This window comes from Coenobita brevimanus, chromosome 44 (genome assembly GCF_032717465.1).
Source record: "Coenobita brevimanus isolate Jiangsu-jjx chromosome 44, ASM3271746v2, whole genome shotgun sequence".
Taxonomy (NCBI): domain Eukaryota; kingdom Metazoa; phylum Arthropoda; class Malacostraca; order Decapoda; family Coenobitidae; genus Coenobita; species Coenobita brevimanus.
In genome coordinates this window covers 183,607-327,785 of record NC_136997.1, presented here as the reverse complement: position 1 = coordinate 327,785, position 144,179 = coordinate 183,607, and positions in this window count along the sequence as shown.

Below are 144,179 nucleotides of genomic sequence, written 5' to 3'. Positions count from 1 at the left end.
AGAGAAGGTTTGGAGCCAGCAGATCCAGTATCTGGCCCTTGGCCTTTGATTGATGCTGCTACTGTGAGTGTGGCAATAGGCAGGATGAAGGTGTGGAAGGCAGCAGGTGTGTCTGGGTTGACTGCCGAAACGTTGAAGGCCTCAGGCGGTATAGGGGTGAAGTTAGTCACTGACTTGATAAATAGGATTATTTATGTGTTGTCCCAGATGATTGGCTGAAGAGTGTAATTGTAAATGTGTATAAAGGGAAGGGTGATGCCCTGGAAAGAGGAAATTATAGAGGTATAAAGCTTTTAGATCACATAATGAAGGTAATGGAAAGAGTTTTAGAATGTATGATTAGAGAAAGAGTGAATATTGATGAGATGGAGTTTGGGTTTATGCCAGGTAAGGGGACCACTGATGCCATATTCATTGTTCGTCAGGAAAAATATATTGGTAGGAGAAGGGATCTTTATTTTGTTTTTGTTCATTTGGAAAAGGCCTTTGACAGAGTCCCTAGAGAGGTGGTGAAGTGGGCAATGAGAAAGCTTGGCTTGGAGGAGTGGCTGGTTAGGGTGGTTATGGCTATGTATGTGGGTGCTCACACACAGGTACGAGTGAATGGAGATTTGAGTGATGGGTTTTCCGTGAATGTTGGTGTGCATCAGGGGTCGGTTTTGAGTCCCATGTTGTTTATCATGGTACTTGAAGCCCTTTCACATGACTTTAGAAACGGACTCCCGTAGGAGTTGTTGTATGCTGATGATTTGGTGTTGATTGCAGAGAATGAAAGGGAGGCGGAGGAAAGGTTTAGGAAGTGGAGAGATGGTATGGGGCACAAGGGCTTAAGGGTAAATGTACATAAAACAAAAGTGATGATATCTAGGGTTGGTGGCGGTACTGTCAAAGACGAGGGAGAGTGGCCATGTGCAGTTTGCCACAAGGGCATGGGAAGTAATTCCATCTTGTGCGGTGTTTGTGATAAATGGGTGCATAAGAGATGTAATGGTATCAGAGGTAGACTGCGAGATAATGCTGATTTTATGTGTACGGCGTGTCGGGGAGAGCAGGTGGAGATTGTCAGACGTGAAAGAATTGAACTTTCTGGTGAATCTCTTGAGTATGTAGAAGAGTTTTGTTATTTGGGAGACATGTTGTGTGCTGGAGGTGGGGCTGGAGCTAGCTCTATGGCTAGGGTGAGAAGTGGTTTGAAGAAGTTCAGGGAGCTCTTGCCTCTCCTGACACTGAGAGGACTCTCCCTACGTGCTAAGGGGTCTTTGTATGCAGCATGTGTTAGGAGTGTAATGCTGTATGGTAGTGAGACCTGGGAAGTGAAGGAGGAGGAAATTCGCCGGCTCATACGTACAGAAATGACAGTGATTAGGTGGATGTGTGCGTCCCTGTGTCCAAGGTCTGGGGGGGTTGGGTTCACGATGGAAGAGTTGAGAGGTAGGATGGGAGTGGAGTGTATTGGTGTTGTGATGAGGAGAGGTAGATTGAGATGGTTTGTTCATGTGGAGAGGATGGGGGATGATAATTGGGTGAGGAAAGTGAGAAGTGTTAATATTGGGGGTGGGGTTATGAGGGGTAGACCGAGAAAGACATGGAACGAGGTCATTAAGTGTGACCTCAGGGTTAAGGGACTGAACAGGGAGGCTGTAATGGATCGTGCAGCATGGAGAGCCGCCATTAGGTGACCAAGGCCGAGGCATGCAAGCTGTTGGAGCCTTTAAAAACGAAACAACATATATATATATATATATATATATATATATATATATATATATATATATATATATATATATATATATATATATATATATATATATATATATTGTTATATGGCCTATGATTTCATCATCCTTTGTGTAATTTTAACGCACAGTATGCTGCATGTTTGATCACGAGCGTGTTCTGCCTCAGTCCCCCCCTTCTACCGTTATAGTAGAGTAAGTCGTCCTTTCTGTTGTTCAGAGTGGGATTGTCAGCTCTTTGTCCCCATGGCTTCATTTGCGCGTCCTTCTTACAAGTTGTATCAAGCTCTGCTGGCCCCTATATAATGAGCTCAGTCTCTGCATCATTGCCACTTAGATCTGCTCCTCATTTTGTTCACATCTCTGTCCTCCCCTGTACAGTTATTATTGAGTGCTCAGGAAGTCTCCAACCATCTAGCAGCTGTGTAATTTGAGTATAAGTGTTGTTGCATTTTGTTCTTGTACTGTATAGCATAAGTTTAATTTGTAGGCCTAGTGAAGTTTTTGTAATTCATGTAGGGATCTTTATGTCCATCATCATTAATAATATTTTGTATCTGTAATAATTTATCTTGCATTAACTGAGCATTACCCTGTGTATTTTCATTTTATCAGGGCTATCTATCTATCTCTATCTATTGCCAGACGCCTCAATCCCGTTTGGGGTGGCCACAAACAAATCGCCTCCAAGTCGCCCTGTCCCCCGCCATTTCACTCCCCTGCTCCCAACTCACACCCCCCTCTCTCATATACCTCTCCACCCCATCTCTCCATCTCATCCTCGGCCTCCCCCTCCCTCTTTCCCCCTCCACCTCACTCACATACACTCTCTTCGTCAGTCTTTGACCCTCCATCCTCTCCACATGGCCAAACCACCTCAGTGTGTTCCTCATAACGCTTCCTATCACATCCACATCAACACCACAACGCTCCTTTATATCCTCATTCGTCAGCCTGTCTCCCCATGTGACTCCACAGGCTCCTCTTAAATAGCTCATTTCCACGGCTCTCACTCTTGACTTGTGTCCTTCCAACAACGTCCAAGCTTCACTTCCGTACGTTAGAGTTGGTATCACAATACTGTCATGTAGTAACTTTTTCACTTCCATGCTCACTTCCCTGTTTCTTATCACTGCTTTCAAAGAACCAGCAACCTTTCTTCCCTGCTGTACCCTTTCAAGCACTTCACCCTCCAAACCTCCATCCTTACTCATCACACTACCCAAGTACTTATCAGGGCTGACTTAGATAAATTTACTCTCGCTAATTTCGTGTTAATAGAGGCTATTGCAGTTAACCATATATTTAACCTGTTTTTTGCCATTACATTATCCTTATGAGTCCTGAATGTTTTGTTGTTAGTTTGAGCATTAAACTTTAACTTGTAATTTTACCTAACTTTTGTTTTAAACCTGGAACTTTACGGGACAGTAGTGACTCTTAGTATTCTCACTTAATGTGTACATTATCTTTCTCTGTTCCGTAACATAAATTTGGCGACCTCATATCAGGATATTCAGGATATTATCATAAGGATATTGCTTGATATTTTGTGACTGTTACTTATTCATGATGTCTACTATTACTACACTTGATGAAGCCAAAGATTTTTTGTCAAATGTGCAAACAGTGTGTGATGTAGAAAACAGAACAAAGAATGAACTTAAGCTTGTTGCTCAACAATTGGGAATTGCAGTTCACTCTCATCATTCTAAAGATCAAATTGTTGGCATGATTAATAAAAGCTTGTTTAATGTAACTCCTCCAAATGAGCAAACGCAGATTGAATTAGCTAAGTTACAGCTAGCCCTGCAGGAGGCTCGTGTTAAGGAGGCTGAATTTCAAGCACGTGCTAAGGAGGCTGAGTCTCAGGCTAAGGAGGCGGAGTCTCATGCTAAGGAGGCGGAGTCTCAGGCTCGTATTCAGGAGGCTGAATTTCAAGCAAATGCTAAGGAGGCGGAGTCTCAGGCTCGTATTCAGGAGGCTGAATTTCAAGCAAATGCTCGTATTCAAGAGGCACAGGTACAGGCTCAGGCACAAATTGAACTTGCTAGGATTCAGGCAGACCATGAGTATCGCATGAAACAAGGTGGAACTGGATCATCTAGCTCTGATGATTTTGATGTGGCTAAAAATGATAAACTTGTCCCTCCTTTTAATGAATCTGATTAAACAAAGTATTTTCAGTTGTTTGAGAGGGTAGCTACAGGTTTTAATTGGCCCAAGGAGTATTGGCCAGTACTCCTTCAAACTGTTCTCACCGGTAAAGCTCAAGTAACTTATGCATCTTTGCCTCAGGATCAATCTGATAATTATGATGTAGTTAAGAGCTTGATTCTTAAGGCCTATGAGCTTGTTCCTGAAGCCTATAGAGTAAAATTTAGGACAACTTATAAGCAAGATAAGCAATCCCATGTTGAGTATGCAAAAATCAAAGAAGATATGTTAGAGCAGTGGTTAAATTCAAAGAATGTGGATTCTGATTTTGACAAATTTAAGCAGATGATTTTGCTGGAGGACTTCAAGAGGTGTATTTATAAAGATGTAAGCCTATATCTTGATGAGAAAAGAATAGATAATTTGTCTGATGCTGCAGTTTTAGCTGATGAATATGTTCTCACTCACAAGAGATATTCTAGAAAAAAAAGGAAAGCTGAGAGTAAGTACGTTGCCTCTACTCAGAGTACAGGTAACAGGAAAGAGAATAAAGATGATGTTTCTCAGAAAGTAAATACCAGCTTCACCTCTAGATTTCAGAAAAGTAAATGTACTTATTGTAGTAAGCTTGGTCATACTACGGAGAGATGTTTCAGGAGACAGCGTGATGTGAACAACAAGGAGTCTTTAAATATTCAGTCAATTGGTCTAGTGTCCACTCTTGAGAGTCCCCAGAATTCTTTAACTGAGTTAACTGAACCTGCTTTGAGGGGTAACTTAAATTCTCATGATGGAGCTCCTCTTTTGAGCAGTAACGTGGGTGACACTCTCAAGAGTTCATGTGCTAATTTCCTGTCTGATGGTTTTGTCAGTCGTCTGGGCAGTAATGACAGGAAATCAGTTAAAATATATCGTGACACAGGTGCTTGCCAATCCCTTATGCTGACCAGTGTTCTAGGCTCTAATGTTAATTCCTCTGATGAAACTGTAATCTTACAAGGTGTAGGGAATAATTACTTCTCTGTCCCTCTGTGCAGAGTGAATTTAGAGTCTGGTTTTGTTAATGGTTCCGTTATGGTTGGGTTGGTTGAGACACTCCCAATGTCAGGTGTAACTTTCTTACTTGGAAATGATATTGGTGGAAGTCAAGTGTGTCCAGCTCCTCAGTTGTCTAGTGAGCCAGTGGCTGCGTCCCAGGATTGTGATGTCGCTGATGTGTTCCCTGCATGTGCTGTCACTAGGGCTAAGTCTAAAGTTACTGGTGATTTAGAGGATAATGATGATGATGATGTTATCCTAGCTGACACTTTTCTTGCTAATTTGGACCACTCACCAGATGAGGCAGTACCCCGTAGTGTTGATAATTTGTCTCGTCAAGAGTTGGTTGAGTTGCAGGTTGCTGACCCTGAGTTGAAAGGTTTAGCTAACTCTGCTTACAGTGAAGAAGAGTCAGCCGGTGCTTCTACTTGTTATTATGTAAAGTCAGGAGTACTTATGAGGAAGTGGAGACCCCCAACAGCATCAGCCGACTGTGAATGGGAGGCTGTACATCAAGTTGTCATCCCTCGTGTTTGTAGGCAGGATATCATTAGAGTGGCTCATGATTCCAGTTTGGCAGGACACCTTGGAGTGAGGAAGACTGTGGCACGCATTTTGAAACACTTCTACTGGCCAGGTATCTTCAGGGATGTTTCCTGGTATTGTAAGTCTTGTCACACCTGTCAAGTTGTGGGGAAGTGTAATCAGACCGAAAGGGTTGCACCTCTAGTTCCCATTCCTCCTTTTGAGGCGCCTTTCACCCGTGTGTTGGTGGATATTGTGGGCCCTCTTCCTAAGACTTCTTCAGGATTTTCTTATGTGTTGACCCTGATTGATATGGCTACTCGTTATCCTGAAGCCATTCCACTTAGAAATATCTCAGCAAAGAACGTGGTTAAGGAAATGCTAGGGTTCTTCACAAAGTTTGGTCTGCCCAAGGAGGTACAGTCAGACCGGGGAAGTAATTTCACGTCGAATGTTTTCAAGCAGTCCCTGAAAGAGTTGGGCATCACCCAGATCACGTCTTCAGCTTACCATCCCCAGACCCAAGGAGCATTGGAGAGATATCATCAAACACTCAAATCGATGCTCAAGAAATACTGTTTGGAACATCAAAAAGACTGGGATAAAGGTCTTCCATTCGTTGTGTTTGCCGCAAGAGAATCTCCAAATGAATCACTGGGCTTCTCACCTTTTGAACTACTGTTTGGCCATGAAGTAAGAGGACCTCTTAAGCTACTCAAGGAATGCTGGCTGTCGGAGGAAGATGACTTCAACCTGCTGGAGTATGTGATGAAGTTCAAAGAACGGCTGTCCACTGCTTTACAGCTGGCGAGAGAGAATTTAGGAGCTGCTCAGGAGAAGATGAAGACTTGGTATGATAAGAAGTCCAGGTTACGCCACTTTCAGCCAGGAGATCAGGTTTTGATTCTGCTACCGGTTCATGGCCAACCTCTTCAAGCCAAGTTTAGTGGTCCTTATTTCGTGGAGAAGAAACTCAGTGACGTCAACTATGTCATCGCCACACCAGATCGTAGAAAGAACAAGCAACTATGTCACATCAACATGCTAAAGTTATATCACAGGCGGGACGAAAATAATCCAGTCTGCACTGTAGCTGTTCCACCCGAGTCTGCAAGTGAAGCTCTCCCATGCAGTATGAGCCTGAGTGATAGTTTGGGGAAGAATCCTGATATCATGAATGATCTCCAGACTAAGCTTTCTCATCTACCTCCCGAGGAAAGGCAGGAGTTTTCGGCATTACTGCAGGAGTACCCGCAAGTGTTCCGTGCCACTCCAGGAAGAACTACTGTGTTGATGCATGATGTCGATGTTGGAGACGCAAAGCCAATTAAACTACCTCCTTACCGTGTGAACCCAGTGAAAGTTCCTCTCATCCAGAAGGAGCTTGGCTACCTGTTGGACCACAAGATGATTGAGCCCTGTCAGAGCGAGTGCAGTTCTCCTGTCACTCTAGTCCCTAAGCCAGGTGGGTCACAGCGGCTTTGCATTGACTACAGACGAGTTAATCAGATAACCAAAACAGACACTTACCCTCTCCCTCGTGTGGAAGATTGCATAGACAAGATCGGAAAGGCTAGGTACATAAGTAAGTTTGATTTGTTAAAGGGATACTGGCAAGTACCTATGACTGAACGTGCTAGGGAGATCTCATGTTTTGTAACACTAGGAAAGACTTTTGCATGTTCTGTAATGCCATATACAGATTGTTTTAGAGTAATAAGAAATTTCCTTTATAAATTTCTTTTTTCTTTGTGGGGAGGTGTTACATAGCCTATGATTTCATCATCCTTTGTGTAATTTTAACGCACAGTATGCTGCATGTTTGATCACGAGCGTGTTCTGCCTCAGTCCCCCCCTTCTACCGTTATAGTAGAGTAAGTCGTCCTTTCTGTTGTTCAGAGCGGGATTGTCAGCTCTTTGTCCCCATGGCTTCATTTGCGCATCCTTCTTACAAGTTGTATCAAGCTCTGCCGGCCCCTATATAATGAGCTCAGTCTCCTCATTATTGCCACTTAGATCTGCTCCTCATTTTGTTCACATCTCTGTCCTCCCCTGTACAGTTATTATTGAGTGCTCAGGAAGTCTCCAACCATCTAGCAGCTGTGTAATTTGAGTATAAGTGTTGTTGCATTTTGTTCTTGTACTGTATAGCATAAGTTTAATTTGTAGGCCTAGTGAAGTTTTTGTAATTCATGTAGGGATCTTTATGTCCATCATCATTAATAATATTTTGTATCTGTAATAATTTATCTTGCATTAACTGAGCATTACCCAGTGTATTTTCATTTTATCAGGGCTGACTTAGATAAATTTACTCTCGCTAATTTCGTGTTAATAGAGGCTATTGCAGTTATCCATATATATAACCTGTTTTTTGCCATTACATTATCCTTATGAGTCCTGAATGTTTTGTTGTTAGTTTGAGCATTAAACTTTAACTTGTAATTTTACCTAACTCTTTTGTTTTGAACCTGGAACTTTACGGGACAGTAGTGACTCTTAATATTCTCACTTAATGTGTACATTATCTTTCTCTGTTCTGTAACAATATATATATAACATATATATATATATATATATATATATATATATATATATATATATATATATATATATATATATATATATATACACACACACAATACATTCATTTGGTGTATCAAAATCCTTCATTATTTATTTTGCAATTTAACTCCATTATCAGTTTTTGTCTTGGTGTAGATGTTAATGCTAGGATCACCATGTTATTTAGCCTTTTAGCCTAGGATGTTATTATCATTATAAAGATAAGATTAACACTACTAGAGTGGGTTGACCTTGACCCCTTGATTAGTGTCCTCTCAAGTCATGGGCATGGTTTCACCCACAGTTTATGATTACACAGCGTAATATTTTCTTAATTCATAAACTGAAACATATAGTTTTCTCACTTTATCATGATTTATTCCTCACATAAACATAGTTCATGAAATTACTCATTATTTTGTGAATGTTCAGTAGTGCTGAGTTACCGTATTGAGGGTAATGAAGCACATGTGGTCTCGTCTCACCGTGTCATGTGCGAGGCTTACGGCACCCCCCCTCCCTCTCTGATTCCGTGTGGGGGATCCTCCCTCTTACCCCAGGTGGGGTTGGGGATCGCCCTCCCTCCCCTCCCACTCTCCTTTACACGTCAGTTCACCTCAAAGCTGTGGTCAGTCATAATACGTCATATAAGAGCGATTATCTTTATGAAGAACCAAGTAAATTATACCAATAATTCGGGTTGAAATGTCAACGTTGCGAAATGGAGCTTACATACAACAAACATCTTTCCTTAACGTAAGTATATCGAAGTTACTCTGCTTCACTCAAGTGGACTGTTTCGAGGTAAATAATTACAGTGGTGCCACATCTCTTCAAACCCTCGTGCCCCTGTAACACGCGGGACTGCTGGCACCTGTACATATATCACAGAGACTACATTTTACATCTTGCATCGCACATGATGAACGGATATTATAATCAAAATGCACTATACATGTTACACTTGATATATTTGCAACTGACAAAGATCTGTAGCCCTCTATAAGCTAAACTGATGGCCAGATGTAGTCAACCAGGAGGGCTGTTGTTACTAACAATCAAGAAAGCTCGTTCCTACCTTATGACTAAGACTCACCGAATTTCACATATCCACATCAAAGTATTCAAGTTGTAAAGTGGCATAGTTCCGTCAGATGAAAACAGACTGACTATAGTGTCTCCACCTCTTCTCTAGAGTCACTGTACTCGTTATAGTTTAACAGCCAAAAATTGCCATCCCTACATCTTGAATATTGAGCTGGAACAAGAGCTTGACATTCGAGTATGATGCTAGTCACAAAGAGACACTATGGAAAGGATAGAGCAGGCCCACTGAGAGGGGGGTTCAGCCGGTGCATTGCCCCGGGGCCCGTGGGGTCTTGGGGGGGCCCATGAGTATGTTGGAAAAAAAAAATTCAAAATCTCAATTGTATACAGTTTTTCAGTAATAGGGACGAGTTGGGCAAAAGCCGGATTTGACAGGTAGACTGACTATAGACTATACATACGAATTAAGGAAGATAGGATAGCCGTTACAAAGGCTGTATATAGGCCTGTAGCTCTTCGTGTCCATGAACGTCACGTAAATGTCTTGGGTACGCCTTTTCGTGTTTTTACGGTCTGCTTTTCATTATTATCATGCATTATCAGTATGACTGTAGCCTGTAAGGTTGTATGGACCTTATGCAGATAGCCATTGTTTACAATTTGTGTGGTGTCTTGACCATATAATATGTGAATCTTGAGACTAATATTAGTTATCGTGCAGTCGAAGACAGGAGAAGTTAAAGATGGATACAGGGTCTTGATTGTAGTTTATTGTCTTCAAGGGAAAGTTTAAGTTGAAACACTGGATGTATTACACAGAAGCATATATTTATTAGCTAAGTTCTCGTTGGAGCCCTCTTCTCTTCCTCTCTCTACAATCTTCTAATATACTATATCAGTAGGTGCGTGTGTGTGTGTGTGTGTGTGTGTGTGTGTGTGTGTGTATTTTGGGCAGCCAAAACTACACATTGAAATCGCACCAAAATTGGCACAAAAACTGCAAAAAATTCGCTGATGTGAAAAAAACTTGGTCTCATCACAATTGAAAAACTTTTACTCTAATGAATGATCACATTTTGACCAACAAACGCTGCTCCCGAAGCCCGGCATAGGATCTCCATAGAATTTTTTGCCCAGAGGTAGAACTAAAATAAACTGGGTTCCATTCCCGAAGCTGCAAATAACACAATCAATTGGTTAGCTGCAAAAAATCCAAGTGACAACGTTACACTAGAACAGCACATAAACGCTAGAGCCCTCCACAGAAGCAAGTGCGAGGGGCCCGAAGGGCCCATGAGCACTTGTTCGGGTCTATAGCTAGTCCCCTTCTGACTCTCTAACTCTTCCTTGTCTGTCTAGGAGGGCTTTGTGTCCCATGTACAAACCATAGATCTGGGTTCTAGAAGCTTGTGTGTGTCTGTGTGTATGTAGCACTTCCGGTGCTCTCTGTCATTCCTTTCATTAAATCTTGCTGACATATTTCCTTTCCCACTGAAATCGCAAACACATTTCCTTTCCCATCTAGCTTGTCTACCTTTAAGACTACACATTTATGTTACTATCTATTATGATTTGTGTTATTATAATATGGAGTCCTGACATCGCTCGGTCACGCCAGCTGGCGATCCTATCACAGCATATATCATTGACACTAGTCTATTAATACATAATACTGATTATAATATTGTATAGATATAGTATTCATGATAAAATTGTACTGACCTAATAATATTCTAGAAACATATTACATTGTAAACATATTGTATACATAATGAAACAAATGCACTATAGTTAAATTGCGTATGGAATATTGTATAACAATGTAAAGTGTGTATGTATAACAGGCACATATATGCAAAAAATAGTTCAAAGTTAAGATTATAGTAAGAGGTATTAATAAATTTGTATTTTATATAGATATAATGATAATATTAATTCAGTCGTTGTTCCCCCCCTTTTTATTAACAAAATTAACAATATTTACAAAAGATTTACACTTCATTCACGGGGTTTCACTTGAATGTTCACTCTTCCTCCAGTAAATACTGACTCCAAGTTTGCAGTTCTTGCATCCATTCTGTGCATTGCGAACAGCATTACTACAAATACAATAGAGAAGATTATAAAGACAATAGTTGCTGGTCTATACACATAATATGGGATGAACATACTCACTCATTTCTTCCCGGGGCTTCATTGTTTCATTAATTAGTTGCATAGTTTCAAACGTAGGTAAAGTCAACTTAATACATGTGCTCATGTTTAAATCCATCTTAGGTAGTGGGTGGAAATATTTGTATGTATAACTGAGGATGGCATAGTGATTGGTGGTAGATAAAGTGGACATGGATGGTGTAAGTACCGCACAGTAGCCTGGTGCTATGTGTAATCCTGATGCTGAAGATTGAGATGGTGGTATATCTGGACAAATTATGTAAACTGATGTGTTATGAGTGAGGTAAATAAAAACTGTGGGTGTCCAATGTGCTGATGGTGTATAGGTTTATCTGGAACAAATGTGAAGTTGCAATGGTGATGAATGTCGTGATTTCTTATGATAGCCATTTCACAAGGGACTGTTCCAGTAGGCTGAAACGTGAAGGTGTATGCAGGACAAAGGTGAACAGCATGTAAGGATGTACGGCACTTTCGTTCAATCGTTGATTCACTGGGAAAAGTGACGATGCCCCGTCTCTTGGAGATCATGATGAGTTCGGTGTCTGTGTCGATGTTGATGATGATCAAAGTGTCATTATTCTTAGAAGGGAAGGGGTGTATTTGATATACTGTGAACAGGTCGTCAGTTATGAATGGTACATGAAATACTACTGATGTTGGTGTTAGTGCCGCTTCTAAATATGGATAATATAACATGAAATCTCTACCCCGGAACAAAGCCTTCAAACCATGTTTATGTATGCCTTGACTAATTATCTGACGTAGCTCATGAACTGGAAGTAGGTCAATTGTGATCCTACCATTACCAGTATTTGAAATTCCTTGCATAAGTGCTCTGTAACGAACTGTAGTGTTATCTGGCTGGAGTATAACTGTGTCAGTATGTTCCGTGATGAGTGAGAAGTGTTGGAAAAGTGTTATGTTTCCTTCCATGGGAAATATTTTGTCCACACTTCGGTGAGTAATAACTTCTGCCTCTTTTAGATTTTTCACGATTGTCTTCATTGCTGAGTTTTGGCCTTCAACAAAATTGTTTTGATATGTTAGTACCTGAGCTATTTTATTAAATTTGTTGTTTATTTCTTGAAGGTCTTCCTCTGTAGCCAATCCAAAGATGTTCCCCATAACTGCACCACCCAGGTCAAACAAACCGTGTCTTTGGCGAGTACGCGTGATGTTGTTCGTGTCACTCAATGCCTCCGTTCCATGAGATGGTAGATCTTGGACCATGATGAGCACAACTGACTTGGCCTGTTCTATCTTCAATTTCGCTAACTTAACGATTTCAGTTACTTCCTTTGTGTTATGAGCTTCAAACATAGCCTCCTATCATAAAGTCAAGTGTTCTCAGTGGCTTAGCAATGTTCTTCAGTTAAGTGGGTAATTCGTATAAATAATCCAAACTGCTTCCATTACTCATGACATCTTTTGCGACTGACGTCGTGGCCGCTGGAGCTATGAGGCATCCTTGCCGTACTATATGTTGAGGGTCTAAGTGAGCATATCCTCTTGCCAAGTAGAAGAAAATCCATGGTATAAGTCCCCTCATCGTTACCTACCGAAAAAAAAAAAAATCTATTAATTTCATAATCCAGTCATGCTGTGGTCGATGATAGTGATGATGTGCATTACGGTTGGCTCATGGAGAACAGTAACTTACTTGTTGTTTCACTTATAGAAGGAGTTTAAATCGATATCTAGATCGTGTAAATACTGTACTGTAGCCTTTTTAGGAACAGTTGCACATGTTTGTTTGTTTGGTATGTGACCTTAATTTATTTCTGAAATTATTGTTGTCTTCTTGATTTGTTTCATAAGTATTTTTCGGTGGTATCCGAGGCTGTATAATTTCTGGCTAATTCCCTTGGTACCCGTTTTAAATGATCAACATGAATTTAATTTTCTTCGCCACTTGACAGTGACCTAATTACAACTTTGTTTCCTGTCTTATTGATTACTCTGTATGGGCCCTCAAATTTTGGGGATAATTTAGTGTCTCTCGTATGAATGATACTAAGCTGATAGGCGATTCTTTCACCTTTTTTTTTTTTTTTTTTTTTAATGCCTCCGTCATTTCTTCCTTGGGCATCGATAATTGTTTTTTCACTCTCTTGTGTATATCCTGTAATTCATGTGAACGGAGTTTAGGATAATCATCGTAGTTGTATATATTCAGATTTTCACTTTCAAGAATTTCATGCGGTAATGTCTTATCTGTTCCGTAGATGATGAAATGTGTTGTGTCTCCTGTAGACATATTTATAGATTCATTAACTGATGCTTTTACTCTGGGAATCCAATCATCCCAGCTTGCATAATTTGCACTGAAAATGTGTCGTAGTACATCCAATACTTTTTTTGTTTTGTCTCTCTACTAACTCATTGGATGCTGGGTGATAGGCTAAAACGTTAACCTTCTTGATATTGTATGGTTTACATATTTGTTGTACGATATCAGATGGGGGAGGCGGTGGCTGAATCGGTAGAGAGGCGGCCTGCAGTCCTAATGGACCCAGGATCGAATCCCGGCTGGGGCAGGGAACAGTTTAAGGATTTGAATTTCCTAAAAAGCAGACTTTCCTGATCTACCAGATGACCCGCCGACATGTCGTAAAAGTACCCCCGCTAATACCAGTACACCAGTCCTGGATGAGACAGCCCTAGCATGTATTCAATATGGACGGTGGGTGTTAGCGCCGAAGTGGTGGCATGTGGAGGTGTAGGAGGACTACTGGGCCTTGGGATAGGTGACTGCCTCCAAGAAATAGGCCCTGAGCCTTTGCCCAGAGTCGGACACGTAAAAAAAAAAAAAAAAAAAAAAAAATCACGCCCATTATCACTTATTAGTATACACCTTTGGGGTAGTAAAGCGACATATTACATTATCTGTTATTGCTTTTGCTACTGTTTCTGCTGTTTTATCTTTAATTGAGGCTAAAATTACAAAGCATTAGAAATGATCTGTTGCTGCGAATAAGTATTGGTTATTATTGTATGATAATGGTAACTTGAGTATGTCAATTGCGACAACATCCCATGGTTGATGTGGTACAGGGTAATTATCTATAGGTGCAGGTGTGATTGGGTAGCCTTTGTGTTTTGCACATGATTCGCATCTGTCTATATGATTGTTTATATCTGTTCGTAATGATGACCAGTAATGTAACAGCTGGGCTTGTTTAAATGGCCTGTCTTTTCCCGGATGTCCTGCATGTGGGCTATCGTGTATCGTTCGTAATACTTGCAGTATCATGTCATTAGGGACCACTAATTGTTTATTATTTCTTCGGCGTTTCGGTTGTCCTGGGTTGAGCCTGTATAAGGCATTATCGATTACTGTGAATTGTTCGAGTGGTATATGTCATCTCCATTTTCTAACTTGTATATAACTTTAAACCATGTTGGATCAAGTCTCTGTCCTTTCGCGATATCATCATGGTTTGGGATGTTTTCTTTGAGATCTAATTCCGCGCCATGAAGTGTATTCGGGTTCCTAAGTAGTGCATCAGCTACTAAATTCATTTTGTCTTGTATGTAGTGAATATTTACATTGTAGTTTTCGACTGTCTATTTCCATCTTGCTATCCTCCCAGAGAGGAGTTTTTCTTTGAACACACCCACTGGGGGTTTATGGTCGGTGAATAAGTGAATCTAGTAACCATATACCAAATCTCGAAACTTTTGTAATGCAAATACCACTGCAAGTGCCTCTAAGTCTGTAGTGCAATAATTTTTCTCTGCACCTTTTATTTGTCTGCTGGCGAATGCAATTGGTTGATTCTTTCCTCTCTTATCTTCTTGCATTAATACAGCCCCTAATCCTTTAACAGATGCGTCTGTGCAAATTATAAATGGTTTTGTGAAATCAGGATAGGCCAAGCATGGTGCATTTGTGAGTTTATCTTTTAATTCATTAAATGCTAGTTTTTGTTCTTCTCCCCTTTGGAATATAGCATCTTTTTTGAGTAGTAGGAATAGAAGAAAAGCTATATGAGAGAATTGTTGTATAAAGGCCCTATGATATCTGCTAGACCTAAAAACTGTCTAACTTCATCTATAGTAGTTGGTTCAGGGAAGTGTTTCAATGCTTGTATTTTATCATTGGATGTGTGTATGCCTTTTCCATTTAATCTGTGGCCTAATAATTTTATTTCCTTAAAGCAAAATTTGCGTTTAGACTGCTTAATTTTTAACCCGCCCCGTCCCGACGACGTATGGGTACGTCACCACGATTTGCATTTGCCAGTCCCGGCGACGTACCAGTACGTCGTGCAATTGCAAGGTACCTAATTTGCACAATTTTCAATTTTCGCACGTGATTTTTCGTATGTATACACGGGACACCTTCCTCTATTCCTGTACAAGATACCAAGCAGGGACAATGCCTTACACTGCATAACCTCCCCCCTCCCCCCCTCATGCCATTGTCTTGGCAAAGGACCTGTTACCAGTGACCTGGCTAGTAAAGTTATTCAGGGCCAGAGTGATTCCCTAATTGATGATAATGTGGAGGACAATGTTTACATAGTATTAGAAGAAGAAACAGCCAGAAATAATGATCAGGTAGTGTGGCAAAAGTAGGTCAGGTATGGTGATTAGTTAGTGAGTGAAACAATGGTTATAATGCCTTTATTGCTGCTTGAAAACCAATATACTGTCATATTACATATACATTCGTACCAAGTAAATAAATAAATACCGTTTATGAGTGGATAAAATAGTTACCCTCCCATAGAACTCGTTTTCTTTGGTGCCAGCATGTTAGAAAACCCACTCAGGTAAGGAGGAACTCCTACCTGGATTGGGCACTTTAAACCTCAGGTGAGCGATTTCTCTATGAATTTTCGATGTTTCTCACCGAAAGCGAAGGTTTTAGCCAAAAAAAAAAATTTCGAAAATACCTCGGGACTGGGGGATGTCGGAGGTGCGGAAAACCTCGGGACGTGACGGGTTAAACCAGTATCACCATGCTTTTGTAGGAGTTGGTCTAATTTCTGGAGATGTTCTTTTATGTCATTGGTTGCAATCATTATATCATCAAGATAGACGAATATTCCTTGTCCCTAAATTCCGGACAATACCTAATTCATCAAGCGCTGAAAAGTGCCTGGTGCTGTCTTCAATCCCACTGGCATTCTTTTGTATTGATAATGTCCCGTATTTGTGGAAAAGGCAGTGTATTCACGTCACTCCTCATCTAATGGTATTTGGTAGTATCCATTAAGCAAATCAGTTGTGGAAAATACATTATTTTCTGGTCCAATATTTTGTAGGATATCACTTAGCAATGGCATGGGAAACCGGTCTGGGATTGTGTTATTGTTTAGTTTACGATAATCTACTACCGTACGCATTTCTCCATTTCGTTTGGGCACGGAAAATAATGGCGCATTCCACGGGGAGACTGATGGCTCAACAATGCCAATTTTTAGCATTTCATCGACATACCTGTTTGCAAGTGTATGTTGTGATTGTGGGACTCTATAGGTAGGTACAAAAATAGGTTGTGTGTCTGGATGCACACAATTTTGTAATTGTTCTCTAGGTGATGCTACCGTTTGCCTGTGTTTTTCCAACAGTTTTAACAACTCAGTTTCATCAAATTCGCCTGAGTGATTCAAATTCTCTTTTATGCTTTCTCTATCTGTAGATTTTATCTCACTTGTCATCCCAGCTAAAATTATTTCCATCATGGGGGTGGGACATTTTTCAGTACTAACTTTACAAGTCCCCTTTTTTAACTGTACTTCCCCATTCACGTGATTAATTAGGAGGACCTGAGTTTGTCCATCGTTATTCATCTGACAAAATGCATTTTCTACTGACAATCCTTTTACTATACATAATTCTTCCAAGACAAGAACAGTACTATTCTTCAATTTGCTCCTTATGGTAACTTTCATATAGGAGTTAGGAGGGATAACTAAATCACTGGTGAGACGGGCAGGAAAAAACTAATGGATCAGTACTGTTACCTTGGTCTCTAGTGCGGGAGGCTGGGGGAGGTGGTGTGAGTGGATCTATATACTCGTCTGTTTGTGTATGTTTGTTTCGTCCTTTAATATTTCCAATTCTTTTTGGTTTTGTTTTACTAATCGGTGGGAAATCTGATGGTACCGGTAATTCTTCTGTGAATTTACTATCAAAGTCTATTCCATTCAATTGTGGGAGTAAAGTTATTTTTCTGTTCTCATGGATCTTAAGCCCAGTAACATATTAGCTTCCATTCCTAAGTTTTTGACAATATAGAAAAATGCAGAAATTCTTCTTGTGGTCTCGTGAAACTGATGTTCAACCATATCATGCCGTTTACTGTAATTTGTTTGCCATCTACTGCATATAAGTCTAAATCAGATTCTTCCAGAAACGTTACTTTCTTATTTCTAAAAATTCTATCTAATTCAAAATTCTATCTAATTCTTCCTGTGTTATTATATTCACTGGAGAGCCTGTGTCTAAGAACAAGAAACGTTTTGATCCTCACATACAGCTGGTATCAAGATACACTCACTTCCCAACATGCCTCCTATGTGAACTTTAGATTTGCTTTTCTTTACGACTGATCGTTTTTTGTTGTGACTTGGCCATCCCCCGATTTGAATATGGAAACTATTTTTTCTACTGTCTTACAATTGGAGGTCCATTGACCTTGAGACCGGTGATGCCTACACTATGGATCACACCCTTGCACCTTTTGTTTATCATCTTTTGCTTTGATAAAGCAGTCATTCTTTGTGTGTCCTGGGTTCGCACAGTAATCAACATAGAGTGGACCTATCTCCCGAATGTGATCCTCGAGATGATTTTCCATATTTAGTGGTATCTGTGGCACGGCTTCTGCTGAGACTGCACGCGGACTTACGTGACTGCCTGTCGCCTGGTGTGTGAGAACGCTGCCTTGAAATGTGTGGTTGTTTGTTCTGTCTGTTTTCGGGTCGCGATCGATTTTGTTCTTTGTTTTGGGTGGTTGTAGTTGATACTGTCTCTCATTCTAATTCTAGGAGAATCTGACTGTGTTTCAGTCACCCCTGCTTTGCTACAATTCATCTCTATCTTGTTCATAAAATCTAGTAAGCACATTCCTGGGGTGTAAGGAATCGTCTTAGCTATTTTGAGGATCCTATCAGGTAATTTACAAAAGGCAGCTACATAACCAATGATGTCTATGACAAGCTCTGGTGACATCTTTCCATCTTCTGTTATCCAGTTTGAGTTTTCTTAAGTAGCTAATAATGTTCTTTTAATCGTAGAGACATCTGCAGTTATTTCACTTAGCATGTGATTTGTAGTGTGTTCCCTTACAAGATCCACAATCTTATGTAATTCTGGGATTATGCCTGGCAAAAAGTTTATGCCTCCAGAGAATTTTTTCAGGAATTCTACTCTAAACTCATAATTCTTAGCGCTAAGAAGCTTATCTGACCTTAGCAAATCACCTGCCGGGCATCTCTCCTGATTAATCCAGGAGGAAAATATTGCTATTTTCTCAGTTCATCCGTTATGTGTCTCTTAACAAGTAATTGTTCACACTGACTGATGAGAGACATCACATCAATGTGGTCTTTATCTGTTCCTGAGAATTTTGGGATGTTTTTATCCTCAAGATAAACGTAAACATGAGGTGGAGATGTTTGATTTGTGGCATTGCTTGCGTTATTAATTTTGGTTGGTTGTTTTGTTTTGTGAAGGAATAGAGGAATAAGTTTTACCTGAGCAAGGAACTCTGTTAAGTAAATTTACATAGATATGCAAGTCATAGACAAAGTCCTCACTTGCTACATCAGAGGGAGTTTCCCAATAATCATCATTATCGTCTAGGAATGATGTATTTGTTTCTTTATCTTTAGTTTGTGGAGAATTTTGTAGGGTGGGTATGTTGTTCTGTTGTTCTGATTGTGGATCTGCAGTGGCCGCTAACTGTGTATCATCTGTCACTAACACGGGTGGTGACGAAAATATCCTGGTCATATCACTCAGCTAAAATGAACTCATGTTGCTAGGGTATGGTGTCATGAAACACTTCTTTTATTTATGTCTTAGCTGAATAGATGAGTAAATGAGTTGTAATAAATGAAAGATATGAAGTATATAAAATTATGCAAAGGAGGTGATTGCCTAATTTAAAGCACTGGGAAGAAATAAGTAAAGTATAATCACACCCACTTGATACGGATGATGTCACTCGGAGTGAAGTGTTGATAGAAGATTTCACTCTCGGTAATTCTAGGGCTGTGTTGATAGATGATATTACTCCAGGAATTTCCAGGCTTGGTGATTTCAGTGTTGACTGCAGTGCACAATAGCCTTAGTCATAGTCGAACCTCACCACAGACATCGAATTCCTACTCAATAGCTGTTGGAAATAAGTGAGTATGAGTATACACAGAGAAAGGCCAAATGCAGAGTACATGATCCACTTTATTTTCAATGTTTCGCCCACCAGGGCTTCTTCAGGAATAACACCAGTGGATTTTTTTTTCCGGCCTATCGACCATTGGGGCCAAAGCCCCTGGTCATTAAGGCCATATATATATATATATATATATATATATATATATATATATATATATCCTGACGTCCTAATCCCGCAAAGGGTGGCCCGCAGACAAAACGCCTCCAAGTCGCTCTGTCACTCACCATTTGACTACCCTCTCCCCAACTCACCCCCCCCCTCCCTCATATACCTCTCAACTCCATCCCTCCACCTCATCCTCGCTCTACCCCTCCCTCTCCCTCCCTCCACCTCACCTACATACACCCTCTTAGTCAGTCTTTCACTCTTCATTCTCTCCACATGTCCAAACCACCTCAGTGTATTTCTCCTACTCTTGTCAACCACATCCACATCCACCCCACAACGTTCCTTCACTTCTTCATTCGTCAACCTGTCCCTCCATGTCACTCCACATGCTCCTCTCAAGTAAGTCATTTCCACTGCTCTCACTCTTGACTTGTTCCCCTGTTGCAAGGTCCACCCCTCGCTTCCATACGTCAGGGTAGGGATCACAATACTATCATGCAGTGAGTTCTTAACTTCCATACTCACCTCCCTATTTCTCATCACTGCTTTCAGTGAACCAATAACCTTCCTTCCCTGCTGTACCCTTTCACGCACTTCATCCCCCAAAGTTCCATCCTTACTCATCACACTACCCAAGTACTTGAATGCACTCACATTCTCCATATCCTCACCATCCAACCCCACTGTACACTCTGTGACTTCATTCCTCTCAAACACCATAACTTTACTTTTGTTTACATTAATTTTCAGCTTCCTCCTCCTACACACTGTCCCAAATTCATTCACCAAACCTTCCAACTTCCATTCATCTTCACTCAACAATACTGTATCATCAGCAAACAGCAGCACCGGAATCTTCCAAATCTCACCCTCATTCATTAGAGCCACCCCCACATCCACTGCCCTACCTTGCACCTCCTTTACAACCCCATCCATGTATATATTAAACAACCATGGAGACATTACACAACCCTGTTTCAGTCCCACATTGAGATCAAAGAACTCACTCAGCTCACCATCCACTCGCACCGTAGCCCTAGCTCCCTCGTACATACTCTTCACAGCACTCAACAGTTTCCCCTCCACTCCATATATTCTTAATACCTTCCACATACCTTGCCTATCTATTCTGTCATAAGCTTTCTCCAAGTCCATGAAGGCAGCATACACTTTCCTTCCCTTCTCTAGATACTTCTCCACTAAACATCATAGAACAAATATCTGATCTACACACCCTTTTCCCTTCCTAAATCCCCCTTGTTCTTCTCCAACTAGCTCCTCTGTCATATGCCTAACCCTATCAATGAGTATTCTAACATATATTTTACCAGGCACACTAAGAAGGCAAGTACCCCTATGATTACCACATACTTCTCTCTCCCTTCTTCCTTTGTATAAAGGAACAATTATACCTGATTTCCAGTCCTCTGGAACCCTTCCCTCTTCCCAAGCCAATCTACACAACTTCCATATCCACTCCACAACATTCTCACCCCCATACCTAAGAATTTCACAACACACTCCATCAATTCCTGGGGCCTTTCCCAACTTAATCTTCTTCATCGCTTCCACTACTTCCGCCCTGCTGATCTCTTCCTCCCTCCTCTCATCACTTCTTCTCCCAGCCATTCCCCCACCACTTATACTCGCACTGCTCTCACTCTCTACATTCAACAAATCCTCAAAGTGCTCCTTCCATCTCCTCAATTTCTCTCTCTTCTCCACCAACAATCTATTATTCCTATCTTTCACTTCCCTACTATTTCCCCTTTCACACTGCCTTACTGTCTTTACCTCCTTCCAAAACAATTTCTTACTCTCCCTCCATTTCACACTCAGATTCCTCCTAAACTCTTCATCCACATTCTTCTTACTCTCCTTCACCAGTCTCTTAACCTCCCTTCTCCTGCTCACATATACCTCTCTCTTCTCTCTCCCATCTTCTCCCCTTCCTCTACTCGCTAACCATTCACTATATGCCTTCTTCTTTTGTTCCACAGCTCGTTTCACCTCATCATTCCACCATGCTGTCCCTTGCACACCCTTTCATCTCTTCCTCACTCCACAAACCGCCTCACACGCTGCGCCTATCTCTTCCATGAATATCTTACATACGTCTTCCACCCCTTCCATCTGCTCTAGCTCATACCTTCCCAATCTTTCTTCCACTATGCTCTTATACTCTGTCATTTTCTCACTATCTTGCAATTTCTCCACTCTTCTCACAGGAGATGTTTCCTCCTGTCTTCCCCTTCGTCTCCTCAATCATTTTCTTTGCAGCTTTACCTTGGCCATCACTAAGTGATGGTCCGAGACTCCATTCCCCCACCCTCTCCACACTCTTGCATCCAACACTTGTCTTCTCATTCGCTCATCCACACACACGTAGTCTATCATTGCCTTTCTTTCAACAAGTTCATCATCCATCCTCCTCATTACTCTCATGTATACCGGTGGATCATCTTATGACGAAAGTAGGTGTTGGCTATTGCCAACCCCTTACAAGCACAGATGTCCACCAAAGCACTACCATTCCCATCTACTTCAGCTTGCACACCCTACTGACCAACCACTCCATCCACTCGTACATTCCCAACTTTGCCATTCATGTCTCCAATCAACAGCACTCTCTCGCTCCTCTCAAACTTGTCCATACATGCTTCTACTCTCGCCCAAAACTCATCTTTCACTCTTGCCACTCGATCCTCTGTCGGGGCATACACACATACAAACGCCCAGGCTTGTATATCTACTTTCATCATCACCCATACAATCCTTGCACCCACTGTTCCATACTCTCTTATATTCTCCTTCCACTTCTTGCTAATCATCAGACATACTCCCTCTCTTGCCCTCTCATTCTCATTGACTTCCGCACATATACCTAAATCATATTCCCATTCTCTCACCCTTTCACCTTTCTATTTAGTTTCAGTCAATCCACATATATCCACTTTTGCATCCTCAAGCACCTGAACCATCTCTCTCTCTTTCACCTCATCATTCACTCCTCTCACATTCCATGTTCCCACCCTAAGAATGTCCTGTGTCCATTCCTTAGTCGTCAACGTATGGTCCGTCCGGGTCTGAGGCGCTTTATTCGCTTTTTTAGTTCTTTTTATGGGGTGGGGCACTAACCCACCACCAACCCTTGTAGTCGCCTCGTACGACAAGCAGGGATATTGCGGGAGTATTCTTGAAACCCCCCTACCTCCAGGGGGGCCCTACCCCCCCGGGGGGGAATATATATATATATATATATATATATATATATATATATATATATATATAATTTTTATTTTATTTATTTTTTATTTTTTATTGTTATTATTTTTTATTGGTTTTATTTTTCTAAGCCTTATAGCCTTATAATGCTTATAAATAGAAACCTAATCTAAAGACCCTAAAACTAATCACCTAACAGACAAATCGCTAACCTATACTAAATCCTACAGAGACAAATAGCTAGACCTACACTATGGTAAAAATACCTCGACCAACAGAACACCATCGACTGCAGATATGTAATGCCTTTCTACGTTACATACCTGCACTCATCACCTGGTGATGAGGCACAACGTAATGAAGGGGACATCAGTATATGAAAGAGAACCAGCCGAGTCAGGAACATTTTCATATACGTCAGCTGTCGTCCCTAATTAGAATAACTTAAGCAAGAGGTTATAATATATTTTCATAATATGTACAGAAAGTGAAGAACCTCGCCCAGCAGACCACCATCGACTGCAAGTGCCCAATACCTTTCTATACTGCACACTTGCACTCATCAGCTAGTGACTGTGAGTCGAGGAATGGGGTTTAATGTAGGGGACATCAATATTAGAAATAGATCAGTGGGAGGAGGAACTATTTCAAATATGTCAACTGTCAACCCTGATTAATAGTACAGTACATACATATTTACAGTTGATAAAACCATAACCATACAGTAAAAAAGTCACATCACTCTGATCAGTCTGGTCTCTCTCAAGAAAGCCATCAATTTTTCAGTCATAACAATGTCCCCATCACCCAGGATGGTGGAAAGGGTGAAGGGGACGTCTGCTGTGCCACAGTAATTTATAAGTGAAGCACGTTCATGAATAAATCGCCGACAGCGCAGGATGATATGACTGATAGATAACACCGCAACACAGACGTCAGAGTGCGGTGGGAATCGTCTTTCCATATAAGGTTTCATATGCGTTAATACGGTGGCATTAAGCTGTAATCGTGCCAGGACTTTTTCCTCAAGACTACTGGGATGGCTGAGAAAGTCCTAGTCGCCCAGGTATGGCTTACAAGTAGGAATATTTAGTCTGGTCCACTGACCTTGCCACAGAAGATTTATTGATTTCTTTCCGAGAGAGAGACTCGACCGTAGATCACGAGGAACGTCCCAAGTCTCCTCGAGCTCTACAGCCGACTTTGCAAGTAAGTCAGCCTGCTCATTGCCGTAGATGCGACAATGACCAGGCACCCAGATCAGCGTGAATGACTTGTTGCATGAATGCAACCTATTAACAATGCGGCCCTGGATCTCGTGCGAGTCCGTAGTGCAAGATGCAACTGCCTGAAGGGCTGATTTGAATCCGAAAATATGACAAATGAGTCATGACGAGTAGTGAGAGCATATTCTACGGCTTTGTCAATAGCAAAAAGTTCGGAGGTAAACTCAGATGTATGAGTCGGCAACCGATACCTGAGGGCACATTCAGTCGACCACACACTAGCACCCACACATTCACTCGACTTGGAGCCGTCGGTGTACAGTTGGTGGGACCCCAAGTGACGTATGATGATATTACAAAACAAGTGGTGGACCTCCACCTCCGGCGCCTTGGTCTTTGGTGCTGAGAGCCATGATACATCAACAGTAAAGTCGGGTGGTTCCCAAGGTGCTATATTTTTAAACACCAACTTGTCACAGTCACTGAGGTCCACACCAAGCTCCTGATTTAGTAAGTGGAGGCGAATGGCAAGTGGCCGACGCACCCCCCGCATAAGATGGTGGTATTGATGCAGGGGGGTACAGGCCACATTGCCGATATTACTTTCCCTCTATGTTCGAGTCCTTACGACCAAGCCAGGTGGTTGTGGCAAATATGGAGGGGAGGCACATTCGCCTCCACTTCATTACGAGCTACACGGGTACACCAGACGGCTCCAAGACACATACTTAAACATTATTCTGCAACACATCCAATCCTTTCAGTGTGGCATCGGATGCCAAGCCATAGACCTGTGCACCACAGTCTAGCTTCAATCCAATAAGGGATTTATACACCATTAATAAAGATTTTCTGTTGGCACCCCATGTAGTACCCACTAGGTACTTGAGGACATTTACTGGTTTATCACAACGAGCAAGCAAATTAGTAACATGGTTTTTGAAGTTCAAATGACGATCAAAATGTATTTAAAAAAACTTTACTGAATTTTGAAAAGGTATCGCCTGATTATCCAAAGTTAAGCACAAATTAGGTACGTTACGAGTCATGAAAACTACAGTGGCACACTTAGGGATGGAAAACTTAAATCCCCACTGCAAGGCCCATTGGTGGACGGAGTGAAGGGCTGCTTGAATCCGCCCAGCCGAAAATTGTGCATTATAAGAAGAGTGCCATATTGCACAATCGTCAGCATAAAGTGAGTATTTAAGATTCCTCGGGATGGGAGCTGATGACAGAATATCATGATCATAATACTAAATAAAATGGGACTAAGCACACTTCCCTGCGGCACCTCGTTTTCCTGGATAAATATATCCGATGTTACATTATGGCGCAATTTGACAGAGAAAGTTCTGTCCTTTAAGAAATTTGAAATAAAAATAGGCAAATTTCCTCTTAAACCATAAGCATAGAGCTTCATTAGTATACTATGTCGCTATGTCATGTCATAGGCTTTATGGATGTCCAAGAACACCCCTATCATAAATTCTTTATTAGCAAATGCTTCTGCAGTACAATGCTCCAAATTCATTAAATGATCTAGTGAACTTCTGTATTTACTGAAGCCACACTGTTGACCATTTAACAAATTCTTCGACTCTAAAACAAAAAGAAGCCTATTATTAACCATACGGTCCATGACCTTACACAGGCAAGAAGTCAACACAATAGGATGAAATGAAGTGGGATTCATAAGACGACCAGCCTCTTTGGGTATTGGTATGATGTGTGCAAAGTGCCATGAGTTTGGGAACGTTCGAGACGCCCAAATCTCATTGTACAATGCTAACATCTTAATCAGGTTGTCCTGATTAAGATGCGGATCACACCGTATGTGATGGTGTCTGGTCCAGGGCTGGTGTCTTTACAGGATTTAAGGGCAAGGAGCAATTCATCAAGCATAAATTCTTGGTTGTATGGGGAGTCTACATCTTCTGTGGCATAGTCTGTGATCTGTAGCGACAGCCGTGCGTTTATGATGTTGAAAACGCGGATCATAATTGGCTGAGCTAATTACATGAGAAAAACTCCTGGCGAGGATGTTAGCAATGTCCATGGGCTCGTCATAGGTGGTGTTCTTTACCTGCAGGGTGGTGACATGGAAGTATGGGCCTTTATTATTTAATATTCTTATAGTGGACCAGACTTTACTTAATGATGTAGTACGAGTCACCGTGGACACAAAGGACCGCCAGGAGTCACGTTTGGCCCTTCTTATTATTCTCCTTGCCTCAGCCCGTGCCTGTTTGTATGCAATAAAATTTTCTTCAGTGGGCTGACTATCAAAAATCCTGTATCTCCTATTGCGTTTCCTTAATGCTTGTCGGGAATCCGGCGTCCACCAATGTGCTCTATGCTTCGCATGAACTGTAGAAGTCTTGGGAATAGCAGCCTCAGCTGCGTGTAATATGGAAGTAGTTACATTTTCGACCTTAACATCTACAGTCTCCCCAGTATATCTAAATTGGCGATCCTTGAGAAGGATCCCCAATCTGCTTTCTTATAGTTAAATTTTGGAGGTGGAGGGTCTGAAATGATGTCGCGTGTATAAGAAAGACAGATGGGTAAATGATCACTTCCCAAGGAGTCGTCATAAGGGTCCCATGAGATATCTTTATGTATACCAGGGAAGGCCAGGGATAAGTCAATGGCCGAAAAGTTACCAGTACGATCATCTACACAAGTCGCTCTACCATCATTCAGAAGACAAAGGTTGGACTTTATTATTAGGTCAGCTATTTGCTCCCCATGACCATCGATCATCAAGCTACCCGATTGATAGTGATGGGAGTTAAAGTCTCCCAACACTAACCTATTGTCAGGAAGATGTTCAAATAGCGAATTTAAAGCATCACTATCAATGGGGCCATATGGAAGACAGTACAAAGAGCAAATAGAGATACGTGTTATTAAATTTTACTCTGCACATGACCGCTTCCAGAGTAGAATTTAGAATCACTTCTGTTTGTGGGTGTGATTTGTGAGTGTATATGGCAACTCTGTGACCTTCATATCTTCTATACGAGTGGTAGTGTTTGAATTGTGGAGGATCAGGGTGATCCTCCGCATCTCCTGTAAACAAACAACGTCTGGCCTGTGTATGGAAAGCAAGATAGCTATATTGTGTAGTTTATTCGTAGGACCAGACCCCTACAATTCCACTGTAACACAGTGAATGCGACAGTTTAAGATTTATGTTGGGGGCCAGTGTGCTCGTTCTTTTTTGCCACCCGCCAGCAAGTGAGTGACTCCCGGAGGACGTATCCCGGTGCTTGGTCATGTAAACCTCCATATTTTCGTCAATAACAAGGCTCCCAGACTCCACCGAGGAAGAGCTATTCTTTCTCTCCCTCGGTGGACCAGGAGCGGGAAGGACATGAGGACGTGCCGGCTTGGTGAGGGTGGTCAGATTAATCTTATCAGACTTGTCGGACTTTGATTTTGGCCGCACCGACTGCGAAGGAGCAGTGGCAGCATGAGAGTAGGATGTAGCGACAGGGATGTCTGTAAGAGAGTTGGAACGTACAGGGGGTCTAGACTGAGAGGTATGTAACTTGCAATACTTTGTGATAGAAACTCCGTGTACAAACAGCTAGATAAGGAGTTTATTACAAGCTCACAGTAAAATAGTCTGCCCGGCTAGGCTGTCTGCTATCTACTGATGCAATAACGCCGTCTTCAGGCGTGGGAAAGTGTGATGACCTAGCAAGATTAGTGGGGGCATGTATGCACTGGGGGGGGACATATATACATCGGGGGTAGACATATTGTGGAGGGGGTACAGGTAGAGCCAGTGGCATGAGGAGAGAAGGTAAGGTCAGTCTGTGTCTCCACAGTGCACATCACAGGACAGGACACAACTGCCGATGCATAGGAGATATTAGGCTTGGGAGTTGCGTGCAACTCCTTCACCTTCTTCCTAGCATCGTAGAAGGAAATACCCTCTGTCGCGCTCACTGTGCAGACCTCCTTCTCCTCCTTCCAGTCCCTAGAGGAAGTGGAGTGAGTGCCCTTGCAGTGAAAGCAACATACTGTCTCAGATGTGCAATGTTCTGCACCATGACCCTGGCTTGTACGCTTCCCACACACTGGCTGGGAAGCCCGACAAGTCTTGGCACCATGCCCATACAGCTGGCATTTCAAGCAACACAAAGGGTTAGGGATGTAAGGCTGAACGTGAACAATTTCGTATCCAACTTTGACAGAACTAGGAAGAGAGACTTTGCCAAACATCAAGATAATAGTTGCTGTCTTTGTCCTTATGCCTTCCGAGTAACAAGTAATAAATCTAGCATCAATTACGTCTTGGTGCGGCAGTTCACTTACGATTTCGTCCTCATTCATCACCATGAGATCCCTGCAAGTGACAACACCCTTGCAGGAATTCGTGGATACTGGGATTTTCGGCTCGACATCGTAACTGTAGAATTTACGGAGCTTCAACAAATCTTTCACCTGTGCTGAGTTAACAGTTTTTACCAGGAGATCTCTGTTCACAAGTTTTTTTACTTGTTCCACCTCTCCCACACAGTGGTCAATCACCTTGATAAGGAAGGGATTGAGACTGGACGGGGAAGTGGAACCTAGCGCATGGAGAGTGATGTAGGTTGCAATGTCTACTGTGACGTCAAGCAGGGATCGAGTCTGGCGTTCGTCAGTCTGGGGGTGGTCAGTCCGGTCATGCCTATAGTTGTCAGGACCATCTCCCCCCCCTGAAGGGGGGGGGGAGGCGGCAGGGGCGTCTGCCATAGTATCCACTCCCCCCTAATGGGGCAAGTGGGAAGAGGGAGAAAAACAAGCAAGGGACAAAGCACCTGGGGAAGACACACCTAGTTGATTACCCTCTCAAATCACGCTCGGGAGGATGCGCCTGTGTGTGACTCACACCCCAAAGTGATCAGTGGGGGGTACACTCCAGAGGTGAGTAAGCAAAAGCAACCCCAGGAAACAGATTTAGACACTTACTATATCTCTAAAGGGCTGGGAGGAAAATTATGACTAGCTAACCTAACTTTTATTCGCGCTATTTACAAAACTAATGCCGGTGAGGCAGCCCTGAAAGCTAGAGGAGAGCCAGAAAAACACGTCCGTACTCCCCATGACCATGCATCAAAGTCCCTTCAGAGGACAACACTCCACATCTTAAATAGTCCCTAACCTGGCTGGTGACCAAAACACAACAAGGAAACAATTACCTGGCTAACCTGGCTGTTCAATAGTAAAGAGGTATGCCAAAGGCTTCGCTAACATAAAGAATCTGTTGTTTTGGTTGATATTACTTACATTTGCAATAAAAACCAAGTCATAGCATCTATGTTTCATGGTGTTGTCTACATATTTAATAATTTTAGAATTTGTCCAGTCGACATTATAGCCTGTGTCAAACCTAAGGTTCACAATGGCATTATTCATATTACAACACTTCCTGTCTGTCTCTTTGCCGCAGTGTTGCATCTTTATCTCTTTTCTATCGCTACTTTAATGGTCGCTGCTCCTCTGAACTATCTGCATGCATTCCTCCACCTTTACGACAGGCGCGTAGCACCCGTCTAGCAGCAAACTCTCATTCCTTTTCTGTCCAACTCTCTAATGCAAGAGTTAACCGTAACTCCCAGTCCTTCATTTATGCAACAGGTCAACTCTGGAACTGTCTCCCTGTCTGTATTTCCTGCTGCCTATGATCTCCAGTCTTTCAAACGCAGTGTGTCCAGGCATCTCGAAATGAATGGATCTTGAATTTGGCTGTCTATTGTATTTTTTTTTTTTTTTTGAGGGAACTGTTATTGCGGGCTCATGGCCTTTGGTTCCTTCTTCGCATAAAAAAAAAATTGTGTTCCATCACTCATTTCTCTAAACCTCGCAATGTTTCACCAACATATATTTTCTTACATCCTGAACAAGGTACACTAAACTCCTGCCTGCCGTACATCCTGTCAACTCCTTTTTTTTCCCTCTCTCTTTTTCAGTAAATTGCCCACTGTTACAGAAGCTGTTCTCACAACACTGATACCAACTTTATTTAGCAGAGGGGAAGCATTACTATCTACTGAGGTATTGGGTAACATGATTCTCTTTTCACATTTCTCTCTTTTCTCTTTTCTTGTATGGATAATTTCAGACTTCTTCTTTATTCTTGTGATTTATTCGTTGTGGTTGTATACTCGCTTAAATATGAGTAAGAATGTGTGAATAAGGATGAGTAATGAGCAGTGGGTGAGAGATGCGTGGTGTCAGACACATGTTGATTGATGTGGCGTCATCTCAGCAAACACGCACAGTGACGTCAACTTCCCACCATCTGGTAGCTGTGGTGAGTAAATGAGTAGCGGTGAGTAACATGAGTAAAGAAAGGTGAGTAAGATGAGTTGTGAATGCGGGCTTTGGTATTTGCTGCCATCGTCTTGACCTCCTGCACTTCTGCGTCAGCTTGGTGGAGGAGATGGAGGTGGGGGTGATTGGAGAGAGGGGTGTGGGGTCAGGTGTTTGTGAGTTGTGATTCGTTTCTTGCTCTTTCTTTGCTTGTTTTGTTTTTCTTTATTCTTGTGATTTATTCGTTGTGGTTGTATACTCGCTTGTGTTTAATTGATTGTAGAAGTGATGGTTTGTAGGCGTCGGGTCATTCGTTACTGCCACCAACTATGGTATGTGGTATCTTGACCATATAATATGTGAATCTTGAGATTGATTTTAGTTATCGTGTGGTCGAAGACAGGAGAAGTTAAAGATGGATACAGAGCCTTCATTGTAGTTTATTATCTTCAAGGGAAAGTTTAAGTTGAAACACTGTGTGTATTACACAGGAGCGTATATTTACTAGCTAAGTTCTCGTTGGACCCCTCTTCTCTTCCTCTCTCTACAGTCTTTTGGTTTTATAGCTAGCTCCCTTCTGACTCACTAACTCTTCCTTCCCTGTGTAGGAGGGCTTTGTCACGTGTACAACCCATAGGTCTGGGCTCTAGAAGCTTGTGTGTGTCTGTGTGTATGTAGTGCTTCCAGTGCTCTCTGGCATTCCTTTGGTTAACTGTTGCTGACATACTTCCTTTCCCACTGAAATCGCAAACACATTTCCTTTCCCATCTAGCTTGACTACCTTTAAGACTACACATTTGTGTTCCTATCTATTATGATTTGTGTTATTATAATATGGAGTCCTGACAATTGAAAATGAGGCTAAGAACTCGTGCATCTTATGTGGGTCATGCTATTAGTAAACAAACTGGGTTTTCTCAGAAGACAATAGTTGTTTTAGCTTTTGGACACAAATGTCCAAATTTTTAAGTGTTATCTTCCTGTAATATTCTTTTCTCAAATTGTAACTTACACAAATATTCATTTTTTTTTAATTTAAATGATTTCTTGAGGTACTTTTTGTTATGAAAGTAATCAAATGCACACACAGGCTATAAATGGATCACAAAATTTCAAACTAGCTGACGTCATTTTAGAAACATCAAAGAACGTGATCTGATCGTGTTGAAAGTGTGAAGCCTTTTGCAGCCCACCTGCCTGGCATCAAATTAGCACTGGAAGACCTCTTGGAGCTGAACCTACCTGTCAAAACACGAACAGAAATAAATGGAGCTTTGTCTTATGTGACATCTTTATCTTGCTCTCGTGTTCCTGAACTCGATTCTTCTGAATTCTCTACACTCTAGCTTCGGCTTTCCTGTAATTCTCTGACTAAATATACCTGTGCTGTTTACGTATCTCCTAATTCTACTGACTATCAAAAATTCTTTGACTATCTTACTTCTACGATGGAACACATTCTATCAATTTCTCCTTTCTCTGAAATCTCCATTCTTGGAGATTTCAATGTTCACCACCACCTTTGGCTCTCCTCTCCTTTCACTGATCCACCTGGTGAACAAGCCTGCACCTTTTCTATCCTTAATGACCTAGAGCAGCTTGTACAGCACCCTACCTGTATCCCTGACTGCCTTGGAGAGAGCTCCAACATACTTGATCTCTTTCTTACGACTAATCTTTCTGCTTACACTGTTAATCTTTTCTCTCTGTTGGGCTCCTCTGATCACAACCTTATCCCCTTAACCTGTCCTATCGCTCTGGTACGGAATGCGGACCCTCCAAAAAAACGTCATCTCTGGCACTTTGGAGCTGCGGATTGGGAGGCCCTGAGGCAGTACTTCTTTGATTTTCCCTGGAATGACTATTGCTTCCATGGCCGGGAGCCATCTGAGTGTGCCTTGCGCATTACGGAGGTTATTCTCTCGGGCATGGAAGGATACATTCCTTTCTCATATCCTTTGACTAATGCACGAAAGCCTTGGTTTAATCACGCTTGTTCTAATGCTGTCTGCAACAAGGAGAAGGCCTATTAAAGGTACTGGAGCCAACCCATCCCTGAATCACATCATCTTTATGTTTCTGCCCGGAATCGTGCTAAGTCTGTTCTTCGCTCTGCTAAAAATAATGTCATCCATACAAAATGCTCTCAATTCTCTAACTCAAACTCTTCCTGCTCCTTCTGACACCTTGCCCAAAACCTTTCTAACAACTTTACCTCATCCTTCCCTCCTCTTTTCTACTGTGATGGCTCTGTAGCTATTTCTTCTACTGATAAAGCAGATCTCTTCACTCAGACTTTCTCCTCCAATTCCACCCTAGATGATTCCGGTGTTGTTCCTCCATCACTTCACCCCTCTGACTTCCTCATGGCTAACATTAAAATTTCTTCAGTTGATGTATTTTCTGCCATTGCTGGCCTCAGTACTAATAAGGCATATGGGCCTGATGGAGTCCCTCCTGTTGTTCTCAAGAACTGTGCTTCTGTGCTTACACCCTGCCTAGGCAAACTCTTTCGCTTTGTCTGTCAACTTGTACCTTTCCTTCTTGCTGGAAGTTTGCTCTCATTCAGCCGGTCCCAAAGAAGGGTGACCATTCCCAACCCTCTAACTATCGTCCAATTGCTTTAACATCCTGTATCTGAAAAGTTTTTGAGTCTATTCTTAATAGAAAAATTTTAAAGCATCTTTCCTATCACAACCTTCTTTCTGATCGTCAGTATGGGTTCCGTCAGGGACGCTCCACTGGTGATCTTCTCACCTACCTTTCAGACTCCTGGTCATCCTCCTTTCGGGACTTTGGTGAAAGCTTTGCCATTGCACTTGAAATTTCAAAGGCTTTCGATCGAGTCTGGCATAAATCTTTAATTTCCAAACTGCCCTCTTACGGTTTCTATCCTTCTATCTGTGCCTTCATCTCTAGCTTCCTTTCTGGTCGTTCTATAGCAGCTGTTGTAGACGCCTATCGTTCTTCTCCTAGATCTATTAACAGTGGTGTTCCTCAGGGCTCTGTCCTATCACCAACTCTCTTCCTTCTATTCATCAATGACCTTCTAAGCTGTACATCTAATCCTATCCACTCATACGCTGATGACTCCACCCTTCACCTTTCCATTCGATTCCCACAACGTCCATCTCAGCAGTTACTTCAACAGGCAAGGGATGAGGCTATGGCACACCTAATGTCTGACTTGGCTCGTATCTCTGACTGGGGTAAAAATAATCTGGTTGTTTTTAATGCATCAAAGACTCAGTTTTTGCACCTATCAACCCGACAAAATCTTCCACAGGTATACCCACTTATGTTTAATAATACTCAACTTAATCCTGCATCATCATTGAACATGCTTGGGGTTTTATTTGCTCGGGACTTGTCTTGGAAAGATCATATTACATCTCTTGTAAAATCTGCTTCCAAGAGATTGGGTGTGCTAAGCCGACTCCGTTCTTTCTTTACCCCTGCACAGTTGTTGACTCTATACAGGGGTTTTATCCGCCCCTGTGTGGAGTACAACTCTCATGTGTGGGGAGGCTCCCCACATACAGCTTTTCTCAATAGGGTGGAATCAAAGGCTTTTTGTCTCATTAACTCTCCTCCTCTTACTGACTCCCTTCAACCTCTGTCTCTTCACCGCAGTGTTGCATCTTTATCTCTTTTCTATCGCTACTTCAATGGACACTGTTCCTCTGAACTGTCTGCTTGCATTCCTCCACTTCTACGACGGGCGCGTAGCACCTGTCTAGCAACAAACTCACCCCTTTTCTGTCCAGCTCTCTAATGCAAGAGTTAACCGTTACTCCCAGTCCTTCATTTATGCAACAGGTCAACTCTGGAACTGTCTCCCTCTGTCTGTATTTCCTGCTTCCTATGATCTCCAGTCTTTCAAACGCAGTGTGTCAAGGCATCTCAAAATGAATGGACCTTGAATTTGGCTCTCTCTTGTATTTTGTTTTTCTCTTGGAAGGAACAGTTTTGCGGGCTCATTGCCTTTAGTTCCTTCTTCCCCACATAAAAAAAAAAAATCGCATGATGATGTCTGTTGTATGGTACAAAGTCCTAGTTCCGATTGACTTCTGTATTAAAGTTATTCAGGCCAGAGATGCGACACTGGATGTTGAAGTGTCAAACATAGAGGGCTTGTTTGTAGAACTGACAAATCTCCCAAATAACTGGAAAGCTATGTGTAATGAAGTAAAGCTAGTTGCGTCAAACCTGGACATCGAGGAGAATCTGTATCATGGACGTGGTAAAGCAGCTGGAGCTAAACGCAAAAGAAGATTTCATGATGATGGTGATGCCACAGCAGATACAGATTTATCAGAACAAAATGAAGCAGATAAGTCACCTGAAGAAGTATATTTCAGAAAGTCTGTGTTTTATGTATTATTTGATAATGTAATTGGTGGACTGATTGTTAAAATTGCCGAGAATATTTCTGAAAACTTGTTTCCTCTGAAAGTACTTAACAATACCAACAGAGGAGCTGGAACTGAAATCGAAATCACTGGCAGATAAGTATCCTGCCGATATCAGTCATGGTATCATGATGGAAATGAGACACCTACCAACAGTTCATTGCTCAAATTTTGGGCAGAACCAACTAAGCCCATTGCAGCTTTTGAATTGCTTTACAGAGTACAGACTAAAAGGGCTCTTCCCAAATGTATCAATCAGCCTGCGCATTCTGCTAACAATCCCTGCCAATGTCGCCCCTGCAGTGCGCTCATTCAGCAAACTCAAGCTGATAAAAAAATTTCTATGAACAACAATGACCCAGACACGACTTGTGGACTTGGCTAGACTCAGTATTGAGTCTCAACTTGCGAGATCTCTTGGTCTTGATCTTGTGCTTCATAATTTTGCCAAGGGGAAAGCAAGGAAAGCACCATTGTTTGTAAAATGAATGAGCCATATATGTATTCCGTATGTAATCTTTATGTATTGTGCTATGATTTTACTTATATTATTATCAGTTTAGTGCTTGGTTATTGCTTTTCTTTTACTTTTGTAATAGTTACACATATGTGTATCATGTGTATGTCTTATCACTGTAGTGGATGAAACTATTTCTGGTCAACAGTTTATGTGAATGTATTTTTAAGTTGTTGAGGCAATAAAAAAATTATGTTACATATACATATAGCATACGTCCCTCACCTCTACCTTTACCTACTGCAGGGGTGAGGGCCCCAAACTAGTCCTGCCCTGGCACATTTCAATTATCTCGGTGCCCCTGATATAGAGCCCTAGTATTGCCCTATTCTGCCACTGACGTGCATGATATAATCTCCAAAAGGATGACAATTTGGGCCAATTAGAGTGAAAAGAGAATAGCAAAAAGCCCCACTAGAATTTCTCCAGGATGTGGCTTTCCCAGTAGCAGGCCAGACAGAAGAGAAGGACACGGCTGACAATGTATTCCACTGGTGCAGGATCTACCTAAGCTGCGAGCACCCTGGGGACTGACAGTGTTTGAGAGCCAGATTCACGGCGAGGACGAGAACATGACTCGGAAACATCTTATCCAGACAGTTAGTGAAGCTCAGAGGGTAGGTTGTGATATTATATTAAAAGTAGATCTACGCAGCATGTGATGTGGTGTGTGGAAGCAAGAGAAGACGGAGGGGGGTGCAAGGAACAGCGTGGTGGACTGAAGAGGTGAAACACAAAAGAAGAAAGCATACAATGAATGGATGAGAAATAGGGGCGTGGAAGAAGTTGAGAGGCGGAAGAGAGAGTTATATGTGGAAAGAAAGAGAGAGGTGAAAAGATTAGTAAGAGAGAGTAAGAAGAGAGTGGATGAGGAATTTGGAAGGAATTTGAGTGTAAAGTGGAGGGACTGTAAGAAAATGTTCTGGAGAGAAGTGAAAAGAGTAAGACAGGGTGGAAGTGAAATTAGCAGGGGAGTGAAAGATAAAAATGGTAGATTACTAGTGGAGAAGGGAGAAAAAGTGAATAGATGGAGAGAACACTTTAAGGAATTGTAGAACGTAGAGGATGGAAGTAATGCGAGTATAAGTGGCTGGGGAATGGCTGGGAGAAGGAGGGAGGTGAGAAGACAAGAAGAAATCAGTAGGATAGAAGTTGTGGAAGCAATGAAGAAAGTTAAATCGGGGAAAGCCCCAGGAATTGACGGAGTGTGTGGTGAAATGGTGAAGCATGGGGGAGATATAGTAGTAGAATGGATGTGGAAGATGTGCAGATTGGCCTGGGAGGAAGGTAAAGTCCCGGAGGATTGGAAGTCAGGTATAATTATTCCCTTGTACAAAGGAAAAGGGGAAAAAGAAGTGTGTGGTAATCACAGGGGCATTTGTCTTCTTAGTATAATAGGAAAAGTGTATGGTAGGATACTTATAGACAGAGTTAGAGAAAGAACAGAGAAATTAGTTGGAGAAGAACAGGGAGGCTTTAGAAAGGGAAGAGGTTGTGTAGATCAGATATTCATTCTTAGATCTTTAGTGGAAAAGTTTCTAGAGAAGGGAAAGAAGTTGTATGCGGCTTTCATGGATTTGGAGAAAGCATATGACAGGGTGGATAGACGAGGATTGTGGAAAGTGTTAAGAATATATGGAGTAGATGGGAAGTTGTTGAATGCTGTGAAGAGTATGTACGATGGTGCGAAGGCTGCAGTGCGTGTGGATGGTGAACTAAGTGATTTTTTTCTCTTTGAAAGTTGGTTTGAAACAGGGATGTGTCATGTCTCCATGGTTGTTCAATCTGTACATGGATGGGGTAATAAAAGAGGTACAAGGTAGGGTAGTGGATGTTGGAGTTGCCCTGGTGAGAGAGGATAGTGTTTGGAAACTCCCTGTACTGTTGTTTGCAGATGATACTGTGTTGTTGAATGAAGACGAAGGGGAGCTGCAAGGCTTGGTGGAGGAGTTTGAGAGAGTATGTAAGAAACGGAATCTAAAGGTGAATGTAGGGAAAAGTAAAGTGATGGTCTTTGAGAGAGGTGAAGTTAGTGAATGTACAGCGAGGTTGGATGGTGAGGAATTGGAAAATGTGAGTACGTTTAAGTACTTGGGTAGTGTGATGAGTAAGGATGGAGGTTTGGAGGGTGAAGTGCTTGAAAGGGTACAGCAGAGAAGAAAGGTTGCTGGTTCTTTGAAAGCAGTGATAAGAAACAGGGAAGTGAGCATGGAAGTGAAAAAGTTACTACATGACAGTATTGTGATACCAACTCTAACGTACGGAAGTGAAGCTTGGACATTGTTGGAAGGACACAAGTCAAGCGTGAGAGCAGTGGAAATGAGTTATTTAAGAGGAGCCTGTGGAGTCACGTGGAGAGACAGGCTGACGAATGAGGATATAAAGGAGCGTTGTGGTGTGGATGTGGATGTGATAGGAAGCGTTATGAGGAACACACTGAGGTGGTTTGGCCATGTGGAGAGGATGGAGGGTGAAAGACTGACGAAGAGAGTGTATATGAGTGAGGTGGAGGGGGGAAGAGGGAGGGGGAGGCCGAGGATGAGATGGAGGGATGGGGTGGAGAGGTATATGAGAGAGGGGGGTGTGAGTTGGGAGCAGGGGAGTGAAATGGCGGGGGACAGGGCGACTTGGAGGCGATTTGTTTGTGGCCACCCCAAACGGGATTGAGGCGTCTGGCAATAGATAGATAGATAGATAGATCTACGCACTTAGTCTTACATGTAGTGTTGTTATTAGGGCAGCAGAGCTTCACACTTACTTTATTATTTAATATATTTTGCTTTCTGTAATAGACGGATCGCAGTTTTGGCTTTCTTTTCTTCACTCTTTTTTATTTTTATTTTTGACATTATGTTATTACAGTCTTATATATATATATATATATATATATATATATATATATATATATATATATATATATATATATATATATATATATATATATATATATATATATATAGTGGTAGGTGGGGGCACTCACCATCCACTCACTCTATGTAGTGCTGCTTTCGGTTGACTACCCTTTCCTCTCTTCCATCCTTCATTCCTTCCTTCCTCTTCTGTCTTCCTTTCCTTCATTCTGTCCTCTTCCTTTCGTCTACGGGTTATTATACACTGAGTGACAAGCCAAATGGTTTCCTGTACACCAGGAAACCATTTTGTACGCTGGGTAGTAACCATATAACCAAATTATGGCGTCTGGTGGATTAGTGGGTAATTAAGGCTTTCCAGTCGCATTGAGCCGGTGCAGGCTTATATCCAAGGGATGGTTGGGGTTTATTGCTCACATAATGCCACTCAGGGATGAGTGAGGCTGGTCACTCTTATCTTAAATGTCAGGACCAACTTGTCTAGCCCCAGGTTCCTATGCTCCGCAAGGGGCAGCACAGGATTGGATGGTACTTTATATATATATATATATATATATATATATATATATATATATATATATATATATATATTGTATTAGCAAGTAGCTACCTGTGTTTAGGTCACTGGTTTTATATGTTTGTGCAACAAGGAATTGTGTAATAGATTCTTCTACATATAATGTACAGTTGCGGACTCACATAAGTACTGAGTGATATGTTAATGTTCAGTACAGTACCTCTAGATCTGCATACCTAAAATCCCTAGTATTAAGTCGCATAAAACTCATATTACCTGACAGTGTATGTTTATTTACCTGGGCATCATTGATTTGATTGATTTGATTAATTTATTACCCCCGAAGGCGACAAACCTGGTACAGTGCCATGCGGCCATGTGTGAGGCAAGTACAGGGGAACTCGTGCCACGCAGGACACGCTGTCGAGCTATAACAATTAAACATCCACCAAAGTGTGGATGACGGATGAGAATAACATCTAGGTTATCATCTTCCAACAAATGTTTACAAGTGTCCACTAATGTTCGTTCGTTCGTTTACAGATTTCCTGCACCTATAATGCAGGCCGGGCCATACATTAGCCCGGTCAGTGGGATATGGGCTGATTAAAAAATAGTAAGGGGGAAGACAGGGCCTGGGGACTGCCCAACACACACACCCTGTCTCCTGGCTGGCTTTGTGGTGTGTGTGCCACTAATGTGAGTCCGTGTGGTATTAAATCAGAGACAAGTGGAGATTGCAGGCAATAATGGTCAAGGGTATTGGCATTGGGTGCATCACACAGGTTACAGGAGGAGAAATGAGGTGCGTTGCCCGCCCCAGCCACCTGCCACACAGGTCGGTAGCCCAGTCTGAGGCGGGCACACACCACGTTATGTCGACGAACCATAAGACCACTGCGACAATATCTATGAGGACAAGAGAGAAAGTGGTCATAATGTTGGATGGATGCACTGTGAGCCCTCTCAGCATTTCTATGGTGGAGAATAGGGGAGCGGGCTGCTGTGCATATTATCTGCTTGTAGCAAATGGGGGAGGCATTAGTAGCATCCACAGCGGGCGGATCCAGTCCACAGGCAGTCTTTGCAAGGAGGTCAGTGGTGTTGTTGGCTGTGAGACCAATATGAGACGGAATCCACAGAAAGTGCACCACCAGTGAACAATCGCTGGCAATGGCCAATTCACGGAGTATCTGTGTAACGAGGTGTTGATATGCAGGCCTGGGAGAAGAGAGGGCATGGAGGGCAGGCTGTGAGTCACAAACAATGAAGCCGCTGTTGTTCGTCCGTATTAATAAAGTAACTGCATCCAGGAGTCCATGTAGTTCACAATACGTAGAGCTCGGCAAGGTTGGCAGTCGACAGCCCAACCAGCCCCTTGAGGTGGGTCCAGACTTGGGGAAAATACAGCACAGCAAGCACTGCCATCCTCCTGCAGGGAGCCATCAGTGTAGATATGGTGGGCCGAAGGGAGGGAAGATGACAGCCTGGCGATGGTCTCCAAAGCTAGCTGTTTCTGAAGCTGAGGCAGGTCAGTCTTGGAGGCTGGAGCGTATGAGATAGCAGGCACAGGGGTCTGCCAAGGTGGAACGCCATAGTCAACCTTCTCAGCAAGCACCGGTAGGTTGATGTTTAGCCGTCGGACGTTTGAACAAAGAGTATTAACTAGTGTGCAGCCACCACTGCGAAGCAAAGGCTATGGTGAAGTGGGATCAAGGGAAGTCCGATTGTTGTGAGAGTAGTGGGGAGAAAGGCGAGGATAATGCAGGCACCTAACGCTGAAGTATGTAACCACGGAGTATATTCTCTCAACAAGTGGTGGAAGGTTGAGTTCAAGTTGCATGTTGACAATTCTGGTTGAGCCAGAGCAACCCAGAATGAGTCTCATCACTGCGTTTTGGAACTTCTCAAGAGGTTGTAAGACTGTTCTGGAAAGTTGACAAAGAGCATGGGAGAGATAATCAACAACTGATCAAATGAACGCTGTGTATATGGTTCGTGCTACAGGAATAGACACCCCGGTAGCATAATTAGTAAGCCACTTGAGAAGTTTTAGGTGCCGCTGTAGCCGGGTCAGCAGATCCTGAACAATTGGATGAATGCGTTGTCTTGTAGGAATGGAGGGAGAAATCCATACAGGTGCCCCCAGGTAAAGGTACTGTGTCCACAGAGGGATAACACAATCCCCGACAGGGAATACAGGCAGTGTTCTCGCTGGATGGGAAGTGAAGATTCTACTCTTTTCTGGAGAGCTAATGAGTCTGCATTTGGAAGTTGACTCGTGAAACAAGTGAAGGAAACGTTGCAGATCTGCAGGGAAATTTAAATGAATGCAGATGTCATCAGCGTAGCAAGTAAACGTGGTTCCAGGGATGTCAGGAAGAAGAGTGAGTAGACGATGTATGAGGATACTAAACGAAAAAGGACTAAGGACACCACCTTGTGGAATACTAAGCTCGAAATCCTTAGCAGTACTATATGCGCCCTTAAAAAGAACACGAGAGGATCTATTAGACAGGTAACCATGTATTCATCACAGGTTTCTCTTAACTCCAAAATCCACTAGCTGGTCGAGGATGATGTCTTTGTTGGTGACATCAAATGCACTCTCTAAATCAATGAAGGCCACTACACTGGTGGGGGATAGGAGGGTGTATAGCTCCATAAGGCAGTGATGTGTCCCTCGCTGCGGTAAAAAGCCCTACAGTCGGGGCGAGAGCTTGTCCTGCAGCCTAAACAAGAGTCTTGTAAGGAGGATGCATTCCAGTACTTTACTGAAGCAGGAGGTGAGGGAAACAGGTCGGAATTTATCAGGGCCAGGTTTAGGAATAGGTACGATTATACTGCGGGTCCAGGCTTGTGGCACATAGGCTATCCCAGACAGATGCAAAAGTTGAACAGTTGGAGAAGGGGATTACCAGGAACTTTCAGGAGGACACGGAGGATAGAAAAAGTGATGCCATCATCACCTGGAGCCGTTACCCTACCCCTGGCAAGGGTCTGTCAAAATTCAACGTCACTTATAGCCACACCATCCTCATTGTCTGTCTTAAGTAAAGCGGCGGTGAGACGGAGTGCACAAAAGTTTTTCTGGGTGGAGAGCACGTCCTGTATGTGTGTGGGAAGGGCGCAAGCCCGTGACTGTGCAAACCAGGCATTTACAAGATCCTGTGTGTACTGTGCTGGACTGTGCTGAAGGACACAAGGGGGCTTCTTGACAACCTTGTTGACAGGCCCCACATGGAACCAACAGTCGTTTGATGGTTGATGCTATCAGGAGGTTTATGTCACGAATCGGTATAAACGCATTGCTGGAGAGCAACTACATCATCCCTCGACAATCGATACTGATGGAGACTCTTGGGGGAAGGTCGTCTTTGAAAGGCAAAACCGTCTTCCACTGCCTTCCTCTCTGCGCGAGATGCAATTATCCAATGTCCAGGTGTGGGCATCATCATGGTGTGTAATGTGTGGCCTGCTGACATAATGGGTGTAGAAGTCATGCATGGAGCTGACAAGTGATTAATACAACTTTTCGGGACAATGAAGGTTGAATGTGGGAAAAAGCCTGGTCATATAGGAGATGTATGTAGGGCAATACTTGGGTGGGATTGCAATACAAGTGCGTCTGTGCACACGAGAAGGTGTAGCAGGGAGGTAATAATGAAGGCTGAGAGCAATGTGATCAGAGAATAGTGCAGAGATAGATGAACACCTGACCCGAGACGCCACGAGGCCGGATGTAAGGACGTGATCTAGTGTGCCTCCTCGAGAGTGTGTGGCCCCACCAGTGTCCCAGTGGGTGACGTGATTTTTTTTTTTTTTTTTTTATGTGTCCGACTCTGGGCATAGGCTCCACAGCCTGCTATCAAGGCCCAGCAGTCCTCCTACATACCATACACCTCTACATGTCACCACTTCGGTGCTAACACCCACCGTCCATATTGAATACATGCTAGGGCTGTCTCATACAGTACTGGTGTATTGGTATTAGCGGGGGTATTTTTACGACATGTCGGCGGGTCTTCTGGTAGATCAGTAAAGCCTGATTTAATGAAATTCAAATCTTTAAACTGTTCCCTGCCCCAGCCGGGATTTGAACCTGGGTCCGTTAGGATTGCACGCCACCTCTCTAACGTTACGGTTAACGGTGGCAGAAAGGTCCCCCAAAGGAGGATGTCGGGCATTATAATCCCCTGTGTATACGATCCCATGGATGGTGGAAGCTGGTAGAGCAACTGTATTCAACCTGCCTGCCGCAGAGTACACGTTGCACAACCGAATTGTGCTGCTTCCAGTGGTGACCTCAAGAAGCTGGAAGGGTGTCTCATCGTCTCCAGAGCTTTGGAGGAAACGGTGCTGGATGGAGGAGTGGACATATGTGACAAGTCCATTCCTAAGTTGATGGACGTAGGAAACATAACCACTGAGAGTGGGTGCCTCTACCCCGAGTAGTGTACGACCAACAAAGGATTCCTGAATGAAAATGATATCAGGGCGGTGACTGTATACATATCCTTTGAGTGCAGTAAGTTTAGACCGGTTAGTAGCACCACAGGCGTTCCAAGAGATGACATGCAGTTGTGCCATGTTAATGAACTTTGACATGACGTTTGTGAGGGCCAGAAGAGGAAGTGGTGGTGGCACGAGAAGTGCTACATGGCGTGCCATGAGGGGAAGACTCCCTTGGGGGAGCATATAGTCATCAAGTGGGAGTGACAGTGGAGTCCAGCTTCTCCATAAGGGTGGTGACAGTTGTAATGATGACTTGTTGTGATTCAACCAGTGAATTTAATGTTGTCTCAAGTTGGCTTGCTTGCTAACCAAGCCATCAATGCGGGCTTCTACTGCATCGAAACGTGCCGTAAGTGAGCTAATCCGAGTCCTGAGAGTGGCAATAGCATCGCGAAGTTCAGTGACTGCAGTCAAGTCCAAACCGACAGTGGAGACAGGGGGAGCGACAGAGCAGAGTAGTGGTGGTGGTGACGCTAGTGGAACCCCACCCTTAGCAACAGGGAAAGGTTTATCCTGGCGTCTAGTGCAGCCATGCCAAACATTAACCCCTTCTTGATGATATCAGGGACATTTCCAGTGCAAGGTATCTGGAGGTGGCAGGTTGGGTTGCATCGAGGCTGTATCAGAAGCCGGTGGAGGGGGTCGGTGAGGACACGCCCGAGAGTCGTGTTGGCCAGAGCACCATGCACACCATTCTGGCACAGAGCAATACCAGGAGGTGTGACCAATGCCCCAGCATCGAAAGCACCACGGTTGCTCGTCCTTCATCTTGCGAAACTCACAAGCTGGGAGGCAGGGAAGGAAGCTGAAGGTGACAGTTGGTGGTGGCGGGTGAGGAGGGCTCCAGGTGACTACTAGCCAGTTGATAGGAGTGCCATTCTGGTGGAAACATCGGGCTGAGTAGATACCTGGCAGCTCCTTGGCCAAGTTGGGATCAATGCAGACAGGAAAACGTGTAAAGAGGTAAGTAGGAAACTTGCAGGGCCTCTCAGGTGAGTCTTGAATTTCCAAAAAAGGGATAGGAACTCTACTTTAGTTACGCTATCTACTGTACAATGTCCCTGCGATGTCTGGAGATGTAGACAAAACGGGGAGTGCTTGCAGACATCTTGATCTCTGCTTGGGTGCGGTTGACGTCAGACAACCATCGAAGTTTGATATCCACAGTTGGGTTGTCTTTGAATAAATGTTTGATGTAGTCAGCCCTGGGCGCAAACGCCGGAGGCATAGAGGCAGGAAGCAATGATGAAACTTGAGGGGATTGAACAAGCTGCTGGAGGCGAGGAGTGTTGGATCTAAGGGCGGTTGCCCTCTGCAAAGGATTAGAAGTCTCCTGCCGCTTGGAGGGTTTGGTAGCAGAGGATGAAGGCTCAATGTTGATGTCTGAGGTGTTATGCACGGGGCACTTGGCAGAGGAAGATGCCTGGCCGATGAGGTGAGGTGCGGCAGGTACAGATGGTTCTGGTTCCGTAGCTGCTTCCCCAGCTAGTGAGACATTACTAATACTTTGTGGTAGCTGTGGCCAGTCACTCTGAGTCATTTCATCCTTGTCATTCAGCGCCAGGTCAGCTTCAAGGTCCTCGAGGGTGGCAGGGCCCGAGTACTCCATGCTGCACACCTAGGCAGGTAGCAATGTGAGCTGGACGTCAGCTTCACCAGCACGACAGAACAGACCAATGGTAGCAGGGGAAATGGAGTGACTCGTCCATGACGTCACACAGGTCGTACTGCGCATGTGCAGAAACGAGAAAATCCGACCAGGGGGGCCCCGTCTGCCGTACTGAATTCTCCCCCCAAACTACAGGCTAAGTCCAAACACCAGAAAATATCAACCAACAGTGAAGTAAGCACTAGACCTTTATGATGCTCCCTGCAACTACAGAAGGGTGTTGGAAGGCAAGGACCAGCGGAAAAACCAGGAATATGAGCCGTACACAGCAATGATTTGTTTATGTCCGGTCCTCTGGTGGCGAAATCCCTCCCTGGGCATCAGTGTATATATAATGTTTGCTTAGTCTTCTCCACTTAACACAGAAAATAAAGATATAAATGCATTCCCGAGGACTTGTTATTCCTTTCATATAGCTCTAAGACGTCATCACCAGGGGATAATTTACCATCATATCTGCTGTGACGTGCTGAGTACATTTCATTAAGGAAAACTAATTTAATTGTTATTCTACATTAATTTTTACATAACATGCACTCACAGTTAAAGAAAATTTATCGCCATGAAATGAAGGAGCAATCTGAACTGACATTTTCTGTAGAAAAACAGGAAATAAAATTTACTGTCGGAGAACTGCGAAAGTATATGGTAGTATACTTATTGACAGAGTTAGTGAAACAACAGAAGAATTAGCTAGAGAATAACACGAAGGCTTCAGGAAATGAAGAGGTTGTATACATCAGGTATTCATCCTAAGGTGTTTAGTGGAAAAGTTTCTACGAAAGGGAATGAAGTTATGCACTGCCTTCTTGGATTTGGAGAAAGCATGTGACAGAGTGGATAGACAAGGAAAGTAAAAAATATTAAAAATATACGGAGTAAATAGAAAGCCGTTGAATGTCACGATGAGTATATATGAAAGCTCTTGGGCTGCAGTGCGTGTAGATGGTAAACTGTGTGAAATTTTCAATCTGAATGTCGAACTGAAATAGGGATGTGTCATGTCTCCATGGTTGTGCAACCTGTATATGGGCAGTGGATGCTGTGAGAAGGAAGCCTTTGGAAACTTCCAGTTCCGTTTTTTGCAGATGATACTGTGTTGTTAAGTGAAGACAAAGGAGAACTGCAAGGCTTGGTGAATAGTTGAAAGAATATGTAAGAAACATAATCTAAATGTGGATGTAAGGAAGAGTGAAGTTGTGGTCTTCGAGAGAAATGAAGTCGCTGAATGTACATTTTTTTCTTTTTTTATGCAAAGAAGACGGAACCAAGGGCCAGAAGCACGTAAGATTGTTCCCTCCAAGAAGAAATAAAAACAAGATAACAGGGAACAGAATTCAGGATCCGTTCATATCGAGATGCCTGGACACACTGCGTTTGAAAGACTGACAGTAGGAAATATAGATAGAGGGAGACAGCTCCTGCATGACCTGTTGCATACATGAAGGACTGGGACTAACTGTTAGCTTTTGCATTCGAAAGTTGAAGAGAAACGGGATGAGTGCTTGCTGCTAGATCGGTGCTATGTGCTCTCTGTAGCGATAGAAGAATGCAGGTAGAAAATTCAGAGGAGCATTGACCATTAAATTAACGACAGAAGAGCGATAAGGATGCAACAGAGCATTGAAGGGACAAAGGTTCAAGGCAGCCAGCAAGAGGAGGAGAGTTACTGAGACAAAAAACCTTTGACTCAACCTTGTTGAGAAGAGGTGATTGTGGGGAGCCTCCCCACACATGAGAGTTGTATTCTCTACAGGAGTAAATAGAACCCATGTATAAAATCAACAACTGGGCAGGGGTAAAGAAAGCACGCAGTCGGCTTAGCACACCTAATCTCTTGGAAGGAGATTTTACAAGAGGTAATATGATCCTTCGAAGATAAATCCCGAGAGAATGAAACCCCAAGTACAAGTATGTTTAAAGATGTTTCGGGACTGAGTTGGATAGTGTTAAAAATTAGACGATACACCTACGTATGATTTTGTCGGGTTTAAAGATGTAAGAACTAAGATTTGATGCATTAAAAACAACAAGATTATTACGTTTACTCCAATCAGAGATATAGGCCAAGTCAGACTTTAGGTGTGCCATAGCTTCATCCCTTGTTTGTTGAAATAACTGTTGAGATGCATGCTCTGAGATGTGAATGGAATGGTGAAAAATGGAGTCATTTGCATGTGAGTGGATAGGGTTAGATGTACAGCTTAGAAAGTCATTGATGAATAGAAGGAAGATAGCTTGTGATATACAGAGCCCCGAGGAACACCACTATTGATAACTATAGGAGACGAACGGTGGCCGTCTATAACAGCAGCTATAGAACGACCAGAAAGGAAGCTGTAGATGAAGGCACAAACAGAAGGATAGAAACCGTAAGAGGGCAGTTTGGAAATTAAAAATTTATGTCAGACTCGATCGAAAGCCTTTGAGATGTCAAGTGCAATGGCAAAGCTTTCGTCAAAGTCCCGAAAGGAGGATAACTAGGACTCAGAAAGATAGGTGAGAAGATCGCCAGTGGAGCGTCCCTGACGGAACCCATACTGACGATCAGAAAGAAGGCTGTTAGAGGAAAGGCGCTTTAAATTTTTTTCTTTATGAATAGACTCAAAACATTAGAAATACAGGATGTGAAAGCAATTGAACGATAGTTAGAGGGCTGGGAATGGTCACCCTTCTTGGGGACAGGCTAAATTAGAACAAACTTCAAGGCAGAGAGAAAGGTACAAGTTGACAGACAGAGGCGAAAGAGTTTACCTAGACAGTGCTGCTGGATAGTGAAGAAATGGAAATTGTGAAAGTATTTTAAGTACTTGGGTAGTGTGATGAATAAGGATGGAAGTTTGGAGGATGAAGTGCTTGAAAGGGTACAACAGGGAAGAAGATTGCTGGTTCCTTGAGAGCAGTGATAAGAAATAGGGAATTGAGCATGGAAGTAAAAAAGTCGCTGCATGATAGTATTGTGATCCCCACTCTATCGTATCGAAGCTTGGACCTTGCCGGAAGGACACAAGTCAAGAGGGAGAGCAGTGGAAATGAGTTATCAGAGAGAAGGCTGAGGAGTTACATGGAGAGAGAGACTGACAAATGAAGAAGTGAAGAAGAGTTGCGTTGTGGATGTGGTAGAAAGCTATAGGAGAAATACACTGGGGTGGTTTGGCCATGTGGCGAGGATCGAGGGTGAAACCAACTATGAGAGTGCATATAAGTGAGGTGGAGGGAGGGGGGGCCGAGGGAGGAGGAGACCGAAGATGAGATGGGAGGGATTGGGTAGAGAGGTGTATGTGAGAAGGAGCTGTTACCACCTGTTGTTATATCAAATTTCAATATGCAGTTGAGAACATTTTAAACTTCACTTCATCCAGTTTTGATTACTCATTGTATAAACTAAATTACTAAAATATTCCTAAATATATCTGTGTAGTCTATCGCTCCCCCAATGCTTCTCCGGAACCCAGTGTATTTGATTCCATATCCACACAGTTAAGTAACCTTAACCTTGCCCTCATCACCGATATTACCATTTTGGGTGATGTTAACATACATAATGTTGAATGGTTATTGTATTCTGCCAGGACTGACGATGCTGGTCTAGAGTGTGAGGTGTTTGCAGAATCGTTTAATCTCACGCAGCTGGTAAAGCAACCAACCAGAATACCATATAATCGTGACCATAATGTCCATTTCTTGGATCTATTCCCGACAAATAATCCAGATCAATACAGGAGAGAGGTATTGTCTCCACTTAGATCCTCTGACCACAATCGCATCAAAGCCTCATCAGTCAGCCCACCCAAACTTCCCCGCTCTGAACCTGTCAGGGTGACTCGATGGAACTTTGATAGGGCAAACTGGGATGGATTTAGAAATTATCTTGCTGACATTCCATGGCAGTCTTTCTTCTCTAGTGATGCCAATTCTACCCAGTCCCACATTTGTGGCTTAATACTAACTAGCTGGTATGGATTTATTCATACCAAGTCAATAGTTCACTAAAAGATCGAACTCTCCAAAATGGTTTGATAGCAACTGTGCCAGAGCAATGGCCCAAAAGTCATTAGCATATAACTCTTACTTAAAATCAAACATCTGAATCACTCTCTCGCTTTAAAATTGCTAGAAACCATGCAAAAGCTGTAATAAACCTCGCTAAATCGAACTTTCTTCAAAATCAAGCATTAAAACTACGTAACAAGCCTAATGACAATAGATTATTCTGGTCAACTCTCAATTCTTTCAATAATAACTTTAACAAATCATCACCCAGTCCCCCACTAAAATCTTCAGATGGCAACATTACAAATGACCCGCATGGGAAAGCAGATATCTTTCCAGTATATTTGCCAGAAATTCTACCATAGAGGAAGCCTGCCAGAATGTCCCAGCACTAGAACTTGACTCTCCCGAAATTGTTCCACTTAAACTACAGACAAGATACGTGAAATCCATCCTAGACAATTTACCTACCAACAAAGCTCCAGGCCCAGATGGAATTCCGCCAAATGTTTTGAGAAAGCATTCCCCAGAACTAGCCTCTGTTCTTGCTAAATTATTCAGACTATGCATACATACTTCTTCGTTTCCTAATTAATGGAAAGAAACCAATATCCACCCAATTCCAAAGAAAGGAAATTCCACTGACCCCTCCGATTACAGACCAATAGCTGTCACATCTTCTCTTGGTAAAGGATTTGAAACTGTAATTAATAAGCACATAGTTAAACATCATGAATCCAACAATTTAACTAGTGATAGATAATATGGTTTTTGCCAAGAAAGATCCACCACTGACATAATCTCCTGACTCAAACCATCCATCAATCAATCGATCTACTAGCCCTTAATATTTCTAAGGCTTTCGACAGAGTATGGCACCGTTCTCTGTTGTCCAAACTCCCTTGCTATGGACTAAAGTCTTTTGTTCCTCTGATTTCCTCATATCTCAGCAACAGAAACAGAAAAGTAGATTATGTATATTCCAATTTCCACTCAATTAACGCCGGCATTCTGCAGGGATCAGTTCTGGCGCCAACCCTGTTCCTAGTTCATATTAAATGATCTCTTATCTGTCACCCACAATCCCATCAAATCATATGCAGATGACTCAACACTTTGTAGTTCATTCACACTCAGACACCCATTTACAAAGACTGATATCTCTCTCAACTCAGTAAAGCCATCTCCATAAATCAAGACTTAATCAGTGAATGGGGACAAAACAACCTTGTCTCATTTAATGCTAGTAAAACTAAATATATACAGTTTGCTAATAGACAGATATTGCCAGATTCGTATGTTACCTTCAATGCTACAAATATTCCCATCTCCAAAAGCATTGAAATTCTCGGCGTCTCGCTTAACAATGCCCTCAGCTGGACCTCTCATGTTAGATCACTTGCTAAAACCGCCTCAAAGAAACTTGGATTATTGTACAGAGTCCGTAACTTCTTCACTGACGAGCAGTTAGCTACAATTTATAAGTCATGTGCGCTCTCAGCTTGAATATTGCTCACCCTTATGAAATGGATGTGGAGAGGCTGCATTAAATTAACTAGACAAAATTCAGAACGAAGCTGTCAGAATTATTAATAACTCTGCTATTTTAAATAAACTACCTCCTGGAAGTAAGAAGGAATTTTGCCTCCCTTGCATTGTGCCGCCTCTCCATGCCTTCCCTCGTGCTACACGGGCATCTGGTAGAGCTGATGAATGGAATGTCACTCGGCCATATTGCAGAACTTCTGCCTATCAGAGTTCTTTCATTTTCCGAACTGCATCTCTCTGAAACTCGCTTGCCCAGAGTTGTTTCCCTCCAAACTTCAACCTACAGCTGTTCAAGTCTATTACAGATATTTTATGAACAGAGGACACCAGTAATCTGCTGTATGGATTAGTTTTTTTTTTTTTATTCATTTGTTTTTCCTTCCTGTGTTGTTATTAAAAAAAAAAAAAAACAGGCAGGGGGAGGGGGACAGCGAAATGGAAGGAGATAGGGCGACACAGAGGAGATTTGCTTGTTGCTTCCTCTCACGTATTAGGCGTCTGGCTATAATATAGCCAGACGCCTAATCTGTATATTATTCAGACAGATGGATAGGTAGATAGATGGATCTTTTGGCCATCACTTTTTAAATCCTTTCTCGTTTTTCACCATTAACTTACGCCTGTCTTTCCTTCTATGACCCAAAATTTCAAACCCATACCATTCCTCTGTAACGTGCTGGCAGAAAGGGCACAACAGAACAGTGGTAGTTGGGTCAGCTTTACCGACTGTGACTGTATAATGCTTAGAAGTTCTTCTAGTAAGTGTCATGAAAGCAGTTTAAACGAAATGGTTTCCAAGTTCAATTGGTTAACAAGTCGAAATGTAAAACTTTGTAAGTTTTGAAATACACTTGAGAACCTACTGATGTATAGTGTTGAAACCTGGTAAATATATAAACTAAATTAACAACCAATAAAAACAGCGTGATATCAGAAGCTTTGAACAGCTTTCTTGTTCAATTAATGTCACTTACAGCTGAGAGAGGTGGTTTGGTGCGTGACTGTGGTGGTGGTGAGTGACGATCCAGACTTCCTGTCCACTTTCGCCGAGTCATCCTTCAAGACTCACCTGCTGATGATTCAGACAACGAGGCTGCTTGCCTTCACTCGCCTCCCTCTCCACCGCCTCCATACCCTCCATCACCTTCACAAGACATTCTCCCGTACTGACTCACTCATTGCCATTATCAACGATGATCTGACGACATTCAGGTAAACCTTTAATCCGATATTAACCTCTCTACTACACAGATTTTGTCAGGGAGCAGACTGCAGCACCAGTCAAGCGGGGCGGTACTCCTAAGGTGGTTGGAAAGCTGATGACAGGGAGAGCTGGAGCTCCTGTTTCATCAGCCCTCGAGACTACTTCCTGACCATTCCCTTTTGCTGAGCTTTTTCAGTAACACAGTAGACCAGCATACTCTTCAATATAAGTTTCTCTGTCAACACCAAACTACATGCATATTATACACTACACTTCCTTTTCAAAATTTAACCGACAAGGCGATATTTAACCAAGCCTCTGAGTCCACGGAGGAGGGGGGGGGGTGGAGACCATAAATGCCCCCACCATTCGCCCCTCTCCCGGCGACGACCCAACGAGATGCCTGGAATCAGTGTGTGACTCACTTCATTTCGGCAACATTCGCGTCCTTTCCACTAACTTTCCCTCTGTTGAGCACCACCTCTCCTCCTCTAAACCTCACCTCTTCCTAACTGAGACTCGGCTGTCTCAGGCAACTAATAGCAAACCCATCTCTGTATCCTCCTACTTTCTCTAGACTCATTTCAAAGTCAATGGTAGCTGTTGTGTATGTGTATGCAAAGACTTGTCTTGCTCTTGTGTTCCTAAGTTTTATTCTTCTGAATTCTCTACTCTCTGGCTTAGGCTTTCCTGTCATTGTCTGACAAAAATATCATATCTGTGCCGTTTACATATCCCCTAAATATACTGACTGAAAAATTCATTGACCATCTTACTTCTATGATGGAACACAACCTATCCATTTCTCTTTTCTCTGAAATTTTGTTTTAGGAGAATTCAATGTTCACCGCCACCTTTGGCTCTCCTCTCCTTTCAGTGATCCACCTGGTGAACAAGCCTAATTTTTTTCTCTCCTTAATGACCTAGAGCAGCTTGTACAGCACCCTACCCATATCTCTGACTCCCTTTGTGGGGGAAATGCCACTTCACCACGTATTCACATCAGGAATACCAAAGGAAACACAAAACTATGTACATTTATTTACAGTACTTGATAGGACTGAAAACCATAAGAGCTAAATATTTCCCCAGAGAACTTTCCAGGTCCTTTGCCCAGAACATCCCAATATGGCATACTAGCTCACTCTGTAAATGTAGCTCCGGTTGATGATGACATGTGTTGCCCAACCATTCGACCATGTAAAGACTTAGGCGAACATCGAGTAGAGGCTTATTATTATTTTTTTTCATGCGAGTAAGAACGAACCAAAGGCTAGGAGCCCGCAAACAATTCCTTCCAAGAAAAAAACAAAAACAATAAAAAAGTGAGCCAAATTCAAGATCTGTTCATTTCGAGATGCCTGGACACACTGCGTTTGAAAGACTGGAGTTCATAGTAGGTAGGAAATACAGACAGAGGGAGACAGTTCCAGCGCTGACCAGTTGCATAAATGAAGGACTGGGGTAACGGTTAACTCCTGCAATAGAGAATTGGACAGAAAAGGGATGAGAGTTTATTGCTAGACGGGTGCTACGCGCCCGTCATAGAGGTGAAGGGATGCAAGCGGACAGTTCCGAGGAGCAGTGACCATGGAAGTAGCAATAGAAAAGAAATAAAGAGGCAACAGTGCAGCGAAGAGACAGAGGTTGAAGAGAGCCAGTAAGAGGTGTAGAGTTAATGAGACGAAAAGCTTTGACTGCATCCTATTGAGAAGAGCTGTATGTGAGGAGCTTCCCCGTACATGAGAGTTGTACTCTACACAGGGGTGAATAAAACCTGTGTATAAAGTCAACAACTGTGCAGGGGCAAAGAAGGTACGAAGTCGGCTTAGCACACCTAATCTCTTGGAAGCTGATTTTAGATGTATTATGATCTTTCCAAGATAAATCCCGGGTGAATGAAACCCCAAGCATGTTCAAGGATGATGCAGGCTTGAGCTGGATATTATTAAACATAAGTAGGTACTCCAGTGGAAGATTCTGTCGGGTTGATAGGTGTGAGAACTGAGTTTCTGATGCATTAAAAACAACAAGATTATTTTTACCCTAGTCAGAGATATGAACCAAGTCAGACATTAAGTGTGCCATAGCCTCATCCCTTGTTTGTTGAAATAACTGCTGGGATGGACGTTGCGGAAACCGAATGGAAAGGTGAAGAGTGGAATCATCAGTGTACGAGTGGATAGGGTTAGATGTACAGCTTAGAAGATCAATGATGAATAAAAGGTAGGAGAAGAACGATGGCCGTCTACAACAGCGGCTATTAAACGACCAGAAAGGACGCTGTAGATGAAGGCACAGATAGAAAGATAGACACAGTAAGAGAGTAGTTTGGAAATTAAAGATTTATGCCAGACTCGATCGAAAGCCTTTGAGATGTCAAGTGCGATGGCAAAGCTATCGCGAAAGTCCCGAAAGGAGGATGACCAGGAGTCTGAAAGGTAGGTGAGAAGATCGTCAGTGAAGCGTCCCTGACGGAACACATACTGACGATCAGAAAGAAGGTTGTGATAGGAAAGATGCTTTAAAATCTTTTTTGTTAAGAATAGACTCGAAAACTTTTGTGACACAGGATGTTAAAGCAATTGGACGATAGTTAGAGGGTTGGGAATGGTCACCCTTCTTTGGGACTGGCTGAAAAAGGGCAAACTTCCAGCAAGAAGGAAAGATACAAGTGGAGTGACCTGGGAACTCTCATCACAAGGGAGGTAGAATTGGTGCCTCTCCAGCCCGGCCCTCGGCAGGAGTAAGACCCTCAAAAGAAACACCCACTTTGAATTACAAATTTCTCACAATACAGTAATGAAATGAGATATAACAAATCTATCCTCCTCACTCACTCACATTGCTCAAACAAAATCAGAAATAAATACGTCAACTTCACTCCCATAATCATATCAACCAACTTAAAATTAAAAATATTGAACAAACTTAGGAAATGACCTTATTCCCGTCAGGCTGCTAAGGCGAGTGAAGCTAGTTTTTTTTTTTTTTAATAGGCCTATCGACCATCGGGGCCGAAGCCCCTGGTCATTAAGGCCATATATATATATATATATATATATATATATATATATATACACACACACACACATCCATGCATATAAACATACACGCTTTCAAGCACACGTACATATACAGTATATATAATAACTTTTATTATATTATTTTTGTATTTTTATTATGATTTTTTAAAATATTTTTATATTTTTTGACCTTACATTCTAAACAAAAATACCTAATCTAAAGAACTTGAAACTAATCACCTAACAGACAAATCGCTAACCTATACTAAATCCTAAAGAGACAGATAACTAAACCTACACTAATGGTAAAAATACCTCGACCAAGAGAGCATCATCGACTGCAGATATGTAATGCCTTTCTATATTACATACCTGCACTCATCACCTGTTGACTGTCAGTCAAGGCACAAGCTAATATAGGGGACATCAGTATATGAAAGAGAACCAGACGAGTCAGGAACATTTCAAAATACGTCAGCTGTCGGCCCTAATTAAAATAACTTAAGCAAGAGGTTATAATATATTGACATTATATGTACAGAAAGTGAAGAACCTCGCGCAACAGACCACCATCGACTGCAAGTGCCCAATACCTTTCTATACTGCACACTTGCACTCATCATCCGGTGACTGTCAGTCGAGGAACGGGGCTTAATGTAGGGGACATCAATATTAGAAAGAGATCAAATGTAAGCAGGAACTATTTCAAATATGTCAACTGTCAACCCTAATGAACAGTATAATATATACATATTTACTGTTGATAAAAATCATAACCATATAGTAAAAAAAGTCACATCACTCTGATCAGTCCGGTCATTTTCAAGAAAGCCATCAATTTTTCAGTTATAACAATATCCCCATCACCCAGGATGGTGGAAAGGGTGAAGGGGACATCTACTGTGCCGCAATAATTTATAAGTGAAGCACGTTCACGAATAAATCGCCGACAGTGCAGGATGATATGACTGATAGATAACACCGCATCACAGATGTCAGAGTGCAGTGGGAAGCGTCTTTCCAAATACGGTTTCATGTGTGTTATCACTGTGGCATTGAGCCATAATCTCGCCAATACTTTCTCCTCAAGGTGACTGGGACGGTTGGCAGTATCCCAGTCCCCCAGGCATGGTTTAAATGTTGGAAGATTAAGTCTGGTCCACTGACCTTGCCACAGAAGATTTCTTTCTTTCTTTCCGAGAGAGAGACTCGACCGTAGATCACGAGGAACGTCCCAAGTCTCCTCGAGCTCTACAGCCAACTTTGCAAGTAAGTCAGCCTGCTCATTGCCGTAGATACGACAAAGACCAGGCAACCAGATCAGCATGAAGGATTTGTTGCACGAATGCAATTAATTAATAATGTGGTCCTGGATCTCATTAGAGTCTGTAGTACAAGAAACGATTGCCTGAAGGGCTGATTTTGAATCAGATAATATGACAAATGAGTCGTGTAGAGAAGTGAGAGCATAGTCTATGGCTTCGTCAACAGCAAAAAGTTCGGAGGTAAACACAGATATGTGAGTCAGCAACCGATACCTGAGTGTACATTCAGTCGACCACACACTAGCACCCACACATTCACTCGACTTTGAGCCATCGTTGTACAATTGGTGGGACCCAAAGTGATGGACGATGATGTTATGAAACAAGTGGCGGACCTCCGCCTCCGGCGCCTTGGTCTTTGGTGCTGGGAGCCATGACACATCAACAGTGAAGCCAGGTGGCTCCCAATGCGCTATATTTTTTGTCACCAACTTTTCAGTCACTGAGGTCCACACGAAGCTCCTGAGTTAGTAAGTGGAGGCGAACAGCAAGTGGCCAATGCAACCCCCCGCATAAGATGGTGGTATTGACACAGGAGGGTACAGGCCACATTGCCGATATTACTTATCCTATATGTTCTTAGTCCACAGGACAAGGCCAGGTGGTCATGGCGAATACGGAGGGGAGGCACATTTGCCTCCACTTCCATACGAGCTACACGGGCACACCGGAGGGCTCCAAGACACATTTGCAAACATTTATTCTGCAACACATCCAATCCTTTCAGCATTGCATCAGAGGCCGAGCCATACACCTGTGCACCATACTCTAGCTTTGATCGAATAAGAGACTTATACACCATTAATAAAGATTTTCTGTTGGCACCCCATGTAGTACCTGCTAGGTTCTTGAGGACGTTTAACCCGCCACATCCCAGCAGATTTTTCAACAATGACCCTCCCCATCCCGGCAGATTTTCGAAAAGTTTTTTTTTGGCTAAAACCTCCGCTTTTAATGAGAAACATCGAAAATTCAGAGAGAAAATACTCAGCTGAGTTTAAAAATACGGTAGAAATAAGAGTACCTTTACCATGTTACCATGTTGTCTCAGGCCAGGCTCGAGAGAAAACGTTTTCTATGGTAGGGGTAGCTATTTCAAACCATTCACATCTGGTTAGATATTTATTTATTTCATACTAATTTATATGTAGTACAAGAGTATATTGGTTTTCAGATAATAATATAGGCAATATAAGTGTAGTTCACTCACCAAAAACATCAACATATGGCACCTTCTTTTACGACATTACTGCCTCATCACTTCTGCTTGTTTCTTCCTCTGGCTTATTTCTTCCTTTGTCCTCCACCTCAGGAATCACTTTTGCCTTGAATTTCTTCATTGGAGAGACCGTGGTGCGACTTGTCTTTACTGGCCAGGTCACTGCCAACAGGTGAATTTCTGAGAAAATGGCGTGCTGGGGGGGACGGAGGGGGCAGGTCGGGTCAGGCATTAACCCTACATGGCGTTGGTTAGAGGAAGGTCTCCCTCATGTGCCTACCAAAAATCACTCGTTAAACTTGAAAAATGTGCAAATGATGGATCTCGCAATTGCAAAACGTATGGATACGTCGTCGGGTGTCACCGTGACAAAACGTGGTGACGCCTCAGGATAATGGTTTATCACAACGAGCAAGCAAATTATTAACATGAATTTTGAAGTTCAATCGACGATCAAAATGTATTCCCAAAAACTTTACAGAATTTTGAAAAGGTACCGCCTGATTATCCAGAGTTAAGCACAAAATAGGTATGTTACAATTAGTAAAAACTACAGCAGCACACTTAGGGATGGAAAAGTTAAATCCCTACCGCAAGGCCCATTGGTGGACGGAGTCAAGGGCTGCTTGAATCCGCCCAGCCGAAAATTGTGCATTATGGGAAGAGTGCCATATTGCACAATCGTCAGCATAGAGTGAATATTTAAGATTCTTGGGGATGGGAGCTGATGACAGAATATCATTGATCATAATACTCAATAAAGTGGGAGTATGCACACCTCCCTGCAGCACCCTGTCTTCCTGGATAAATATATCCGATGTTACGTTACGGGGCAATTTGACAGAGAAAGTCCTGTCCCTAAAGAAATTTGAAATGAAAATAGGCAAATTTCCTCTTAAACCATAAGCATAGAGCATCATCAGTATACCGTGTCGCCATATTATGTCATAGGGTTTATGGATGTCCAAGAACACCCCTATCATGAATTCTTTATTGGCAAACGCCTCTGAAATACAATGCTCCAAATTCATTAAATGATCTAGTAAACTTCTGTATTTATGGAAGCCACACTTTTGATCATTTAACAAATTCTTCGACTCTAAAACAAAAAGAAGCCTATTGTTTACAATTCGTTCCATGACCTTACACAGACAAGAAGTCAACACAATAGGACGAAATGAAGTGGGATTCTAAAGACGAGCAGCCACTTTGGGTATCGGTATGACATGCGCAAAGTGCCATAAGTCTGGGAACGTTCGAGACGCCCAAATCTCATTGTACAAAGCTAACATCTGGATCATACTGTACGTGATGGTGTCTGGTCCAGGGCTGGTGTCTTTACAGGATTTAAGGGCAGGGAGTAGTTCATCAAGCATAAACTCTTGGTTGTAAGGGGAGTCTACGTCTTCTGTGGCAAAGTCTAATATCTGTAGCACAGCCATGCGTTTATGATACTGGAAACGCAAATCATTATTGGCTGAGCTACTTACATGAGTAAAATTCCTGGCGAGGATATTAGCAATGTCCACGGGATCGTCATATATGCAGGGTGGTAACAGGGCTGTATGGGCCTTTATTATTTAGTATTTTAATAGTGGACCAGACTTTACTGAGAGGAGTAGTTCAATTCACTGTTCAAATGTCTGCCAGGAGTCACGTTTGGCCCATCTCATCATTCTCCTTGCCTCAGCCCGTGCCTGTTTGTATACAATAACATTTTCCTCAGTAGGCTGACCATCGAAAATCCTGTATCTCCTATTGCGTTTCCTTAATGCTCGTCGGCAATCCAGCATCCACAAATGTGCTCTATGCTTCGCATGAACTGAAGAAGTCTTGGGAATAGCAGCCTCACCCGCGTGTATTATGGAATTAGTTACATATTCGACTTTAACATCTATGGTGTCCCCAGATATATCTAAATTGGCGATCGTTGGGAAGGATCCCCAATCTGTTTTCTTCTAGTCAAATTTTGGAGGTGGAGGGTCCGAAACAATGTCGCATGTATAAGACAGACAGATGCGTAAATGATCACTTCCCAAGGAATAGTCATAAGGGTCCCATTAGAAATCTTGATGTATACCTGGAGAGGCCAGAGATAAGTCAATAGGAGAAAAGTTACCAGTACGATCATCTACACGAGTAGCTCTACCTTCGTTCACAAGACAGAGGTTGGACTGTAGTATTAGGTTGGCTATTTGCTCCCCACAACCATGATCCTCAAGCTACCTCATTGATAGTGAAGGGCATTAAAGTCACCCAACACTAGCTTATTCCCTGGAAGATGTTCAAATAGTGAATTCAAAGCATCACTATCAATGAGGCCATGTGGAAGACAGTACAGAGAGCAAATAGACAGATACGTGTTATTAAATTTTACTCTGCACGTGACAGCTTCCATAGCAGAATGTAGAATCACTTCCGTTTGTGGGTGTGATTTGTGTGTGTATATGGCAATTCCGTGACCATCATATCTTCTATACGAATGGTAGTGTTTGAACTGTGGAGAATCAGGATGATCCACCAAGTGAGTCTCCTGTAAACAATTAACATCTGGCCTGTGTATGGAAAGCAAGATAGCTATATTATCTAATTTATTCCCACGAGTCCTACAATTCCACTGTAACACAGTGAATGTGCTGGATTAAGATTTACGAGGATGGCCAGTGTGCTTAGTTTTTTTATGCCCCCTGCGACCAGGCAAGTGGCTACCGGGGGACATTTCCCGGTGCTTGCTGATGGATATCTCCATATTTTCGTCAATAACAAGGCTCCCAGACTCCACCAAGGAAGAGCTACCCTTTCTCTCCCTCACTGGACCAGGAGCAGGAAGGACATGAGGACGTGACAGTTTCGTGAGGGTGGTCAAATTTATCTTATCCGACTTGTCAGATTTCGGTGTTGGCCGCACCAACTGCGAAGGAGCAGCAACAGCCTGAGAATATGATGTAGCGACAGGGATGTCTGTAAGAGAGTTGGAGCGTACAGGAGGGCGAGATTGTGAGGTAGGGTGTGGGGCATGAGAAGGGAATGTAAGGTCAGTCTGTGTCTCCACAATGAACATCACGGGACAGGATACAACCGCCGATGCATAGGAGACATTAGGCTTGGGAGTTGCATGCAACTCATTTACCTTCTTCCTAGCATCATAGAAGGAAATGCCCTCTGTCGCTTTCACTGTGCAGACTTCTTTCTCCTCCTTCCACTTGGGACAAACCCTCGAGGAAGTGGAGTGAGCATCCTTGCAGTGAAAGCATCACTCAGTCTCGGATGTACAGTTGTCAGCAGAGTGACCTACAGCTGTGCACTTGCCATACAGGAAGTTTGAAGCCCGACAAGTCTTTTCGTGGTGTCCATAGAGCTGACATTTTCCACAACGAAGGGGATTTGGGATGTACGGTCTGACGTTAACAATTTCGTATCCAACTTTCACATTAGCTGGAAGAGATACCTTTCCAAATGTCAAGATAACGGTTGCGGTCTTCGTCCTCCTGCCTTCCGAAAATCTAGTAATAAATTTCGCTTCTATTACATCTGGCTGAGCAAGTTCCTGTACGATTTCTTCCTCCTCCATAAGCACGAGATCCCTGCAGGTGATAACACCCCTGCAGGAATTCAAGGAGTGCAGGAACTTTGTCTCTACATTGTAATAATGGAACTTACTCAGTTTTAGTAAATCCTTCACCTGGCGCAAGTTGACGGTCTTTACAAGAAGGTCTCCACTAGCTAGTTTTTTTTTTACCTGTTCTACCTAGCCTTCTTGATGATGGAGGGATTGAGGCTGGATAGGGGAGTAGAACCAACTACATGAATTTGGACAAACGTGGTGTTGTTGATGTTTTTGTCTAGCGCAGGGCGTATCTGGGGCCGTTCAGTCTGGGGGTGGTCTGTCTGTAAATCAGTTGGGGTTCTGTCAGGGCGTCCGTCATAGGAACCACTTCCCCCTCACAGGGGAAATGGGAAGGAGAAAAACGAGCAAGGGACAAAGTACCCGGGGAAGACACACCTAGTCTGAGATTACCCTTTCAAACCACTCTCGGAGGACGTCCCTGTGTATAACTCACACCCCAGAGTGATCAGTGGGGGGTACACTCCAGAGGAAAGTAAGCAAAGGCAATCTCAGTAAACAGATACAGACACCTACTATATCTCTAAGAAGGGTAGGAGTAATATGAAGTCTAGCTAACCTAACTTTAATAAGGATGACTGCAAAAAACTATTGCCGGTGGGGCGGCCCTAGAATCTGGAGGAGAGTTCAGCACACGTCCGCTCTCTCCGCAACCATTAATCAAAGTCCCGTCGAGGCTAGCTACTCACCTACCCCTTTTCATAAACTTTGATAACGCCTCAAAACAAAAGAATGAGGCATTCATAACACACCAAATCACACCCTGAACCAATGAACTGTAAATGAAACCCTGAACCTACCCTAACGAATCAGCAAAGATGAACCTGAACCTTTTACACAGACGAAACAACTCAAACCAAATAATTAAGCAACTAAGTATAATGAAGCAAAACAGTAACTGAAACAATCTTATGTTAACTGGTTAAAAAAAAAAAAAAAGACTACTGGAAAGGAATGTACAATCGTTTGCAAACTAACGTCAACAACTGAAAAGTTACATATATGCTAGCCCTTACACGGCTTCCCTCAAAAGTAGCTAGCCTGGGAAGGCTAGATAACAAAGAATTATTATTATTTACATCTAGATTAGTTTAGAGATTCAGCACTCGGTCCTGCTCAAGTAGTCTGCTCCTATATTATCAGACCAAGCTATGTACGCTAGGCGGAACTTGTATGGCTGTAGACTTAATGCCCAAAGTAACAATCTGTTATTACCTTTAAAAGTCTTTAGGTCGATTAAGGGTTTATGATCTATTTCAAGAATGAATTCTACTCCTAGGAGATAAAAGTTGAATCTCTTTACTCCAAGTACAATTCCCAGACACTCTCTTTCAACAGCAGAGTATCTGCTTTCTCCATCCAAAAGCTTCCTGCTAGCGTACACAATGGGGAAAGGTTTATTGTCTACATACTGAAGTAGAATTGCACCCAAACCATGATCAGAAGAGTCTGTTCTTAGAACAAAAGGCAGTGTAAGATCAGGAAGTTTAAGAACAGGACCACTTGCTAAAGTCTCTAAGTTTACAAAAGCAGTCAACCGCTTTCTGACTCCACTGTAGAGGTTCTTTGACTCCTTTCCTCAACATATCTGATAATAGAGATATTAAAGAGGCTGCATGTTCAATGAAATTCCTATAAAATGATATCATGCCAAGGAAGGATCTCAAAGTTTTCCTAGTGGAGAGAGGGTTGACTTTTAGAATAGACTGTACCTTATCATGAGCTGGTCTTAAAGGTTTTCCAACTATTATAAAGCCCAAGTATTGAATAGACTGGAAGCCAAATCGAGAGTTTTTAGGTCTGACTGTTAATCCATGCTCACGAAGATGTGTAAGGACAAAACAAATTGCTTTAATGTGTTCTTCCCAATTACTAGGATATACCAAGATACTGTCAAAGTAGAATGAAACATTAGGTAATCCTGCTAAAACTTTACACATCAACCTTATATAAGTGGCACATGCGGCGACTAAACCAAAGGATAGTCAATAAAATTCCATTAAACCCTTATGTGTTGGAATTGCTGTAAGGGCTTTTGCCCTTTCTGTGAGAGGTACACTCGTGATCATTAATCTCTGACCAGAGAGTTAGCCAAAGTTGTGGCCAGGCGTAGGCTACACAGTCAGACACACTCCACCATCGTTTCAGAAAGGTTAAGTGCTTCAATGAACAGTTTTCTAAGCATCACTGAAGCACTTTTGTTTCACATATATTATTTTCTCAAGTAATATATGCATGGTAAGAAATAGACAAATTTGGGCGTAGCTGTTATTTTTAGTCTATAATGAGTGCTTCATATTTGAATTTCATACTGTTTTATTAATCTTTTTATTATTTCACTGACCTATTTCTTGAGGCGAGCCTTTAACCGAGCTGTTGGTAGGTGATAGCAGAATAATATCCACGATTGCCACAGCAGCCGGCATTTACATGACATATTCTAAGAGTGCTTTATAATACTTATATCACTGACAAAAATTTACTATTACTATTACTTTGAACTGAATGTTTTTCTCTAAAGATAACAGGCCCCGTTGCCCATAGATATAAATAAGCCTAGATGCCGCATGACACTAATTTGGATGCGTCTGCACGGCCGCCATCTTGGAACGGTTGAGGCAGACGATGTCGTGTTCCTGATGATCAAAGCTGACCACTATTTACCTAGACATGCAACAACACTGTGCTGCTTTTGGGTGTAGAAAGCGTCGGAATATGTCTATGGTGACACCGATAGCATGAGCGGCTCAATTGTCTGGTTATGCAAACGTCCCTCAGCTGCCTCTCTATCCTCCGAAAGGAGGATGGTGGGTTGCAGAAGAGAAATTTAAGCCTGCAGTCCACAGTTCACGTTTCAGATGAACCAGGAACCACAACCACTACCACCACAACAACAGCCACCACCATAACAACCACCACCACAGCCACCACCACAACCCCCACCACCATCATCACAACAGCAACAAGAACAAGAACAACAACAACCACTACCACCAGCACCACATCTACCACCACAACAACAACATCCACATCCTCCACCATAACAACAATCACCACCATAACAACAATCACCACCAAAACAACAATCACCACCAAAACAACAACCAGCACCATCACAAAAACAACAACCACCATCACAACAACCACCACCACCATCACAACAACAACAACCACCATCACCACAACCATCACAACAATAACCACCACCACAACAACCACAAAAACCACCACCACCTCCACAACACCGTCACTACAACCACCACCACCACAACAACCACCACCACCACAACAACAATCACCACTACCACCACCATCACAACAACAACCACAATCACAACAACCACAGAAACAACCACCACCATCACAACAACCACAAAAACAACCACCACCATCACAACAACCACAAAAACAACCACCACCATCACAACAACCACCATCACTGCAACACCCACCACCACAGCAACCACCATCACAACAACAACCACAACAATAACCACCACAGCAACAACCACAACAACTATCACCACAACAGTCAAAGCAAAACAAGCCCGCGGTTTAGGGGTTAATAAACACACCAAGTAACACACTGAACCAATGAACTGTAAATGAAATCCTGAACCTACCCTAAAGAATCAGCAAAGATGAACCTGAACCTTTCACGCAGACTAAACAACTCAAACCAAATACTGAAGCAACTAAGTATAATGAAGCAAAACAGTAACTGAAACAATCTTATGTTAAAAAAAAAAAAAAAAAAAAAAAAAAAAAAAAGAGTACTGACAAAGAGTGTACAATCGTTTGCAAACTAATGTGAACAATTTAAATGTTAAATATATTCTAGCCCTTACTGCCTTGAAAAGAGTTCCCACATACTTGACCTCTTTCATACAACTAATCCTTCTACTTACACTGTTAATCTTTCCTCTCCATTGGGCTCCTCTGACCACAACCTTATTACCTTAACCTGTTCTATCACTGCAGTACGGCCTGTAGACCCTCCAAAGAAATGCTGGTTGTGGCACTTTGGAGCTGCTGATTGGAAGGCCCTCAGGCAGTACTTCTTTGATTTTCCCTGGAATGATTATTTCTTCCATGGCCGAGAACCATCTGAGTGAACCATGCGCATTACAGAGGTCATTCTCTCGGGCATGAAAACATACATTCCCTACTCATATCCTTTGACTAATGCAAAGAAACCCTGGTTTAATCACGCTTGTTCTAATGCTGTCCACAAGAAGAAGGCCTGCAAACGGTACAAGAGCCAACCCACCCCTGAATCTCATCTTTTTTATGTTTCTTCCCGGAATCGTGCTGTGTTCTTCGCACTTCTAAAAATAATTTCATTTGTACTAAATGCTCTGAACTCTCCAACTCGAATTCTCCCTGCTCCTTCTGGCACCTTGCCAAAAACCTTTCTAACAACTTTACCTCATCAACCTTCTGTCCTTTTTTCCACTCTGATGGCTCTGTAGCAATTCCTTCTACTGATAAAGAAGATCTCTTTGCCCAGACTTTCTCCTCCAATTCCACCATAGACGATTCCGGTGCTGTTCCTCCAGCAATTCCCCCCTCTGACTTCCTCATGGCTGACCTTAAAATTTCTTCAGCTGATGTATTTTCTGCCATCATCAGCCTCAATGCTAACAAGGCATCTGGGCCTGATGGAGTCCCTCCTGATGTTCTGAAGAACTGTGTTTCTGTGCTTACACCCTGCGTAGGTAAGCTCTTTCGCCGTTGTCTATCAACTTGTACCTTTCCTTCCTGCAGGAAGTTTGCTGTCATTCAGCCTCTCTCAAAGAAGGGTGACCATTCCCAACCTCTGACTATCGTCCAATTGCTTTAACATCCTGTGGCTCAGAAGTTTTCGAGTCTATTCTTAACAGAAAAATTTTAAAGCATTTTTCATATCACAACCTTCTTTCTGATCGTCAGTATGTGTTCCGTCAGGGACGCTCCACTGGCGATCTTCTCACCTACCTTTCAGATTCCTGGCCATCCTCCTTTCGGGACTTTGGCAAAAGCTTTGCCATTGCACTTTGACATCTCAAAGGCTTTTGATCAAGTCTGGCATAAATCTTTAATTTCCAAACTGCCCTCTTACGGTTTATATCCTTCTATCTGTGCCTTTATCTATAGCTGCCTTTCTTGTCGTTTTATAGCTGCTGTTGTAGATGGCCACCGTTCTTCTCCTAGATTTGTCAATAGTGGTAGTCCTCAGGGCTCTGCCCTAGCACCAACTCTCTTCCTTTTATTCATCAGTGACCTTCTAAGCTGTACGATCGCCCAGACAAATGATGAATCAATTTCTTTAAGTTTCGGACAAACTCCCTGGGTCTGGGAACGTTCACCTGATTGTGAGTTAGGAGGTGGAAACAGTCTTTGCCTGCCCTGCAGACATTATTTATGGTGTAAAAGAAAAATAATCTTACTGAAATGTTAGATAATTTTAACGTTTACTTGTTTTAGATCAATAACAATCATTAAGTGAAAAAGCGATATCTGGCACGTTTCCACTAGTAATCACGATTCATGCTAGCAGTGTTAGCAATGTAATATTTTTCCCGTTAAATTTAGCGGTTTTTAAAGCTATCTGACAAAAATTTTAAGATTTTCTGTATATCTGGCGTACTTTTAAATTCCTGTCTAGCGTTTTTTCCTTAATTTTCCTCAGTCTGACGGATTTTTACCAATACTGGGACCAATCTAGCGGATTTCTATAACTTTGCTTGGCAACACTGCACACCAGCCAGGCCTACGGGTACGTACAGTCGCCAAACTTTCCACCTGGGCCACCTAGCCGTGAGAGGTGGGTAACGGGTGTTGGCATAGTGTATCTGTTTGTTCGTGTGTACAGTGAGCGCCAATAGTCGTGTCGTGAAATTTGATGAAAACATAAGCTGACGGGCTAAACATCTGGTGCATTCCGCCGTCTGTCATGCGGAAAGTGCATAATGTTTCACGAGTTACATTTAATCTTCGGACAAAACAGCGACACGACTATTGTTGCTCACTGTACATGTACATGCTCGACGAAAGTTCGGATCATCAGCTCTTTTTGTCAGTAGTGAACCTCCGTCAGAGTTCATCCCATAGATGGCTGGGTACGGAGTTGGGTGGGGAGAAAAATGTCTCGGGAGTAAGGCGGCTCTCCCATCGGCTCAGCCAGTTGCATGAAACTGGTCGCACGGAAAACTGTTGTGTGTCATATGTAGCGCTGACCAAGGCCAAATAAATATGACTATATTGATTTTATAATAGGGTAATAAATAAATAAATAAATAAATACAAATAAATACATACACACACACACACACACACACACACACACACACACACACATATATATATATATATATATATATATATATAATATTAAATAAATACATACTATTATATGTAATAAAATAATATATATTATACTATACTTATTCAGTCTTGGTCCGTGCAACCTGTGGCACCGGTTTTGGTGACTATACTGACTCACCATTGAACACGCATTCACCTCCCACAGTCTGAATAACGTTCTGTTTTCAACCAAAAGAAACATTAAGTAACAGAGCGGACAACGCAATTTTATATGTAAAGTAAGGAGAGTTTTATGCATCATATCATACAGAAATATACAGTATAACACAGCCAATGATAAGCTGGACCTACGGTGGGATAAAGGTTGAGTGCTGCTGGTGTGTACAAGTAAACGTAAGCAGCATTGGTGCACCAGCACCTGGATGGTAAAACTTAACCACCGCGCTTTATGCAAAATACCCACGGGTTCTGAAGCTGCCACACGTCATCCAGTAGATGTACACAAGGTCGTTGATAAGACTGCACTCTCGTCGTAGTGATGCGATATCATAAGGAAGTCAATATCAGGTGTCGTTACCCATTATACGAGGAAGGACCGGAGTTTGTGTGTGTGTGTGTGAGAGAGAGAGAGAGAGAGAGAGAGAGAGAGAGAGAGAGACTAACACAGACAGAGAGACTGGTGCATTCATGGTGTCATTACAAATTACTACAATACGACATAACAGATCAAGGGAAGGACAGAGTGGTCCTTGTCTCCCTGGGTGTCTTTCTACAGTGACAGTAGCCTCATATCAACCCACCTGTGACAGTGTGAGCATAACAAGCCTCTTTGTTTACAGGCTATTTGCGAGAGAGAGAGAGAGAGAGAGAGAGAGAGAGAGACTCCTCTCTCTCTCTCTCTCTCTTTCCAGACGCATTATACAATTTTATCATGTGTCTACACTCACACACTGTTCATCCAGAGGGAGCGATGTTTCCCTTACCAACATCACACATCACATAATGTTTGAAATGACCCTACGTCCACCTGCCCATCTCCTCACTCGCTTCTCCTCCACAACTGTCCACCTCCATACACACCTTGCCACCAAGCAATGTGGTCAAGCCTTCCCACCCTCTCTATTCCTGCAACATTTCCTTCCTCTTCTAATGCCCCGTCCCACTGACCAACCTCACCTCAAGTCCCCCCCGCCTTACCTGCCAAATATTCTATTCTATTTCTAACTGCCTTGGGAATATCCGTTTCAAGTTCAGCGCCATGGCACACAGCATCACAGATATCGGTTTTATCCAAATCTATTGTCGAACTTGAGGTTATTATGAATCTTGCATGATGGCTCTAAGCAATTACACCATAACGACGTTTCGCTTCCCGGCTACAGTCACCACCACCACAGTGCCCGGTACTCGCTACACGTCATGATGTTTTTGGTCTTGCTTCCCTTTGTCCTACGATTGATATACTATGTGTGTCCATTTTCTGTCGTTGAAACTGCAAGGATATCGGACCAGTATCCACTGTTAGAGTGACAAGGACCACCCTATCCTTCCCTTGGTCCATTATGTCGTATTGTAGCAACTTGCAATGACACCATGAATGCACCAGTCTGTCTGTGTTAGTCTCTCTCTCTCTCTCTCTCTCTCTCTCTCTCTCTCTCTCTCTCTCTCTCACAAAATTCCGGCCCTTCCTTGTATAATGAGTAACGAGACCTGATATTGACTTCCTTATGATATCGCATCACTACGACAGAGTGCAGCCTTATCAACAACCTTGTGTAAATCTACTGGATGACGTTTGGCAGCTTCAAAACCTGTGGGTATTTTGCCTGAAGTGCGGTGGTTGGGCTTTACCATCCAGGTGCTGTTGCACTAAATACTGCTTACGTTTACTTCACTCAACCTTTATCCTACCGTAGATCCAGCTTATCCTTGGCTGTGTTATACCGTATAAGCTTGTATGATGAGACGGTGCATAAAACACGCCTCACTTTGAAATTGCATAGTTCACCCTGTTACTTAATGTTTCCATTGACTGAAAACAAGATCTCATTCAGACTGTTGGGAGGTGAATGCGTGTTCAATAGTCAGTCAGTATTGTCATCAAAACCGCGACTTTGGCTGCTGTCTTGGCATGAGTGTGAATAAATCGGTGAAGTGCATAAACAGACTCCCTGCACAAATATGCAATTTTACTCTCACCTAGCAACACCACGCCATCGATATATTTTGTGTAGCCGTGGCCACATACTAAAACCTTGTGTTATAATGGCAGACAACGGACAGACATGGATGGTAAAGAAAATATTGCTCCCTCTGGATGGACAATGTGTGTGTAGACACACAAATTGTATAATGTGTCTGGAGCTAAAGAGGACCTGAATGTGTATTACTTGTATGAAAACTAATGTATGAATGCTTTAAAAAGAATATAATATACGATGATCAATATTGTGGATGTTGTGTCACAACTATCCAGACTAACGAAATACCACCTGGAAGAAAGCGACATCATTTGTGGACAACATCCATAACACCGTTATTTCTATTATTATAATACAAGATGAGCATTCATTATGCAAATACAATATCTCATTACCTCCGTGTGATTCATCAGTATGATGACTGCACAACATTTTCGCACATTAAGCCAATAGCTGTCCAACACTCAAAGTAGCTATAATCCTATGCAACAGAACATCTACTTATACCATGGTTTGAGAATATAATGATTGTTTTTCCTCCCAATAAAACAGAATGATGCACAACATGGCATGACCGTTGTGTCACATGCATAATCATAAATCATTTATGACCCTGATTCACAAAAATGTTACAACAGTTGAGTCGCACACTCACTAGACTCACATCCACGCTTCGAGACACCGAACATCACACCTTCTAACATTTATGCTCGAATACAGTTGTTCACCACATTGTATGACGAACATTAAGACTCCAAACTTCATGCAATATACGTTATTGCATATGGAGTTACAGATCACCTCAGAACATCTGTATAATCACACCCTTCATCATTCTAAACGAAACACGACAAAGTTTCGACACTTGGTCCCCCACTACTTGTCCCTCCTCCCCTCCGTTCCACTTCGCCTCACAGTCATCTCCTGTCAGAGAAACAATGAGATCCAATGGCATCACTATTTGTTTTTCTTTACCTTCCATTATACTGTACATAGGCCTACGTGGCAAACACTTGTATTTTAAGACAGAGTATGACTTGATAGAACATTGTTTCTGTGGGTACTAGATACTGTAGCGGAGGGGCAGCTCTGCCGGGTCTGCCCATTGACTTACTACGATATAAACAAACACAGTGGTGCCACATTTTACCAAACCCACCACCCGCTGTACTCGTTAGAAGTGGAGGTAACTGTACATCGAAGGCCCCCTCCATACGAGTGGGCAATGCCTGACGGGCACTGCCCGCTGAGCGTATATCCCTCGCTTCTTTAGCAGTGTTACCATATCGAGCAATTTCTGGCAGCCATTGGTCACTACCGAGCACACTTGTTTTGTTGTCCACACGGCAAGCATTGCCTCAACAACAGGCAAGGGTGTTATAGATAGTTTTGCCAGTGGTTTCCCTGCTTATGACGTCATCTACGCTCGTGCCCGCCAGCCACTTTCTAAATGTGCGAATTGGAATGTGATTTGGTATCGATGTTTGCCCGTCGGGCACTGCCCGCTCGTGTGGACGGGACCTAACCCTATCTTCTCATATGCTGATGATTCCACCCTTCATCTTTCCATTCACTTCTCGGAGTGTGTATCTCAACAGTTACTTAACAAGGGCTATGGTACACCTAATGTCTGACTTGGCTCGTATCTCTGACTTGGTAAAAGTAATTTTGTTTTTAATGTGTCAAAAACTCAGTTTTAACACCATGCAACCCATCAGAATCTTCCACAGGACCCTCTAATGTTTAATAATATCCAGCTCAATCCAGCATCGTATTCAAACTTAGGGTTTCATTCTCTCGGGATTTATCTTGCAGAGATCATATTACATCTCTTCTAAAATCTGCTTCCAAGAGGTTGGGTGCACTAAGCCGACTCCATACCTTCTTTACCCCCGCACAGTTGTTAACTTGATACACGGGTTTTACTCGCCCCAGTGTAGAATACAACTCTCATGTGTGGGGAGGCTCCCCAAAGAGTGCTCTTCTCAACAAGTTGGAGTCAAAGGCTTTTCATCTCATTAACTCTCCTCCTTTTACTGGCTGCCTTCAACCTCTGTCTCTTCACGGTACTGTTGCATCTTTATCTCTTTTCTATCGCTACTTTAATGATCACAGTTCCTCTGAACTGTCTACTTGTACCCCTCCGCCCGAAGCACCCGCGTAGCAACAAACTCTCATCCCTTTTCTGTCCAACTCTAATGCAAGAATTAACCGTTAGTCCCAGTTCTTCATTTATACAACAGGTCAACTCTGGAACTGTCTCCATCTGTCTGTATTTTTCTACTTCCTATGATCTCCAGTCTTTCAAACGCAGTGTGTCCAGGCATCTCGTAATGAACGGATCTTGAATTTGGCTCTCTGTTGTGTTGTTTTTGTTTCTTCTTGGAAGGAACAAGTTGCGGGCTCCGGCCTCTGGTTCCTTCTTTCATGCATAAAAAATGGCTGCCCTGTTTCGAGAGATTTTTGTTTAGTCTTTCAGAAACCACATGTAACCTTCAGAAAGTCTGTGCACATCGCACTGATTAAGGAACTGTACTCTCCTACATCGCACAGGAGTTTTTCCGGTGTTTGCTAAATTAGCTGAAGGTGTTATTTCAAGCAAGTTATATTAATTTTGTTATATAACTACTACAAACGTGCAGTAATTGGGTAATAATAATAGGAACATGACTAAAGCTACACGTATCATAATATCATTAATTATAGTGGGAGGGTGTGAAGTGTGTAAGTCACTTGCATGCGCTTGTGGATTGAATAAGGAGTAGCTTTATTGACGAACGATGACTAAAAAGAAATGAAAGACTGCTAATGCATCACTTCAAGTGTATATTATGTCAAGTTCAACCTTAATTCAGGTGTAATTGGTACTGATCACTGCGGATACACCTTGTTCTGGCTCACTGTACGTGAAGAGGGACAGGTTTTGGGATCAACTAGGTCGAATGATCAACCAAAAGTTAGGGGTGTTTGTGACAGATGGCTTAAATGAGGGAGTGCACAATGGTCCTTTGAAAATAATGTAATAGGTTGTTCTGGAGTGGAAGGGGAATCAGACAATGTACAGTGACTGAAGGTTGTATATTAGGATAAAAAGTTATAATATGTTAAGCACAAAGAATTACACAAATATACGTGATACAGTGAGGCTGGTATGAACGACCAAAGGAGCCTGAATGAGTACTCAGAGAAAAAGATGCTTGAATGTACTGTTGACATGAGAGTGGGGAAAGAACAACGCTGAGGTTTGCTCGTTCCTTTTATTTTTCAATGCACAGTAAAACTGAGAAGTGCGTGGTGGATAAAAGGGAAAAGGAATACTCTGAGCTAAGAACCAGGAGTAAAGAAGCTGAGTAAGAAACCAATGTGCATCATCATTATCCCTGTCATCATCATCATCACTGTCCCCTTTGCTGCTATTTTTGCTGCTGCTGTTGTCGGTGTTACTAATATTAAATGGTATTGTTTTTATATCTTAAGGCATTACTTTTGTTGATGTTTTCAGAGTAAGCCTGTACTCGTCATTGCCGTACAGCGATTCATCTACTCTGCCAGAACGAGTGGCCACCTGGACTGCTGACAGAGGCTTGGTTCTTGCCCCCACCAGCCATCTCTTCCCTTTAAAGTTTGTAAAGTAGGTGATTTATCTCCAGGTTTCTCAAGTAGGTGATGTACACCTGTAGAAAGAGAAAAATTTATCTATCCAATGCAATATTTCATCCATATGAAGAAATACTTTACTTATACAAAACATTTTTTTACCAGTTAAAATTTTACCTACCTGCTACAATAATAATTTACCTATACAAAGCAGTCATCTAGTTACGCAAACCAACAGCTTATCTTTCCAAAGCATTATGCTTCCTATCTGCCTATTGCCAGATGCTTTAATCCCGGAAGGGGTGGCCACAAACAAATCGCCTCGAGGTCGCCCTGTCCATTGCCACTCCATACCTCCATCTCATCCTTGGTTACCTGTTTCATCGCCAATCTCTCATTCTCTATCCTCTCCACATGGCCAAACAAATATTTTTTGAGGATTGTAGAAGACGTGAACACAGCTGTAATTCGATTCCTTCCGTCTTAAAGCACACTGATATACGATTAGCCTTCAACTGATATACGATTAGGATTTAGCTATTATACGATGAGGCGTCAAAGGATATACAATTAGGTCACAGCTGATATCCGATTAGAGTACAAATGATATGCAGTTAGGCATCAAATGATATACCATTCATCATTAACTGATATAATGGGGCTTTAATTGATATATGATTTGCCTTCAAATGATATACAATTAGGCTTCAACCAACATACGATTAGGATTCAACTGATGAACGATTAGGGTTCAGCTGATATACAATTATGCGTCAACTGTTATACGAGTAGGCTTCAACTGATATACAATTAGGCTTCAACTTATATGTTTAAGATTAAAAGATATATAATTAAGCGTCAACAGATATACGGTTAGGCTACAAGTGACAAAAGAACAGGCTTCGGTCATTTAAACAGCAGGAGTTTCCGTCATGTGGATAAATCAAACGGGTGATATTCAAAATGACATAATAAATAAGGCCGTGTATCCCCCCTCGATTTCTGGGACACAGGACAAAATATACTTCAGAAACAGAGAGGATACTACTTGGACACTTTCATCCATGTTGTAGCTGATTTCCATTCTGTGTACCATTTTTGCACCTTTTCTTATCCAGGAAAGTCTAGGTTAGGCTAGGTTTGTTTTCTTAGAACTAGGTTAGGGAAGCTTGTTAGTCAGTTAGGTTAATCTGTTAGGTCAGGGGAAGGTGGGTCATGTTATGTTGAAAGAAAAGTTACCATGCCCCTCAACAGTGCATACAGGATGTCCTAGGTAATGTCTGTCAAATTTCATTTTTTACTCTAGGGATACTATTACTAGAAAATGTTGTATCAATACAGACTGAATAATCTCAACCGATATGAAGGTACAATTACTGATGACCAAATCGGTGCAATGGTCAGTATGATTATTAACCCATAAAATTATCAGCCAAAGGATTTTCGTATCACTAACTCCTGTTCTATTACTGACTCCTTTCAACTTTTGTCTCTTTGCCGCACTGTTGCATCTTTATCGCTTTTCTATCGTTACTTCAATGGTCACTGCTCCTCTGAACTGTCTGGTTACATCCCTTCACCGCAACGGCGGGTGCATAGCACCCATCTAGCAGCAAGCCCACCCCTTTTCTGTCCAGTTTCCTTATGCAAAATTAACCAGTACTCCCAGTCTTTCATGTATGCAACTGGTCAACTCTGTAACTGTCTGCCTACGACCTTCAGTGTTTTAAACGATTATGTCAAGGCATCTTGAACCGAACGAATGTCGAATTTGGCTATCTTTTGCTTTTTCTTAAAGGTAACAATTTTGTGGGCTTCTGGCAGTTGACTTCTCATCCTTGAAAAAGAAAAAAAATTAGCTCCATTATGGTCGAGAATTAGACTCATATTGATACAGCATTCTGTACTCAAACTCAGCTCTAAAATATCCTCCTGAAGTTAGACAGACACACCTTGGGACACCCTGTATAATGAACTCTATTAAGACAGTGCATATGAGGTAAAAGTGCTCATAAAGTTAGAGCGATTTCTGATGTACAGATTTTGTCCTTGGAATTACCAATATAAGGTATGCAGTTTTCCATTTTTTCATTTGTGCTTTGCCAATGGAAAATCGTCTTAAATTTCAATCCACATAACTTAGACATATCCTCTTCCTGTCCTTCGTGGTCCATGGACTTTGTGGAGGGTGAAATAGATTGGTGTAGGGCAGAGGGGTTGTGTGTAGGTAATGACTGGTATTCACCCTGTTTACTAGTGGCAAAAATCCCTTCCTAAGATTAACAGTGACCATACCCAAGCTTATAGATCCAGTCCACATCCAGCGAATATTTCTTATTCTTTCTTAACAGACATGTGGTGATTATACTCATTTTGCTCTATTTTGGACTAAAATTGCCCTCTCTCCATCGTGACTGCTGAGTTGTACCAATAGGTTAGCACTCAAGTATGGCACTAGTCATGAAGAAGTGCTATGTAAAGGATGCAGAGTCATAGTGCACTCTCACATTGCCACTGGACTACGTGAAATAACTGATTGATTGACTGACAGACCCCACTGTAATCTGGTGCCGCAACAAGGAGGTTATATGGCGCTGAAGGACTATCTAATTAATAGAACACGAACATGGATAAAAACAAGAATAAAAAGTAACTTGCAACAACTAAACTAAAGGGAACCAGATCAATTCTAAAAAGCTAATTTCGAAAACAGAACATAAAATTGCAACAGGAAACCAAGAAAGCACCCAGAAACATTAAAAACCAGGAATAACACTAAATCTTATAAAGAAGCCAGGCCACCTGCACCAAGGAAAGAGCTCCTCCACTCATAGAACAGGCATCCCCACCAAGCACTGACGAATGATGGAAAAACCCATCACCCTCCCAGTGCCTGGCGAGGAGGTACAGACAGAGTAAATCCCCAAGACTGGGGCATTCAATCAGCACATGCTGAACAGTCAAGGGACCAAGCAATCCGACAGAAAGGAGGGGGAGACCCCTCCGTTAATTAGCCAGGAGAAAAACGGGTGTGACCAATACGAAGACGGCACAAGGCCATCTCCAACCGGCAATACAGGCCCTGGTAATTATGGGAGGCCACCGTCGGACAAATGGCATGTAACTTCTTGGCTCCCTCTGCATCCCAGTGCTCCTGCCAACAACGCCGAACCCGTTCATGAACAACAGGAGCAAAAGTCTGAAGCAGTAAGCCGTCCCAAGGCAGCAGCAAGACTAGCCGCTGCCACCTTGGACAGATAATCAGCACACTCATTCTCTGACAACCCCACATGGTCTGGGACCCAACAAAACTCCATGCCCATGGCACTTGAGGAGGAAAAGCCACTCAAGAACTGCAATAACCAAAGGATAAGGAAAGGCGAATGAGCCCAAGGCTATAAGTGCAGCCTGAGAGTCACTATATATAGCAAAAGTACTGTCCTGTTGGAAAAATGAGCTCAAGTGCCAAAATAGTTGTATTTTCTTCTGCAGTAATAACTGAAGCAGACAAAAATGAGGAAATACAACTCCGAATCCCACACCAGAGGAAGACCTGGATCCGTCAGTAAATACTGGGAGAGAGCCTCTGAGTTGTACTAAATGTTTCAAAAACACATTACGAATGTACACAGATTGAACGGTATCCTTTGAATCCTTGAAATAGTTACAAACACTCAACCCAGACAGAAGCCAGGGAGCAACCCTTGAAGTCTGCACAGGACTGATCAGAACCGAAGCCAGATTGAAATCAGACATTGCCTGTCGAGCCGTATACCCAAAAGGATGAGGCATGCGAGGATGCTGGCTAAAGTAATATGAAAAGCACTGCCAAGTCACACAGACACTGGTCAAAGTATCACGGAGACAAAGAACCCTGTACAAACAATGCACCAGCAATACTGTCATTGCAGGTCCGAGATGGAGGACACTAGCCTCCACCAACAAGCTTGGGATCGGTAAAGATCGAAAAGCAGCCGTAGCAAGGCAAAGACCAGCATGATGTACTGCATCTAAAGTCTTGAGTCTAGCTAGTATGGCTGATGAGTGGACCTCACACCCATAAGCTAGTTTGAAGCCAACAAATGCTTGATATAGATGTAGGAGAGTCTTATGATCGGCATCCCAGGAAGTGTGTGACAGGACCCTCGGTAAATTTAAAGCATGCATTCAGGATACCTATAGAGCCTTCAAATGGGGAACACTTGTCAAACATTAATCAAACATTAGACCAAGAAATCTTGTCTCCTTCACAAATTGCTGTCTCCTGCTGGGCAAGGTTAGGTCTAGATCAGGGTGAACACCCCTAATCCTGCAGAAGTGCACGGAAATGGTCTTAGATGTTGAGGAACAAAAACCATGGGAATCTGCCCAGGCAAGGACCTAATCCAAGGCAACTTGTAGTCTTCTCCCTATAGCAGGTATCCAAGAACCTGCATACCAAATAGCCAAATCATCTACACAGAGGGACGAGGACATTCCTACTGGCAAAGAATTTACAATACAATTCATTGTTCTTGCAAACAAAGGCACACTAAGGACGCTTCCCAGAGGAACACCCTCCTCCTGCACATGAGGGAGGGAGAAAAAGGAGCCCACACAATCCCTAAACATAAGATCTGTAAGGAAGTCTCTGATCAGCATTGGTAGGCGACCACACATACCAAAGGCAGCTGTTGTGAGATACCATAGCACCAAGCTGTGGCATAAGCCTTTTCTAAGTCAAAGAATACAGCAACAACATGCTGAGAAGCAGCAAAAGCCTCACAGATCGAAGTTTCAAATCTAATAAGGTTATCAGTGGCACATCTTAGTTTCCAAAAGCCACTATGTGTGGTGGAGAGAAAGCCACCCCTCTCCAGAAACCACAAAAACCTGACATTAATCATTTTCCCAAACCTACACACACACGAAGTCAAACTGCTTGGACAATAACCAGAAACGTTAGAAGGATCTTTCCCTGGCACTGGAATGGGAAGGATAGTAGCCATCTTTCACCCGGCAGGCAGACAACATTAATCCCACATCCTATTAAAAGGGCATATTAAAAATTCAAGAGATACAGGAGGGAGATGTTGAACCATGGCATAATGAAGCTCATCAGGACCTGGATCAGTATTTCTACACTCGTGAAGAACATCACGGAGCTCTCTGATACTGAAATCAATATTATAAGGCTCACCACCACGAGAACGAAAAACAAGACTCATTCTCACCTGGTAAAAACGGGCAGCTGCAGATGGCATAGACATATCCTTAACAGAAACTGAAGAAAAATGTGATGCCATGGCAGAAGCAATCAGAGACAACCACCCCTTGAATCAGTAGAACAGTTGGGGTGGACGAAGAAAATCTGCCCAAGATTTTCCTCATCTTTTTCCACACCAAAGGCAGAAGGGAGGAAGTAACTGTCATGACCTCCAAGAGCTACAGTGTGCATTTTTCAAAACCCATTGGTAATGAGCACAGGCTTTCTAAATCTGAATTTTCGAGAAGAGAACATATTATTGTCTCAAAAGCGACAGGCAGCAGTTTTGTAGTCACTCCTTGCCGCAGCACAGACTTTGTTCTACGAAGGAACAGTTCTCCTAAAGAGGACCCCAGACGTCTAGGGATAGTGTGAATTCCAGCAAAGAACAGAGTGGAAGTAAAATATTCATTTGCATCATCATCAGTTGGAATATCATAAACAGTACCAGAAACCTCACTGAATTCTGCAAATAAAGACTTGTCAGCACTACCATACACCAACATGGAACACGGGTCAAAGGTACACCATGGAAAGACCAGACCACAACAGCACAGTGATCACTACCATGCAGATCACTCAAAACTTCCCAAGAAAAATCAAGAACACAGTTAAGAGATGCAAGTGTGAGATCTATGGCAGATAAGGTGCTAGTCTGAATATGTTAGTGGGTAGGGTCCCCGTTATAGAGGACAACTGGATTATATTCTCAATCAAAGAAGCAACAATCTCCCCATGAGGGTTACAAATCGTATCGCATCACAAGGGATGGCGTCCATTAAAATCCCCAAGGAGAACACAGGGAGATAGCCATTGATCAACAAGGCATTCCAAAACTGCAGAATCTAAAGCTACAGAAGGAGGAAGATAACTACAACAGATAGTATACATTTTCTCTCTGTACAGCTGAACTGCAACCACCTGAGTGGCCAGTACAAGGGGTACATCAGTGTGAGTTAAAATGGCATAACCACCATGATGATCACTAGCCAGGAGAGGAGACATATGGAAGGCATCATACCTGCTGGGGGTGGGAAAAGACTTACCAACAACCACAGTCTCCTGCAGGCAGACAAAAAACGGGGTTAATATTACTCAGAAGGATCTGCAACTCCTCACAGTTGTCCATGACATTTCAGCAAATCCCCTGGAGCACAGCGGGCAGCGCTTGCCATTATTATCTAGAGATCTTGGGAAATGGGTGATGAGAACCACCAGAATGAGGAGTTTTTTTTGAAGGGAGCTGAATGGCTTTACCACACCCATGGCTAACCTTTCCTGAAGATGGCAGCTGGGCCTGGGGGTGATCCTTGTAAGTAAATGAGGTATACCGAAACTGTCCCAGATGAAAAGGTGCCAGGTAGAGGTGGTACCTCAGGTGCTGCATCAGTCACCTCTGCCCCATCAAGGGAAGGTGTGGAAAGAGCAGGACAAACCATCTGCACACCAAACTCCGTAACAGAGCTTCTTGGGCGGTACCTCATCAACATCGACAAGGGTCTCTGATGATCCCCAGACACGTTTTGATGAATGAACTTTAGCAAGGCAATCAGAATCATGGGTACTGGCCATCACTACAAATCTGGGTGCATCTCATTCTTCAGTAACCTCTGGTTCACGATGAACAGAAGATTCTGATAATACCGTCACTGTAGAAGAAATCACAGTCTGAATTTGTGCAGGGTCAGAAGGGGAAGCAGAAGAGAAAAGGGTTTGCCTAGGTTGGGTAGCCACATTAGAGGCAGAAGTAGCTGACCTAGCATGCAAGCCTGGAAGAGCACTACTTTTGATACCTGATCGAGAGGACCGGGAAAGAACTGAAGCAAATGAAACACCAGGGTGGAAAACATGGAAGAGACACGTTCCTCTGCTTCAGTAAAGTTTAATTTCTCCTGTGCATGGAGTGACAAAACTTCACGTTCGAACTTGTACCGGTTGCAACTTGAGGAGGATGCAACATGTCCACTACCATAATTCACATAGGTCGCAGGGACTTGACAATCCATCCCATCATTAGCTGCAGCCCCACAAGACATGCAGACTGCAAAGAGGCCCTGGGCTAGGTGCCTGCAAGAACAGCCAACATGACCAAATTGCTGGCAAGCAAGTAACGTCAATATCTAGGGGCATTTGGTTTGATACGATATCTGTACCATGCTGTATGAAGGACTTCGGGAAGAGACAGTAAACTGAAGGCAACTATCAGGGAAGGTGTAGGGACAATACCCCATCAATTCTTTTCCTTATACATTCTATCTTAACTAGATGATGGTCAGCCAGTTCCTTATCAAGAAGTGTCACATCATACAACATTAACTCCTTGGCATATACAACTCCTCGAATCTGATTCGTAGTGGCGTGGGAGGCACAAGTGTGGCTGACCAGCAAGTGAACCTAACACTTGATGCCTAGCACTTTGTTCAGAATTTGAAACCTCTACCATCAAGCTACCATCAACCTGAGGGACAACCTTAGGAAAGCCACATGCCTTGATTACAGTAATTTTCGGTGCATCTGAAAAATAACTTGTTTTCTCAGGTCCACGCCTTCAGGTCTATGGACCACCAAATACTTAATGAGTGTTGCATGGACAGACGACTTCAATGAAAACTCAGCAACTCCTGAGGAATGGTGACGAGACCCACCAAGAGGAGGCCTCTGCTGACCATTGCTCTGGAAAGGTGCTATTGTCACCACAAGACAGAGGAAGCATCAGGAGAATCAACCAGGGGTGTGTTGGAGTCGGTGCCATTAGATATGTCTAATATACTATAGCAGTAGGCGTGTGTGTGTGTGTGTGTGTGTGTGTGTGTGTGTGTGTGTGTTTTGGGCAGCCAAAACTACACATTCAAATCGCACCAAAATTGGCACAAAAATCACAAAAAATTCGCTGATGTTTAAAAACTTGGTCCCATCATGATTGAAAAACTTTTACTATATTTAGTGAGCGATCACATTTTGACCAAAAAACGCTGCTCCTGAAGCCCGTCATAGGATCTCCGTAGAATTTTTTGCCCAGAGGTAGAACTAAAATAAACTGGGTTCCATTCCTGAAGCTGTAAATAACACGATCAATTGGTTAGCTGCAAAAAATCCAAGTGACAATGTTACACTAGAACAGCACATAAACGCGAAGGCCCTCTGCAGGAGCAAGTGCGAGGGACCCGAAGGGCCCACGAGCACTTGTTATTGATGATAACCATGAAACAACTATAAAAGAACTTTATGCCCCACCCCTCCACCCACTACAGAGCCCAGCAAGGAGGTCATATATTATACCAGTGCTAATACCTCTGGCGACCCCAGAGGTAGTGAGAGAGTATATGCAGGTAGCCACTGGGGGACCCAGACAAGGGTGATTTCAGGACGATAGGAGGCATCAGGCCCTCCAGTGCCCATATGACCCTATCCAACAAGTGACCAGCCGACTGACCTGGTCAGGTCCACCTAGTCCACCCATCTAGCCAGAAGAGGGGACAAAAGAGGTGCATTGCTAGCTGCAGGGCACATCATGAAGCATCACTCAACCCCCAGGACTCTCGTTCCCAGCATTACGGGACGCCATGCATGACAATCATATGGGGAGATAGAAACCCCACCTAAGATGGAAAAAAGGCAGGGATGAACAACGTCACCAGCAGGCCTTCTCACCAGTGATGTAAGGGGGTTGTTTGGTACACGAGGTTGACAAATGCCGAACCCTACAGAGGTAGCCATGCCTCCAGATTAAGTGGCACTGCCAACCACGCTTCAAGTCCCGCCACCACATCAGGGTGACCCCTCACAGTCTATGTGAAATAAGCTGAAAAGTGTCCAGTCTAAGTTAATGTAAAAGATCAATATGAATATGCTCTCTACATTTTTTTCCATATACCATGAAGCAATAACATTCAACAGGGAAAGCTAAATTACCATTCCATCCTAGGTTTATTCACCGGCCTCATTTGGTGGCAACACAAGAAGAGTTTCCGACACAAGTAGCAGTGATGGTGGACGACCCCACAGCGCCTGGGGGTAAGCGGCTCACGTTTACGGGACCCATACATAATGTTGTGGACTTTCTCGCAAAGAGGATTAATTTCACGTAGGTAACACTGCCAGTCCAGTTTAACCCACTGAATCCAGGAATCAGCTTATTCATTATGTATTCTTGTTCTCTACTGAACTAGAAGAGTTAGATTTACCTTTAAGAAACCTCTTCAGCATCAGAGGCCTTTCCTTATTCGACTAAAATTGTAGAGGTTGCAGCATAAAACCTAAATAATGGCATCACCTGGTTTCAAGGAGTTCTAGAATTTAGTAATGCATTCTTCTGTGTTTCCTATCTTTTTACCTCCAGGAAACTAAGGAAAATAGAATTTACAGATGTAGCTACACTTCCATTAATTTACACAGCATGTACAGTTCTTGTAGTAAATCGTGACATTCATGTATTATTTTTTGTTGTCTGTACCATACCCTTTACAAACATTGTCGTACCTGGAAATGGTACATAAATATAATGCATGAACTAAGCAGAAACTTAAAATAGTTATCTTAAGTCTGTCCTGTTGGCGTATTCTGATCCAAATGGTGGGGCAGTGGCGGGCGTGACAATATATAAATAATAAAAAACAAAAAAACGTGACATCGGAATCCCGGCTGGGAGAGGGAACGTTTGGGAATTCGAAGTCATTGGTCATCCACAAGGTAGGTCTGTCATATATAATATTTTCTTCTCTTACTGTCACTTGAAGTATCTCGAATCTTTTGACAATGTGACATGTACAGTAGACTAACATTTTGTCCAGATAAACGAGCCAACTTTCCTTTTCAGATTAGAGAGGAAAGAATCCGTTAAATGCAACACGGCCATTGGGTCATGAGTTATTCATGAAGGGAAGACATTCATCTGAATGAGTTTTTCACTTATAGTTGTCATCCTCCTCATTAAAAGTCAAGGACTGAAAACGTGTGTACCTCAGGCACCGTTTCTAAGTAGCCAAGTCATAAGACAGAAGTGTAGTGCAGCCTTGATAGTAACAGTTATCCTTCTTATATACGACAGAAAACAGTAGATGAATGACCAAGGAAAACATTAGGGCTTCTGGTTACTTGTGCTAGGCGACTCCTGAACCTGGTCATTCTCTCTCTCACTCTCTCTCTCTCCTTTTCTGTACTCGGCTTTGTGAATTGGTGGTTCCATGGTCTCGCTGTAACACGGCGACCATATCAGTCCTCGCCACCAATTGTGTTCAATACCTCCTAGCGAAAAATAAGGTGAATTTGTTTCGTTTTTAACACACTGATAACTTTCATTATCCCATACTGAACAACCATGGCGATATCACAAAGCCCAGTCTCACTCCAATACCGATATGGAGCCAGTCACTTAAACACCAATCTTCAAGTACTTTTTAACAAGAGTTGCTACTTTATAGAAACTTAATAGCATGTATTAAATTTCTCTCTCAGTTTATACAAAGAATTTTATTTGTAATTATATCCATTAAGAATTTTCTGCCATAACTATCTGCCACCCTAATAACTTCAGGTACTCGTATGTGAGGCCAGACGACAAGTAGTGGGGCATTCTTTCGAAGGATGGCTCCTGGTCTGGAAATGTCAGGCCAGGTATTCAGGGAGGTGAGTGTTTCAACATTTAATTGTAACCCTATATATTTGGGAAAAATCTGGTAGTACAGTTTCCCATAAAACGTTTCATTCCTTCCCTTCTGTTCAGTGACTCATAATTCTTATGTAGTTGGGTGAAATTGTATAAAGTCACCAAAGTCTGTCTAGTTTGTTAAATAGTTAGTTTTCATTAGCCATTAGTTTTAATGACCTTAACTATTACAACTGTATTAGCACCAATCCAACAAGGCAATACTCCCCAGGTGCATGACAAGCTGCTGACAGGGAGAGCTGGAGCTCCCTCTTCTTGAGCCCTCAGGACCTGGTCTTGACCATCTCCTTTTCCTGAACATTTTAGCACTTTCACTTACACAGAGGCCAGCATACTCTCTTAATACCACTATCTTCAACTGTCTGCACCACACTACATGCACATTAGATATCACACCTTCTATTTCAATTCCCCCTTAGCAATGGCCACTGCATTAACATCAGCAAATGAAGTGGTAGCTAGGATTGCCACCATCAATAGGGTAGGGCTGGTGGCACAGGGTCCTCCTGGTCACTATCAAGTGACTGTGCCAACAGCGACTATTGCAAACAGAGTTCATGCTCGTCAGCGGAGAAGCACAGGGTCGGCTTTATGCTTCACTAATATCCGCTGCGTTAGTAGCAATTTGAACTCAGTTTGCTTTTTCCTTCAGTCATTAACCCCTCTGGCCCTGTTCCTCACAGAACTCCAAATCTCTTCCTCTACTGAAAAATCCCCATTTTGTTTTCCTGGTTACCATCTCACAAACTTCATTAACAGGGGTGGCACCTGTTGTTTTATCAAATATGAATTTGCAGTTGACACTGTTTTGAACGTTACTTCAAATAATTTTGATTATCCACTGTGTAAATTTAATTATCTAAATATTACTAATTAGATCTGTGTAGTTTATCACTCCCCCAGTGCTTCTTCAGAACCCAGTGTATTTGATTTCCACATTCAAACAGTTGACTAACCTTAACTTCACCCTTACCACTGAAATTACCTTTTTGGGTGATTTTAATGTACACAATGTAGAATTGTTATTGAATTCTGCCAGAACTGACACTACTGGCCTACAATGCGACCTGTTTGCAGAATCATATAATCTCATGCAATTGGTTAAACAAACAACCAGAATACCAGAAAATCCTAACCATAATGCCTATCTCTTGGACCTATTCCTGACAAACAATCCAGACCAGCACTGGACAGAAGTACTGACACCACTTGGATCCTCCAACCACAATCTCATCGAAGACTCATTAGTCGGCTCTCCCAGACCTCCACATTTTGAACCTGTCAGGGTGACCTGATGGCACTTTGATATGGCAGACAGACTGGGATGGATTTAGAAATTATCTTGCTGAAATTCCATGGCAGTCTTTCTTCGCTAGTGATCCCAATTCTACCCAGTCCCACATTTGCGACTTAATACTAGCTGGTATGGATTTGTTGCATACCAAGTCAACAGTTGACTAAAAGATCGAACTCTCCAAAATGGTTTGATGGCAATTGTGCCAGAGCAACAGTGCAAAAAGTCATTTAGCATATACTGTAACTCTTACTTAAAATAAAAAACAACTGAATCACTCTCCCAATTAAAAATTGCTACAAAACATGCAAATCATGCATTAAATAAATCTAAATCAAACTTTAATCAAAAGCAAGCAACAAAAAATACTAAACAACCCTAATGACAATGAGAATATTCTGGTCAACTCTTGAATTTTAACTTTCATAAATAACTTTAACAAGTCACCTTCCATTCCCCCACTAAAATCTTCAGATGGCAACATTACAAATGACTCGCATGGGAAAGCAGATATCTTTGCCAGTACATATGCCAGAAACTCTACCATAGACGACACCAGCCAGAATGTCCCAGTACTGGAACTTGACTCTCCTGAAAATGCCCCACTTAAAATACAGACAAGATACGTAAAAATCCATCCTAGACAATTAACCCACCAATAAAGCTCCAGGCCCAGATGGTATTCTGCCAATTGTTTTGAAAAAGTGTTCCCCTGAACTTGCCTCTGTTCTAGCTAAATTATTCAGACTATGCATACGTACTTCTTTATTCCTTAATTCATGGAAAGAAGTCAATATTCACCCAATTCCGAAAGAAAGGAAATTCGTCTGACCCCTCTGATTACAGACCAATAGCTGTCACATCTCTTGGTAAGGTATTTGAAACTTCAATTAATAAGCACATTGTTAGACATCTTGAATCCAACAACTTAATTAATGTAAGACAATATGGTTGTCGCCAAGAAAGATCTACCATTGACATACTCAATCTCCTAACTCATACCATCCATCAATCAATTGATCTACATGGAGAAACTCCAGGCAGTAGCTCTTGGTATTTCTAAACCTTTCGACAGAGTATGGCACTGTTCCCTGCTGTCCAAACTCCCCTTGCTATAGGACTAACGTCTTTTGTTCCTTTGATTTCTTCATATCTTAGTGACAGGAAAATAAAAGTAAAAGTAGATGATGTATATTCCAATTTCCACTCAATTAACACTGGCGTGCCGCAGGGATCAGTTCTGGTGCCAACCCTATTCCTGGTTCATATTAATGTTCTCTTATCTGTCACCCACAATCCCATTCACTCATATGCAGATGACTCAACACTACATAGTTCATTCACACTCAGACACCCATTTACAAAGTCTAATATCTCTACCTCTCAACTCAGTACAGCCATCTCCATAAATCTCCGATCAGTGAATGGGGACAAAACAACCTTGTCTCTTTTAATGCTAAGTAAGAACCAAATATTTACAGTTTACTAATAGACAGATATTGCCAGATTCGTACATTACCTTCAGTGCTACTAATATTCCCATCTCCAAGAGTATAGAAATTCTTGGCATCTCACTTAACAATGCCCTCAGCTGGACCTCTCAAGTCGGATCACTTGCTAAAGCTGCCTCAAGGAAGCTTGGATTATTGTACGGAGTCCATAACTTCTTCGCTGATGAGCAGTTAGCTATATTTTATAAGAGTCATGTGCGCTCTCAGCTTGAATATTGCTCACCCTTATGGAATGGATGTGGAGAGGTTGCATTATAACAACTAGACAAAATTCAGAACAAAGCTGTTAGAATCATTAACAACTCTGCCATTAAGCAAATAAACTACTGCCCCTGCAAGTAAGGAGAGGAATGTTGCCTCCCTTGCATTATTTTTAGATATATTTTTTTGGCAAATGCTTAAGCTATCCACATCAAACCTTCAGGGCATCAAGATATGGCCAAAATCTTGGCTGAGATCAAAAGTGGGCACTCAGGGTCAAGGTCAAGGTCACTAAAATGGCTGTCAAAGGTCAACTACTTTTTTATTGCCTGCCTTTAGCACCATTATATCTCATGAACGGCTGGGAGATATCAACATAGAATCCTTCAATTTGCAAGATATGGCCAAATTGTAGGCGGATTTCCTGAAAATGGGCACTCGGGGTCAATGTTTAGGTCATAAACATGGCTGCCAAAAAACAAGTATTATTTATAGCCTGCCTGTGGCACCATCATATCTCATGAACGACTTGAGCTATCAACAGGAAACTTTCAGGGATTCGAGATATGTCCAAAATCCTGGACATTGTCGAAAATGGGCACTTCGGAGTCAAGGTCAAGGTCACCAGAACTCCTGCCAAAGAACTAGTTTTTATTGCCTGCGCTGGCACCATCATATATCATGAACGGTTTGAGCTATCAACATGAAACCTTCAGCATATCAAGATATGGCCAAAATCTTGGATTTGGCCAACAGCATATTCTTGCGGGGGAATGAGCATTCAGGGTTTCAAGTGATTTTCTTTCATTCTAAAATTGTATTATTTTTATTACTGATATTATTATTATTATTATTATTACTATTATTGTTCGAGAATAAATTCTTTTCTATGGTTAGATGGAACAAATGGCTAGAACATTCTACAAATGTAGTCTCCTTATTTCTAACAATGTTACCAGATGGGATTTCACTTTCGCCTATGATCAAGTTGCTGTTAAATTCGCCATGGCCTCGCCGGTCATAACACCCAGTTGGCTGAGCTTCTACTACCCACTGAGTGGCCAAGTGTGGATCGGGTGTCTTGGCTTGTACGCTGACTGTCACCTGCTTCACACTTGTCAAGGTAAACATGCAAGTGGTCAGGCATGGGCACATCCAGTATTAGTAATAACAGGCAGCAGAAAACGGTTCCTTATGTTTTTATTTGTTATTATTATTTTTTATTATTATTATTATTATTATTATTATTATCATCATCATCATAATCATCATCATCATCATCATCATCATCATCATCATCATCATCAATTTAGACGTAGGGACATTCTCAGTTAGGAGCCCGAGGCCATCTTCCAGTGTTTTCACTCAGGCAGGTGCTTCTGTTTAGCTCTTTCAGGATATTTACACAAATGTATAGCTTTACTCTAGCGAAGCACAATATTGTTCTTCAGTTTAGCGAAGTCCCGTATGGTGCCAAATATGTCTGTTGCCATTGTTCTTTATTGTTTTATACTCACCGAGGACAATGATGCATTTAACCCTCTCATGGTCGCGCTTTCTTGTTCTTCCCTTTATATCACATGAGCCAACAGTATACGATTTACATTTAGGTGAATATGTCAGTGGAGACAGGTTCTTATTCTGGTACCATGAACACTCCCCTTGGTTAGGTTAATTCTATTATCTTTCCAGTTAACTCCAGAGGATAGGTCTCAAGAGAGTGCTTTAACAGGAGACACAGAGGAAAAATCAGAGCAAGCGATAAAGAATTATGTAATGGAAAAATACTGATTACATTTTACACCTATAAGTATACCGACCCTTTCTTGGATGATGTTAGATTCATGCAATAAGAAATTAAAGAATATATATTGCTGTTTTTATACAACATATCCTTAAACACTTTGCTGGAATATATATTTAAGGTATAGATGAGTAAAGTATGGGCTCCGATTGTAACTTCCACTCCCGAGCCTCCACTACAACAACAAGTGTCATGTAAGTGGTGGGATACTTCACTCCTGTTGATTTCTTGAAACCACAACATGGAATTGTTGATTAATTCTGCTTTCATAAAATTCTTAATACCAGCCTATGTATTGATTGCTGTCTATGAAATTGTGTAAGATTATCTACTCCTTCCACATCAGTTAAATTTATTACATATATGTGTAAAGTTGTTGCCCTCTGTGTTTTATGCTCCTGGCCCTCTCTTTGCTTGTCTAAGCTCTGGTCTAGAAAGAGAACCCAGCTGCACTGAAGGCGTTGTAGGGACAAGCCACCCCTTAAATACCTAGCTTAACACAGTCCATTACTTCATTTTGGCACTCTCTCTTAAGTGCGAGGTCTCAGCAGAAATCCCTGAAACTGTTCACTTCTTTCACACTCCATCACTGCTGTTGTAAAAAACAGCAAGGAAGAAGTCCACTGCAGAAGAAGTTCTGTTGCAGGGAAATTCTGACACACCTGGCATTTGTGTCATCACTGGTACCTCAGGCTGAAACCCCATCTCTTCCTCCCACACAAAGGTTTCTAACCTACCTATCCTTGGTTCCTGTCATGTCTGCCATGCACTTGGCCTGCCTTGTGCCCTGCCACGGCCCCTAGCATGGCGGTGTGGTATGATTCCGCCAACTCATCACTAGATGAGGCAGGTGATGATGCTTGTGACGGGTGATCGTAGGTGATGGCATTGGTGAAATGCATCGGCGGGCACATGCCTGCCTGTATGCACCTGCACCAACATAACCAGATGGGCCAGGTTGTGGTGATATGGCATGTGGTGAGGCAGGCCGGTGTGGTGCACCGTGTGATGAGGCAGGTCGGCGTGGTGAGGTCTGTAGTGATGCAGGCCAACGTGGTGAGGCTTGAAGTGATGCAGGCCGGCCTGGTGTGCCCTATGGTGAGGCAGGTCGGCATGGTGAGGCCTGTGCAGTGATGCAGGCTGGCATGGTGAGGCACATGGTGAGGCCTGAAGTGATGCAGGCTGGTGTGATGAGGCATGTGGTGAGGCAGGTCGGTGTGATGAGGCACGTATTGAGGCATGTCGGCATGGTGAGGCACATGGTGAGGCTGTAGTGATGCAAGCTGGCATGGTGAGGCATGTGGTGATGACTGTAGCGGATGCAGGCCGTGTGTGTGAAGATGGTGGTGATGGTGTATGGGACAGGAAAATTCCACCCTAGTTCTCCCTTGTGCCCGGCAGCTCAGCCTGTGGCGTTTTCTCCTCCCGCCAGTCTCCTTGCTTCCTTCGCTCCTCCACGTTCCCTGCCACTTTCTCCACTGTGCGTATATCACCCTGTGCAGGATCATCAACTACATAAGATCCATCATCATCAGAAAAGGCTGATGATCATGGAGAATTCAGGGTCACTCTCCTCCTCTGATGTGTATTTTTCTTTACTCAGCATCGCTAGATCTGCTTCTTCAGAGAAGGAGTCACTTTCCCCACTCACAATCGATGATAACTTATATACTGAATGTAACTCCCTTCCTATCGCACTGTCACTTAGGCGTTCCTTCCGAGGGCCTTTGGACTTATTGGTGTTGAAGTCTGTGTGGACGCAGGCGGTCAGCCGAGGGTTTGGACACAGGAATGTGGATTTGCGTAGGTCTATCCATCATAGAGGTATGCAGGCAACTGGAGCGTGACTGCGATGCATGAGGGAGGGTCGTCACTGGGTGCAGGTGGTGAAAAGAATCAGCTGAATATTCAAAACAATGGTGCTAATTACTAGATCTTGTATACATGACCCTCAGATGCTCCAGGAGGACATGTATACATGACCTCTGGATCGACACAGGAGGACATGTACACATGTCACCTGGACGGGATGGGTTAAGAAGAGAAGGTAAATCTGCAGTAAGCCAATAGGCCCAGGCATGCTAGACTGCTCCAACAGGAGTGTGACTAATCTACCCTCCCTACAAAAGTTCATGCAGACCCATGCTAGGCAGCTCCCACAAGAGTGTGACTAATCTAATTCCTGGCCTACAATAGCCCACTCAGGCCCATGTTAGACAGCTCTCTAGAAAAGTGTGGCTACAAGAATAGAAAATTTTATATGCAATCCCTTTTTACCTGTCAGCATGCTTATCTAGCCTGTGCTTGAAACTTTCTAAAGAAGAGGCAGAAGCAGAATCAGTAGGTAAACTATTACATCCATCAACTACTCGATTACCACTCAGTTTATACAATCCCTCCCCCATGGCCCCATGTCAATAATTTACTGATTACCAGGACAATTTACATGTAATGTATGTCAATTCCAGTGAGATATATTACACATATTGACCTTATGGGATGTCCCGGTGAACTTTGGCGGGGTGTTCACCGAATAATGATAGAGATCCCCATATCTGAAATCTGGTTTTGGTCCCCAGTACTTGAAAACCTGGTGAATTTCTCCCTAGATATGGTGTAAGCGCCCAGACCCAAACACTTTATCTTGTTGCTGTACAGATGTTGGTGGCGTTGATCCAGATTTCTGCATATATCTGACAGTTCTATCTCTGACAGCCCCCAGTTGATAACCATTACTGCGGGGAGTTTTGCTGTCTAGTATGGAGTCGTAAACAAAATCACGTGATTTCTGTGACATCACTGGAAAAGGTCTATAATCCAAGTTTCTGTGAGGCAGTTTTAGCTGTGATCTGACATGAAAGGTCCAGCTGAGGGTATTAAGTGAAATACTGAGAATTTCAATATTTTTTGGGTATAGCAATATTAGTAGCACTGAAGGTAACCTTGGTATATTATTAGTAAACTGTATATAAATAGTTTTGCTAGCATTAAATGGGACAAGATTATTTTTCCTCTATTCATTGATCCTAGATATGTCTTAATTTATGGAGATCAAGGTAAATGAGCTGTGAGTTAGAGATTTTAAACTTTGTGAATGGGTGTTTAAGTTTGAATGAACTGTGAAGTGTTGAGTCATCTGCTTATGAATGGATTGGATTATGAGTGACATACTGTAAGACATCATTGATATGAATTAGGAATAGTGATGAGAGCTTGAACTGATCCTTGTGGCACGCCGGTGTTAATTGAGTGGAAATTAGAATATACATCATCTCTCTTAATTTCACCATTCTGTCACTGAGATATGAGGAAATCAGAGGAACAAAAGACAGAATCAAGCAGCAAGGGAATTTGGATAGCAGGGAAACAGTGCCACACTCTGTCAAAAGCTTTAGAAATATCAAGTGATACTGCACAGAGTTTCTCCATGTTGGTCAATTAATGGACAGTGTGAGTCAGGGAGATTGAATATATCAATGATAGATCTTTCGTGGCGAAAACCATACTGCCGCCTAATTAAACAGTTGGATTGGAAGATATTTAACAATGTGTAATCAGAGGGGTCAGAGAAACTTCCTTTATTCAGAATTTGGTGTATATTGGCTTCTTCAAGAATTAGGGAATGAAGAAGTACGTAGTCTGAATAATATAGCTAAAACAGAAACAAGTTCTGGGGAGCACTTTCAAAAACAACTGGAGAAACTCCATCTGGGTCTGGAGCTTTGTTGGTTAGTAAAGTGTCCAGGATATATTTTACATATCTGGTATGTATATTAAGTGCAGAAATTTCGGGAGAGTCAAGTTTAAGTACTGGGACGTTCTGGCTGACTTCCCCTAGCGTAGAATTTCTGGCAAAATGTACTGGCAATGATATTCACTTTACCACGTGGGTCATTTGTAATGTTACCATCAGAAGATTTTAGCTGGGGAATGAGTGATGACTTGTTAAGGATATTATTGAAAGAATTGAGTGTTGACCAGAATGTTCAATTGTCGTTAGGATTGCTTTTAGTAATTGAGTAGTAGATGCTTGGTTGTGACAAAAGTTTGAGTTAGCAAGGATTATTCCTCGCTTATGCATGGTTTCTCGCAATTTTAATTAAATGAGTCAGGATTTTTTTTTTTTTAAGTAAGAGTCAGATGCCAATAACTTACGGGCTGTTGCTCTGGCATAATTGCTGGCAAACCATTTTGGAAAGTCTGATCTTTTAGTGAATTGTTGACCTGGAATTCACTGTGTTCCATAGCAGCTAATATTAAGTCATTAATGTGGGACTGGGTAGAAGAGATGTCACTGGAGAAGACTGCCATGGTATATCAGCAAGATAATTTCTAAATCCATCCCAGTCTGTCTGCCATATCAAAAGTGCCATCAGGTCACCCTGACAGGTTCAAAATGTGGAGGTCTGGGAGAGCTGACTAATGAGTCTTCGATGAGATTGTGGTTGGAGGATTCAAGTGGTGTCAGTACCTCTGTCCAGTGCTGGTCTGGATTGTTTGTCAGGAATAGGTCCAAGAGATAGGCATTATGGTTAGGATTTTCTGGTATTCTGGTTGTTTGTTTAACCAATTGCATGAGGGATTATATGATTCTGCAAACAGGTCGCATTGTAGGCCAAAGTAGTGTCAGTTCTGGCAGAATTCAATAACAATTCTACATTGTGTGCATTAAAATCACCCAAAAAGGTAATTTCAGTGGTAAGTATGAAGTTACACATAGTCAACTGTTTGAATGTGGAATCAAATACACTGGGTTCTGAAGAAGCACTGGGGGAGTGATAAATCACACAGATCTAATTAGTAATATTTAGATAATTAAATTTACACAGTGGATAATCAAAATTATTTGAAGTAACGTTCAAAACAGTGTCAACTGCAAATTCATATTTGATAAAACAACAGGTGCCACCCCTGTTAATGAAGTTTGTGAGATGGTAACCAGGAAAACAAAATGGGGATTTTTCAGTAGAGGAAGAGATTTGGAGTTCTGTGAGGAACAGGGCCAGAGGGGTTAATGACTGAAGGAAAAAGCAAACTGAGTTCACCAATTGTTATCAATGCAGCGGATATTAGTGAAGCATAAAGCCGACCCTGTGCTTCTCCGCTGACGAGCATGAACTCTGTTTGCAATAGTCGTTGTTGGCACAGTCACTTGATAGTGACCAGGAGGACCCTGTGCCACCAGCCCTACCCTATTGATGGTGGCAATCCTAGCTACCACTTCATTTGCTGATGTTAATGCAGTGGCCATTGCTAAGGGGGAATTGAAATAGAAGGTGTGATATCTAATGTGCATGTAGTGTGTGGTGCAGACAGTTGAAGATAGTGGTATTAAGAGAGTATGCTGGCCTCTGTGTAAGTGAAAGTGCTAAAAATGTTCAGGAAAAGGGGAGATGGTCAAGACCAGGTCCTGAGGGCTCAAGAAGAGGGAGCTCCAGCTCTCCCTGTCAGCAGCTTGTCATGCACCTGGGGAGTATTGCCTTGTTGGATTGGTGCTTAACACAGTTGTAATAGCAAGGTCATTAAAACTAATGTATTAATGAAAACTAACTATTTAACAAACTAGACAGACTTTGGTGACTTTATACAATTTCACCCAACTACATAAGAATTATGAGTCACTGAACAGAAGGGGAAGGAATGAAACGTTTTATGGGAAACCGTACTCACTGATTTTTCCCAAATATATAGGGTTACAATTAAATGTTGAAACACTCACCTCCCTGAATACCTGGGCTTGACATTCCAGACCAGGAGCCATCCTTCGAAAGCATGCCCCACTCCTTGTCGTCTGGCCTCACATACGAGTACCTGAAGTTATTAGGGTGGCAGATTGTTATGGCAGATCATTTCTTAATGGATATAAGTCCAATGAAAAGGCTTTGGATAAACTGAGAGAGAAATTTACCACATGCTATTAAGTCTTCTATAAAGTACAGCAACTCTTGTTAAAAAGTACTTGAAGATTTGTGTGTTTAAGTGACTGGCTCCATATCGGTATTGGAGTGGGAGACTGGGCTTTGTGGATATCGCCATGGTTGTTCAGTATGGGATAATGAAAGTTATCAGTGTGTTAAAAACGAAACAAATTCACCCTTATTTTTCGCTAGGAGTGTATTGAACACAATTGGTGGAGTGACTGATATGGTCACGTGTTACAGCGAGACCATGGAACCACCAATTCACAAAGCCGAAAGTACAGAAAAGGAGAGAGAGAGAGAGTGAGAGAGAGAATGACTCAGGTTCAGGAGTCGCTCTAGCACAAGTAACCAGAAGCCCTAATGTTTTCCTTGGTCATTCATCTACTGTTTTCTGTCGTATATAAGAAGGATAAACGTTGCATATCATGAGATCTCACAAAACTTCTGCCTTTATGACTTGGTTACTTAGGAATGGTGCCTGAGGTATTGTACACTGGTTTTCAATCCTTAACTTTTAGTGAGGAGGATTACAACTGGAAGCGGAAAACCCTTTCAGCTGAATGCCTTCCCATCATGAATGTTCTCATGACTCCATGGCCGTGCTAAAGATTTGTTGATTCTTCCCTCTCTAATCTGAAAGGGAAGGTGTGGCTTGTATATCAGGACAAAATGTTAGCCTACACGTCACATTGTCAAAAGATTTGAGACACTTCCAAGTGACAGTAAGAGAAGAAATATTATATATGACAGACCTACCTTGTGGGATGACCAATGACTTCGAATTCCCAAACGTTCCCTCTCCCAGCCGGGATCTGATGTCAATGTTTTTTGTTTTTATTATTTATATATTGCCAAATTGCCATCAGTCTTGACCATTTGATCAGAATACGGCCAACAGGACAGACTTAAGATTAATCTATTTTTAGTTTTTGCTTAGTTCATGCATTATATTTATGTATCATTTCCAGGTATGGCAATGTTATGCTTGTTATGGGTATGGTACAGTCTACAAAAAATAATAATATATGAATGACACGATTTCCTACAGAACTGTACATGCTGTGTAAATGTAGATAGGTGTAGCTATATCTGTAAATTTATTATTCTTACTTTCTGGAGGTAAAAGGTAGAAAACACATTACTAAATTCTATAACTTCTTGAAACCAGGTGTCGCCATTATTTAGCATTTATGCTGCAACCTCACAATTTTAGTCAACTAAGGAAAGGCCTCTGATGCTGAAGAGGTTTCTTAAAGGTAAATCTAACTCTTCTAGTTCAGTAGAGAACAAGAATACATAATGAATAAGCTGATTCCTGGATTCAGTGGGTTAAGCTGGACTAGCAGTGTGACCTACGTGAAATTAATCCTTTTTGCGAGGAAGTCCACAACATTATGTATGGGTCCCGTAAACGTGAGCCGCTTACCCCCAGGCGCTGTGGGATCGTCCACCATCGCTGCTACTTGTGTCGGAAACTCTTCTTGTGTTGCCACCAAATGAGGCCGGTGAATAAACTCTAGGATGGAATGGTAATTTAGCTTTCCCTGTTGAATGTTATTGCTTCATGGTATATGGAAAAAAATGTAGAGAGTATATTCATATTGATCTTTTAGCATTAACTTAGACTGGACACTTTTCAGCTTATTTCACATAGACTGTGAGGGGTCACCCTGATGTGGTGGCGGGACTTGAAGTGTGTGGTTGGCAGTGCCACTTAATCTGGAGGCATGGCTACCTCTGTAGGGTTCGGCATTTGTCAACCTCGTGTACAAATTCACAACCCCCTTACATCACTGGTGAGAAGGCCTGCTGGTGACGTTGTCTATCCCTGCCTTTTTTCCATCTTAGGTGGGGTTTCTATCTCCCCATATGATTGTCATGCATGGCGTCCCAAAAATGCTGGGAACGAGAGTCCTGGGGGTTGAGTGATGCTTCATGATGTGCCCTGCAGCTAGCAATGCACCTCTTTTGTCCCCTCTTCTGGCTAGGGGATGGGTGGACTAGGTGGACCTGACCAGGTCAGTCGGCTGGTCACTTGTTGGATAGGGTCATATGGGCACTGGAGGGCCTGATGCCTCCTATCGTCCTGAAATCACCCTTGTCTGGGTCCCCCAGTGGCTACCTGCATATACTCTTCTCACTACCTCTGGGGTCGCCAGAGGTATTAGCACTGGTAGCACATATGACTTCCCCTTGCTGGGCTCTGTAGTGGGTGGAGGGGTGGGGGCATGAAGTTATTTTATAGTTGTTTCATGGTTGGTCATCAATACCAAGTGCTCGTGGGCCCTTCCTTCGGGTCCCTCGTACTTGCCACTGCAGAGGGCCTTCGCGTTTATGTGCTGTTCTAGTGTAACATTGTCACTTGGATTTTTTGCAGCTAACCAATTGATCGTGTTATTTACAGCTTCAGGAATGGAACCCAGTTTATTTTAGTTCTACCTCTGGGCAAAAAATTCTACGGAGATCCCAAGTATTGGGCTTCAGGAGCAGCGTTTTTTGGTCAAAATGTGACTCAGTCACTAAATATAGTAAAAGTTTTTAAATCATGATGGTAATCTGGTGTTTTTAAACATCAGCGAATTTTTTGTGATTTTTGTGCCAATTTTGGTAGTGATTTGAATGTGTGTAGTTTTGGCTGCCCAAAACACACACACACACACACACACACACACACACACACACACACGCCTACTGCTATAGTATATTAGACATATCTAATGGCACCGACTCCAACACACCTCTGGTTGACTCTCCTGATGCTTCCTCTGTTTTGTGGTGACAATAGCACCTTTCCAGAGCAATGGTCAGCAGAGGTCTCCTCTTGGTGGGGTCTCGTCACCATTCCTCAGGAGTTGCTGAGTTTTCATTGAAGTCGTCTGTCCATGCAACACTCATTAAGTATTTGGTAGTCCATGGCCCTGAATGGGTGGACTTGAGGAAGCATGATATTTTTCAGATGCACCGAAAATTACTGTAATCAGTGGATGTGGCTTTCCTCCTAAGATTGTCCCTCAGGCTGATGATAGCTTGATGGTAAAGGTTTGGAATTCTGAACAATGTGCTAGGCTTCAAGTGTTATCTTCACTTATTGGTCAGCCAAACTTGTGCCTCCCACACCATTAGGAATCAGTTTCGAGGTGTTGTTTGTGCCAATGAGTTAATGATGTATGTTGTGACACTTTTTGATAAGGAACTGGCTGGCCAGCATGTAGTTAAGATAGAATGTATAAGGAAAAGAACTGATAGGGTACTGTCCTTACCTCTTCCCTGTTAGTCACGTTCAGTTTACTGTCTCTTCCTGAAGCATTTCATACAGCCTGGTACAGATATTGTATCAAACCATACGCCCCTAGATATGGACATTACTTCCCCTGCCAGCAATTTGGTTATATTAGCGTGTTCTTGCAGACGCCTTGCCCAGGGTCTCCCAGCAGTTTGCATGTCTTGTAGGGCTGCAGCTAAGTTTGGGATGTATTGTCAAGTCCCTGTGGCCTGGATAAATTGTGGTAGTGGACATGTTGCATCCTCCTCAAGTTGCAACCAGTACAAGTTTGAACGTGAAGTTTTGTCACTACATGCACAGGAGAAATTAAATCTTACTGGAAGCAAAGGAATGTGTCTCTTCCATAGTTTCCACCCTGGTGTTTCATTTGTGTCAGTTCTTTCCCAGTCCTCTTCATCAGGTATCAAATGTACTGCTCTGCCAGGCTTGCATGCTAGGTCAACTACTTCTGCCTCTAATGTGGCTACGCAACCTAGGCAAACCCTTTCCTCATCTGCTTCCCCTTCTGACCCTGCACAAATTCAAACTGTGACTTCTGCTGCAGTGCCAGTATTATCAGAAACGTCTGTTCATCGTGAACCAGAGGTTACTGAAAAACGAGATGCACCCCCATTTGTAGTTATGGTCAGTACCCATGATACTGATTGCTGTACTAAAGTTCACTCATAAAAACGTGTCTGGGGATCATCAGAGTCTCTTGTCGATGAGATACCGCCCAAGAAGCTCTCTGTTACAGAGTTTGGTGTGCAGGTGATTTGTCCTGCTCTTCCTACACCTTCCCTTGATGGGGCAGAGGTGCCTGATGCAGCACCTGAGGTACCACCCCTACCTGGCACCTTTTTCATCTGGGACAGTTTCCTGGTATACCTCATTTACTTGCCAAGGAATCACCCCCAGGCCCAGCTGCCATCTTTAGGAAAGGCTAGCCGTGGGTCTGGTAAAGCCATTCAACTCCCTACAAATAAAACTCCTCATCCTGATGGGTCTCATCACCCACTTGCTGAGATCTCTAGATAATAATGGCAAGCGCGGCTCCGCTGTGCTCCAGGGGATTTGCTGAAATGTCATGGACAACTGTGAAGAGTTGTGAGCTTCTACTGAGAAATTTTAACCCCTTTTCTGTCGGCCTGCAGGAGACTGTGGTTGGTGGTAATCCTTTTCCCACCCCCAGCAGGTATGATGCCTTCCATATGTCTCCTCTCCTGGCTAGTGATCATCATGGTGGTTATGCCATTTTAACTCACACTGATGTACCCCTTGTACTGGCCACTCTCAGGTGGTTGCAGTTCAGCTGTACAGAGAGAAAGTGTATACTATTTGTTGTATTTACCTTCCTTCTTCCGTACCTTTAGATTCTGCAGTTTTGGAATGCCTTGTCGATCAAATGCCGTCTCCTTGTGTTCTCCTTGGGGATTTTAATGGACGCCATCCCTTGTGGTGTGATACAATTTGTAACCCTCGTGGGGAGATTGTTGCTTCTTGGATTGAAAATTATGATTTAGCTGTCCTCAATAACGGGGACCCTACCCACTTGCATATCCAGACTGGTACCTTATCTGTCATAGATCTCACACTTGCATCTCTTGACTGTGCTCTTGATTTTTCTTGGGAAGTTTTGAGTGATCTGCATGGTACTGAACACTGTTTTATTGTGGTTTTGACTTCCCATGCTGTACCTGTGACCCGTGGTCCACGTTAGTGTATTGGCAGAGCTGACTGGTCTTTATTTGCCGAGTTCAGTGAGGATTCTGATACTGTTTATGATAATCCAGCTGATGATGATGCAAATGAATATTTTACTTCCACTCCATTCTTTGCTGGGGTTCACACTATCCCTAGGACGTCTGGGGTCATCTTAAGGAGAACTATTCCTTGGTGGAACAAAGATGTGATGTGGCAAGGAGGGACTATAAAGCTGCTGCCAGTCACTTTTGACATAATAATAACGTTCTCTTCTGTAAAATTCTGCTTCAGAAAGCCTGTGCACATTACCAATGAGTTTTGGAACAATGCACGCCATAGCTTGTGGAGGTCAAGTATGTTTGGACAGTTACTTCTTCCATCGCTTCTGCCTTTTGGTGTGGGAAGAAGGTGAGGAAAGTCTCGGGCAGATTTTCTTCATCCGCCCCTCCTGTTCCATGGATTCTGATGTTGGAGTGGTTGTCTCTGACCCTCTGACAGTTGCTTCTGTCATGACATCACACTTTTCCTTAGTTTCTGTCAAGGATCTGTCTAGGCCATCTTCAGCTGCCCGTTTTTGTCAGGTGAGAATGAGTCTTGTTTTTTGTTCTCGTGGTGGTGAGCCTTATAATATTGATTTCGATATCAGGTGAGCTTCGTGATGCTCTTCAGAAGTGTTGAGATACTAACTGAGGACCTGATGAACTCTATTATGCCAATGCTTCAACATCTCCATCATGCATCTCTTGAATTTTTATCATGCCCCTTTAATAGGATATAGGATGAAGGTTGTCTGCCTGCTTGTTGAAAGATGGCTACGATCCTTCCCATTCCAGTGCCAGGGAAAGATCCTTCTAACGTTTCTGGTTATTGTCCATTCAGCTTGACTTCCTGTGTGTGTAGGTTATTGGAGAAAAATATTAATGTCGGGCTTTCTTGTATTTCTGGAGAGGGGTGGCTTTCTCTCCATCATGCAGAGTGGCTTCCGGAAGCTAAGAAGTGCCAATGATAGACTTATTAGAATTGAAACTTCAATTTGTGAGGCTTTTGCTGCTTCTCAGCATTTTGTTGCTGTATTCTTTGACTTAGAAATGGCTTGTGACCACAGTTAGGTGCTGTATGTCTTTGGAACAGCCTCATCCCTTTTGGTATGCATGATGGCCTACCAATATTGATTAGAGACTTCCTTACAGATCGTTGTGTTTAGGGTTCGTGTGGGCTCCTCATTCTCAGCACCTCATGTGCAGGAGGAGGGTGTTCCTCTGGGAAGCGTCCTTAGTGTGCCTTTGTTTGCAAGAACAATGAATTGTATTGTAAATTCCTTGCCAGTAGGAATGTCCTCTTCCCTCTATGTAGATGATTTGGATATATGGTATGAAGGTTCTTGGATTCCTGCTATTGAGAGAAGACTACAAGTCGCATTAGATTAGGTCTCTGCCTTAGCAGATTCCCATGGTTTTCATTTTTCTACATCTAAGACCATTTCCATCCATTTCTGCAGGATTAAGGGTGGTCACTCCGATTCAAACCTAACCTTGGCCAGCAGGAGACAGCAATGTGTGGATGAGACAAAATTTCTTGGTCTAGTGGTTGATTTCCGTTTGACTTGGGTTCCCCATCTGAAGGCTCTAAAGGTATCCTGTAGGCTTGCTGGGGTGTTGATCATAAGACTTTCCTACATCTATATCAAGCATTTGTTGGCTCCTGAATAGCTTACTGTATGGGTGCGAGGTCCACTTATCAGCCACACCAGCCAGACTCAAGACTTAAGATGCACTACATCATGCTGGTCTTCACCATATTGCTGGTGCATTTCGATCTTCACCAATCCCAAGCTTGTTGGTGGAGGTTGGTGACCCTCCCTTGGATCTGCAATGACTGTCTTTGCTGGTGCGTTGTTAGTAAAGGGTTCTTTGCCTCCCTGATTCTTTGATCAGTGTCTGTGTGAGTCAGCAGTCTTTTTTTCTTATTACTTTACCCAACATCCTTGCATGCCTCATCCTTTTGGGTATAGGGCTCGACAGGCAGTGTCTGATTTCAGTCTGGCTTCGGTTCAAATCAGTCCCGTGCAGACTCCGAGGGTTGCTCCCTGGCTTCAGCCTGAGGTGAGCTTTTGTAAATATTTCAAGGGTTCAAACGATACCGTCCCATCTGAGTATCTTCGTAAAGCGTTTCTGAAACACTTTGTACAACACAGAGGCTCTGTCCTAGTATTTATTGACAGATCCAGGCCTTTCTCTGGTGTGGGATTCGAAGTTGTATTTCCTTATTTTTGTCTGCTTCAGTTTTTACTGCAGAGGAATATGCAATTATTTTAGCACTTAAACTCATTTTTGTCCACCAGGACAATACTTTTACTATATCTAGTTACTCTCAGGCTGCACTTGTAGCCTTGGGCTTGTTCGCCTTTCCTCATCCTCTTGATTGTGGCAGTTCCTAAGGAAGTTTTCCTCCTCAAGTGCCATGGACATGGAGTTTTGTTGGGTTCCGGCCCATGTGGGGATGTTAAGAATCAGTGTGCTGATTATGTGGCCAAGGTGGCAGCGGCTGGTCCTGCTGCTGTCTTGAGACGGCTTCCTACTTCAGAGTTTCCCCACGTTGTTAATGAACGGGTTCGGCGTTGTTGGCAGGAGCTTTGGGATGTAAAGGGAGCCAACAAGTTACATGCCATTTGTCCGACGGTGGCCCTCCTGCTAATTACCAGGGCCTGTATTGCCGGTTGGAGATGGCCTTGTGCCGTCTTTGTATTGGTCACACACGTTTTTCTCATGGCTACTTCATGGCGGGGTCTCCCCCTCCTTTCTGTAGAATTGTTTTGTCCCCTTGACTGTTCCGTGAATGCCCTAGTGTTGGGGATTTGCTCTGTCAGTACCTCCTTGCCGGGCACAGGGAGGGTGATGTATTTTTCAGTCTTTCGTCAGTGCTTGGTGTGGATGCCTATTCTAAGAGTGGAGGAGCTCTCTCCTTTGTGCAAGTGGCCGGGCTTCTTTATATGATTTAGTGTTTTTCTGTTTTTTTAATGTTTGTGGTGCTCACTTGGTTTCCTTTTTCAATATTATTATTTTCTCTTTTTATCGTCATTCGTATTTTATAATTGATCTGATTCCTTTTAGTTTAGTTGTTGCAACTTAATTTTTATTCTTTTTGCTTTTATCCATGTTCGTGTTCTATTAATTAGATAGTCCTTCATGCCATATAACCTCCTTGTTGCAGCGCCAGATTATAGTTGTATCAGTCAGTCAATCAGTCAGTTATTTCACGTAATCCAGTGGCAATGTAAGAGCGACTATGGCTCTGCATCCTTTCCACAGCACTTCATCGTGACCAGTGCAATACTCGAGTGATAACCTATTGGTACAGCTCAGCGGTCAAGATGGAGAGATGGCAGTTTTAGGCCAAATTAGAGCAAAATAAGTATAATCACAGCACCTCTGTTAAGAAAGAATAGGAAATATCCGTTGGATATGGACTGGGTCTATAAGCTTGGGTATGGTCACTGTTAATCTTAGGAAGGGATTTTTGCCACTAGTAATCAGAGTGCATCCCACTCACTACCTACACACAACCCGTCTACCCTACACCAATCTATTTCACCCTCCACAAAGTCCAGTGACCACGAATGACAGGAAATGGAAATGTCTGAGTTGTGTGGAATGAAATATAAGACGATTTTCCAGAGGCAATGAACAAATGAAGTCTCTGAAAAAAGTGCATACCTTATACTGGTAATTCCAAGGACAAAATCTGCACCTCAGAGATCGTCCTCACTCTATAAGCACTTAACTTTTACCTCATTTGCACTGTAGCTTAATAGAGGTCATTATACATGGTGTCCCAAGGAATGTCCGTCAAACTTCAGGAATTTTTAGGGCTGCGTTTGAGTACCTAATGCTATATCAACATAAGTTCAGTTTTCGACCATAATGAAGCTACTTTTTTTTCTTTTTTTCGAGGATGAGAAGTCAATGGCTAGAAGCCTACAAAATTGTGACCTTTAAGAAAAAGCAAAAGAGAGCCAAATTCGATATTCGTTCGGTTCTAGATGCCTAGACATAATTGTTTAGAGGACTGAAGGTCGTAGGCAGACAGTTGCAGAGTTGACCTGTAGCATACGTGAAGGACTGGGAGTACTGGTTAATTTTGCATAAGGAAAATGGACAGAGAAGGGGTGGGCTTTGTTGCCAGATGGGTGTTATGCACCACAAGGTTGCGGTGAAGGGAGCAAATCAGACAGTTCAGAGGAGCAGCACCATTGAAGTAACGATAGAAAAGCGATAAAGAGATGCAATGAAAAGCGGCAAAGAGACAAAAAGTTGAAAGGAGTCAGTAATAGAACAAGGAGCAAGTGATACGAACTTCCTTTGGCTGATAATTTTATGGGTTAATTATCATAGAGACCTTTGCACCGATTTGGTCATCAGTAATTGTACCTTCATTTCAGTTGAGATTATTCAGTCTGTATTGATACAAATTATTTTCTAGTTAAATAGTATCCCTTAGAGAAAATGAAATTTGACAGACATTGCCTAGGACATCCCAGCGGCACTGTTGAGGGGCATGGTAACTTTTCTTTCAACATAACATGACCCACCTTCCCCTGACCTAACAGATTAACCTAACTGACTAACCTAACCTAGTTCTAAGAAAACAAACCTGGCCTAACCTAGACTTTCCTGGATAAGAAAAATTGCAAAAGTGGTGCACAGAACGGAAATCAGCTACAACATGGATGAAAGTGTCCAAGTAGTATCCTCTCTGTTTCTGAAGTATATTTTGTCCCTGTGTCCTAGGAAATCGAGGGGGATGTACGGCTATTCTATTTATTATAACAGTTTTGAATATCACCCGTTTGATTTATCCACATGACGGAAACTCCTGCTGCTTAAATGACCGAAGCCTGTTCGTTTGTCACTTGTAGCCTAAACTTGCATATCTGTTGACGCTTAATTATATATCTTTTAATCTTAAACATATAAGTTGTAGCCTAATTGTATATCAGCTGAAGCCTACTCGTATAACAGTTGACGCATAATTGTATATCATCAGCTGAACCCTAATCGTTCATCAGTTGAATCCTAATCGTATGTTGGTTGAAGCCTAATTGTATATCATTCGAAGCGCAAATCATATATCACTAAAGTCCCATTATATTAGGTAATGCTGAATGGTATATCATTTGATGTCTAACTGCACATCAGTTGCAGTCTAATCGTACATCAGTTGTGAGGCCCACTCGTATATCCTTTGACGCCTCATCGTATAATAGCTAAATCTTAATCGTATATCAGTTGAAGGCTAATCGTATATCAGTGTGCTTTAAGACGGAAGGAATCGAATTACAGCTGTGTTCACGTCTTCTAGCAATCCTCAAAAAATATTTGTTTGGCCATGTGGAGAGGACAGAGAATGAGAGATTGGCGATGAAACAGGTAAATCAAGGATGAGATGGAGGCTGGAGTGGCAATGGAACAGGGCGACTCGAGGCGATTTGAGTTTAGGCCACCCCTTCCGGGATTAAAGCATCTGGCAATAGGCAGATAGGAAGCATACTTGCTTTGGAAAGATAAGCTGTTGGTTTGCGTAACTAGATGACTGCTTTGTATAGGTAAATTATTATTGTAGCAGGTAGGTAAAATTTTAACTGGTAAAAAAATGTTTTGTATAAGTAAAGTATTTCTTCAAATATGGGATGAAATATTGCATTGGATAGATAAATTTTCTCTTTCTACAGGTGTACAATACCTACTTGAGAAACCTGGAGATAAATCACCTACTTTATAAACTTTGAAGGGAAGAGGATGGCTGGTGGGGGCAAGAACCAAAAGCCTCTGTTTAGTAGTCCAGGTGGCTAATTGGTTCTGGCAGAGCAGATGAATCACTGTACGGCAACGACGAGTACAGGCTTTCACTTCGAAAACATCAACAAAAGTAATGCCTTAAGATATAAAAACAATACCACGAATATTAGTAACACTGACAACAGCAGCAGCAAAAATAGTATAAAGGGGACAGTGATGATGATGACAGAGATAATGATAATTCACACTGCTTTCTTACACAGCTTCTTTACTCTTGATTATTCGCTCTGAGTATATACTTTCGCCTTTTATCCACCACGCACATCTCAGTTTTACCATGCATAGAAAAATCACATGAACAAGCAAACCCCAGCATTGTTCTTTCCCCACTCTCATGTCAACAGTACTTTCAGTCATCTGTTTCTCTGTGTACTCAGTCAGGCTCCTTTGATTGTTCTTACCAGTCTCGCTGTATCAAGTATTTTTGTGATTCTTTGTACTTAACATATGATAACCTTTAATCCTAATATACAGCCTTCAGTCACTGTCCATTGTCTGTCTCCCCTTCCACTCCAGAACACCCTATTACATTATTTTCAAAGAAACATTGTGCACTCCCTCGTTTAAAGCCTTTGTCACAAACACCCCATAACTTTTGGTTGATCATTCCATTTAGTTGATCCCAAAACCTGTCCTTCTCTTCACGTACAGTATACAAGAACAAGGTGTATCCTCAGTGATCAGTACCAATTACGCCGAATTAAGGTTGAACTTAACATAATCTACACTTTGAACTGATGCATTAGCAGTCTTTCATTATTCTTTACTGTTCATTGTTCCTCAATAAAGCAAATCCTTTTTCATTCCGCAAGTGCATTCAAGTAACTCACACATTTCACACCCTCTCACTATAATTAATGATATTACATACGTGTAGCTTTAGTCATGTTCCTATTATTATTACCCAATTACCACACGTTTGTAGTAGTTATATAACAAAATTAATATAATCGGCTTGAAATAACACCTTCAGCTAATTTAGCAAACACCGGAAAAACTCCTGTGCGATGTAGGAGAGTACAGTTCCTTAATCAGTGCGATGTGCACAGACTTTTCTGAAGGTTACATGTGGTTTCTGAAAGACTAAACAAAAAATCTCTCGAAACAGGGCAGCCATTTTTTATGCATGAAAGAAGGAACCAGGAGGCCGGATGCCTGCAACTTGTTCCCTCCAAGAAGAAACAAAAACAAGAAAACAGAACCAAGTTTAAGATCCGTTCATAACGAGATGCCTGGACACACTGCGTTTGAGAGACTGGAGATCATTAGCAGTAGAAATACAGACAGAGGGAGAAAATTCCAGGGTTGACCTGTCGCATACATGAATAACTGGGAGTAATGGTTAACTCTTGCATTAGAGTTGGACAGAAAAGGGATGAGAGTTTGTTGCTACGCGGGTGCTTCGGGCGGAGGGGTACAAGTAGACAGTTCAGAGGAACTGTGATCATTAAAGTAGCGATAGAAAAGAGATAAAGATGCAACAGTACCGTGAAGGAGACAGAGGTTGAAGGCAAGCCAGTAAAAGGAGGAAGAGTTAATGAGATGAAAAGCCTTTGACTCCAACTTCTGTTGAGAAGAGCACTCTTTAGGGAGCCTCTCCCCACACATGAGAGTTGTATTCTACACTGGGGCGAGTAAAACCCGGGTATCAAAGTTAACAACTGTGCGGGGGTAAAGAAGGTATGGAGTCGGCTTAGTGCACCCAACCCTCTTGGAAGCAGATTTTGTAGTTGAGATGTAATATGATCTCTGCAAGATTAAATCCTGAGAGAATGAAACCCCTAAGTTTGAAAACGATGATGGATTGGGCAGTATATTAATAAACATTAGAGGTTCCTGTGGAAGATTCTGATGGGTTCCATGGTGTTAAAACTGAGTTTTTGACACATTAAAAACAAAATTACTTTTACCAAGTCAGAGATACGAGCCAAACAAGACATTAGGTGTACCATAGCCCTTGTTAAGTAACTCATGAGATACACACTCCGGAGAAGTGAATGGAAAGATGAAGGGTGGAATCATCAGCATATGAGAAGATAGGGTTAGGTCCTGTCCACACGAGCGGGCAGTGCCCGACGGGCAAACATCGATACCAAATCACATTCCAATTCGCACATTTAGAAAGTGGCTGGCGGGCTCGAGCGTAGATGACGTCATAAGCAGGGAAACCACTGGCAAACTATCTATAACACCCTTGCCTGTTGTTGAGGCAATGCTTGCCGTGTGGACAACAAAACAAGTGTGCTCGGTAGTGACCAATGGCTGCCAGAAATTGCTCGATATGGTAACAACACTGCTAAAGAAGCGAGGGATATACGCTCAAGTGGGCAGTGCCCGTCAGGCATTGCCCACTCGTATGGAGGGGGCCTTCGATGTACAGTTACCTCCACCTCTAACGAGTACAGCGGGTGGTGGGTTTGGTGTAAATGTGGCACCACTGTGTTTGTTTATATCGTAGTAAGTCAATGGGCAGACCCGGCAGAGCTGCCCCTCCGCTACAGTATCTAGTACCCACAGAAACAATGTTCTATCAAGTCATACTCTGTCTTAAAATACAAGTGTTTGCCACGTAGGCCTACATGTACAGTACGAAGGTAAAGAAAAACAAACAGTGATGCCATTGGATCTCATTGTTTCTCTGACAGGAGGTAACTGTGAGGCGAAGTGGAACGGAGGGGAGGAGGGGACAAGTAGTGGGGGACCAAGTGTCGAAACTTTGTCGTGTTTCGTTTAGAATGATGAAGTAAGTGTGATTATACAGATACTCTGAGGTGATCTGTAACCCCATATGCAATACCGCATATTGCATGAAGTTTGAGTCTTAATGTTCGTCATACAATGTGGTGAACAACTGGTTCTGAGCATAAATGTTAGAAGGTGTGATGTTCGGTGTCTCGAAGCGTGGATGTGCGTCTAGTGAGTGTGTGACTCAACTGCTGTAACATTTTTGTGGCTGAACCACGGTGACCATAAATGATTCATGATTATGCATGTGACACAACGGTCATGCCATGTTGTGCATGATTCAGTCTGTTTTATTGTGAGGAAAAACAATCATTATATTCTCAAACCATAGTATAAGTAGATGTTCTGTTGCATAGGATTATAGCTACTTTGAGTGTAGGACAGCTATTGGCTTAATAAAAGAAAATGTTGTGCAGTCATCATACTGATGAATCACACGGAGGTAATGAGATATTGTATTTGCATAATGAATGCTCATCTTGTATTATAATAATAGAAATAACGGTGTTATGGATGTTCAGTCCACAAATGATGTCGCTTTTCTTCCAGGTGGTATTTCGTTAGTCTGGATAGTTGTGAGACACAAACATCCACAATATTGATCCATCGTATATTATATTCTTTTTAAAGCATTCATACATTAGTTTCTTCATACAAGTAATACACATTCAGGTCCTCTTTAGCTCCAGACACATTATACAATTTGTGTGTGTCTACACACACATTGTCCATCCAGAGGGGAGCAATATTTTCTTTACCATCCAGTGTCTGTCCGTTGTCTGCCATTATAACACAAGGTTTTAGTATGTGGCCACGGCTACAATACAAAATATATCGATGGCGTGGTGTTGCTAGGTGAGAGTAAAATTGCATATTTGTGCAGGGAGTCTGTTTATGCACTTCACCGATTTATTCACACTCATGCCAAGACAGCAGCCAAAGTCGCGGTTTTGATGACAATACTTGACTGACTATTGAACACGCATTCACCTCCCAACAGTCTGAATAGAGATCTTGTTTTCAGTCAATGGAAACATTAAGTAACAGGAGTGAACTATGTAATTCTCAAAGTGAGGCGTGTTTTATGCACCGTCTCATCATACAAGCTTATACGGTATAACACAGCCAAGGATAAGCTGGATCTACGGGAGGATAAAGGTTGAGTGAAGTAAACGTAAGCAGTATTTAGTGCAACAGCACCTGGATGGTAAAGCCCAACCACCGCACTTCAGGCAAAATACCCACAGGTTTTGAAGCTGCCAAACGTCATCCAGTAGATTTACACTAGGTTGTTGATAAGGCTGCACTCTGTCGTAGTGATGCGATATCATAAGGAAGTCAATATCAGGTCTCGTTACTCATTATACAAGGAAAAGGGCCGGAATTTTGTGAGAGAGAGAGAGAGAGAGAGAGAGAGAGAGAGAGAGAGAGAGAGAGACTAACACAGACAGACTGGTGCATTCATGGTGTCATTGCAAGTTGCTAAGCAATACGACACTTAATGGACCAAGGGAAAGGATAGGGTGGTCCTTGTCACTCTAACAGTGGATACTGGTCCGGATATCCTTGCAGTTTCAACGACAGAAAAATGGACACACATAGTATATCGAAATCGTAGGACAAAGCGGGAAGCTAAGACCAAAAACATCATGACGTGTAGCGAGTACCGGGCACTGTGGTGGTGGTGACTGTAGCCGGGAAGCGAAACGTCGTTATGGAATGTAATTGCTTAGAGCCATCATGCAAGATTCATAATAACTCTCAAGTTCGACAATAGATTTGGATAAAACCGATATCTGTGATGCTGTGTGCCATGGCGCTGAACTTGAAACGGATATTCCCAAGGCAGTTAGAAATAGAATAGAGATATTTGGCAGGTAAGGCGGGGGACTTGAGGTGAGGTTGGTCAGTGGGACGGGGCATTAGAAGAGGAAGGAAATGTTGCAGGAATAGAGAGGGTGGGGAAGGCTTGACCACATTGCTTGAGTGGCAAGGTGTGTATGGAGAGGTGGACAGTTGTGGAGGAGAGAAGCGAGTGAAGGGAGATGGGCGAGGTGGACGTAGGGTCATTTCAAACATTATGTGATGTGTGATGTTGGTAAGGGAAAACATCGTGCTCCCTCTGGATGAACAGTGTGAGTGTAGACACATGATTAAAATTGTATAATGCGTCTGGAAAGAGAGAGAGAGAGAGAGGAAGTCTCTCTCTCTCTCTCTCTCTCTCTCTCTCTCTCGCAAATAGCTCTGTAAACAAAGAGGCTTGTTATGGGCCTCACACTGTCACAGGTGTGGGTTGATATGAGGCTACTGTCACTGTAGAAAGACACCCAGGGAGACAAGGACCACTCTGTCCTTCCCTTGATCTGTTATGTCGTATTGTAGTAATTTGTAATGACACCATGAATGCACCAGTCTCTCTTGTCTGTGTGTTAGTCTCTCTCTCTCTCTCTCTCTCTCTCTCTCTCTCTCTCTCACACACACACACACAAACTCCGGTCCTTCCTCGTATAATGGGTAACGACACCTGATATTGACTTCCTTATGGATATCGCATCACTACGACGAGAGTGCAGTCTTATCAAACGACCTTGTGTAGCCATCTACTGGATGACGTGTGGCAGCTTCAGAACCCGTGGGTATTTTGCATCAAGCGCGGTGGTTAAGTTTTACTCAAATCCAGGTGCTGGTGCACCAATGCTTTTTCGCTTACGTTGTACTTGTACACACCAGCTTGCACTCAACCTTTATCCCACCGTAGGTCCAGCTTATCATTGGCTGTGTTATACTGTATATTTCTGTATGATATGATGCATAAAACTCTCTCCTAATACTTTACATATAAAATTGGCGTTGTCCGCTCTGTTACTTAATGTTTCTTTTTTGGTTGAAAAACAGAACGTTATTCAGACTGTGGGAGGTGAATGCGTGTTCAATGGTGAGTCAGTATAGTCACCAAAACCGGTGCCACAGGTTGCACGGACCAAGACTGAATAAGTATAGTATAATATATATTATTTTATTACATATAATAGTATGTATTTATTTAATATTATATATATATATATATATATATATATATATGTGTGTGTGTGTGTGTGTGTGTGTGTGTGTGTGTGTGTGTGTATGTATTTATTTGTATTTATTTATTTATTTATTTATTACCCTATTATAAAATCAATATAGTCATATTTATTTGGCCTTGGTCAGCGCTACATATGACAAGCACAAAATAAGTTTTTCCGTAAAAGCGACCAGTTTCATGCAACTGGCTGTGAGCCGATGGGAGAGCCGCCTTACTCCCGAGACATTTTTCTCCCCCACCCTAACTCCGTACTCCAGCCATCTATGGGATGAACTCTGACGGAGGTTCACTACTGACAAAAAGAGCTGATGATCCGAACTTTCGTCGAGCATGTACATGTACAGTGAGCAACAATAGTCGTGTCGCTGTTTTGTCCGGAAGATTAAATGTAACTCGTGAAACATTATGCAACTTTCCGCATGACAGACGGCGGAATGCACCAGATGTTTAGCCCGTCAGCTTATGTTTTCATCAAATTTCACGACACGACTATTGGCGCTCACTGTACACACGAACAAACAGATACACTATGCCAACACCCGTTACACCCACCTCTCACGGCTAGGTGGCCCAGGTGTGAAAGTTTGGCGACTGTACGTACCCGTAGGCCTGGCTGGTGTGCAGTGTTGCCAAGCAAAGTTATAGAAATCCGCTAGATTGGTCCCAGTATTGGTAAAAATCCGTCAGACTGAGGAAAATTAAGGAAAAAACGCTAGACAGGAATTTAAAAGTACGCCAGATATACAGAAAATCTTAAAATTTTTGTCAGATAGCTTTAAAAACCGCTAAATTTTAACGGGAAAAATATTACATTGCTAACACTGCTAGCATGAATCGTGATTACTAGTGGAAACGTGTGCCAGATATCGCTTTTTCACTTAATGATTGTTATTGATCTAAAACAAGTGCAAACGTTAAAATTATCTAACATTTCAGTAAGATTATTTTTCTTTTTACAATTCATAAATAAATGTCTGCAGGGCAGGCAAAGACTGTTTTCCACCTCCTAACTCACAATCAGGTGAACGTTCCCAGACCCAGGGAGTTTGGTCCGAAACTTAAAAGAAATTGATTCATCATTTGTCTGGGCGATCGTACAGCTTAGAAAGGTCACTGATGAATAAAAGGAAGAGAGTTGGTGCTTAGAAGAGGGCAGAGCCCTAGAGGACTACCACTATTGACAAATCTAGGAGAAGAACGGTGGCCATCTACAACAGCAGCTATAAAACGACAAGAAAAGGCAGCGCTATAGATAAAGGCACAGAGTAGAAGGATATAAACCGTAAGAGGGCAGTTTGGAAATTAAAGATTTATGCCAGACTTTGATCAAAAGCCTTTGAGATGTCAAAGTGCAATGGCAAAGCTTTTGCCAAAGTCCCGAAAGGAGGATGGCCAGGAATCTGAAAGGTAGGTGAGAAGATCGCCAGTGGAGCGTCCCCTGACGGAACATGGCATACTGACGATCAGAAAGAAGGTTGTGATATGAAAAATGCTTTAAAATTTTTCTGTTAAGAATAGACTCGAAAACTTCTGAGCCACAGGATGTTAAAGCAATTGTGGACGATAGTCAGAGGTTGGGAATGGTCACCTTCTTTGAGAGAGGCTGAATGACAGCAAACTTCCTGCAGGAAGGGAAAAGGTACAAGTTGATAGACAACGGCGAAAGAGCTTACCTACGCAGGGTGTAAGCACAGAAACACAGTTCTTCAGAACATCAGGAGGGACTCCATCAGGCCCATATGCCTTGTTAGTATTGAGGCCAGTGATGGCAGAAAATTCATCAATTGAAAAGATTCTAATGTCAGCCAAGAGGAAGTCAGAGGAGGGAATTGATGGAGGAACAGCACCAGAGTCGTCTAAGATGGAATTGGAGGAGGAAGTGCGGGCAAAGAGATCTTCTTTATCAGTAGAAGGAATTGCTACAGAGCCATCAGAGTGGAAAAGAGGAGGGAAGGATGATGAGGTAAAGTTGTTAGAAAGGGTTTTGACAAGGTGTCAAAAGGAGGAGGGAGAATTCGAGTTGGAGAGTTCTAGAGCATTTAGTACAAAATGAAATTATTTTTAGAAGTGCGAAGAACACAGCACGATTCCGGGAAGAAACATAAAAAAGATGAGATTCAGGGGGTGGGTTGGCTCTTTGTACCGTTTGCGAGGCCTTCTTCTTGTGGACAGCATTAGAACAAGCGTGATTAAACCAGGGTTTGCTTTTGGCATTTAGTCCAAAGGGATATGAGTAGGAAATGTATGTTTTCATGCCCGAGAGAATGACCTCTGTAATGCGCATGGTTCACTCAGATGGTTCTCGGCCATGGAAGAAATAATCATTCCAGGGAAAATCAAAGAAGTACTGCCTGAGGGCCTTTCCAATCAGCAGCTCCAAAGTGCCACAACCAGCATTTCTTTGGAGGGTCCTACAGGCCGTACTGCAGTGATAGAACAGGTTAAGGTACATAAGCGTTGTGGTCAGAGGAGCCCAATGGAGGAGAGGAAAGATTAACAGTGTAAGTAGAAGGATTAGTTGTATGAAAGAGGTCAAGTATGTGGGAACTCTTTTCAAGGCAGTAAGGGCTAGAATATATTTAACATTTAAAATTGTTCACATTAGTTTGCAAACGATTGTACACTCCTTTGTCAAGTACTCTTTTTTTTTTTTTTTTTTTTTTTTTTTAACATAAGATTGTTTCAGTTACTGTTTTGCTTCATTATACTTAGTTATTGCTTCAGTATTTGGTTTGAGTTAGTTTAGTCTGCGTGAAAGGTTCAGGTTCATCTTTGCTGATTCTTTTTAGGGTAGGTTCCAGGGATTTCATTTTTACGAAGTTCATTGGTTCAGTGTGTTACTTGGTGTAAGTTTATTAACCCCTCAAACCGCGGGCTTGTTTTGCTTTGACTGTTGTGGTGATAGTTGTTGTGGTTGTTGCTGTGGTGGTTATTGTTGTGGTTTGTTGTTGTGATGGTGGTTGCTGTGGTGGTGGGTGTTGCAGTGATGGTGGTTGTTGTGATGGTGGTGGTTGTTTTTGTGTGGTTGTTGTGGATGGTGGTGGTTGTTTTCTTGTGGTTGTTGTGATGGTGGTGGTTGTTTCTGTGGTTGTTGTGATTGTGGTTGTTGTTGTGATGGTGGTGGTAGTGGTGATTGTTGTTGTGGTGGTGGTGGTTGTTGTGGTGGTGGTGGTTGTAGTGACGGTGTTGTGGAGGTGGTGGTGGTTTTTGTGGTTGTTGTGGTGGTGGTTATTGTTGTGATGGTTGTGGTGATGGTGGTTGTTGTTGTTGTGATGGTGGTGGTGGTTGTTGTGATGGTGGTTGTTGTTTTTGTGATGGTGCTGGTTGTTGTTTTGGTGGTGATTGTTGTTTTGGTGGTGATTGTTGTTATGGTGGTGATTGTTGTTATGGTGGAGGATGTGGATGTTGTTGTTGTGGTGGTAGATGTGGTGCTGGTGGTAGTGGTTGTTGTTGTTCTTGTTCTTGTTGCTGTTGTGATGATGGTGGTGGGGGTTGTGGTGGTGGCTGTGGTGGTGGTTGTTATGGTGGTGGCTGTTGTTGTGGTGGTAGTGGTTGTGGTTCCTGGTTCATCTGAAACGTGAACTGTGGACTGCAGGCTTAAATTTCTTCTGTAACCCACCATCCTCCTTTCGGAGGATAGAGAGGCAGCTGAGGGACGTTTGCATAACCAGACAATTGAGCCGCTCATGCTATCGGTGTCACCATAGACATATTCCGACGCTTTCTACACCCAAAAGCAGCACAGTGTTGTTGCATGTCTAGGTAAATAGTGGTCAGCTTTGATCATCAGGAACACGACATCGTCTGCCTCAACCGTTCCAAGATGGCGGCCGTGCAGACGCATCCAAATTAGTGTCATGCGGCATCTAGGCTTATTTATATCTATGGGCAACGGGGCCTGTTATCTTTAGGAGAAAAACATTCAGTTCAAAGTAATAGTAATAGTAAATTTTTGTCAGTGATATAAGTATTATAAAGCACTCTTAGAATATGTCATGTAAATGCCGGCTGCTGTGGCAATCGTGGATATTATTCTGCTATCACCTACCAACAGCTCGGTTAAAGGCTCGCCTCAAGAAATAGGTCAGTGAAATAATAAAAAGATTAATAAAACAGTATGAAATTCAAATATGAAGCACTCATTATAGACTAAAAATAACAGCTACGCCCAAATTTGTCTATTTCTTACCATGCATATATTACTTGAGAAAATAATATATGTGAAACAAAAGTGCTTCAGTGATGCTTAGAAAACTGTTCATTGAAGCACTTAACCTTTCTGAAACGATGGTGGAGTGTGTCTGACTGTGTAGCCTACGCCTGGCCACAACTTTGGCTAACTCTCTGGTCAGAGATTAATGATCACGAGTGTACCTCTCACAGAAAGGGCAAAAGCCCTTACAGCAATTCCAACACATAAGGGTTTAATGGAATTTTATTGACTATCCTTTGGTTTAGTCGCTGCATGTGCCACTTATATAAGGTTGATGTGTAAAGTTTTAGCAGGATTACCTAATGTTTCATTCTACTTTGACAGTATCTTGGTATATCCTAGTAATTGGGAAGAACACATTAAAGCAATTTGTTTTGTCCTTACACATCTTCGTGAGCATGGATTAACAGTCAGACCTAAAAACTCTCGATTTGGCTTCCAGTCTATTCAATACTTGGGCTTTATAATAGTTGGAAAACCTTTAAGACCAGCTCATGATAAGGTACAGTCTATTCTAAAAGTCAACCCTCTCTCCACTAGGAAAACTTTGAGATCCTTCCTTGGCATGATATCATTTTATAGGAATTTCATTGAACATGCAGCCTCTTTAATATCTCTATTATCAGATATGTTGAGGAAAGGAGTCAAAGAACCTCTACAGTGGAGTCAGAAAGCGGTTGACTGCTTTTGTAAACTTAGAGACTTTAGCAAGTGGTCCTGTTCTTAAACTTCCTGATCTTACACTGCCTTTTGTTCTAAGAACAGACTCTTCTGATCATGGTTTGGGTGCAATTCTACTTCAGTATGTAGACAATAAACCTTTCCCCATTGTGTACGCTAGCAGGAAGCTTTTGGATGGAGAAAGCAGATACTCTGCTGTTGAAAGAGAGTGTCTGGGAATTGTACTTGGAGTAAAGAGATTCAACTTTTATCTCCTAGGAGTAGAATTCATTCTTGAAATAGATCATAAACCCTTAATCGACCTAAAGACTTTTAAAGGTAATAACAGATTGTTACTTTGGGCATTAAGTCTACAGCCATACAAGTTCCGCCTAGCGTACATAGCTTGGTCTGATAATATAGGAGCAGACTACTTGAGCAGGACCGAGTGCTGAATCTCTAAACTAATCTAGATGTAAATAATAATAATTCTTTGTTATCTAGCCTTCCCAGGCTAGCTACTTTTGATGGAAGCCGTGTAAGGGCTAGCATATATGTAACTTTTCAGTTGTTGACGTTAGTTTGCAAACGATTGTACATTCCTTTCCAGTAGTCTTTTTTTTTTTTTTAACCAGTTAACATAAGATTGTTTCAGTTACTGTTTTGCTTCATTATACTTAGTTGCTTAATTATTTGGTTTGAGTTGTTTCGTCTGTGTAAAAGGTTCAGGTTCATCTTTGCTGATTCGTTAGGGTAGGTTCAGGGTTTCATTTACAGTTCATTGGTTCAGGGTGTGATTTGGTGTGTTATGAATGCCTCATTCTTTTGTTTTGAGGCGTTATCAAAGTTTATGAAAAGGGGTAGGTGAGTAGCTAGCCTCGACGGGACTTTGATTAATGGTTGCGGAGAGAGCGGACGTGTGCTGAACTCTCCTCCAGATTCTAGGGCCGCCCCACCGGCAATAGTTTTTTGCAGTCATCCTTATTAAAGTTAGGTTAGCTAGACTTCATATTACTCCCTACCCTTCTTAGAGATATAGTAGGTGTCTGTATCTGTTTACTGAGATTGCCTTTGCTTACTTTCCTCTGGAGTGTACCCCCCACTGATCACTCTGGGGTGTGAGTTATACACAGGGACGTCCTCCGAGAGTGGTTTGAAAGGGTAATCTCAGACTAGGTGTGTCTTCCCCGGGTACTTTGTCCCTTGCTCGTTTTTCTCCTTCCCATTTCCCCTGTGAGGGGGAAGTGGTTCCTATGACGGACGCCCTGACAGAACCCCAACTGATTTACAGACAGACCACCCCCAGACTGAACGGCCCCAGATACGCCCTGCGCTAGACAAAAACATCAACAACACCACGTTTGTCCAAATTCATGTAGTTGGTTCTACTCCCCTATCCAGCCTCAATCCCTCCATCATCAAGAAGGCTAGGTAGAACAGGTAAAAAAAAAACTAGCTAGTGGAGACCTTCTTGTAAAGACCGTCAACTTGCGCCAGGTGAAGGATTTACTAAAACTGAGTAAGTTCCATTATTACAATGTAGAGACAAAGTTCCTGCACCTCTTGAATTCCTGCAGGGGTGTTATCACCTGCAGGGATCTCGTGCTATGGAGGAGGAAGAAATCGTACAGGAACTTGCTCAGCCAGATGTAATAGAAGCGAAATTTATTACTAGATTTTCGGAAGGCAGGAGGACGAAGACCGCAACCGTTATCTTGACCTTTGGAAAGGTATCTCTTCCAGCTAATGTGAAAGTTGGATCCGAAATTGTTAACGTCAGACCGTACATCCCAAATCCCCTTCTGTTGTGGAAAATGTCAGCTCTATGGACACCACGAAAAGACTTGTCGGGCTTCAAACTTCCTGTATGGCAAGTGCACAGCTGTAGGTCACTCTGCTGACAACTGTACATCCGAGACTGAGTGATGCTTTCACTGCAAGGATGCTCACTCCACTTCCTCGAGGGTTTGTCCCAAGTGGAAGGAGGAGAAAGAAGTCTGCACAGTGAAAGCGACAGAGGGCATTTCCTTCTATGATGCTAGGAAGAAGGTAAATGAGTTGCATGCAACTCCCAAGCCTAATGTCTCCTATGCATCGGCGGTTGTATCCTGTCCCGTGATGTTCATTGTGGAGACACAGACTGACCTTACATTCCCTTCTCATGCCCCACACCCTACCTCACAATCTCGCCCTCCTGTACGCTCCAACTCTCTTACAGACATCCCTGTCGCTACATCATATTCTCAGGCTGTTGCTGCTCCTTCGCAGTTGGTGCGGCCAACACCGAAATCTGACAAGTCGGATAAGATAAATTTGACCACCCTCACGAAACTGTCACGTCCTCATGTCCTTCCTGCTCCTGGTCCAGTGAGGGAGAGAAAGGGTAGCTCTTCCTTGGTGGAGTCTGGGAGCCTTGTTATTGACGAAAATATGGAGATATCCATCAGCAAGCACCGAAATGTCCCCCGGTAGCCACTCTGCCTGGTCGCAGGGGGCATAAAAACTAAGCACACTGGCCATCCTCGTAAATCTTAATCCAGCACATTCACTGTGTTACAGTGGAATTGTAGGACTCGTGGGAATAAATTAGATAATATAGCTATCTTGCTTTCCATACACAGGCCAGATGTTAATTGTTTACAGGAGACTCACTTGGTGGATCATCCTGATTCTCCACAGTTCAAACACTACCATTCGTATAGAAGATATGATGGTCACGGAATTGCCATATACACACACAAATCACACCCACAAACGGAAGTGATTCTACATTCTGCTATGGAAGCTGTCACGTGCAGAGTAAAATTTAATAACACGTATCTGTCTATTTGCTCTCTGTACTGTCTTCCACATGGCCTCATTGATAGTGATGCTTTGAATTCACTATTTGAACATCTTCCAGGGAATAAGCTAGTGTTGGGTGACTTTAATGCCCTTCACTATCAATGAGGTAGCTTGAGGATCATGGTTGTGGGGAGCAAATAGCCAACCTAATACTACAGTCCAACCTCTGTCTTGTGAACGAAGGTAGAGCTACTCGTGTAGATGATCGTACTGGTAACTTTTCTCCTATTGACTTATCTCTGGCCTCTCCAGGTATACATCAAGATTTCTAATGGGACCCTTATGACTATTCCTTGGGAAGTGATCATTTACGCATCTGTCTGTCTTATACATGCGACATTGTTTCGGACCCTCCACCTCCAAAATTTGACTAGAAGAAAACAGATTGGGGATCCTTCCCAACGATCGCCAATTTAGATATATCTGGGGACACCATAGATGTTAAAGTCGAATATGTAACTAATTCCATAATACACGCGGGTGAGGCTGCTATTCCCAAGACTTCTTCAGTTCATGCGAAGCATAGAGCACATTTGTGGATGCTGGATTGCCGACGAGCATTAAGGAAACGCAATAGGAGATACAGGATTTTCGATGGTCAGCCTACTGAGGAAAATGTTATTGTATACAAACAGGCACGGGCTGAGGCAAGGAGAATGATGAGATGGGCCAAACGTGACTCCTGGCAGACATTTGAACAGTGAATTGAACTACTCCTCTCAGTAAAGTCTGGTCCACTATTAAAATACTAAATAATAAAGGCCCATACAGCCCTGTTACCACCCTGCATATATGACGATCCCGTGGACATTGCTAATATCCTCGCCAGGAATTTTACTCATGTAAGTAGCTCAGCCAATAATGATTTGCGTTTCCAGTATCATAAACGCATGGCTGTGCTACAGATATTAGACTTTGCCACAGAAGACGTAGACTCCCCTTACAACCAAGAGTTTATGCTTGATGAACTACTCCCTGCCCTTAAATCCTGTAAAGACACCAGCCCTGGACCAGACACCATCACGTACAGTATGATCCAGATGTTAGCTTTGTACAATGAGATTTGGGCTCTCGAACGTTCCCAGACTTATGGCACTTAGCGCATGTCATACCGATACCCAAAGTGGCTGCTCGTCTTTAGAATCCCACTTCATTTCGTCCTATTGTGTTGACTTCTTGTCTGTGTAAGGTCATGGAACGAATTGTAAACAATAGGCTTCTTTTTGTTTTAGAGTCGAAGAATTTGTTAAATGATCAAAAGTGTGGCTTCCATAAATACAGAAGTTTACTAGATCATTTAATGAATTTGGAGCATTGTATTTCAGAGGCGTTTGCCAATAAAGAATTCATGATAGGGGTGTTCTTGGACATCCATAAACCCTATGACATAATATGGCGACACGGTATACTGATGATGCTCTATGCTTATGGTTTAAGAGGAAATTTGCCTATTTTCATTTCAAATTTCTTTAGGGACAGGACTTTCTCTGTCAAATTGCCCCGTAACGTAACATCGGATATATTTATCCAGGAAGACAGGGTGCTGCAGGGAGGTGTGCATACTCCCACTTTATTGAGTATTATGATCAATGATATTCTGTCATCAGCTCCCATCCCCAAGAATCTTAAATATTCACTCTATGCTGACGATTGTGCAATATGGCACTCTTCCCATAATGCACAATTTTCGGCTGGGCGGATTCAAGCAGCCCTTGACTCCGTCCACCAATGGGCCTTGCGGTAGGGATTTAACTTTTCCATCCCTAAGTGTGCTGCTGTAGTTTTTACTAATTGTAACATACCTAATTTGTGCTTAACTCTGGATAATCAGGCGGTACCTTTTCAAAATTCTGTAAAGTTTTTGGGAATACATTTTGATCGTCGATTGAACTTCAAAATTCATGTTAATAATTTGCTTGCTCGTTGTGATAAACCATTATCCTGAGGCGTCACCACGTTTTGTCACGGTGACACCCGACGACGTATCCATACGTTTTGCAATTGCGAGATCCATCATTTGCACATTTTTCAAGTTTAACGAGTGATTTTTGGTAGGCACATGAGGGAGACCTTCCTCTAACCAACGCCATGTAGGGTTAATGCCTGACCCGACCTGCCCCCTCCGTCCCCCCCAGCACGCCATTTTCTCAGAAATTCACCTGTTGGCAGTGACCTGGCCAGTAAAGACAAGTCGCACCACGGTCTCTCCAATGAAGAAATTCAAGGCAAAAGTGATTCCTGAGGTGGAGGACAAAGGAAGAAATAAGCCAGAGGAAGAAACAAGCAGAAGTGATGAGGCAGTAATGTCGTAAAAGAAGGTGCCATATGTTGATGTTTTTGGTGAGTGAACTACACTTATATTGCCTATATTATTATCTGAAAACCAATATACTCTTGTACTACATATAAATTAGTATGAAATAAATAAATATCTAACCAGATGTGAATGGTTTGAAATAGCTACCCCTACCATAGAAAACGTTTTCTCTCGAGCCTGGCCTGAGACAACATGGTAACATGGTAAAGGTACTCTTATTTCTACCGTATTTTTAAACTCAGCTGAGTATTTTCTCTCTGAATTTTCGATGTTTCTCATTAAAAGCGGAGGTTTTAGCCAAAAAAAAACTTTTCGAAAATCTGCCGGGATGGGGAGGGTCATTGTTGAAAAATCTGCTGGGATGTGGCGGGTTAAACGTCCTCAAGAACCTAGCAGGTACTACATGGGGTGCCAACAGAAAATCTTTATTAATGGTGTATAAGTCTCTTATTCGATCAAAGCTAGAGTATGGTGCACAGGTGTATGGCTCGGCCTCTGATGCAATGCTGAAAGGATTGGATGTGTTGCAGAATAAATGTTTGCAAATGTGTCTTGGAGCCCTCCGGTGTGCCCGTAGCTCGTATGGAAGTGGAGGCAAATGTGCCTCCCCTCCGTATCTGCCATGACCACCTGGCCTTGTCCTGTGGACTAAGAACATATAGGATAAGTAATATCGGCAATGTGGCCTGTACCCTCCTGTGTCAATACCACCATCTTATGCGGGGGGTTGCATTGGCCACTTGCTGTTCGCCTCCACTTACTAACTCAGGAGCTTCGTGTGGACCTCAGTGACTGAAAAGTTGGTGACAAAAAATATAGCGCATTGGGAGCCACCTGGCTTCACTGTTGATGTGTCATGGCTCCCAGCACCAAAGACCAAGGCGCCGGAGGCGGAGGTCCGCCACTTGTTTCATAACATCATCGTCCATCACTTTGGGTCCCACCAATTGTACAACGATGGCTCAAAGTCGAGTGAATGTGTGGGTGCTAGTGTGTGGTCGACTGAATGTACACTCAGGTATCGGTTGCTGACTCACATATCTGTGTTTACCTCCGAACTTTTGCTGTTGACGAAGCCATAGACTATGCTCTCACTTCTCTACACGACTCATTTGTCATATTATCTGATTCAAAATCAGCCCTTCAGGCAATCGTTTCTTGTACTACAGACTCTAATGAGATCCAGGACCACATTATTAATTAATTGCATTCGTGCAACAAATCCTTCATGCTGATCTGGTTGCCTGGTCTTTGTCGATCTACGGCAATGAGCAGGCTGACTTACTTGCAAAGTTGGCTGTAGAGCTCGAGGAGACTTGGGACGTTCCTCGTGATCTACGGTCGAGTCTCTCTCTCGAAAGAAAGAAAGAAATCTTCTGTGGCAAGGTCAGTGGACCAGACTTAATCTTCCAACATTTAAACCATGCCTGGGGGACTGGGATACTGCCAACCGTCCCAGTCACCTTGAGGAGAAAGTATTGGCGAGATTATGGCTCAATGCCACAGTGATAACACACATGAAACCGTATTTGGAAAGACGCTTCCCACTGCACTCTGACATCTGTGATGCGGTGTTATCTATCAGTCATATCATCCTGCACTGTCGGCGATTTATTCGTGAACGTGCTTCACTTATAAATTATTGCGGCACAGTAGATGTCCCCTTCACCCTTTCCACCATCCTGGGTGATGGGGATATTGTTATAACTGAAAAATTGATGGCTTTCTTGAAAATGACCGGACTGATCAGAGTGATGTGACTTTTTTTACTATATGGTTATGATTTTTATCAACAGTAAATATGTATATATTATACTGTTCATTAGGGTTGACAGTTGACATATTTGAAATAGTTCCTGCTTAGCATTTGATCTCTTTCTAATATTGATGTCCCCTACATTAAGCCCTGTTCCTCGACTGACAGTCACCGGATGATGAGTGCAAGTGTGCAGTATAGAAAGGTATTGGGCACTTGCAGTCGATGGTGGTCTGTTGCGCGAGGTTCTTCACTTTCTGTACATATAATGTCAATATATTATAACCTCTTGCTTAAGTTATTTTAATTAGGCCGACAGCTGACGTATTTTGAAATGTTCCTGACTCGTCTGGTTCTCTTTCATATACTGATGTCCCCTATATTAGCTTGTGCCTTGACTGACAGTCAACAGGTGATGAGTGCAGGTATGTAATATAGAAAGGCATTACATATCTGCAGTCGATGATGCTCTCTTGGTCGAGGTATTTTTACCATTAGTGTAGGTTTAGTTATCTGTCTCTTTAGGATTTAGTATAGGTTAGCGATTTGTCTGTTAGGTGATTAGTTTCAAGTTCTTTAGATTAGGTATTTTTGTTTAGAATGTAAGGTCAAAAAATATAAAAATATTTTAAAAATCATAATAAAAATAAAAAAATAATATAATAAAAGTTATTATATATACTGTATATGTCAGTGTGATAGAAAGAGTGTCTTTTTATATGCCTTGCTGTGTGTGTGTATATATATATATATATATATATATATATATATATATATATGGCCTTAATGACCAGGGCTTCGGCCCCGATGGTCGATAGGCCTATTAAAAAAAAAAAAACTAGCTTCACTCGCCTTAGCAGCCTGACGGGAATAAGGTCATTTCCTAAGTTTGTTCAATATTTTTAATTTTAAGTTGGTTGATATGATTATGGGAGTGAAGTTGACGTATTTATTTCTGATTTTGTTTGAGCAATGTGAGTGAGTGAGGAGGATAGATTTGTTATATCTCATTTCATTACTGTATTGTGAGAAATTTGTAATTCAAAGTGGGTGTTTCTTTTGAGGGTCTTACTCCTGCCGAGGGCCGGGCTGGAGAGGCACCAATTCTACCTCCCTTGTGATGAGAGTTCCCAGGTCACTCCACTTGTATCTTTCCTTCTTGCTGGAAGTTTGCCCTTTTTCAGCCAGTCCCAAAGAAGGGTGACCATTCCCAACCCTCTAACTATCGTCCAATTGCTTTAACATCCTGTGTCACAAAAGTTTTCGAGTCTATTCTTAACAAAAAAGATTTTAAAGCATCTTTCCTATCACAACCTTCTTTCTGATCGTCAGTATGTGTTCCGTCAGGGACGCTTCACTGACGATCTTCTCACCTACCTTTCAGACTCCTGGTCATCCTCCTTTCGGGACTTTCATGATAGCTTTGCCATCGCACTTGACATCTCAAAGGCTTTCGATCGAGTCTGGCATAAATCTTTAATTTCCAAACTACTCTCTTACTGTGTCTATCTTTCTATCTGTGCCTTCATCTACAGCGTCCTTTCTGGTCGTTTAATAGCCGCTGTTGTAGACGGCCATCGTTCTTCTCCTACCTTTTATTCATCATTGATCTTCTAAGCTGTACATCTAACCCTATCCACTCGTACACTGATGATTCCACTCTTCACCTTTCCATTCGGTTTCCGCAACGTCCATCCCAGCAGTTATTTCAACAAACAAGGGATGAGGCTATGGCACACTTAATGTCTGACTTGGTTCATATCTCTGACTAGGGTAAAAATAATCTTGTTGTTTTTAATGCATCAGAAACTCAGTTCTCACACCTATCAACCCGACAGAATCTTCCACTGGAGTACCTACTTATGTTTAATAATATCCAGCTCAAGCCTGCATCATCCTTGAACATGCTTGGGGTTTCATTCACCCGGGATTTATCTTGGAAAGATCATAATACATCTAAAATCAGCTTCCAAGAGATTAGGTGTGCTAAGCCGACTTCGTACCTTCTTTGCCCCTGCACAGTTGTTGACTTTATACACAGGTTTTATTCACCCCTGTGTAGAGTACAACTCTCATGTACGGGGAAGCTCCTCACATACAGCTCTTCTCAATAGGATGCAGTCAAAGCTTTTCGTCTCATTAACTCTACACCTCTTACTGGCTCTCTTCAACCTCTGTCTCTTCGCTGCACTGTTGCCTCTTTATTTCTTTTCTATTGCTACTTCCATGGTCACTGCTCCTCGGAACTGTCCGCTTGCATCCCTTCACCTCTATGACGGGCGCGTAGCACCCGTCTAGCAATAAACTCTCATCCCTTTTCTGTCCAATTCTCTATTGCAGGAGTTAACCGTTACCCCAGTCCTTCATTTATGCAACTGGTCAGCGCTGGAACTGTCTCCCTCTGTCTGTATTTCCTACCTACTATGAACTCCAGTCTTTCAAACGCAGTGTGTCCAGGCATCTCGAAATGAACAGATCTTGAATTTGGCTCACTTTTTTATTGTTTTTGTTTTTTTCTTGGAAGGAATTGTTTGCGGGCTCCTAGCCTTTGGTTCGTTCTTACTCGCATGAAAAAAAATAATAATAAGCCTCTACTCGATGTTCGCCTAAGTCTTTACATGGTCGAATGGTTGGGCAACACATGTCATCATCAACCGGAGCTACATTTACAGAGTGAGCTAGTATGCCATATTGGGATGTTCTGGGCAAAGGACCTGGAAAGTTCTCTGGGGAAATATTTAGCTCTTATGGTTTTCAGTCCTATCAAGTACTGTAAATAAATGTACATAGTTTTGTGTTTCCTTTGGTATTCCTGATGTGAATACGTGGTGAAGTGGCATTTCCCCCACAAAGGGAGTCAGAGATATGGGTAGGGTGCTGTACAAGCTGCTCTAGGTCATTAAGGAGAGAAAAAAATTAGGCTTGTTCACCAGGTGGATCACTGAAAGGAGAGGAGAGCCAAAGGTGGCGGTGAACATTGAATTCTCCTAAAACAAAATTTCAGAGAAAAGAGAAATGGATAGGTTGTGTTCCATCATAGAAGTAAGATGGTCAATGAATTTTTCAGTCAGTATATTTAGGGGATATGTAAACGGCACAGATATGATATTTTTGTCAGACAATGACAGGAAAGCCTAAGCCAGAGAGTAGAGAATTCAGAAGAATAAAACTTAGGAACACAAGAGCAAGACAAGTCTTTGCATACACATACACAACAGCTACCATTGACTTTGAAATGAGTCTAGAGAAAGTAGGAGGATACAGAGATGGGTTTGCTATTAGTTGCCTGAGACAGCCGAGTCTCAGTTAGGAAGAGGTGAGGTTTAGAGGAGGAGAGGTGGTGCTCAACAGAGGGAAAGTTAGTGGAAAGGACGCGAATGTTGCCGAAATGAAGTGAGTCACACACTGATTCCAGGCATCTCGTTGGGTCGTCGCCGGGAGAGGGGCGAATGGTGGGGGCATTTATGGTCTCCACCCCCCCCCCTCCTCCGTGGACTCAGAGGCTTGGTTAAATATCGCCTTGTCGGTTAAATTTTGAAAAGGAAGTGTAGTGTATAATATGCATGTAGTTTGGTGTTGACAGAGAAACTTATATTGAAGAGTATGCTGGTCTACTGTGTTACTGAAAAAGCTCAGCAAAAGGGAATGGTCAGGAAGTAGTCTCGAGGGCTGATGAAATGGGAGCACCAGCTCTCTGTCATCAGCTTTCCATCCACCTTGGGAGTACCGCCCTGCTCGACTGGTGCTACAGTCTACTCCCTGACAAAATCTCTATAGTGGAGGGGTTAATATCGGATTAAATAGCTTACCTGATTATTGTCAGATAATCACTGATAGTGGCGATGAGTGAGTCAGTACGGGAGAATGTCTTGTGAAGGTGATGGAGGGTGTGGAGGCGGTGGAGAGGGAGGCGAGTGAAGGTTAGCAGCCTCGTTGTCTGAATCATTAACAGGTGAGTCTTGTAGAAGGACTCGGCGAAAGTGGACAGGAAGTCTGGATCATCACTCACCACCACCACAGTCACGCACCAAACCACCTCTCTCAGCTGTAAATGACATGAATTTAACAAGGAAGTTGCTCAAAGCTTCTGATATCACGCTCTTTTTATCGGTTCTTAATTTTGTGTTTTTATATTTACCAGGTTTCACACTGTACATGAACAGGTTTTCAGGTGTATTTCAAAACTTTAAAAGTTTTGGACTTCGACTTCTTAACCAGTTGAACTTAGAAACCATTTCATTTGAAATGCCTTCATGCCTCGTGCTAGAACTTCCAAGCATTATACAGTCACAATCGATAAAGCCGACCCAACTACCACTGTTCTTTTGTGCCCTTTCTCCAAGCACGTCACAGAGGGATAGTATGGGTTTGAAATTATGGGTCATAGAAGGGAAGACGGTCGTAAGTTAATGGTGAAAGTCGAGGAAGGAATTAAAAAGTGTTGGCAAAAAGACCCATCTATCTACCTATCCATCTGTCTGAATAATATACAGATTAGGCGTCTGGCTATATTATAGCCAGACGCCTAATACGTGAGAGGAAGCAACAAGCAAATCTCCTCTGTGTCGCCCTATCTCCTTCCATTTCGCTGTCCCCCTCCCCCTGCCTGTTTTTTTTTTTTTTTAATAACAACACAGGAAGGAAAAACAAATGAATAAAAAAAAAAAAACTAATCCATACAGCAGATTACTGGTGTCCTCTGTTCATAAAATATCTGTAATAGACTTGAACAGCTGTAGGTTGAAGTTTGGAGGGAAACAACTCTGGGCAAGCGAGTTTCAGAGAGATGCAGTTCGGAAAATGAAAGAACTCTGATAGGCAGAAGTTCTGCAATATGGCCGAGTGACATTCCATTCATCAGCTCTACCAGATGCCCGTGTAGCACGAGGGAAGGCATGGAGAGGCGGCACAATGCAAGGGAGGCAAAATTCCTTCTTACTTCCAGGGGAGGTAGTTTATTTAAAATAGCAGAGTTATTAATAATTCTGACAGCTTCGTTCTGAATTTTGTCTAGTTAATTTAATGCAGCCTCTCCACATCCATTTCATAAGGGTGAGCAATATTCAAGCTGAGAGCGCACATGACTTATAAATTGTAGCTAACTGCTCGTCAGTGAAGAAGTTACGGACTCTGTACAATAATCCAAGTTTCTTTGAGGCGGTTTTAGCAAGTGATCTAACATGAGAGGTCCAGCTGAGGGCATTGTTAAGCGAGACGCCGAGAATTTCAATGCTTTTGGAGATGGGAATATTTGTAGCATTGAAGGTAACATACGAATCTGGCAATATCTGTCTATTAGCAAACTGTATATATTTAGTTTTACTAGCATTAAATGAGACAAGGTTGTTTTGTCCCCATTCACTGATTAAGTCTTGATTTATGGAGATGGCTTTACTGAGTTGAGAGAGATATCAGTCTTTGTAAATGGGTGTCTGAGTGTGAATGAACTACAAAGTGTTGAGTCATCTGCATATGATTTGATGGGATTGTGGGTGACAGATAAGAGATCATTTAATATGAACTAGGAACAGGGTTGGCGCCAGAACTGATCCCTGCAGAATGCCGGCGTTAATTGAGTGGAAATTGGAATATACATAATCTACTTTTCTGTTTCTGTTGCTGAGATATGAGGAAATCAGAGGAACAAAAAAGACTTTAGTCCATAGCAAGGGAGTTTGGACAACAGAGAACGGTGCCATACTCTGTCGAAAGCCTTAGAAATATTAAGGGCTAGTAGATCGATTGATTGATGGATGGTTTGAGTCAGGAGATTATGTCAGTGGTGGATCTTTCTTGGCAAAAACCATATTATCTATCACTAGTTAAATTGTTGGATTCATGATGTTTAACTATGTGCTTATTAATTACAGTTTCAAATCCTTTACCAAGAGAAGATGTGACAGCTATTGGTCTGTAATCGGAGGGGTCAGTGGAATTTCCTTTCTTTGGAATTGGGTGGATATTGGTTTCTTTCCATTAATTAGGAAACGAAGAAGTATGTATGCATAGTCTGAATAATTTAGCAAGAACAGAGGCTAGTTCTGGGAATGCTTTCTCAAAACATTTGGCGGAATTCCATCTGGGCCTGGAGCTTTGTTGGTAGGTAAATTGTCTAGGATGGATTTCACGTATCTTGTCTGTAGTTTAAGTGGAACAATTTCGGGAGAGTCAAGTTCTAGTGCTGGGACATTCTGGCAGGCTTCCTCTATGGTAGAATTTCTGGCAAATATACTGGAAAGATATCTGCTTTCCCATGCGGGTCATTTGTAATGTTGCCATCTGAAGATTTTAGTGGGGGACTGGGTGATGATTTGTTAAAGTTATTATTGAAAGAATTGAGAGTTGACCAGAATAATCTATTGTCATTAGGCTTGTTACGTAGTTTTAATGCTTGATTTTGAAGAAAGTTCGATTTAGCGAGGTTTATTACAGCTTTTGCATGGTTTCTAGCAATTTTAAAGCGAGAGAGTGATTCAGATGTTTTTGATTTTAAGTAAGAGTTATATGCTAATGACTTTTGGGCCATTGCTCTGGCACAGTTGCTATCAAACCATTTTGGAGAGTTCGATCTTTTAGTGAACTATTGACTTGGTATGAATAAATCCATACCAGCTAGTTAGTATTAAGCCACAAATGTGGGACTGGGTAGAATTGGCATCACTAGAGAAGAAAGACTGCCATGGAATGTCAGCAAGATAATTTCTAAATCCATCCCAGTTTGCCCTATCAAAGTTCCATCGAGTCACCCTGACAGGTTCAGAGCGGGGAAGTTTGGGTGGGCTGACTGATGAGGCTTTGATGCGATTGTGGTCAGAGGATCTAAGTGGAGACAATACCTCTCTCCTGTATTGATCTGGATTATTTGTCGGGAATAGATCCAAGAAATGGACATTATGGTCACGATTATATGGTATTCTGGTTGGTTGCTTTACCAGCTGCGTGAGATTAAACGATTCTGCAAACACCTCACACTCTAGACCAGCATCGTCAGTCCTGGCAGAATACAATAACCATTCAACATTATGTATGTTAACATCACCCAAAATGGTAATATCGGTGATGAGGGCAAGGTTAAGGTTACTTAACTGTGTGGATATGGAATCAAATACACTGGGTTCCGGAGAAGCATTGGGGGAGCGATAGACTACACAGATATATTTAGGAATATTTTAGTAATTTAGTTTATACAATGAGTAATCAAAACTGGATGAAGTGAAGTTTAAAATGTTCTCAACTGCATATTGAAATTTGATATAACAACAGGTGGTAACAGCTCCTTCTCACATACACCTCTACCCAATCCTCCCATCTCATCTTCGGTCTCCTCCTCCCTCGGCCCCTCCCTCCACCTCACTTATATGCACTCTCATAGTTGGTTTCACCCTCGATCCTCGCCACATGGCCAAACCACCCCAGTGTATTTCTCCTATAGCTTTCTACCACATCCACAACGCAACTCTTCTTCACTTCTTCATTTGTCAGTCTCTCTCTCCATGTAACTCCTCAGCCTTCTCTCTGATAACTCATTTCCACTGCTCTCCCTCTTGACTTGTGTCCTTCCGGCAAGGTCCAAGCTTCGATACGATAGAGTGGGGATCACAATACTATCATGCAGCGACTTTTTTACTTCCATGCTCAATTCCCTATTTCTTATCACTGCTCTCAAGGAACCAGCAATCTTCTTCCCTGTTGTACCCTTTCAAGCACTTCATCCTCCAAACTTCCATCCTTATTCATCACACTACCCAAGTACTTAAAATACTTTCACAATTTCCATTTCTTCACTATCCAGCAGCACTGTCTAGGTAAACTCTTTCGCCTCTGTCTGTCAACTTGTACCTTTCTCTCTGCCTTGAAGTTTGTTCTAATTTAGCCTGTCCCCAAGAAGGGTGACCATTCCCAGCCCTCTAACTATCGTTCAATTGCTTTCACATCCTGTATTTCTAATGTTTTGAGTCTATTCATAAAGAAAAAAATTTAAAGCGCCTTTCCTCTAACAGCCTTCTTTCTGATCGTCAGTATGGGTTCCGTCAGGGACGCTCCACTGGCGATCTTCTCACCTATCTTTCTGAGTCCTAGTTATCCTCCTTTCGGGACTTTGACGAAAGCTTTGCCATTGCACTTGACATCTCAAAGGCTTTCGATCGAGTCTGACATAAATTTTTAATTTCCAAACTGCCCTCTTACGGTTTCTATCCTTCTGTTTGTGCCTTCATCTACAGCTTCCTTTTCTGGTCGTTCTATAGCTGCTGTTATAGACGGCCACCGTTCGTCTCCTATAGTTATCAATAGTGGTGTTCCTCGGGGCTCTGTATATCACAAGCTATCTTCCTTCTATTCATCAATGACTTTCTAAGCTGTACATCTAACCCTATCCACTCACATGCAAATGACTCCATTTTTCACCATTCCATTCACATCTCAGAGCATGCATCTCAACAGTTATTTCAACAAACAAGGGATGAAGCTATGGCACACCTAAAGTCTGACTTGGCCTATATCTCTGATTGGAGTAAACGTAATAATCTTGTTGTTTTTAATGCATCAAATCTTAGTTCTTACATCTTTAAACCCGACAAAATCATACGTAGGTGTATCGTCTAATTTTTAACACTATCCAACTCAGTCCCGAAACATCTTTAAACATACTTGTACTTGGGGTTTCATTCTCTCGGGATTTATCTTCGAAGGATCATATTACCTCTTGTAAAATCTCCTTCCAAGAGATTAGGTGTGCTAAGCCGACTGCGTGCTTTCTTTACCCCTGCCCAGTTGTTGATTTTATACATGGGTTCTATTTACTCCTGTAGAGAATACAACTCTCATGTGTGGGGAGGCTCCCCACAATCACCTCTTCTCAACAAGGTTGAGTCAAAGGTTTTTTGTCTCAGTAACTCTCCTCCTCTTGCTGGCTGCCTTGAACCTTTGTCCCTTCAATGCTCTGTTGCATCCTTATCGCTCTTCTGTCGTTAATTTAATGGTCAATGCTCCTCTGAATTTTCTACCTGCATTCTTCTATCGCTACAGAGAGCACATAGCACCGATCTAGCAGCAAGCACTCATCCCGTTTCTCTTCAACTTTCGAATGCAAAAGCTAACAGTTAGTCCCAGTCCTTCATGTATGCAACAGGTCATGCAGGAGCTGTCTCCCTCTATCTATATTTCCTACTGTCAGTCTTTCAAACGCAGTGTGTCCAGGCATCTCGATATGAACGGATCCTGAATTCTGTTCCCTGTTATCTTGTTTTTATTTCTTCTTGGAGGGAACAATCTTACGTGCTTCTGGCCCTTGGTTCCGTCTTCTTTGCATAAAAAAAGAAAAAAATGTACATTCAGCGACTTCATTTCTCTCGAAGACCACAACTTCACTCTTCCTTACATCCACATTTAGATTATGTTTCTTACATATTCTTTCAACTATTCACCAAGCCTTGCAGTTCTCCTTTGTCTTCACTTAACAACACAGTATCATCTGCAAAAAACGGAACTGGAAGTTTCCAAAGGCTTCCTTCTCACAGCATCCACTGCCCATATACAGGTTGCACAACCATGGAGACATGACACATCCCTATTTCAGTTCGACATTCAGATTGAAAATTTCACACAGTTTACCATCTACACGCACTGCAGCCCAAGAGCTTTCATATATACTCATCGTGACATTCAACGGCTTTCTATTTACTCCGTATATTTTTAATATTTTTTACTTTCCTTGTCTATCCACTCTGTCACATGCTTTCTCCAAATCCAAGAAGGCAGTGCATAACTTCATTCCCTTTCGTAGAAACTTTTCCACTAAACACCTTAGGATGAATACCTGATGTATACAACCTCTTCATTTCCTGAAGCCTTCGTGTTATTCTCTAGCTAATTCTTCTGTTGTTTCACTAACTCTGTCAATAAGTATACTACCATATACTTTCGCAGTTCTCCGACAGTAAATTTTATTTCCTGTTTTTCTACAGAAAATGTCAGTTCAGATTGCTCCTTCATTTCATGGCGATAAATTTTCTTTAACTGTGAGTGCATGTTATGTAAAAATTAATGTAGAATAACAATTAAATTAGTTTTCCTTAATGAAATGTACTCAGCACGTCACAGCAGATATGATGGTAAATTATCCCCTGGTGATGACGTCTTAGAGCTATATGAAAGGAATAACAAGTCCTCGGGAATGCATTTATATCTTTATTTTCTGTGTTAAGTGGAGAAGACTAAGCAAACATTATATATACACTGATGCCCAGGGAGGGATTTCGCCACCAGAGGACCGGACATAAACAAATCATTGCTGTGTACGGCTCATATTCCTGGTTTTTCCGCTGGTCCTTGCCTTCCAACACCCTTCTGTAGTTGCAGGGAGCATCATAAAGGTCTAGTGCTTACTTCACTGTTGGTTGATATTTTCTGGTGTTTGGACTTAGCCTGTAGTTTGGGGGAGAATTCAGTACGGCAGACGGGGCCCCCTGGTCGGATTTTCTCGTTTCTGCACATGCGCAGTACGACCTGTGTGACGTCATGGACGAGTCACTCCATTTCCCCCTGCTACCATTGGTCTGTTCTGTCGTGCTGGTGAAGCTGACGTCCAGCTCACATTGCTACCTGCCTAGGTGTGCAGCATGGAGTACTCGGGCCCTGCCACCCCTCGAGGACCTTGAAGCTGACCTGGCGCTGAATGACAAGGATGAAATGACTCAGAGTGACTGGCCACAGCTACCACAAAGTATTAGTAATGTCTCACTAGCTGGGGAAGCAGCTACGGAACCAGAACCATCTGTACCTGCCGCACCTCACCTCATCGGCCAGGCATCTTCCTCTGCCAAGTGCCCCGTGCATAACACCTCAGACATCAACATTGGAGCCTTCATCCTCTGCTACCAAACCCTCCAAGCGGCAGGAGACTTCTAATCCTTTGCAGAGGGCAAACTGCCCTTAGATCCAACACTCCTCGCCTCCAGCAGCTTGTTCAATCCCCTCAAGTTTCATCATTGCTTCCTGCCTCTATGCCTCCGGCGTTTAAGGCGCCCAGGGCTGACTACATCAAACATTTATTCAAAGACAACCCAACTGTGGATATCAAACTTCGATGGTTGTCTGACGTCAACCGTGACCCAAGCAGAGATCAAGATGTCTGCAAGCACTCCCCGTTTTGTCTACATCTCCAGACATCGCAGGGACATTGTACAGTAGATAGCGTAACTAAAGTAGAGTTCCTATCCCTTTTTTGGAAATTCAAGACTCACCTGAGAGGCCCTGCAAGTTTCCTACTTACCTCTTTACACGTTTTCCTGTCTGCATTGATCCCAACTTGGCCAAGGAGCTGCCAGGTATCTACTCAGCCCGATGTTTCCACCAGAATGGCACTCCTATCAACTGGCTAGTAGTCACCTGGAGCCCTCCTCACCCGCCACCACCAACTGTCACCTTCAGCTTCCTTCCCTGCCTCCCAGCTTGTGAGTTTCGCAAGATGAAGGACGAGCAACCGTGGTGCTTTCGATGCTGGGGCATTGGTCACACCTCCTGGTATTGCTCTGTGCCAGAATGGTGTGCATGGTGCTCTGGCCAACACGACTCTCGGGCGTGTCCTCACCGACCCCCTCCACCGGCTTCTGATACAGCCTCGATGCAACCCAACCTGCCACCTCCAGATACCTTGCACTGGAAATGTCCCTGATATCATCAAGAAGGGGTTAATGTTTGGCATGGCTGCACTAGACGCCAGGATAAACCTTTCCCTGTTGCTAAGGGTGGGGTTCCACTAGCGTCACCACCACCACTACTCTGCTCTGTCGCTCCCCCTGTCTCCACTGTCGGTTTGGACTTGACTGCAGTCACTGAACTTCGCGATGCTATTGCCACTCTCAGGACTCGGATTAGCTCACTTACGGCACGTTTCGATGCAGTAGAAGCCCGCATTGATGGCTTGGTTAGCAAGCAAGCCAACTTGAGACAACATTAAATTCACTGGTTGAATCACAACAAGTCATCATTACAACTGTCACCACCCTTATGGAGAAGCTGGACTCCACTGTCACTCCCACTTGATGACTATATGCTCCCCCAAGGGAGTCTTCCCCTCATGGCACGCCATGTAGCACTTCTCGTGCCACCACCACTTCCTCTTCTGGCCCTCACAAACGTCATGTCAAAGTTCATTAACATGGCACAACTGCATGTCATCTCTTGGAACGCCTGTGGTGCTACTAACCGGTCTAAACTTACTGCACTCAAAGGATATGTATACAGTCACCGCCCTGATATCATTTTCATTCAGGAATCCTTTGTTGGTCGTACACTACTCGGGGTAGAGGCACCCACTCTCAGTGGTTATGTTTCCTACGTCCATCAACTTAGGAATGGACTTGTCACATATGTCCACTCCTCCATCCAGCACCGTTTCCTCCAAAGCTCTGGAGACGATGAGACACCCTTCCAGCTTCTTGAGGTCACCACTGGAAGCAGCACAATTCGGTTGTGCAACGTGTACTCTGCGGCAGGCAGGTTGAATACAGTTGCTCTACCAGCTTCCACCATCCATGGGATCGTATACACAGGGGATTATAATGCCCGACATCCTCCTTTGGGGGACCTTTCTGCCACCGTTAACCGTAACGTTAGAGAGGTGGCGTGCAATCCTAACGGACCCAGGTTCAAATCCCTGGCTGGGGCAGGGAACAGTTTAAAGATTTGAATTTCATTAAATCAGGCTTTACTGATCTACCAGAAGACCCGCTCGACATGTCGTAAAAAATACCCGCTAATACCAATACACCAGTACTGTATGAGACAGCCCTAGCATGTATTCAATATGGACGGTGGGTGTTAGCACCGAAGTGGTGACATGTAGAGGTGTATGGTATGTAGGAGGACTGCTGGGCCTTGATAGCAGGCTGTGGAGCCTATGCCCAGAGTCGGACACATAAAAAAAAAAAAAAAAAATCACGTCACCCACTGGGACACTGGTGGGGCCACACACTCTCGAGGAGGCACACTAGATCACGTCCTTACATCCGGCCTCGTGGCGTCTCGGGTCAGGTGTTCATCTATCTCTGCACTATTCTCTGATCACATTGCTCTCAGCCTTCATTATTACCTCCCTGCTACACCTTCTCGTGTGCACAGACGCACTTGTATTGCAATCCCACCCAAGTATTGCCCTACATACATCTCCTATATGACCAGGCTTTTTCCCACATTCAACCTTCATTGTCCCGAAAAGTTGTATTAATCACTTGTCAGCTCCATGCATGACTTCTACACCCATTATGTCAGCAGGCCACACATTACACACCATGATGATGCCCACACCTGGACATTGGATAATTGCATCTCGCGCAGAGAGGAAGGCAGTGGAAGACGGTTTTGCCTTTCAAAGACGACCTTCCCCCAAGAGTCTCCATCAGTATCGATTGTCGAGGGATGATGTAGTTGCTCTCCAGCAATGCGTTTATACCGATTCGTGACATAAACCTACTGATAGCATCAACCATCAAACGACTGTTGGTTCCATGTGGGGCCTGTCAACAAGGTTGTCAAGAAGCCCCCTTGTGTCCTTCAGCACAGTCCAGCACAGTACACACAGGATCTTGTAAATGCCTGGTTTGCACAGTCACGGGCTTGCGCCCTTCCCACACACATACAGGACGTGCTCTCCACCCAGAAAAACTTTTGTGCACTCCGTCTCACCGCCGCTTTACTTAAGACAGACAATGAGGATGGTGTGGCTATAAGTGACGTTGAATTTTGACAGACCCTTGCCAGGGGTAGGGTAACGGCTCCAGGTGATGATGGCATCACTTTTTCTATCCTCCGTGTCCTCCTGAAAGTTCCTGGTAATCCCCTTCTCCAACTGTTCAACTTTTGCATCTGTCTGGGATAGCCTATGTGCCACAAGCCTGGACCCGCAGTATAATCGTACCTATTCCTAAACCTGGCCCTGATAAATTCCGACCTGTTTCCCTCACCTCCTGCTTCAGTAAAGTACTGGAATGCATCCTCCTTACAAGACTCTTGTTTAGGCTGCAGGACAAGCTCTCGCCCCGACTGTAGGGCTGTTTACCGCAGCGAGGACACATCACTGCCTTATGGAGCTATACACCCTCCTATCCCCCACCAGTGTAGTGGCCTTCATTGATTTAGAGAGTGCATTTGATGTCACCAACAAAGACATCATCCTCGACCAGCTAGTGGATTTTGGAGTTAAGAGAAACCTGTGATGAATACATGGTTACCTGTCTAATAGATCCTCTCGTGTTCTTTTTAAGGGCGCATATAGTACTGCTAAGGATTTCGAGCTTAGTATTCCACAAGGTGGTGTCCTTAGTCCTTTTTTCGTTTAGTATCCTCATACATCGTCTACTCACTCTTCTTCCTGACATCCCTGGAACCACGTTTACTTGCTACGCTGATGACATCTGCATTCATTTAAATTTCCTGCAGATCTGCAACGTTTCCTTCACTTGTTTCACGAGTCAACTTCCAAATGCAGACTCATTAGCTCTCCAGAAAAGAGTAGAATCTTCACTTCCCATCCAGCGAGAACACTGCCTGTATTCCCTGTCGGGGATTGTGTTATCCCTCTGTGGACACAGTACCTTTACCTGGGGGCACCTGTATGGATTTCTCCTCCATTCCTACAAGACAACGCATTCATCCAATTGTTCAGGATCTGCTGACCCGGCTACAGCGGCACCTAAAACTTCTCAAGTGGCTTACTAATTATGCTACCGGGGTGTCTATTCCTGTAGCACGAACCATATACACAGCGTTCATTTGATCAGTTGTTGATTATCTCTCCCATGCTCTTTGTCAACTTTCCAGAACAGTCTTACAACCTCTTGAGAAGTTCCAAAACGCAGTGATGAGACTCATTCTGGGTTGCTCTGGCTCAACCAGAATTGTCAACATGCAACTTGAACTCAACCTTCCACCACTTGTTGAGAGAATATACTCCGTGGTTACATACTTCAGCGTTAGGTGCCTGCATTATCCTCGCCTTTCTCCCCACTACTCTCACAACAATCGGACTTCCCTTGATCCCACTTCACCATAGCCTTTGCTTCGCAGTGGTGGCTGCACACTAGTTAATACTCTTTGTTCAAACGTCCGACGGCTAAACATCAACCTACCGGTGCTTGCTGAGAAGGTTGACTATGGCGTTCCACCTTGGCAGACCCCTGTGCCTGCTATCTCATACGCTCCAGCCTCCAAGACTGACCTGCCTCAGCTTCAGAAACAGCTAGCTTTGGAGACCATCGCCAGGCTGTCATCTTCCTCTCCCTTCGGCCCACCATATCTACACTGATGGCTCCCTGCAGGAGGATGGCAGTGCTTGCTGTGCTGTATTTTCCCCAAGTCTGGACCCACCTCAAGGGGCTGGTTGGGCTGTCGACTGCCAACCTTGCCGAGCTCTACGTATTGTGAACTACATGGACTCCTGGATGCAGTTACTTTATTAATACGGACGAACAACAGCGGCTTCATTGTTTGTGACTCACAGCCTGCCCTCCATGCCCTCTCTTCTCCCAGGCCTGCATATCAACACCTCGTTACACAGATACTCCGTGAATTGGCCATTGCCAGCGATTGTTCACTGGTGGTGCACTTTCTGTGGATTCCGTCTCATATTGGTCTCACAGCCAACAACACCACTGACCTCCTTGCAAAGACTGCCTGTGGACTGGATCCGCCCGCTGTGGATGCTACTAATGCCTCCCCCATTTGCTACAAGCAGATAATATGCACAGCAGCCCGCTCCCCTATTCTCCACCATAGAAATGCTGAGAGGGCTCACAGTGCATCCATCCAACATTATGACCACTTTCTCTCTTGTCCTCATAGATATTGTCGCAGTGGTCTTATGGTTCGTCGACATAACGTGGTGTGTGCCCGCCTCAGACTGGGCTACCGACCTGTGTGGCAGGTGGCTGGGGCGGGCAACGCACCTCATTTCTCCTCCTGTAACCTGTGTGATGCACCCAATGCCAATACCCTTTGACCATTATTGCCTGCAATCTCCACTTGTCTCTGATTTAATACCACACGGACTCACATTAGTGGCACACACACCACAAAGCCAGCCAGGAGACAGGGTGTGTGTTGGGCAGTCCCCAGGCCCTGTCTTCCCCTTACTATTTTTTAATCAGCCCATATCCCACTGGACCGGGCTAATGTATGGCCCGGCCTGCATTATAGGTGCAGGAAATCTGTAAACGAACGAACGAACATTAGTGGACACTTGTAAACATTTGTTGGAAGATGATAACCTAGATGTTATTCTCATCCGTCATCCACACTTTGGTGGATGTTTAATTGTTATAGCTCGACAGCGTGTCCTGCGTGGCACGAGTTCCCCTGTACTTGCCTCACACATGGCCGCATGGCACTGTACCAGGTTTGTCGCCTTCGGGGGTAATAAATTAATCAAATCAATCAAATCAATGATGCCCAGGTAAATAAACATACACTGTCAGGTAATATGAGTTTTATGCGACTTAATACTAGGGATTTTAGGTATGCAGATCTAGAGGTACTGTACTGAACATTAACATATCACTCAGTACTTATGTGAGTCCGCAACTGTACATTATATGTAGAAGAATCTATTACACAATTCCTTTGTTGCACAAACATATAAAACCAGTGACCTAAACACAGGTAGCTACTTGCAATTCCAATATATATATATATATATATATATATATATATATATATATATATATATATATATATAAAGTACCATCCAATCCTGTGCTGCCTTGCGGAGCATAGGAACCTGGGGCTAGACAAGTTGGTCCTGACATTTAAGATAAGAGTGACCAGCCTCACTCATCCCTGAGTGGCATTATGTGAGCAATAAACCCCAACCATCCCTTGGATATAAGCCTGCACCGGCTCAATGCGACTGGAAAGCCTTAATTACCCACTAATCCACCAGACGCCATAATTTGGTTATATGGTTACTACCCAGCGTACAAAATGGTTTCCTGTGTACAGGAAACCATTTGGCTTGTCACTCAGTGTATAATAACCTGTAGACGAAAGGAAGAGGACAGAATGAAGGAAAGGAAGACAGAAGAGGAAGGAAGTAAAGAAGGATGGAAGAGAGGAAAGTGTAGTCAACCGAAAGCAGCACTACATAGAGTGAGTGGATGGTGAGTGCCCCCACCTACCACTATATATATATATATATATATATATATATATATATATATATATATGTATGTATATATATATATATATATATATATATATATATATATATATATATAAGACTGTAATAACATAATGTCAAAAATAAAAATAAAAAGAGTGAAGAAAAGAAAGCCAAAACTGCGATCCGTCTATTACAGAAAGCAAAATATATTAAATAATAAAGTAAGTGTGAAGCTCTGCTGCCCTAATAACAACACTACATGTAAGACTAAGTGCGTAGATCTATCTATCTATCTATCTATTGCCAGACGCCTCAATCCCGTTTGGGGTGGCCACAAACAAATCGCCTCCAAGTCGCCCTGTCCCCCGCCATTTCACTCCCCTGCTCCCAACTCACACCCCCCTCTCTCATATACCTCTCCACCCCATCCCTCCATCTCATCCTCGGCCTCCTCCCTCTTCCCCTCCACCTCACTCATATACACTCTTCGTCAGTCTTTCACCCTCCATCCTCTCCACATGGCCAAACCACCTCAGTGTGTTCCTCATAACGCTTCCTATCACATCCACATCCACACCACAACGCTCCTTTATATCCTCATTCGTCAGCCTGTCTCTCCACGTGACTCCACAGGCTCCTCTTAAATAACTCATTTCCACTGCTCTCACGCTTGACTTGTGTCCTTCCAACAATGTCCAAGCTTCACTTCCGTACGTTAGAGTTGGTATCACAATACTGTCATGTAGTAACTTTTTCACTTCCATGCTCACTTCCCTGTTTTCTATCACTGCTTTCAAAGAACCAGCAACCTTTCTTCTCTGCTGTACCCTTTCAAGCACTTCACCCTCCAAACCTCCATCCTTACTCATCACACTACCCAAGTACTTAAACGTACTCACATTTTCCAATTCCTCACCATCCAACCTCGCTGTACATTCACTAACTTCACCTCTCTCAAAGACCATCACTTTACTTTTCCCTACATTCACCTTTAGATTCCGTTTCTTACATACTCTCTCAAACTCCTCCACCAAGCCTTGCAGCTCCTTCGTCTTCATTCAACAACACAGTATCATCTGCAAACAACAGTACAGGGAGTTTCCAAACACTATCCTCTCTCACCAGGGCAACTCCAACATCCACTACCCTACCTTGTACCTCTTTTATTACCCCATCCATGTACAGATTGAACAGCCATGGAGACATGACACATCCCTGTTTCAAACCAACTTTCAAAGAGATAAAAATCACTTAGTTCACCATCCACACGCACTGCAGCCTTCGCACCATCGAATATACTCTTCACAGCATTCAACAACTTCCCATCTACTCCATATATTCTTAACACTTTCCACAATCCTCGTCTATCCACCCTGTCATATGCTTTCTCCAAATCCATGAAAGCCGCATACAACTTCTTTCCCTTCTCTAGAAACTTTTCCACTAAAGATCTAAGAATGAATATCTGATCTACACAACCTCTTCCTTTCCTAAAGCCTCCCTGTTCTTCTCCAACTTATTTCTCTGTTCTTTCTCTAATTCTGTCTATAAGTATCCTACCATACACTTTTCCTATTATACTAAGAAGACAAATGCCCCTGTGATTACCACACACTTCTTTTTCCCTCTACTTTGTACAAGAGAATAATTATACATGACTTCCAATCCTCCGGGACTCTACCTTCCTCCCAGGCCAATCTGCACATCTTCCACATCCATTCTACTACTATATCTCCCCCATGCTTCACCATTTCACCACACACTCCGTCAATTCCTGGGGCTTTCCCCGATTTAACTTTCTTCATTGCTTCCACAACTTCTATCCTACTGATTTCTTCTTGTCTTCTCACCTCCCTCCTTCTCCCAGCCATTCCCCAGCCACTTATACTCGCATTACTTCCATCCTCTACGTTCTACAATTCCTTAAAGTGTTCTCTCCATCTATTCACTTTTTCTCCCTTCTCCACTAGTAATCTACCATTTTTATCTTTCACTCCCCTGCTAATTTCACTTCCACCCTGTCTTACTCTTTTTCACTTCTCTCCAGAACATTTTCTTACAGTCCCTCCACTTTACACTCAAATTCCTTCCAAATTCCTCATCCACTCTCTTCTTACTCTCTTACTAATCTTTTCACCTCTCTCTTCTTTCCACATATAACTCTCTTCCGCCTCTCAACTTCTTCCACGCCCCTATTTCTCATCCATTCATTGTATGCTTTCTTCTTTTGTGTTTCACCTCTTCAGTCCACCACGCTGTTCCTTGCACCCCTCCGTCTTCTCTGCTTCCACACACCACATCACATGCTGCGTAGATCTACTTTTAATGTAATATCACACAACCTACCCTCTGAGCTGCACTAACTGTCTGGACAACATGTTTCCTAGTCATGTTCTCGTCTTGGCCGTGAATCTTGCTGTCAAAAACTGCCAGTCCCCAGGGTGCTCGTAGCTTAGGTAGATCCTGTACCAGTGGAATACATTGTCAGCCGTGTCCTTCTCTTCTGTCTGGCCTGCTACTGGGAAAGCCACATCCTGGAGAAATTCTAGTGGGGCTTTTTGCTATTCTCTTTTCACTCTAATTGGCCCAAATTGTCATCCTTTTGGAGATTATATCATGCACGTCAGTGGCAGAATAGGGCAATACTAGGGCTCTATATCAGGGGCACCGAGATAATTGAAATGTGCCAGGGCAGGACTAGTTTGGGGCCCTCACCCCTGCAGTAGGTAAAGGTAGAGGTGAGGGACGTATGCTATATGTATATGTAACATAATTTTTTTATTGCCTCAACAACTTAAAAATACATTCACATAAACTGTTGACCAGAAATAGTTTCATCCACTACAGTGATAAGACATACACATGATACACATATGTGTAACTATTACAAAAGTAAAAGAAAAGCAATAACCAAGCACTAAACTGATAATAATATAAGTAAAATCATAGCACAATACATAAAGATTACATACGGAATACATATATGGCTCATTCATTTTACAAACAATGGTGCTTTCCTTGCTTTCCCCTTGGCAAAATTATGAAGCACAAGATCAAGACCAAGAGATCTCGCAAGTTGAGACTCAATACTGAGTCTAGCCAAGTCCACAAGTCGTGTCTGGGTCATTGTTGTTCATAGAAATTTTTTTATCAGCTTGAGTTTGCTGAATGAGCGCACTGCAGGGGCGACATTGGCAGGGATTGTTAGCAGAATGCGCAGGCTGATTGATACATTTGGGAAGAGCCCTTTAGTCTGTACTCTGTAAAGCAATTCAAAAGCTGCAATGGGCTTAGTTGGTTCTGCCCAAAATTTGAGCAATGAACTGTTGGTAGGTGTCTCATTTCCATCATGATACCATGACTGATATCGGCAGGATACTTTATCTGCCAGTGATTTCGATTTCAGTTCCAGCTCCTCTGTTGGTATTGTTAAGTACTTTCAGAGGAAACAAGTTTTCAGAAATATTCTCGGCAATTTTAACAATCAGTCCACCAATTACATTATCAAATAATACATAAAACACAGACTTTCTGAAATATACTTCTTCAGGTGACTTATCTGCTTCATTTTGTTCTGATAAATCTGTATCTGCTGTGGCATCACCATCATCATGAAATCTTCTTTTGCGTTTAGCTCCAGCTGCTTTACCACGTCCATGATACAGATTCTCCTCGATGTCCAGGTTTGACGCAACTAGCTTTACTTCATTACACATAGCTTTCCAGTTATTTGGGAGATTTGTCAGTTCTACAAACAAGCCCTCTATGTTTGACACTTCAACATCCAGTGTCGCATCTCTGGCCTGAATAACTTTAATACAGAAGTCAATCGGAACTAGGACTTTGTACCATACAACAGACATCATCATGC